Source organism: Sinohyriopsis cumingii, chromosome 2, assembly GCF_028554795.1.
Source record: "Sinohyriopsis cumingii isolate HCF-2022 chromosome 2, ASM2855479v2, whole genome shotgun sequence".
NCBI classification, from domain to species: Eukaryota; Metazoa; Mollusca; class Bivalvia; order Unionida; family Unionidae; genus Sinohyriopsis; species Sinohyriopsis cumingii.
Genome location: NC_142962.1, coordinates 72,256,818 through 72,400,996, shown reverse-complemented (window position 1 = coordinate 72,400,996; position 144,179 = coordinate 72,256,818). Strand labels below are relative to the sequence as shown.

General features: G+C 35.4%; 1 protein-coding gene across 1 annotated transcript; it reads left to right on the top strand.

The window, feature by feature from the left end:
* Positions 1-35,592: 35,592 nt before the first annotated feature.
* Positions 35,593-123,251, top strand: LOC149805152 (serine palmitoyltransferase 2-like). The gene is made up of 13 exons (XM_089947891.1): positions 35,593-35,716; positions 50,054-50,224; positions 53,638-53,792; positions 61,595-61,740; positions 74,684-74,808; positions 78,027-78,120; positions 83,324-83,429; positions 84,911-85,130; positions 91,329-91,455; positions 96,000-96,135; positions 110,438-110,567; positions 111,552-111,650; positions 115,093-123,251. Exons 1-13 carry the CDS (start codon positions 35,600-35,602, stop codon positions 115,093-115,095), a joined length of 1,629 nt encoding a protein of 542 aa, XP_089804017.1. The 5' UTR covers positions 35,593-35,599; the 3' UTR covers positions 115,096-123,251.
* Positions 123,252-144,179: the final 20,928 nt, after the last annotated feature.

Here is a 144,179-nt window from a genome sequence, read left to right as displayed (position 1 = left end):
ATAGTCGTTAGGGAAGTACATTAGTCTTATGAAACTAGGTTTGTTTATGGTCTGCTATGTTTGGCTTGACCAGATAGCCTTTAGTAGCTGTTTGAATTTCGATAGGACGAAATCGGACATAACGAGAGGGGAGTAATGATCTATTCCAAGTAGGATATCTGACAGAAGATTTAGGTTGCTTCTCTGTTTATTTTGAAAGGGGAAATAGCTCGAATGACGTATCCACGTACCTACTTATCGAGTATCTACGTACTTACGTATCCACCTACCCACACAAAGTTTGAGGGCCGAAAAAGCAGAGACAATACAGAGTTTGGAGAAGAAAAAAGCGAAAGGACCAAGAAGAACAGCCACAGTGAAGTTGGAGTGAACCGGAAATAAGCAAGTTGTATAAGGCGATGACTTCGATTGTTCACTCGATTCTATGATATACTGATTCTATCTTTAAAACAGACCGGCTATTTATATACGTATATTTGTGTTTGAAATTCGGTGAATGATTTATTTCAAAAGAGAAGTGTATCTTCCTAATGTAACGTGTTATCACATTTGTTTATGTAATTGATCAAACTGTTGTATTTCATGTACGGGGGCTCGTGTCATTCTGTTCTATGTGTCTGCTCAGATCTCTATTTATTCCATCTATAAGTTTCACACTTTATATTAATATTTACACGATCCGGGCAGCAACACCGAGTGCGATCACCCTCTAGATAACGATAACCAAATAAAGTGGACACTTTGAAAAAGGTACAATCCGCCAATTAACAACACCAGTCAACACCAATCCCACAAAGTGGAGGCTCGTCACAGTTATCGGTACTGGTTTTCCTTCTATAATTTACCTCTGATGTCAAGGAAGAGAAGTTAGCATTTTTTTTTTCAAGATGCGTATCCGAAGTAAGGATAGACTGTATACTCTATAGCTCATAATACACACATCAAAATAAAGGGAAATAGATCTTTTGGCATCACCTAATATCAGCAAAATCATTTTGTTATGTATAATTGATTTAATTATATCTGATCTAATATATATTTAATTGTTTGTTTGTTAGTTTTATTTTTTTATATTTTTCATTACAAGATATTGTGCCGTAAATTTATTCACTACAGATGATACTTTTTCCAGAAAATAGTTTGACCTTGACTGTTCATTTTGTAAACACCAGATATTGACCTAGATCCTGACCTTGATTCAAAATTAGTAACAACCACGTGAATACGTTATTTTAAAATGATTGGTTGTTGTCGAGGTAATGATGGGACTACGTGTTTAAGATGTAAACAATTTTTTAAAATTTTATTTCTTAGAGCAAAATGATTTGTTTTCGTCAGGACCACACTGGATGCACGAGTATTTTAACAAGTAAATAATTTCGACGAGGTTATGGAACATGATCACGTGACCCTCTTTTGCATTTTAGAATACGATATAACCTTTGTTTTGGAGAGATATTCTCAGTAGTTGGGCTCTTACACTGGAAGTTGTATGTTGTGCTGTTTGGAGTTATTTCAGATTACATGGATTCAAAAGGATTATTTCTTTTTTCCTGGAAAATACGTGTGCTCATATGAAATTCCTGAGCAAAGACAGCTCTCATAAAAATGTATTTGGATTTCCAAAACCGGAGTGATAATTATTGTTTCTACAAGGAACTGTAGACTTCAACACTACATATTACATCATACGTCATCGTCTTCCATCTTGGATTCTTCGTCGGGACTCAAACTTGAAATCGTTAGAACATCTTGTTATTAGGACTACTAAAATTTTATTCGTGGATTATTCTTGGATTATTTTTGGATTTGATTCTTAAAGCCGTAAGTTCATATTTTTTAATTTTGACAGAATTTTTCCAGGGAAATAAATTATTATATTTTTCAAAGCTTGTTCTTTTCACTTTCTTGTGTTACTGTTTATTCGAGCCTAAAGACATAACATAAGAATTTTAAATCGCCAGAATTACCAGTTTGGGAAACCACATAAATTTATTTTTCCTTCTATATTGAACACTATGCAAAGTACGAATCTGTAGAGTGCAACCAATGTAATGTGAGTGCATGCTATACATGCTTTCTGTTGAAAGCTTCCGTTGAATTTGCTTTGCAGTCAGTTTTAGTGGCATCCGCAAAGTAGAGAAGGGTAATCATTGTATTTTGAATTGTCATTGACAAAAGCAATGCTTATATTAATTGACTGGAATTTATAGTTTCATTTAACTCTCTTCCTTTTAAATCTACTAAATTATGCACGAGAGGTTCCGCAGGTGAGGAGAATTGGCGATAGGACCGAATTTGTATAGCACATTAGTCAATGACGTAAATAAGTTGGGGTCAAAAGTAAAATTGAGAATCTACGTCCAACTCACTTTTTCGGTGGCGGATTATCCAATTCCTGGTTTCTGTTAACTACTCTCTGGAGACAAATTTGTCCTTCCCGTTGGAACTGGCATAGTTGCACACATAGACAATTTATCCCGCCTAAATCACGCTTGTTTGGGGATAGCGATTTCCAAGAGTACGGCCGGGTTTGAGGGGCAGTTCTGTTAGCTCAGTATTAAAATGCTCTGATGCAACTTTTGACTGAACCTGATGACGTTAGTTTTCGTCATCAAAACTGTTGATGTGTCCTTCTGCCCTGCTGCAAATGATATATATGACAAAGGAACTAATAAATAGGCCATATATAAATAGAGACAAAAAGTTGCACGTGCAACGCCAACAAGTATTGATGAACAATAGGGGCTATCAATTACTAGTTACTTTGATCGCCTGGATGGTGGATGGTTATTTAGACAAGCATTTGGGGGGGGGGGGTATGCGTGTGTTTTTGGATTTTTAACGTAGCTTTAGCTACCCTGGGCATCATGTCGCAGACATGTAACATAATGTCCCACCCAGTCATATTATCCTGACACCAGGCCGAACAGTAAAAACACTGTTTATGCTGAGCGCCTATCGAGGCACCTGTTAGTGCACTTTTTATAAGGCTTTGATATGACTCGGCCGGGGTTCGAACGCACATCCGAGGCGGACGCTGTAACCACTAGGCCACTGGGGCGGTCACAGAGAGAGATAGAGATATTCGAAATCAGACCGTTGAAAATGAAAATGCACATAAAATTTTTTATCTGTATGTAAAGTTTTGATTCTTAGTTGAGATTTGTAGTCAAAAATACTTAGGGAATATGGAGCCTTTTTGTCACGAAGTTACCTACAAAATACCTATCTAGAGAAATGTGTCCATCCAAGAAAAGTTATGTATCCACAATGGGGAGATAAGCAACATCTCTCCTACACTTCTGGAACGATATTATTTTCCCACTTTGGAAATATAAGTACTTTTGTAAATGGAATATTTTTATTTTTATGATGATGATGGTCAGTTTGTACATCAATATGATCAATTTATTCCTTAAAATTGATATAATCTGTCCGCATGTCTATATGTTTCTATTGATTATGTGTGTTGGATGAATGGATGATCTTTCGTTTGTTAGGGGTACATAGCTAAAGAAGTGTCAGATATGTAACTCAGATAAACTAAAACAAACACAACAAATCAGTAGTCTTTGAAATTGTCTAAATGCGACGACAAAATTCATCTAGGTACATCTGATATTAGCAAAGACAAGGAATGATCACGTTGGATAGGTACGTTAGAAGATGACCTGAAAATATTCTTATTCAACCTTTACATTGTATAAATTAGGGAAATAATAATAAATAGAATAATTAACATTCGGTTGAAGATGATGCATGGTAAAAGAATTTGACATAATTTTAAACAAATCAAATGTTTGTTATAATCCATATCCTTAGAATGATTCAGTCCTTTCAATGTTTAAATAATTAAAATTCTATTCATTCACCCAGTTTGATTTTCCTTAAACCAAAATGTGTAAGTAATTTGCACATTTTCTCGTTATTCTTGATTTTCCTTCGCCAGAATTAGGAAAACTATCGACAACATTTTCAATGTGTTCAATATATTCGATACCTCATCTTGCTAAATAAGAGCGTAATATGATGAGCCAGAATAAGTGAACTTAAAAGTTTTGATGCAACCTATTTTACCGAACGCGACTGCAAGATTGCGAAGGGATTAGAATTTATTTTTGAATGCAGAAATAAACAAAATAAATATACACAAAACTAATAGATGAACTGGCAATCATTAAAGGAAATTAAAAAAAAAAAACAATAAAAAAAAAAAACAACAAATACACAAAATCACAATCGGTCAGTTAGCAATCATCAAAATCTTCAATCTAAAGTTTGTATTCTCCCAAAGACGTTGAATTAGACCGAACTGCTGTGTTTTATGCTACTTCCACCCCAACAATATTTGCTGAATCAGTCCGCTCCAGAAACGTGAAAATGAAAATACAACGTCTTTTCAATTTGCACATGAAAAAAACAGTCCATTGACAAAAGACATTATATGAAGCATTACTAACATTTTTTTGTGTTATTTTTTCAATAGATATATGGAAGTATTTAAGACGTGAAGTGGTAAAAGTAAAGACGTGGGGGGGGGAGGCCCTGCTCCACTGAATTTGCATGTGCTGTAAAATTGCTGTAGCCTATATACGAAAATTAACAAGCCCGTCAAGTTTTGTCCCCGCCCCCCGAAAAAACTGAAATGACTTCCCTGCTATTGCTATCTCTCTAATCTTTTATTCAGCCTGAGCCAGCTCGTTGATATTTGCATAAATCAAGTTTTGCCCCCCCCCCCCCGCAATCAAGTTTAGCCCCCCCCCCAAAAAAAAAAAATAAGTTGAAATGACGTTCCTGGGTAAAAGGTATTAATGTCGCGAGTGCAAGCTTCAACTCCGCTAGACCACAACGTGTTTCCACTCTCTCGTGAAGTATTTCCTAATATCTACTATACAAAACTACACATAGGCAGGGAGAGAGAATTTTCTTATCTTTTATAACTGTTACGGCAAAGTCGTCTTCGTGACTAAATTTATCACATTTTTGGTACACTTTAAAGTGTGTGCAGTTTATTATTTTTGCTATGTCAACACGTGAACATCTAATTTTTTCATTAATATGACTGGCCTCTAAGCCCATGCAATTTTTATGCTGTGTTCTTATTACTAACTGGCTGCCATGGTCGAAATTTTCCTCATCTCATTGAAACTGCTTTAATTTACTGTTACAATCAACGATATTATGGTGTGGGCTTATGCCGGCAATTCCATGCTGAAAAATATATGCTTTTTTTATATGCAATCTAAAGCGCATATTACCATCCAGCATCCACTCTTTGATTGAAATCCGGCACACACACACTACCCAACGTAAAGAGTACGATTGTTTATACACATGCTACATTTACATGCAATCATACTATCACAGAAAGGAGGAATTCTTTATAAGAATAATATACTTGCATACATAAAACTATACTATCACACAAGGGTTGATGTATTTATAGACAGACTATACCCTCACATAAACATACTATCACATACAAGCAAAGGCGTAAAAGGTTTTAAGTTTCACTTGTAAACAGAGACATACACAGACATAAGAATATAAAACAAACAATGGCGATAATTTTGAATAGCTGTATTTTCTAGAAAGGGGCGTTAGGATTGTGAACCAAAGAATAAGATTACAACATACCACACCACTTCAAAGTTCTCCTCCACAAACGTTTCATAATTGGGCCATAGACTAAGACTCTCTTTAGGCATTTTAGTTTCCTCACATACACCATTCATTTCCATATGACTGTTACCGTAGTCGTCTTCGTTATTATCTACTATGCCTTCACAAAAAAGTGGTAGTCTGGTATATTGCGTGTATAATGGGACAAATTAAACTTTTATAACAACACTAGTACCTAATGACCAGCACACATCTTTCCTGACCAACAGTCTTATTGACCAACACAATGTACTGACCAATGCACGTCTTTACTAAACAAAACATATTCTTACTGAATAATGCTCGTCCATATATATTCCTACAGATCCACACACTTTCTTCAAAATAAATGCCCACATATCCAAACGGACGAGAAAAAGAACTGTTATACGGTTACTAAGACACAAAATTAAAACCCAGCACCCATATTTACTATCGAAAACCCACCTTACAAACAAAACTGATGAAGGAAAAGGGAGATTATGGGATGGTCACTAACACACATAATTACAACGCAGCTATCGTTATTACAAGCAAAACGGAGGAGGGAAAATTTGGGATAGGTAATGGTCACTAAGACATATTTCTCCATTCAACAAACACACATATAAAACAAAATGAGCACGGGAAAAGGGAGTTATGTTATGGCTGCTAATGTACATAACGACAATCTAATGTTCATCCTTATAAACAAAAAGGAGACAGGTGATGGTCACTCGAACCTACTCATGGACAAAAATAAAACTCTTGCAATCAAACATAAATTTACAAGCAAAGCGGGAAAGGGAATAGATGAGTTTCGCTCACGCCTACTTATGGACAAATAAACACGCACGTCTTTATTATCTAATGCAATACATACCAACAACAGAAACGATATACAGGTGGTCGTATTCTTATTAACAAAATTAACAAGCACATCCTTGCAAAGAAACAAACACATATTTTTATAAAGAAATAAATACACATCTTTACTTGCCTACAAAACAAGAAGTAGGGTACTTTTTTAATAATGCATACACATACATACTGAATAAAACGGAAGCGTTGGTACAAATACTAGCATATCCATACATACACACATACATACAAACATACAATCACACTAGCTATTGATGAGAAATTACCTTTATGGATGAAAACTGGAACGGGAGTGGACCATCTAATTACTGGTAAGAATGTATGTTTTCAATCCTACGCACTCCTTACTGGCATACACCTCACATACTTACAAATAAAGGACAGGGAACCATTATTTTTCATACATACATCATTACTGCCCCTTCAGGTCTTATTGACCAACACACATCTGTACTGACCAACGCATATGCTCTCTAACCAAAACATATCATTACTGACCAATATTCATCCAGACATATTCCTACAGACCCACACGCGTTCATCAAGACAATACATACATACATACATACATACATACATACATTTGTACGTACATATCAAACGGGATGAAAGAGTGGATACCTACATACACACTACATGCATACACTAACACCTACATACACACTACATGCATAAAAGTATTCAAACACAAATATAACACATAGAGGGTCTTGTGTTTGGAATAGTTTCATGATTATAATTTTGCTTCGAGTATATGTGTGGCGTGAAAATATCTGTTGGAAAATAAAATTGGGTGATCCTATTATTTCTTGTCTATCATTAACAATAGATGTTTTAATTCTTTCCCTTGTTCTAGTCCCACAGTTTTTGTTGTCGTGGAGGTCTTGATTGTTTGGAGGCAAGGATCACTCTTAGACTTGATCAAAGAAGTTCTGTATAATGCTTCCAACTATTTTCGTTCAGCCAAAATGTCACGTAACAGACTCACTGTTACATAATTTTTTTTGTCACTAGCTTCACTCTGTTCACCACTGAATATAATGGTTTACATCTTTAGCTACTGCATTAATGTAATTGTAGTGATGTAAAAAGGTGCTTTCAAAAATTCTTACGCCGACAAAAATCGCAGAAAGTCAGTCCAAATCCAATACGCTATCTGGAGTTGAGCATGCCATCGGTAGAATGTGTAATGGCAACAATGACAACTAAATTTAGAAAATTGATCACATGTACATAGCTTGCTCTTTCTTTCGATTTCTCTGTTAGAAGAAAAAAAGTTATTTTAATAACTAAGAGAATCCGGAGTATTACTTACAATTACTTTAATATAATATTTTTGGTAAGTGTAATAAGTAAATCTTTACATCAGATCGAAACAAAATATACCATAACATTTTTATTAAATCGAGCAAAAAAGAATCCTACTTGCTGACAAAATCTCGTTCATTTGTGTTATTTCATATATATTTATGCCCCAGAGTAACAATATCTTCCATCCGTCTAAATAAATAGTTAGGTCCCCTATATGTGTACGAGCGACATCACCTATATATTTAACCTCAAACAATTCCTCAAACAATTCCCTCTGGGTCGAGTATTGAGAACATATTCTTGCAGTTATCTGGTGCTCTTTAAAAAGAAACGCAGTGGCATCAGGGAAAAATAGCTTTTCTTTAAGTTAATTCGAATTTCGAGTGATTATGACATTGATCATACATCTGTGGGCTTGTGTGGTAGGGTCAACTTACATTCACGTTGTGTGAGAAAATCTGCTAATAAATCCTGCCTTATGTTTAAAAATGTCTTCTGATAAAACTCATAATTCAAAGTACTTGGGTGTTGTCAAATTCGCGGTTGTACTTGTTTAATTGTATCTGTTACCTGGAACAGGATAATGGAAGGGCAATTGACATTAATTTTTTCCATAAAACAAATAATTTGTGTTAAGGTCCCCTGTGTCAGAAATTGATAACTCTTTCTCAAATGTTACAGATGTTGAATGAAAAGTACGATTTTAACATTCATTTGGGAAAAAGAATTGACTGCAATATTTTGAAACAAATGACATTTTGTTCTGACAAGATGACACTATTTTACGATAATCATAGATCCTTGTGTCAGTTGGTATATATCGCAGCCTATTTTGCTTCTTCTAAAGATGAGCTGGTGGCGAATATTGTTTCTGATTACATTTCCTTTTCCCCGTGATTCCTTTTTGGGTTGGTGGTGGTGTATTTTCCCCCATATTGTTTGGTAAGTGGACATTCCACTCATGTTTATCTGAACGTTAATGTTGTGTAGCTCATCACCAGCCCCACCCCGCACCCCCCTCCCTCCCTCTCTCTCTCTCTCTCTGAAGATCCAATGATCCCTACTATAAATTTAAATCCAACTATGATGCCAATCGTCAAATAGGATTATGGTGTTATAACAACATTAACTCATAAAACTAATAACGATAAAAAATACTTTGTATGATTTATTCCTTTATTTTCTCTTTTGCTGTAATCTATCGTGTGACCTCATTTTTTATCCTATATAGCATTGAGGACTTGAGGGCTATCACTACAGTATTTCATAGAATGGACTATTGACTGTTACGCATTATTGCTTTCAGTACATATATATATATATATATATATATATATATATATATATATATATATATATATATATATATATATATATCGTTTTGCTCTGACGCGTCAATACTGTATGGACACGTAAATTCCGCTTTATGAAAAACGGTTGCAAATTCAGTCGTAATAGAAATAACAAGCCTAGATAATATTACGAATTTCGGAGATGCTATCTAAAATTGTAAAGATTCTAACTCGAAATGTACAGATAGTATCTCGAAGTTTAGAGTTACTATGAATATGATACATGAATCCACTTGCCCTAATGTTCATTCGTTGAAAGACATGTTTCGTGAAACGACAGCCACATTTCTTGAAAGATGTTTCAATTTCATCCTTTGTTGGGAGCAAAATATCAACAGGTGGCGATGAACTAATTACCTTTGTACCCTCTTGAAAGGAAGAAACGATAAAGATGTCGTAAACTGATGGGATAAACATGATGAAGAAGTAATAATCCTGGTATCTTTCTAGTATTAAACTATGTCCGTTAAAACATTATAATAAACAAAAGCTGTTTGGATATCCAAATCATCCAGACTCATCTCCAGACGTATCAACACTGTAAAGCCGATGGATTCAGATTTGTTTAGATGAGAGAGTGAGGATGACTGTGCAGTTTTCCCCACCTTAAATCCAACTCACGCGCAAGTCAAGACATTATTTCCACCTCCCGTAGATATCTTCAAATCTTGTGGCACTGGGCGAACGGCAAAGCAGCAGGTGTGGATACTGTGAACTGTAGCTGCAGACCTGCATATGCGTGACGCATAGCATAGGCTGCGTTTCACTGGACCGAAGCAGCAATGGGACCCTGCAGTCACCTGGGTGACTAAATATCCCCTGTTATGATACACAGCTCACCTTAGTAGCAATAGGAAGGGGCTAGAGAAGGTGCCCTAAATATAAGGATCCTACCTAAACAGTAGAATCACTAACAATAATACAAAGGTGACGCAACTCACCATCGGTGCCTGGAACGTGAGCAAACGATAATGATAGAGTAATCCAAAAAAGACTCGAACTATCTGGAAAAAGACATGCAACTATCATCAGTGCCTATGCATACATCATGACCAACCCAGATGAAATCAAGGACAAGTTTTATGAAGACCTGGAGTCTCTTATAGCAGAAGTAATGAAGAAAGACAAGTTCATTATCCTTGATAACTTCAATGTTAGAATTGACGCGGATCACCAGATATGACCAGTCGTCATCGGGGAAAAGAGCTTTGGCAAATATTACAAAAACGGATTCGACACCAGAGGAAATGCGCTGAACATCATAATCACCAACACAGCCTTCCACCTACGAACCACAATAAGGTGTCTTGGAAGCACTTACGCTCCAAGTACTGGCATAACGGTGACTATATCATCGTCAGATGCAGACATGCACGATGTCCGAGTGACGAAGGACGTGAGAAGCGCAGAATGCTCGACGGACCACAGGCTCATAGTCTAGCAGACGACCACAATGTAAACAAAGTGCACAAAAAGCTTAGTGTCTGCTACTAGATACTGGTGAATGTGAAACAGGCATCTGTCAATGAACTGTGCACCCAACTAAAGACAATTGTTATGAAATACGAGAATGTCGAGAAAATCTGGGCTTCCTCACTATACTCAACTGCATCCATAACCCTCTGTCCCACCCCAGGTAAAACATCAAGCTTGGTTTAATGAGAACAATGCTGTCGGAAAGAGAAAAATCGGCTATAGAAGGCCTGTTTCATTATGTAAGAAGGCAGCTTTGAACAACATCAAGAAGACTGTCCAATGCAAGCTGAGTTGCAAGACTCGTGGCTTAGCAGTAACGCGGACGAGATTCAGCTTATCACACATCGGAATGATATGAACAATGATGATTTCAAGACAATATACGGGCTACATACATCAAGGCTGTCCTCAGAAACGTATTCAGTCCTGAGTTCTGACAGTACCACACTGTTCACTGACAAAGAAAAGATACCTCAAAGATGGGCAGAATACTTCGACAACATCTATAATCAACATTTAAATATAAGTGAAAATCGACAGCTACAAGACGAAATCATTATAATACTTGCGGATCCTCCAACACTGAATGAAACTGAGAAAGCAATTGACCTCTTGTCAAATGGCAAAACACATGGGGCATATGCTATACCAGCATAAGTCTACAAAGTCAGATGCTCGCACTTGACACAGAAACTGACTGAATCCTTCCAGTCAATGTGGACTCAAGGAACTATACAGCCATTATCACACGAGCTCCATGTGGAAACTGATGATGATAATTTGGCAGGACTGGGTTCCAGAAGATGAGCTTTAAACACGGACTGGCATTTCAAGCATCCACACTTTGCTGCTGAAATTACCATTGAGATGTACAGACCATGTCACCAGGATGTCAAAAGACTCCCCAAGATATTCTACGGCTAGCTCAAGGAGGGAAAGTAATCTCAGGTTCATCAGTATAAACACTTTAAAGATTCCTTCAAGTAATACTTGAAACACTTCAACATTGATCCCTGCGAATATTTCGATCGCTCCATCTGGCGCAGTCTCATCCATACTGGAGCTATAGACTTTTGAACAGAACAGAATTGGAGATGCACTGAAGACACGCGAGTAACGTAGATCCCAGAACTGCAACATGTCCTCTCTTGATAAAACAAAAAATCAACTGACATCACCTGTCAAGTGTGCCACAGATAGTTTGAAGCACAAATCGGCCGGATCAGCCACTCATGCACCCTCAGAAACCAAACCATCTAGTGATGTCAAGGTCATCTACAAACTCGAAGGACGAACAACATAATAAATATGTTTCTACCCCTGTCTGTTTTGATAGGGATGCAGATCAGTAGGACTTCCATAGACTGGTATAACATATTATTTTGTTGAATTTATTTCTTTCTTTTTGAAAGATGTAACTGTGTTTCGTAATCATGAAGTTATTCAAATGAAATGACACTTGCAAGTTCATGTTTCTTTTATGAAACAGCAAGTGTTGGGACACAGCAAAATGAGGAATTATTGATGGTTTCACGTATATCACTACTTTTCTATCTGTTAACAAACGAGATAGTTATTGAAAAATTATTCACTGGTTGAACTAAACTTTATTACTGAAGTATTATAATGTCATAGTAAATACGCAATTGTCAAATTAAAATTAAGCGACTTTTATGTGCACTCGAATGGTCCGTGCCCAGTACAGTGGAAAGTGATCCAGACAAAGCTGGCCAATATGTGTTTTGTCACATATGCCAGATACTGTAAATAGCACTCTTACGTGCAGAACAGAGTGTTATTTATCTCTCGAGGAAAGAAGAAACTTCGAGTGGAAGAAAAAACTGGATGAACCACAAGAGAGAGAAACTGGACGAACTATAATAGAGGGAATTACAATAAATATTAAAAATCAAATTAAGAAAACAAGAAAGTGAAAAGAGAAAAAGAAATGCAATAAATATACATACATATTACGTAGGTACATGTATGCGTGCGTACATGCATACATTCTGTTATGTAAATCTATATAGTGACTTACTTTTGGTGCATGGCTGTAGATCGTGATTGTAAATTACATATGATGTATACATAGGTGTTGACAAGTTTTAAATTCAGTCTTCATACTAGACCTGTTGACAAATTTAGGGTAATTTCCCACTGGATGATTGACTCGGGTGGTTGCGGCCTGAGGTATTGTGAAATATGTCGCGCTGTGAGATATTGCGATGTAGAGCCGTAAGGGTGTTCAAAGGACTTAGAAAGAGTTGAAAATTAATTCATTCATATGTTCTATTGTTCTTGTTATAATCAGATGTATTTAATGTCGTGTTTTTATATAATCTGAGATGATAATACCAGAAGTGGAGAGTTTTGTTTCTAAACCGACCCAATAAGGCTTACCGGACATTAGTCTCTTTCGGACGTAAAGGCGTCTTCTTAAAGTAGGAAATAACAAATATTTTGATACAATATTCAATACAAAAGAATATTTTTGATAAAAATGATTTGTCTTATCTGGCTCTGAAATGAAATTCAAAGAATGAGAGTTAACAAAATCAGATTGAAATAGAGTCTAGGAAAGTTAAGCTTGAGAAAAAAATGATGGAAATCCAAAATCAGAAAGCGGAAAGAGAAAGAGAAAGAGAAATTCAAATTTAAATTAAGAAATTAGAAGAAAACGAGAAGAGAGAGAAATGAAAATACAAGTGCAGAAGGAAAAAAATAGAAAAGCAAATGAAGAAGGTAGAAAAAGAAATGCAAGTACAAAGAGCTTAATTAGAAAGGGAAATGCAATTTAAATGAGAATAATTAGAACTGGCAAGCAGGTATTGATGTCACCAGAAATATTAGGTTAGTAGCCTCTTTAGGTAAAGAGAAGTTGACCAATATTGTCCCTCTTTTTGAGAAAATGGGTGAAAATTTACAATGGTCAAGAAAGTACTGGAGCTTATTACAAAATGTACTTATTGGCAAAGCTCGTGAAGCCAGTAGAACAAAGTGCTAATTATCATGTAATTAAGGAATCTATCTTTAAGGGATACGAGCTGGTACCTTATGCATATCACAGATGGTTGGGAACTGTAAAAAATAAAAAATAAACTAGGCAACCCATGTCGAATTTGGATTTGAAAAGGAACAAATGTTTGATGGGTGGTGCTCAGCCAAGAAGGTTTATGATAAACTCATATTAAGTGTTCAAGAATTGCATCCACAGTGATGTCAAGACCTATCTTGATGAGCAAAACGTTGAAACGTTGGAAGATGCTGATCGTGCATTTGTCAATAAGTTTTTCTTCAGCCTGTTTTGGTTGATGACAAAAACATATCATATGAATACTTCCAAATCTAAACCTGCCAAAACCTATAGAAATCAATTTTCTGATAATACTGATCAGAAATCCTTATCTATTAGAAAGTGCACTTATTGCAAGAAAATAGGGTACATTTTTCCCGAATGCTATAATTAAAAAAATAAGCAACAGTATCAAGACAGCTGTTCCAAACGCTCTTATTTCTAAGAAGTCAGGGTCACAGTCATATGTTGAAATCAATAATTTGTTGGGTCCAACAAGCAATCTGATTTTATTATGGAAAATTATGAACCAGTAATTTCGAATAGTTCTATCTCACTTATTGGCAATTCAGCCAAACTTATCCCTATTACAATATTAGGCAAGCGGGAACTTCTCAGGGTCTTTTATTATCACGTATTTTACCTTTATCTGAAAAGTCTTGTTCTAGTGAAAGTATTAAATTAAAGAGTATAACTTTCTTAATGTTCATCTCCACTTTTTAATACCTCAACAGACTTAGTCTCAGGACTCGTGACTGTCTGATCTTTGACGTCTTTGCCCATTTAGTGTATTCTTTATGGCTATGCAATGACCTTTGTATAACTTTTGTTCATGATATTGATCAATCCTAAGGTATTGCTCACAGTGATCCCCTTTTTACTTGACATTGTCAAAAGACAACCACTTGCTGTCTCGTATTCGTTTCAGATCGCTATTAGAGAAACTGAAGCCACCCAAGTACCAACTTGCTACAGTATTTTGAAAGGATTTAAACGATGGCGATGAACTGGACTGTAGTGACTGGTTAACCAGTTTTCGGAATTCGGAAATATTAGGGATGGATAATTAATTCAATCATGTTTACCAATGTTCTTGTTTTAATATCATTCTGCAGTTGTATTTCATGTTGACTTTAAACCATTCGTTTGGATTATTCATTGACTCTTTACTAAAATATTATTCTGGAATTAGTGAGAAATCATTCAAAGTAGTTTTGAACAATGTCTTGTGTTACGTGTTAGGCTCTTTCAAACAGTAACAAGAAAAGAGTGAGGACAACAAGCTTGTTAAAATTTAACAAATATTTTTCCCCCTGAAAAACAAGGTAAAAATGAGAAAAAGAACTTACGGTTTTACGAATCAAATCCAATGTGTCAACAGTTCTTTGTTGAATCAAAGAAAATAATATTGCAGTGTTTGAATTCCGTGTAAATTTCGATAACTGTTCTTATCAAAGAACTAATTTAGAGCACAAGTATTTCCAGGGAAAAATAATCTCTTGGAATCCAGATAATTTGAAGAAAACAAAATAATTACCCAAAAGAACTGGTCACAACATAAAACACCTGGACGTCTCCAGTGTTAAGGCAACTAATGATTTTTCTTTCTCAAACATCAATAATAAATCTAGCTACGACGCATAACAGATGCCCGGATGTGGGTCAATCCAATGGAAAAACCTAATTGATACATGTTATTTGTCACGTACTCCATGTATGGCCTCGATTTCACTTATAATCTTAGTCTGAGAAAGAATTTTAAATAGTTTTTTTTTTAATGTTGTTTACTTCAACTCTTGCTGGTTCTGAATCAATGTCAGGAACTTGGTCAGCATTACAAACAAAGTGTATATTATTAGTCGTTTACGAAAAACAGGTCAAACAGAACTGAACTGAATTTCAGGACAATGTCAAAACCAGTAAATAAAATTGCATTACAATAGCATGTTATGGAATAAAAAATAATTTGAAACTAACAAACAAACAATTAAATTAAATCAAATATAAAGTATATCAAATATACAAAACAATTCGTGGCTTCTGATACATCAGCACATTCCGGTTCTGGAATCCATTCGAAACACGAGATTTTTTTGTGATTATCTAGAACGTTTTATAATTATTTTAGAATTAGTTCATAATACTGCAAGTTTCTCTTAAATTTTCTTATCTTAGAGAATTAAATTATTTGTTTAATTTTACAAAACCTGTCGATTTTGCTTCTTTCTGTTACTACAACCATACATACATGCATGCATGCATACATACATACATACGCACACACACACACACACACACACACACACACACACATACATACTGTAAATTCACCATTATATCAGTTATGTTCAGCATATTGGAAAAAGGAATAGAGGATGAATATAACTAATTTTCAGTTGAACTTACACATTTATTTCTGTGCATAAACTGGAACATGGACAGATTTATATGAATATACCAAACACATACAGCCATTATAAAACTAACAAATCAGAAGTAATAACATAAAAGTAAATTGGCCACTGAACTTCGACACAATGACACAATGATCTCATTCAAGAGTACTCTTAAACTCACCCATTTCGACTGCAAGAACAGACTTACAGAATATAAATGTTTCCTGACATTAAATATTTTGCCGCATGTTTTCTTTTTTCTAATTTCATGGTGTTTGGTTTTTGTAATCATATAATTATATATGTATTTTATGGTTGTCTAATGTGGTAAAGCGCTTAGAGCTTCCTAAGATTAGGCGCTATACAAAGTCCTCATTATTATTATTATTATTATTATTAAATAGCATGTTAAACTATTATTATTATTATTATTATTATTATTATTAAATAGTATGTTAAACTGGACACGTTTTACCAGAAAGAATCGAAAATTGAATATATCCAGCGAGACGAACTGGTTACACCACAGGAATCTGACGTTTTATCAATATAGTACGATGAAATCTCTGACAACACGAAATCACCTTAATGTGTTTTCATGTTGTCAGAGATTTCGGAATATTTATAGTACTGATAAGGTGATTTCATATTGTCAGAGATTTCGTCGTACTTCATTGATATAATGTCAAATTCCTGTGCATGCACTTAGTGTTATCAGGCATGCCGCTTCATTTAGGTACGAAAGGTTACCAATCCGCCCAGGTCCCATAGATAGGACAGGATCAAACATGGTTCTGAGCTGATTACACTGGACAACAAATTTTTACAAAAGTCATGTTACTGAAATAAAATTAGTCAATTCTTATCAATTTTTATGTGCTGAACACGAATATGACAGTCAAATTGCAAAATTGGCTCTAGTTTTTTTGTAATCTGCAAGAAATTAATGTTTACATAACGAAATGCATTCCAATAGTAAAAGGTCAACTGTAATAGCCTACCTATAAAAAATCAAGTCATTGACTACATCTTAGATTTCTTCGCCTGTCTCTTGTACAGCTGTTCGGGAGCATCTCTGAGGAGTGTCCAGCAGTAGTCAGCCAGCATTGTAGTGGACCATTTTCCCTGGTATCTTTGTTCCATTGTTGCGATATCTTGATGAAAACGTTCGCCGTGTTCATCACTAACAATACCACAGTTGCTAGGAAAGAAATCCAAATGGGAATGAAGGAAGTGAATCTTTAGAGACATATTGCAGCCAAGTTTCTTATACTTCATCAACATGTCTTCTACTAGTTCCTTATAGTTTTCTGCCCTAACATTTCCGAGGAAGTTTGTAGAAACTAGGCGAAAAGCATTCCATGCTTGTTTCACGTCACCTTCCAGCAAGTTGTTGAACCGGTCATCTTTGAAAAGCTCTCGAATCTGAGGACCCACAAAAACTCCCTCTTTAATCTTTGCTTCGCTGAGTCGAGGGAATTTTTCATGCAGGTATCGGAATGCTGGCAAAGTCCGGTCAATGGCTTTCACGAAGTTCTTCATCAAACCTAGTTTGATGTGAAGGGGTGGTAGCAAGATTTTCTGAGCCTCAACCAGAGCTGGGTGTTGGATATTCTTCTCTCCAATGGCTACATTCTGCCTGTGAGTCCATTCCTTCCTCATGTAGTGCATTTCCCTTGCTCGGCTATCCCACTCGCATAAGAAACACATGTATTTTGTATATCCTTGCTGCAGTCCCATTAAAAGGGCAACTACCTTCAAATCACCACAGAGGTGCCAGCTGTACTTGTTATACTCAATGGAATTCAGTAGCTGCCTTAAGTTATCGTATGTCTCTTTCATGTGGACAGCATACGCTACTGGAATAGATGGAAGAACGTTTCCATTGTGCAAAAGCACAGCCTTGAGACTCAGTTTCGAAGAGTCCACAAATAGTCTCCATTCTTGTGGGTCATGAGTGATTTTTAAAGCATTCATGAGGCCCTCAATATCGGAACAGAATATCAGATTACTTTCCTTTCTGAAGAAAGGCTCCAATTGCTGGTGGCGCTTTCGATATGCAGTAATTGTGATATCTTCTTCTAGAAGATTCCATTGTTGGAGTCTTGATCCTAGCAATTCTGCCTTGTTCTTTGATAAGTCCAAATCACGAATCAGGTCATTTAGTTCTTCCTGTGTTATTCTGTGTGGGGTTGATGATGCACCACAGTGAAAATCTGGATCACTGCATGCTGATGGACCAGGAGAAGAACAGGTCGACTCACCTTTGTCTTCGTCAGATGAATCAAGAGAATATTCTGCTGGAGGTTCTGGAATAGGAAGTCCCTCACCATGTGGAACTGGTCTCAATGCAGACGGAATGTTTGGGTAGACTATTCTCGACTTCTTTCGCTTCGTTATTCCGCCGGAAAGAGGAGGAACCAAGCAGAAGTAACAGTCATTTAGGTGGTTGCTTGGCTCTCTCCACACCATTGGGACTGCAAACGGCATTGATGACCTTTTGCAATTCAACCACTGTGAAAGCTGTGTTGTACATGTAGCACAGCATATATGCGGAGCCCAAGGCTTGTCTTGGTCACCAACCTTGCATCCGAAGTAAAGATGATATGCCTTCTTCACTTGAGAATTGATACTTTTCTTCTGGTTGGCAAATGTCACTTCCCCACAAATATAGCAAAAATTGTCCGCGGTATTAACACACTTTCGAGGCATTACTGTTCTTTATTGTACGTAAATGGATAAAATAATAAGTTTTATGTAACAGTAGCTTGAACTGTCTCGCACAACGTCTAAAATATTTTAAATGCTGAACCTATCTGATTGGGCTTTATATAGTACACTGCTTACGTCAGCTTCAGCAGCCGCCTGGCATTAGTATAATAGGCCTACACATGTATAGTACACTGCTGACGTCAACTTACTTCAGCAGCCGCATGGCATTAGTATTGCATTGCATCAGAAAATGATGCAATCAACTGTGGATGATGTGAGCATGATGGTATTATGCAATGTTACATCATTATTCCGGATGTTGCTGCAGTCCTACTGGAGAAATTTACACAGTGAAACATAGAAAATGAGGTATATGAATATCTTCAAAACGAGAGCCAATACAAATTTTTCACGGTTATATTCGTGTTCGGCACACCAAAATACTACAGATTAGGGCCTTTTCAAGTCAGTAATGATTTCACTGTTGACCAGTGTTACCCACACTCGCTTAACTACCTGCGTCCTTTGTTATTCAGTCTTGAGACTTACACAGTTACGCAAACTCCTATATGGTACCAGATATGGAGTGAGTCTCTGGTGACAGAAATAGATCCGTGTTTCCAAATCTTTCCCTCTTAATGCACTCTAGGTAGTGATTCATACACGTATGAGCCAGTTTAGTTCTGTAATTCACAGTGGTATCTCAAGATTGCACCAATTCTGTAATACATAGTGGTATCCCAAGATTAAACTAATACACAATTAATCTAGCTATTGTTACAGGGTACAAAAGTTGCAAACAATAATATCCAACACAGAATAGATTCATAACCAATTTGCAATGTTCACCCAAGCTAGGTCTCAAGACGACTGCCTTATACACAGAACAGATTGGTAGTTTTACACCAGGACAATAGTTTATAAAAACTACAGAATGGAGACAAAGTTAGGGTTTGATTAACAATATAAATTCTTGCTTTTAGAGTGATGATAAATACAGACCCCAAGTCCTATGGGTCAGAATCTTTATCAGTATTAGATGTAGAATTTGTTTCTAACATTACCTTATCTGACCGCTTAAATCTTTTAAAGTAAAACTACCATATACACCCATGTCTCTTGTCTTAATGATAATAAATATTTATAATTATCTACATTTGTTTCTTAGTACTGAACCTTCCACTGTGTGACAATCAATAAAGATCATATGTGAATCTAAAATACCTTCAAAGATGACTTCACGATGAAATTCTTGTCATAGGTTCACCGGCAATTTTTTGAGAGGCTGGACTGTAAACAAAACAACGTGCAATGGAACACATATTTCCCATCCGGATCACCATCAAGACTTATTACACACTGTATACTGTCGCCGAAACGCACATAGACAACCACACAATAAGCTCATATTCTAACGAAGAAACAATTGTCTTTAAATCCATACCAAGAATGTATAAATCTAACTCTTGTATCATTACCAAAAAGAAGAAAGAAAAATGCTCTAAAACTAGACTAGGACTATATTAATGGGCATTGAACCGGAACTATTGATTGTGGTCTGATTCCATACACCTTTTACATTCTCCACCATGCTACCATGAAGGCCAAAAATGTCCTTGTACCATTCGGGGGTGTTTCCAAAGAAACTTGAATAGTATTGAGGAAACCTTTATTGCCTAAATTGGACAAATGGGTACTGTTATAGCAGAAGAGAGCAATTTTACTAATGTTATAGCTGAGTGTCATATTATGTAAGCACAAGTCTGAAGGAAAAATGCTCTATTTTAACGATTTCTAATAATGTCAGCCAGTGATGGGTTCTTGGCTGTATTCCAGTAAAAACGAGAGAGGATATCAAACCATATCACTTAAGAATGAGGCACGAGTACACTAAGTCTTAACACTAATAGTTTAATGTCCTCGAAGAGGTCATTTGATTTATTGTTTGTCATATCCCTAGAACCCAGGTGAATGAAAAAGAATTCAAGTGGTGGGTTGAGTGATATAGCCATCCCATTGTAAGTCTTGACGCTAATAGTTAAATGTCCTCGAGGAGGTAGTTTGATTTCTTGCTTGTCATGTCCTTAGAACCCAGGTGAGTCAAAAGGAATTCAGCTGGTTGATTGAGTGGTATAGCCATCTTTTTTGATAGACTATCTACCCCTTCTACTAGATTATTGCTCCCATGGCGTCCAGTCCGTTAGAACCAAACGGACGGTATCCTGCTTGCCTTCCACACACACACACACACACACACACACACACACACACACATATATATATATATATATATATATATATATATATATATATATATATATATATAAAATATATATATATATATATATATATTAGGAATCCGGAAGTACCCTGTACAGATGAGAATTAATTACTAGGTAGGCATGTGAGGGTCTGCTAAGCATGGATGTCTATACCACCATCCTTTGTAACATCATTTTTGGAGTAATGTTTGCATGGTCGAGATAGTATAGGAGTCAATGCTTAAAGGCAATGCAATGGGTGCCGTTTACCCAAGGACCCGTGTTCAAATCTCCGTTGAGTCCGAATTAAAATCTCTAACCTGTATGATATTGCTATTTATTTGTGTATGTAGAGAGAGAGAGAGAGAGGGGTGGGGGGATGGTAGTTGGTTGGTTGGTTTAGAAATATACGCCCAACCAAAATGATTTCAGAATATTTTCATATATGTTAGGGACAGACCATTTAATTTTCGGGGATGAGTTTTATGGGGCTTGGGATTTTCTTTCGAGTCGGAATTTTAAAAAAATCTTTTACCACAATATAATTTTATCTTTTAACGTATATAATGGATATTTAAAAAATTCTAAAGAAAACAAATAAGAGAGCAATACTATTTTTTCCAGCTGTTTGGGGTCGGAAATATTTTTTTTCAAAGCAACCTAGCCCCAATCCTACGAAATTAAATAATCAGTCCCTTCTGAGACACTGTGTCCAAGACATTAATGAAAAAGCGGGGTTACAATAAAGATCTAATAGCTGAAGCCCTATAAAGAGTCAAACAAACAAACAGTGCCGGCATCCTAAATCAAAAGAAAAAAATGTGGAAGAATTACTTTTATCCTCACGTTCCATCCAGACAGCTCTGGGCTGGGTCGTATCATTCAAAAGCGTTACCCAACCTCTGAATCGCGTAAACCGCCTAAAACGATATTTCCTCCTAAACCATTTGTAGTATAGCGCAGACCTCGAAGTTAGAGAAGCGTGTTGATTAGAGCAAAGTTAAGGGTCAAGTGCCCTTTTTATTCGTTGCACCACGTATTTTGGCCATATGACGACACATAAGCAGAGCAGAAATCATACATCGTAATCAATTCTAACTGATAGAAGTACCTGGATAGCATCATTGTTAGTTTTGCCCGTCACCCCTGCCGGGGTATAGGCCGCCCACAAAAGATGGCCAGAGGCTTCTGTCCAGTGCCATCCCTTCAAGCTGACTCTAGGTGTGACCCCATCTTAGTGATGTCCGCCGTCATTGTAAGTACCAATATATATAAATAGTTAATCAGCTGCAACCTAACTAACAATTTTATATTTTTTTTTTCATGTTCTTGGCTTGTTTGATTGTTTTGTTTGTTGTTGTTTTGTTTTGTTTTCAAAACTTCGCTAAAAACTACAAAACATCAGGCATTTTCAACGTGCGACAGTGGGTGAACATAACATACTATTTTGAAATAGCTAATGCTGAAACTGTGCCATTACCCCGGGTAACTATGTACGCGGCAACGAAACCATTGTGCATTTTGGTTCATATATTTTACAAAGGTATCTTGACCCACATCATTCCATGACACTCCTATCAGTTAAAATTAGTTACAATGTATAGTTAGTGCTATGTTTATTGAGAGTAATATGGCCAAAAGGCATGGTGTAATGATAAGGGCACATAACTCCTTAAAGCCACTCTCAAACCAGACAACACATGTAAAATCGAAGATCATGGAGCCAAAAGACGTAAGATGTGCCAACATATACAATAAACGATCACGCTTTCAAACATACACAGGTGAAAGGTTCAACATCCAGACCCAGTCCATAACATGCGAAACAGAAAATGCTATTTACACCATTACACGCAACGTTAAATATGTTAAAGAAACAAAGAAGTCAACTATTAAAATGAATATCGACATATTAGATTGACAAACTAACACAATAGACTAAAAATCCCGTTGAGAATCATTCTTCTCCCCATGCACACCTTCACTTTCTGACTGGAGAACAAATACGACACAATCTAGAAAAAAAAAACTATTGGATTTGCAGATTGCAAACAATCAAACCCAGCGGCTTAAATAAAGAAGAATCCAAAAGAGAACTTTTCCGTGCATAGATAACAAATAATTTTCAAGTTATCTAAATCCCAATTTCCATCCATTAATTCCCTGTCTCATTTTTATGATCTCAACTTCCTTTCTTCCGTAAAAAAAAATGGAATAAAAATGCATATAATTTAGTTTGTTTTACTTTATTCCGTAACACTACTTTAAACAACACTTTACGAGTTTTAAGTACTCATCAGTTGAACCAAATTTTATATCAGGAATCAAATTGGACAGTTGAACCAAATACTATATCAGGAATCAAATTTTAATTTGAAAGTTGTCGACAACCCTACAGATGACGCAATTTTTTATTTCATGAATTATTTGCTCACGTTATCAGGTAGATTTCCTCGTACAAATTGTATCGTTTCTGTCAATATCTACAATCAGAGAGATTCTGTATGTGACGTCACCTTCTTAGTAAGAGCGGTGGTTAATTATGATTTGGCTGGCGTTATAAAGGGAATAACGTCCTTCGATTTTATAGCCCGGTGGGATTGGAAACATAGAATATCGTCTGAGAACTGAGCAAGACTATTGGGAAGAAATAAATACGAGCCCCCTTAGACAAGAAAAATAACAAAATTTAATCAATAACAATTAATAGCGGCAACTCCAATTAAATCTACGTTATGTCAACAGATGTATTTCACCACAATAACGAGTGGTGAAAAGAATGCAGTGTCCACGACTAATTGCATGTCCTTCCTCTCGTGACCCGTGTATCACGTTTTCCTATTCTCTAGTCTTCCTATTATAAACGCTTCATCTATTCCTGGACTTCCGACTTCCGTCTTCTGACTGTCCTGTCTCTCCCAGAAAGCTGTTTCCTTAAAGGACAAAATTACCCCTAAATCACTATACCTATCGCTTTCTATACGTACATAAAATTCCCTCCTTACGTTAATCAGAAGCATAAATACTATCCGAATACTGCATAAATTCTGAACTAATCCGATAGATCATCACTCTCGCTTCACAGTGACCGGCCATAAAATAACACGTGAGCGGTGTATCTAACATTACCGTATCTCTTTACCTACGCTACCACGTGCACCATTACTATTGCATAAAATTTACAAAATTCTAGCTCACAGCAATCTCTAACTTACAAGATTATTTAAACATTACAAATTGTATAGAATTATGCGAACTCGTTAACTCATGATAATCAGTATCGTCCTAACAGACAAAGGAAATTATTTCATATAACTCTATGAAATCCTACACATATAAAAAATTTGGATCGTATGCAATCGTCAATTCTATTAATGAACTAGTAACTGTAAAATTAAATAGATAAACTGCATTACTTGCATAACAACTCTAGCATCAACAGATTTCCATAAAATTGAATAAACGATACATAATATAAGTCCTAGTCATATCAAACACATTTGCACAAAACAAGCAATCAAAAATATAAAATTAAGTGAAAAATTGAAATTGCGTACCTTAATGATGTTCTCTCTCAGAAATTGTGCGTCCTAGCACTAAACCCTGTCTTTTTTTTTTCACAAGACAGCCATCTGGTCCCTTTTTCGTGTTTAACGAGGAAAGCACTAGTTTTCCAAGGAGCCAAACTTCTCCTCTCTCGTGAGTTTCGGACTAAAGAATTTCGACTAAGGTCATCAATTTAAATTCACATTACTTCTAAAGTTTACGCCTTAATTTACTATGGCCAATCGTACGCATCGGTTCCATAATTTTTCCCAAGATAATCATTTCCTTCGTCAGATTTTAGACAGCCTAGAATCTCTGAACTAAAGTGCATATCAATTTCCCTTTGAAAATGATAATTTGACATGGGTTACTATCAAGCGGTTATGGTTGGTAGCTCATATGTTTACTTTCTCAGGACAGCGTTGCAATGCCCTGGTCAAATCGCAATGAGTCATATAAGTTACCCTTTCAATTTTAACACGGACATGAGGGGGTGGGTGAGAAAAGAAGAAAGGCCGAAGTGCCCCTTCACAAAGACTTTTCTAGCTTAAACGTGATAGTTTTAATGCTCAGTGCAATCAACTTTATGGTTCAATGCAAGATTCGACACTTTACACTGAATAAAGTAATTATTTTGTGTTTTGTTCTTTTCGCGTATATGTAATGACACTAAGTAGCTTTATGCCATTGACAAAGAAATCGGTAGATCTCGAATGCATTTGGGTTGGTTTTACGCTAGTTTTGTACTCTTGTTTCACACACACACACACACACACACACACACACACACACACACACACACACATTGTAATCCGTTGGTAACACATTATTTCACAAAGTTCAATAATGTTATCACTATCACTCGGACTTTGGTCATTAACCATACAAGCACGGAAAGGTCAAGCCTCGTTTATAAAAGCATAACCTTTCTTAATCTACGTAAACACTATTTTTGGTATGCAGTACTGTGATTTCTCAATCTTATAAATAGAGAGTAGTTAATGACCTACGTAGATTTCAGCGGTAATACCATTTGTTTCGGTACTGAGAACATTCACATCATGCATGGGTTACATTAGTTCGAATAAATAAGTTCTAGAAGTAACGGCAGCTTAAGGCGTATATTTTGATTCACAGTAGTAAGAATTATATGCATTCTAACACATTCAGTATATTTACCATCTTGTATACGAGATTAAAACAAATTTAAAACGAATGACAGTTCCTGAAAAGTAAGTATTGCTTTTTGGGATTCTTTGGTAGTCATTACTTTTTGTGTATTTCCATCTCATAAAGGATACGACAGCAATAATAAAAATTAAACATATTAAAGAAAAAATTATGGCGCAGCAGGCTGGAGGATGTGTGTGTTTATGTTTTGAAATCACCAAAATTAATAAAGCAACATCATCTATGCATAACAAAAAGAGATATCTAGTGTATAACAAACACGTGAACAGGTGATAACGAAATAACCATACAATTTCTTTTAAATTTAGTACAATCATAAATGGTGTTTTCAGAATTAGTCACTCCACCGAATATCATGTTATGAAGCTCCTTCATATACATTTGTAATGGATACGTGACTGCGACATGACCGGGAAGTGAAATGTACGCTACTTAATTTATGACTGACACATAATTGATTTTTATCTCATTGTTTCAATGTTTACTTCAGCATCGGGCGTGAAATAAATATACATGCTGTGGCCGTTTACATTTTGTTTTAAATGAATCTGCGAATGGACACCTTGTTGACCATTAACTTATTTATGCCAATTACCATTCAATCTGTGATCGTGTGCACTTCTCATATTAAGTTAGATACAACGATTGTCACTTAAATAGTATGATCACTAGTGAGAAGATCGTTGGTGAAAGTAAGTATCCTTTTATGACGCCAGAAATATTATTTAACTTTTGTAAACTTATTTCTCAACTGAAAACCTTAGAATAAACCATTTCTGGCATATGTTATATGGTCAATGATTTGCTACATTACGAACTTAATAAACTTCTCTGGATTCCTATCTGAACTCATTTGCACAGTAACAATAATCCTTTAAACTGATTCTAGTTTAATCAGGTACAATATGAACTGTTATGTCGGTAATTATTTTCACGGTGTTGCATTCACAAAAAAAGTGGTTCCATTTCTATATTTGTCACTGACTCATTCTGATGTAACAAAATTATATTCCAAACAAATATTGTCAAGTTCATAACTCTAGTTACAACCTTCTATCACTTCACATTTGCAAGTTTTGTTTAAACTTTCAAATACTGAACACGAGCATAATGATGCATTGAACAATAATCTGATTGTATCTGAAAGTCTATCTGGTGTTCTAAACTTTTTTTCGGTACACAAGAAAACGTTTTTGCTTCTTTATCAGTGTTTGTGCATTTCCAGTCCATTATCTAAGCTTTCTGAATTTATCATTCCTAATGCCTTTTTTAGTCCCATTTATTTTAACCGAATCAAGTAATCACAAATCATTGTATATCAAGCAAATGTTGTACTCGTTCAACTTGGAAAGATTATCGTTTACGTATGATTAGGTGATATAACAAACTACCTAAGATGTTTCCCACTGCATTGTTAGCATCTCCATTTACCTTCATATACAACGAGATAAAGAAACTATATGGAGTTATGTATTTACCGTACGTTACCTTTGTATTATTCATCTGGAGGGACTACTAATACAAATTATTGCTTGCTTCTATATTTAAAAAAAAATAGTAGCCATTGTCTGAAACTTATTTTCTAAAATAGCAAAAAACAAAACAAAACAAAAAAAACTATTTAAAACATTAGCATCCTTCACAATCACAATGAGTATGTATTCGTATTGTACCTGTTCATCAGAAGGTTCGTAGGAATCATCAAGGTTAGGCTGCCATGGCTGCCTAGGACAAGGAGAACGAGACAACCGCCTTGGGTCCCGCGCTTTCAGGCAATGCAGTTTATTTGCTTGGGGCCCCGCGCTCATGGTTTGCTGCCTTGGGCGCCGCAGCATGCTGCCTTGGGTCCTGCACATCCTAGGGCCGGGCCTGGTTAGTATCTTACACTTGCTTGTACATTCAGCGTACTCATATAGTCTAGGTATCAGAGGTGCGCGGTATTACCGGTATACCGGTTTAGCGTTGTATTTTTTTTTCTTCTTCTCACAGTGTTCGTACCACGGTACGTTTTCACTGTACCCTTATGTCTGTAGTTGCCATCAGTATGTACGGAAATTCCCGAGGAAGTTTGTTACGACTTAAATGATATTAACATCTCGTTTTTATTATTCATAAAAAACACTGAGATCACCGCTCTGAAACCATATATACATGAGAAGCTCAAATCAGAAATACAGAAAATACAGACTATATATGTTGCAAGGATGCACATTTCTGTCGATCTACGAAGGGCACATTAATTTTGGGTTGATAACAATTAATTAGATTTATGGGGACAGGTGCTGTACTGCAATGATTTCTAATGTCTGTGTCGGGAGAGGAAGTGATTCTTAATTAAGCCTTCGTTTACTTAACCGTTAGACGACTGTTATATATATATATATATATATATATATATATATATATATATATATATATATATATATATATATATGTGTGTGTGTGTGTGTGTGTGTGTGTGTGATTTAACTATATCTGATTTAATATTATTTATTTCAATTTAATTGATTTTCAGTTTTATATTTTTTAAATATTTTTTATTACATACTATTGTAATGTAAATTTATTCAATAGAGATGATACTTTTTCCAGAAAATAGTTTGACCTTGACTGTTCGTTTTATAAGCACCAGGTGTTGATCTAGATCCTAACCTTGATTCAAAATTAGTAGCAACCACGTAAATAAGATCTATTTTTATTTTTAAAATGATTGGTTGTTGTCGAGGTCATGATGGGACTACGTGTTTAGGATGTAAAAATTCTTTTCAATTTTGTATTTCTTAGAGTAAAATTAGTTTTTTGTCAGAGCCACACTGGGTTTACTTGATCTTTAAGAAGTACATAATTGCAACGAGGTTCTGGAACATGATCACGTGACCCCCTTTCTGCGTTTTAGACTACGATATAACCTTTGTTTTGGAGAGATATTCTCAGTTAGCTAGGCTCTTACACTGGACTCGTATGTTGTGCTGTTTGGAGTTATTTCAAATTACTTGGATTCAAAAGGATTAATTCTTTTTTCTTGGAAAATACGTGTGCTCATGTGAAATTGTTGAACAAGGACAATTTTTATAAAAATTTATTCAGATTTCCTAAACCGGAGTGATAATTCTTGTTTCTACAAGGAACTGTAGACTTCAACACTATAGCTTAGAGTATACATCATCGTCTTCCATCTTGGATTCTTCGTCGGGACTCGAACTTGAAATCATTAGAACATTTTGTTATTATGAATTCAAATATTTTATTCGTGGATTATTCTTGGATTATTTTTGGATTTGATTCTTAAAACCGTATGTTCATATATTTTTCATTTTTTAGATTTTTTTCCAGGAAAATAAATTATTTAATTTTTTCAAGCTTGTTATTTTCACTTTTTTGTGTTACTGTTTCATCGAGCCTAAACACGTAACATAAAAAGACTAGAAAAGGGAAGATTACCTTCGATTTTTTATTGGAACTGTCAGATTTGAGATATTCCAGATCTGTTGTTTGGAATTCTATAAGTCATGCTGACTGCAATTTTTGCGCCTTATTATAAAAGGCGGTATATATATTTAATCTTGATTGGTTATGTGAAATAAGAAGCGTGGTTCCCATACAAATTTTTTTTTGGATTAATTTGCCATCATTGAAAAAATGAAGTCAGGATGCATCTTTCCTGCAAGAGTGAAAATATAAGGGACTCCGAGAGTAAATTTGGAAGAAATTCTCTCGTAAAACATTGGTCAAAGGGACCGGATGTCTCAAAAGTCAACGGACACAATTTGGGCGGTAAAAGCGAACAAAACTTGAAAGCACAAGATGAAATAGATCCACGGTCGTATCCACCGAAGTATCAACGTAACTACTTATCCAAGTATCTGCGTATCTACATAATTACGTACCCACCTACCCACACAAAGTTTGAGGTCCGAAAAGAGGCGAGACAGTAGGGAGGTTGGAAAATGGAAAAAGCGAAAAGACCTGGAGGAACTACTATAGTGAAGTCGGAGAGTACCGGAACAAGCAGGTTATGAAGTTGTACAAGGTAATGACTTCGATCGTTCACGCGATTATATGATGAACTATAATGTATTATCCCAGTTGTTTATGTAATTGATTAAATTCTTCTTTTTTTTCAAGTACGGGGGCTCTTGTCATTATGTTCTTCATATTGGCTCAGATCTCTATGTATTCCATGTATAATTTCACACTTTATGTTAATATTTACTCGATCTGGGCAACAACAATATCAAGGGCGATCACCCTCTCGATAACGATAGCCAAATAAAGCGGAGATGAATTCACATGTGGATCCAACACAGGCCCTGGTCATGCCCCAGTGGATGGGGACCTGTCCCAGGGTCACATCTTGGAAACTCTTAAGATTCCCGCCCAATTACCATGTATACACTCCTGGACATAAAAGTCAAACTAACTTGTACAATATTTCCACAGTGACCCCAACGTCAGACCATATACCTAGTAACATAGCTTGGAAGCGCGCGGGTATGTAAGATCCTGTATGTGTTTTCCTAATTTCGCTGTTAAGATCCTTTCTGCAACGAAACCTTCTTTGAATAGCGGTAATATTTATCTACGTTACCATTATTTTTTTTACAGATATGCAGCTCAAGGGGTGCTGAAGTGCTTTAATTATCACCCACACACTTAAAAATCAGTCATAGTACCAAGAAATCTTTCCAATCAGATAGCATATGTGGGAATGAGAAACATATTACCATATCACATATCGATCCATGTATTGAACAATATAAAACCCATTATAAAATACATGAGAAATATTGCAATTAGTACTTGTTAGAAATGTACTGCATCACTCTAATTTGCTAGGTAACCTGGACTAGCATCACTCTCTGCACACGAGGGAGTCATGGAAGGTCAATGTACCAGGCTGCACTGTTATGAACCCATGACACATCGCTACAGTCGAAAAGTCGCGAACTTTTACCCAGGATGGAATTCAAAGTTCAATGATTTGCGCCGCGCCATTCAAACAGTCTCGAAACGTAAACATGCCAAAAATCACACATTCGCAAAATGTTATAACAAAATTGGACCATATAGTGTAAGTTTGTAACGTTTTATTATGCCAGGTATGAAGAATGATAATCAGAGAATTGATTAAAAGAAGTCTTTCTTAACAGTAATATAAATTGCTATCTTAAAATTTTGCTTCAGAAGATTTTACGGAGAAAATGAATTGGTTGAAAATATACTTGGTATTTGATAAAAACTGAGGAAGAGGATACGGCATTATAGGTACTGAAAACATGAAGCGTATTTTAAGGCACACATACGTATGCCCACTTTACGAACTGTGGCGCACTGTTGGGCATGGTCCAAGTGATCGTGCGTGGTCCAAGGACATGAATTGTACAGAAATGTGTGTACTGATCTTACGATATAAATGTTAAATGCGTCGGGTAGTGGTTACTGCAAAATTCAAGTGAGAAGTGTCCTATATCTTGACGCCTTAGTTCTACCCAAGGACACGAACTATGTACAGTGTTGTGTGAAACAAGAAGTGAGGGAAGAATATGATAATACCGTTATTGCTCAATGAATTGCATAAATTACAAATCATACAAATTAATAATAGTGAATGGGCAATACCTCATAGTAGATGAATTGGCTATGTGTATGTTAATTCTTGTACAAGTTGCAATCTAAAAGACGTAAATAAAGTACGATGATTAAACTTTCATTATAGGTGATACTATTAAATTCATAGTGCAGACATTCAAGAGCCTATTGATAACAATCTCGAGTGTTGATACTGAAACCAACAATTTACTAGCTACACTATTGGCATAATAGTCAACGAAACTTGGAGTGGGTCAACAACCGGGCAAGATATTTATCAGAGAGGAACAGTAAACACATTTACTCAACAAACGAGAAAATGTTGTGGACTGAGAAAATTACGTAAAGTTCAGACAGAAAACAAGTGCGCTACATGTCTACATGTGTGTGTGTGTGTGTGTTTTAGGCAATTTATTTTCGAAATTTAAATTTGGACCAAATCTGTTTTACAACGTTCCATTTGGGCCACTACGTTGGCATACGTGATTAAAGAATCAGATATATATAGACAAAACTACACACGTGTTTTGTTCCGAGTGTCGCAAAGAACGAGTTTGATGCAGAATAGGAATATATTGAGGCATCAAACTCGTTATTTGGACAGACTTGGAGATAAGCACGTTTGTGGATTTGTAGATTTGTATTTATTGCACATCCCAATCAATTTTAGTAATGTATACTTTAACAAATAAAAATTAGGCAGTTGGTGTTTTATGAAAGATATTGTACAGTTCTCCGAAACAACTCCATGTACGTAGCCAGTGATACGCCTGAACTTAACAATGTACATTCGTGTCATCAGGTTGTCCGCATTGCTTAGATGGTGATTTATTCGTTAGCTTTACTTTTTAAATGATGCTTTATATAACATATGACCGGATTTAAACTACGGTCCTAGGCAAGTTGATTTTTCCGTACTTCTCTAATGCAACATAGGTAACTCTTTTTTTCATGCACCATACTTAAAAGTTCAGTGCAGATTTCACAGAACAGCAATAATTAAATACTTTCAATTTTATACAGAAAGCTGATTAATTTAATAATACATTCAAACTCTCTATTTTTGTGTCTTATTGCAAAAAATTATTGATGCATTAAGCTTAAAGGTGATAATTAAAGCGTATATGTTTTGCACAAAACAAAAATTCAGACTCTTTCTAAAGCGCGGTCTAGATTTTTTTTTACAAAATCATTTGGATATTTTTAAACAAGAAAATTCTAAATAATACTCAAATGTTTTCTCTCTTATTATTTTCAACTTGAACCGTAGCAAGAATGTCAAATGTAAACAACATACAAATCACAGCACGTGCCGCAGTAATGCAAACGTCTCAACAATAGCATTGTAACAAATTGTAATTCTTGTAACTTTGTGTCATATTCAAAACAGCTACTGCACTCTCTAATACGTCTACATGTGTGTTGCAAATGTTTGTCAGTTTTATGCTCAGAAGTGCTTTACAAATTTGATTCCTCAGTAGTATTAATAGACAAATTGAAAGTCTTTTAACTTAAACTTGCACCTTAGAATATATATATATATATATATATATATATATATATATATATATATATATATATATATATATATATATATATATATATATATATATTGAATTATGTCCCCTGTTTACAATTAGTTCAGAATATTTTTATATTGTTCTAATTTACAGAATAACTTAAATAGTGAAAGTGTAAACTAATATCATAAAAAAAGTTTACTAATTCTTTAAAAATGAAAGGGCATTTTAAGATTATTTTCAATATATTATGATTAATTATTTATGAAAAGAAACGTATTTATTTATGACTATAAGTATTATGTACATCATAATGTTTTATTATATAATTTTAGTTCTGATGAAATACTGACCATTCGACAATAGTATATCAATGTATAATATAATTTATTTTTTATTTTTTAAATGTGCTTTATACATAATAAAAATATTAATAAAACTTTATCTTATATATATGTGTGTGTGTGTGTGTGTGTGTGTGTGTGTGTGAAATAGTGAATCTCTCCATGAACTTACCAGGAAATAAGTGAACAAGCCGATAAGGACACATGACAATTATTAAACCGCGTAATTGAAAAATATGGTAATAACCCATATAAAGAAGAAAAGGATTATTTAAAAAATTTTGAACATTGTACACGTTACTTTTACGGCCTTCCAAAAATCCACAGAAGTAATAGCATTACAGAAGAAATTCAGAAGCAAAATTCAGAACATATAAAAATAAACAGATTAGAAGATTTAAAATTCCGACCTACTATAGGAAGGTCCAATAGTTGCACACAAAAAATAAGTCACTTGCTTTATATTTTATTGAAACAACGTTGCAAGGAAGTTCCTAGTTTCATAAGGGACAATATTGAATTTCTCATCCAATTACCAGACAGCGTCAATGAGGGATAAACTCTAATTACTTTAGATATAATAAACATATACACCAATATTCCGCAATACTTTGGGACAGAAGAAGTTATATTTTGGCCCAACTAAAAAAGTGAATACATCAATTCACGAGTCAGTCATGAATTTATAAATGAATTCCTTAAATTAGTACTTCAGCGCAATGTATTTCATTTTGATGGAAAGTACAACATCCATTAATGCACATTCATGACAATTCAACATGAAATATTGTGTATACAAGAGTGGAATATAGATATAGGGATGTTGCTAATTTCTCGCCGTATTAACAATGACGATTTAATATTATAATGACGACAAATTGTTTATTTGCAAAAATATTGTAAAGGAATGATGCATTCATCTGAAGAGCGTCCATAAAGATTATATATATATATATATATTATATATATATATATATATATATATATATATAAGTTGTTTTTCGCTTCGATTTCTCGAACCTTTTTATTTAAGATCGTTACGCCTAGAATTCAGCATTTTGTGGCAATTAGCAAACTAGTTTGAAATTCACTAAATTACAAGTCATACGGGTCACGTGTGCATTCAACACCTGCTATTTCAGTGATGGGTGTTTATTTTTTTAAATTTGATTCTGCATACCTTTAAGTGGCAAGTATTCACTTCATTTGGATTAGTATACATCCATATTCCTTTGGAAGGTCATTATTTAGACGCTCCGAAAGGTGCATACAGCAAAATCAATGTTAAAGTACATTGATTTTTGGACGACATGAACCTAAACGTGTGATCCAGCACAATCCGGATTGAATGTCGCGCGCTGTGATGTCACAATGTAAGCTACGCATATTGATAAATTCGTGCTACCCTCGATTGTGACGATTCCACTCGACGCACTCTAATTTTGACCCAGGTTTAATACACAGGTGCTCGACGCGAGCATGATGTTGAGAAAAAAAAAAACAAATATGAAGGAAAAAAATCATGCAGTGTGACAAAAATACCTTAGATTACCCTATGACTCGTTCTGATGAGGGACCCGCTCTATCATACTATATATAGGGTGATAGAGAGGTCCTATGCCCGAACGGGTCATGGGGTAATCTAAGGTATTTTTTTCACCCTGTATGATTTTTTCCTTCAGATTATTATTATTTTTTTTAATCAACATCATGCTCGCGTCGTGCATATGTGGTTTAATACATGGCCACCAATGTAAAAATCCATAGCAATAGAGAATTTTCGTCTGGAAGTTTCTTGGTGACAGTTAAGGTGCAGAGCATTCAATAATCATGACTAAATAGACTTTGGTTAAAGATAATTAGTATTAAATTTAAACGATTAAACGATTAATAGTTAATTTAAAATGAGTAAATGCGCATACATGACCCATGTGACTTGTTTTATAGCTGTAGCCGTATTTGCTGCTCATTACTTATCTGTATTTTATTAATAACTGTTGGGTATCAGGTTCATGGTACAAAATATCCGTACCCCACCCCCGTGTGTACGCTACTGGCCAGAATCCCACTCTGCGCCACTAAATAAGCGATTCGGTTTTGAAAGACCAAAAAAAAAAAGCTCCGTAACTTGTGAAGTTCGGCTAGAAAATAGGCCAGGTTTTTACTTACTTTACAGAAAAGGCCGAGGTCTCTCCGTTTGAGAAACGTATTTCCTAGACTGGTCTCCAGTTGTATATGTATACAAAATTTCATATATATGAATGATACATACCGTCCGGCAACCAGGCTGTTCTATTTCCAACATGGTTCCGAAAGGTAGTGTAGTGAATGGAAGTGCACATGATAACGGAAAAGTAAACGGTTTTCAGAATGGTAAAAAAGGACTTACGACGGCCTGCAGGAATGGAAATCTACGTACAGTACGTATGTTATATAAGAAGTTGATAAATTAACTTTAATTCAATTATTTTATCAGAAACAAAGATCCGATCATGTGAATAAACTGTCATCGATTTCGCTTGGAATGGAAGCAAGGTATTCGCACTTTAGCATCAGGTTATTCTGTCACGTTAGATGGATATGGACATTGCTAATTAAAAAACAGAATATGATTTTTGTTATATTCTGCGAGGTTACGAATATCTTGACCTAGGGACGAGCTCCAAAAATCAGTTAATTTGTTAAGTGTAAACTATAAACTATCATTGGTATGTCACGCCCATTGCAAGAGTATTGATCAACCTTGACATTGAGTTTCACTCTTTTGTGGCATGACCCGTCTTTCGTGTATTTACATTGATCTGGTTATTAAATTCTTCAGACATTTTTTTTTAACAACAGAGGACATAGGCTGACGTATCTCAATAGTTTAATTTTGTCAAAAAGTTATTTATATTTTACCATTTAAACTATTGGGGCACGAACATTCATAATCCATGCTGTCAATAGTTCTGGTTCAAAGTCCTTCGCATATGATGCCTGTAAACTTTGGAATGATTAACCTACTGATCCCATATTATATCCAGCGTTAAAAAGTTCAAAAAAGATAGCAAGCTATTTTGTCAAATATTCACCATTGAAAACAATGATAAATTCCATTAATTCTGAAGGAAAAAGTGTCCATTATTCATGCTAACATTCTGTATGCTGAATTTGGACATAATTTATATATTTAAAGAGGAATCATTTAATTTGTTTGGCAGTGGTATGCTGGGAATTCTTTTACACAATGTTCCACACCCCAGATAGCCCTGCAAATATTGCTTCTCTGATTTACAGGAAAATTATATCCATTATTGGTAGACAAAATTTTCTACAGGTAATAAAAAAGAATTCAGGATTAAAAGAAACCCCCATCCCACCTGACTCTGACCATTAAATAATTCCTTATATGTGTAATACCTTTTTAACTAATGTGATTCAGTGGATTGCCTGTGAACAATGCATTTATAGTATTTACTGTATTTCATGTAATTTTTCATACATGAAAAAATAATTAATAATTTTAGTGTATGAAAAATTATATGTAAATTAAATAATTATCATTTGGTGGCACTGATCGTGTATGAAAAATAAAGGGATCATATCTGAACAATTTCTACGAAACACATGCTACTCAACAACATTATGGTACAAACGTGCAAAGTAAACATGTATTTTCTGTCTCATTCTGCTTTCAACTCAAGAATCTAATTACATTAAATATAAAAGCACTCAAAAAGATTTCTGCTGTTATTAGAGAATGAGAGGGGGTGGGGATTATGCCTCACTGTGCAAGCTTGCCTGCATTTAGAGCATCTGTAGATGTTGTGTTGTGAAATGTTGGTAAAACGATTAAGATGGTTTAAACATTTATTAGTTATGTGTAGTATTTATTGGTAAATTGTATGCAACTATATGAGTCCATGTTGTCAAGAAATTAAGCACAACTTGTATTTTGACAGCAACTATAATCTCATTATCAAATTGCAGTAAAAAAAATAAAGAACTTGAAATCACCCTTTAGTTAATGCGCATGATCATGTGTGTGAGATGAAACAAAATTTTGTCAGTGTACAAGACCATATTTATTCAGGGTGGTTTTTATTTGTAGCTTTTGCAAAGAGAAAAAAAGACTATTTTCAGTTATCTGACGATTGTGATAATCCTCATGTGTATTCCATTATCAGTAAACACTGCTAAATCAACAATTCATTCTTGTATTAATTACGATGTACATTGTCACCACAACCACATGGCTATGCAGTGTTATTTACATTGTTATTAAACATGCTTAGCACTTTGGTTAGCAGATTGAAAGCAAGCATGGACAGAAAAGGTCTTATCAGCAAGGCTGCCAGTAGGGAAATGAGGCTTTCTTTAGGGAAATAAAAATCTGTCAATGTGCTACTGAAGCCATTGTCCATAAGCAGATGTTATAAGGACAAGCGATCATACATATTACATGTTATTTGAACTAGCCAGTAAAGATAATAGTAGGGTATATCATGGAATAGATTTGCAATAAAATGGTCATTATATCCAAGTCAAAACAGAACAAGCACTTAAAAGATAGTGTATGTATTATATATACGAATTGAATTAACGGATTGCATGACTTTAAAATTTACAATGGAAAATGACAGAAGTTTTAATGTTTTATGTTTGTATGGCTATAATAAAACAATAAGATTAGTTGACCAATAGTCTATGGTCTTCACTTTAGCTTTTACTAAGATGTAATTTTTGTTGGATAAGAAAATGTCAAAGGGCTTTCGAACTCATTTTAAAATACATGTGATGTTTTGTTATGGTGACTGACTTAATAAGGAGAACTATTTAATGATAATATTTAAATGTATGGTCTGTGAAGTCCTTTGTCAATTTGTTAATAAACACCAGTAGATATTGTAATGACAATATGAGAGCTAAGCACATTGGTGCCCGCATTATTTTTTTGCGGGGAGGAGGTCACTCAATCAGTATAGTAAGCAGTCTGAAACTAAAGCTAATTAAGGAAATTACTGTAACTCCTTGGGAACCATTTGATTGTGTTACCATTTGAATTCATGTTATAACAAAGCATGTTATATAGAGGTTCACTGTACCTCTCTCTCGATCAATATTAACTTATTGATGTGTGCATTCCAAAACAAATGCACTAGATATAATATATTTATAAAGGGTATGTATACAAGAGAAAACTAAAGAATAAAATCCATTATTCATAATGTCTGCCTGTTCACCCTCCTTTCTAATGTTTGCACTGAACCATGCTTTAGTTCTGCTTTCAGATCATTCTTCCCTGTTTGCTTCGTTCATATACACTTTGTTTTTATCTTATTTGATGGCATGCCTATGGAACTATCTCAGAGGAAATGTTCCAATATATGTAACAATGGCCACATTTGTCGGGAGGTACATCATAAATGTAGGACTGTTTTCAAACCACGATACCCTTCTTCAACTGGTCCTTATGGGTGTTTTGTTGCGTGGTTGCAGTTTTTTTGCAATGAATTAATGTTTCTTGTCCACCTGTTTTTCTAAACAATATTATCGTTGCTGTTTAACTAACTTTATTAGGTTTCCATTCCTTTCCGTATGGTTCGGTGTTGGGGTTGCTTCATTAACAATGAGTTATTATCAAAGTAATTGATATATGAGGTAATTTAAAAAATTTAAATGTACTTTCTTTCCAGTCAAATGCGTGACTTTTCAGGACGACAAATAATAAGACTATTTAAAAAAAGTTCCATTCAATCAGAAAAATATACAGGACAACATTTAAATTGGGGAAAAAATACTTTTTTTAAGTAGAAGTCCATTTATTTTGGGGCAAATCTGCCAATCCCTCCACCCTGATTATTTAGGTTGACTGATGAATCTTTTTTATTATTGTCTAAATAATTTATAATGTTACTAGTAAACTGTAAGCAACAGAGCCCAGATTTCATTTCAGTTTCATGATAGCCAGTTTGAGACTTTACGATAATATTGAATTAAAAAATTCTGTATACCATACTGTTTAAGTTAATACACAAATTAATTTCATTCATGAAATAGAAATACAGATTGAAAATGTTTGTAAAAATATACTTTGTCTTTTGCCGACCGTTAGTCCTTTTTGCAAAATAGGACCTTTTTCCAAAAGCATTTTATACTAAAACGGATATATTAAATGCAGCGTAAACTGAGTTACTACATGAAATAATTTCATTTGTGAAATAGAAATATTGATTGAAACTATTAGTAAAAACATCCTTGGTATATAATAAAATGCAAGTTTTCAGAATGTTGCATAAGGATTAATAATATCTTGAGTTAAAGTGAGGCTGAGTAATGTTTATCAGAGAGAGGTGTCAAAATTACTATATCATAAGGTAATAGCTATCAATTAACAGGTTGCATAATCTCCTTATCTGCTAAGATCTAACCTTTATAACTCAGCTAATCTGTTTTATTTACATAGTATTTATTTTCATAAGTCATTGGGAAAGTACATGAAATTGAATAAGAGATTTAGAAATGGACCAAATAAAAGTGTTTTTGCAGACAGAAAAATCTTGCATATTGAGGACATAGCTGTTGGAATTGTTATGCATCCAAAAATTATAAGTGTGTTTACTTTAAAAAGATTTTCAGCGTCTTGGAAAACCCTGATTTGCCATATCTTAACTCGCCAGTACATTGGTATGATTTGAAATAGAATGCTATGTTGCGAATTGCCTTGAAATTTCTGTTTTCATACACAGTTTACACATTTTTGTTTTAATGCCTTCAGTATTTCATGTGATCAGTAATTAAGGACCACAGTAAGTGGGAGGGTGATGAATTTTTCTCGTGTTTGGATGTCCTCTACTTCCATGCTTGTAAATTTCAATGACCCATTTCTGAAACCTGGAATTATCCATGTTACACTTGCTGCAAAACAAATTTAATGAAAATTTTAGTGATTTATTTGTAAAACAAAATGATACTAGATTGCAAGTTTCTTAAAACCCCACATTTCTGACCAAACAGATTGTCTTTTTATATTGCTTGATGAACATGTATTTTAGTAATATTTATACAACTATTGGGAAGGTTTTTCTACACATAGAGAAAACTAAACCAAATATTTATTGTATAGCATTTATGAATTGCATCTTTTTGTGACTTGAACCTATTTAGACAGGAAGGCAGAGCTTGAAATTAAGACTTGATTTTAGTTATCAACAGGAATAGCATAAAGAGCATTTTTGTCTGGTTCACTGGCCTTATTGCAATCAAGCTTTGAATACATTTTTCCATGCATTTGTGTGAAACAAGGATGTGGGTTTAGCAAAAAAAAGTTTCATATTGCACTGGTTTTAAAATTAGGGTTGGTAGGTATTTTAAAAAAATACATTATACATATTATAATGATTAGTGTATATATAATGTACTAAGCACTTCAAGTACTGGACAAAATCAGCTCATTTAGATGCAGAAATCCATTTGGGAATATTTTTGAAAATAAAAAAAAAGATTACTCTGGGAGAAAAAAAGTGCGGTGGTTGGCAGTGAAAAACAGTCGGCCGGCCATAATTACATTTTTTCCCCCTTATATCAGGATTCGCCATCATAGGAAATGTTGAATATGCCCTTGATGTGAACCTTTAATTCTGTATATACCTATGCAATTTCTTCTTTCTTACAATTGAATCTTAAGATGCAGAACTCGGTTGTCTTGTTTCCTTGATGTATATTTCTGGATCTAAAGCAGATTATTCCAACCTTTCAACAGTAGTCCAGGGTGACATTAAACTGTCTATGTCTTAGGGGCTCAAAAATGATGTCATCTAATTTACAGAACAAAAATGTATTATGCATTACATAATTCAGGGGAAAAAGAGACTTTATTTAGCTTCCTTGAGTGAGCTAGCATACCAGAAGGTAGCATTGGCAGTAATCTTGCTGTTGTTAGATAACCAAGTTATAAATCATAATCACATGATTGTAATATGATCCTGAAATATCACAATTAGCTGTTGCCATGGATATATATATATATATATATATATATATATATATATATATATATATATATATATATATATATATATATATGTAATTTTTGAAAAGGACCCATTTGTTTATCCTCAAATGAATGTTATAGTTGTCCATGTATTGTGGTGGACTTGGGATAAAAATAAAGCATCCCTAATGCAACCCCTTAGGTTTTAAAAATGTGATTTGTCTGGCTAAGATTTTTTTTAAAAATAAATTTCTTGTTTAGTCTATTCTTCTTCCTAACATAAAGAAAAATGATTTCTGCACAATGACATGAGTTTTCTGCCAAATCAAGTTGTCATACTTTCTGGATGGTTTGTGAAAGGAAGAACTAAATTGATATCAGGGTGAAAAGGTCACTGAAAGAAAAATAATGGTTTCTATGCAATAATATTAGTTAAACATTACATACATGGCACAAACTTTGGATTACTCCTGACTTGGGTTGAGGAAGAAGTCTATTTAATTTGGGGTCAAAATGTCATAGATAATGATCATTGTGACTGAAAGAAAAGAAAAAATGGTTTCCCATAATAAGTTCAGTTCTAAATAACAGACCTGAACCAAACGTTTTGGTATAGCTAGCAGTGGAATATGGAGATAGCCTATAAATTTGGGGCACAAAGGTCAATGGTCAGGCTATAAATTTGGGGCATAAAGGTCAATGGTCAGGATCACTGTCAGTGGAAGAAGAAAAATTGTTTCTGCTGATGAACTTCTGTTATCGACATAGAGAACTATTAAACATGAGTGGCCTATGATGTGTTTTCCACTGTACCCTTGTTGAAATTCATTTTCATTGTTCATGCTATAAAATTAAAGACATTACTATCGGCTAAGTATAGAACAATATGCAGGGTTTTGTTAAAAATCACAGACATAACTTTATGTATGTATCTGTGGAAAAAAGTTCATGAATTATGATTTACACACATCATTGCTAGATTCACACATTGAGAAAGTTTTTGTCCCAATGAATAATATCAGTTTTTTTGAATACCGAGGTGCTTTTATTGCATAATGCTTTGCTTTAAGCCATACCCTGTTCACTCCATTGCATCTTGGTATCATGTAACCATTTTGGTGTTTCCTTCTAGATTGAGAGTAAAAAATCCCATGGTGTCAGCACTACGGGTCAGGTCGAGTAAAAACAAATCTTGCTGTCAGAACTGGGGGTCAGATTAAAAATTTAGGGGTCTCTGATGCACAATTGATGATATATGGGGAAACACTGCCTTTTGTTGGCTCTGTATCCTTGGATCCATTTGAAGGGGGTGAATGCCAGATTTACATGAAACATCACATATTTTGTGACCAAACTTTATATGTGCAGTCCTAGCAAGAAGACAGAGAATATACATGGCAGACCTTGCATGATGACTACTTCGTCACAGGTGGGCTTGGGTGGTTGTAGGTGGGCTTGGGTGGGTATGGTGATGGTGGTATATGCAGATTACTTTTCAGCTATCATTGTCCAGTTCATATGTATTTTAATGAAATTCAGCTAAGATAGTCAAGCTGTAACACCCAATGAGTTGAAATATGCAGTTGGCATGGACTTTCCACAGCATGCAGATACTTTCCATACATATTGAACCATATTTTATATTACATGTATGTATACATATACTGCTAAAACAAATGTATTGCCAGGTTTTACAGATAAGATTAATATTAGTTGCCAGAATTATACTCTAAGGTACTCAAGATAAAAAAGAAAAAAATTGCAGTTACACATTCATGACATACACAAGTCTCATTAAATGGCATGAATGAGTGGCATATATTTTCTAAAATGCTTTAAACAAGTATAATACACAATAAACATGATGCATAATGCACCTAGTAACCACTAAGAGATTTTGCATGCCCACTCAAACAAAGTATGCTACCAAGAGAGTACATTTTGATGTGCCCATTTGAACAGGGTATACCATGAAGAGGGTAGAATTTATATGCTCACTTGAACAGTGTGTACCATTAAAAGGGTATACGTTATATGATCACATGAACAGGGTATACCATTAAGAATGTGTACTTTACATTTCTTCTTGATCCAGTTGTGCCACAAAGAGTACACTTTTTTTACATGCCATCTTGAATACGGTTTGCCTCAAAGAGTACACTTTTACATGGCATCTTGAACAAGGTGGGCTAGCAAGAGGACACTTTGAATGCCAAATTGAATAAGGTATACTACCAAGAGATTAGACTTTTTTTTACATATCATCTTGAAGATGTGTGCCACAAAGAAAATAATACTTTACATGTCCTCTTGAACAAGGAGACACTTTACATGCTGCTTAGAACAAGGCATGCCACAAGAATACATTTAACATACCTCTTGAAAAATGGTATGCCACCCAGAATACATTTTAGATGCCTCTTGAACATGTGCCACCAAAAGGAAACATTACATACCTTCTTGAACAGTGTGTGCTACAGAAAGTACACTTGACATGCCCTCTTGAACAAGGTGTACCAACAAGGAGACACTTTATATGCTGCTTAGAACAAGGCATACCACATAAATACATTTAACATGCCTCTTGAAAAATGGTATGCCAACCAGAATACATTTTAGATGCCTCTTGAACTTGTTGTGCCACCAAAAGGAAACATTACATACCTTCTTGGACAGTGTGTGCTACGGAGAGTACACTTGATGTGCCCTCTTGAACAAGGTGTCGCAGAGAGCAGGTTTTACATTCCCACATGAACAAGGTGTACCACCACGGGAATACAATACACTTCACATGCTATTTTGAACAAGTGTGTCATGAAGAGTACTCTTTACGAGCTTTCTTAAACAAGGTGTGCCATGATGTACACTTTACATGTCCTCTCGAACAAAGTGTGCCACCAAGCAGACTGTATATGTCAAATTGAACAAGGAGTACCACCAGTAGTACACGTAATAATCTCCTTTTGATCAAGGTTTGCCACCTAGTGTTCACTTTACACATCCTCTTGATCTAATTGTGCCAGCGAGTGTACATACCCCTTTTACATTAGCGCTTGCATAAGGTGTACCACCAAGAATACGATGTTTGTACATGGCCATGTTATCTCGATAAATGTGCATTCATTTTGATATGTTCCAGATTTGAATTGTTAGGTTTCTTTCTAATTGTCTTTGGGAGTTTATTTTGTAGGAGATAAAGCTATTGAGTCTTTTTGGGTGTATATTGTATTTGCTTTTGGCGTTTGTGCTACATGTTTGTCATTTGTGATTGATCTTATTTGAGCTCTGTCACATACTTTTCAACCTGGAATTTAAACATATTTTCTAAATACTGTGGACATCTTTCACTTTTAAATTAAACATTATCAATTTGTGATACACATCCATTTCAAGTTAGAAATTATGTTTTAAACCATGGTCATGTAGTAATTTTAAGATTATTTATATTGCCTTCATCAGCCAGTCAATATTATTCCTCAGATACCATAGCAGTAATCCAGATTGGGAGAATATGTACATTACAAAATAATGTAAAAAGGATTTGGGTGGCCAATAGCTTTTTATCCTTTGTAGTACATACTGAAACTTAATGCGGAACACACCTAGTAATTTCACAACATCAGTTTGCTGGATTAAAATATAATACACAAACAGCTGCAATAATGGGTTGGTATTTGTCTAAAAGTATTTGTCTAGCTACAAGTGATATTGATTTGGTTTTATTAGGGTTGATAGATAAGTGTTTGTGTAGATACATGCAATATTGAAATGGTTTTATAAGGGCTTATAGATCTATTAACTGGGCACCAGTTAAACTTGCAGTATTTCTCATTTAAATCATCATTAAGATGGATTTGGTGTTTTTACATTGGAACTATACTGGTGTGCAGAATTGTTTTCATCTCATTGTTCTCCTCAGGGTTGTATCTGGTTGTGGTACCGATATGCTATCCTTTTTAGACAGCGATGCTATGTACCAGTTTTATGTTTTCATGTTCCTACTTATTTTTAAAAAAAATATTCTGTTTAATAAACATTCTATCTAAAAACTGGTTTTATTGCACTGGTTTTAAAATTAGGGTATGCATGTGTTTCTTTTAAAAACATTGTACATATATAATGTGAATTTTTTTATCATGGGGAAAATTGTGATAGGGTCAGTAATGAGAAATTGACAGTCGGTCAACCAGAAAAACACATTTTTTTTCCTATATCAATATAATAACATTTGGTTTGGATCTAGTTAGCATTGTTGAGGAAGAATATGCTTGGGCTTGCAAAAAATTTCCAGGCACTGTTACAGGCTATTATTTTTGTTTTATAGTTGTAGTAGTAGTTATTACTGTTGTTGTCTTGTTATCTAGAACATGTCATGAGTAAAATTATATGAATGCAAATTTTATCTATCAGTGAATTGCTCTTAATTTACTTAGTATACTTGGAGCCAGAAAAGAAAATATTGGAGTCACAAAAGTTGTTGTTGATTTAGGGTTTAACGCCATTTTTCAGTGATTGATAGACCATACATGGCGGCCAATATCAGTGATGGCGGAAGAACCTGGGAAAACCCCGTAAAGAACCACTGACCCACGAGAAGTTACTGGCATGCTTTCTCACATACCCACATGGCCGAACCCGAGACTCGAACTCATGCAGACAGAGGTGAGCTGGCAATGATCCGTAATGGTGAGCGCTTTAGACCACTCTGCCACTCGGGACCCCCCCACACAAAAGAAGCTGAAATCTGTATTTCTCTATACAAGTACGAAAAGGAGCAATTTTTGTCTTCATATGTTACCTGTTTTGAAAACATGTAAAGAAAAATTTCTGGGATTTTTTCTTCATATACGTTATCTCTTAAACAAAATGTAGCTGTCTCAGTAGCAGTGTCATAGAAGGTAAATAAAAAGCTGAATTTTTAGGTATATTCTAGTTCTCTGACATTGAAGGAATTAAATCATAACATATTGTATGTTTTATTTTAGTTGACTGATGAGGAATTTGTCATTGTTAGTTCATTTAATAAGGAATCCTTTACTTTTGTATCTTTTCTTATTAAACCTTCTGTTATGGGAGGGGTTGGCTTTGAAATACACTGTACAGCCATGAACATCAAGTGTGTGTTGAGGAATTTGGCAGTTACAAAGACTGCTCAGTGCCTTGTAACCAACAGTTTCACTTCGTTTAGAAGTAAAGAGGTTTGGACATGTGAAGGAAAGATAGCATTTATATTAGAATAATGTAATGAATTTTGTTATGAAAACATGATATAACTTTTAAACATGCAACTATGTTAATATATGTACATTCTTCTGCATTTTTAACCGATGATACAAAAAAATTCTGTGAGAACACTCCTCTGTGTTTAGATAGTTGTTGAATTCTAGGTTCATGTACTCTCTGAAACATTGAAAGTGCTTGAATTTTAAGAGAGCAAACTTGAGTTTTGAAGGTGCTTGAAGTTTTAGAGAATAAACTAAGATTGAATGTGCTTGAATTTTAAGAAAACAAACTCAAATTCTTGAAATTGCTTGAATTTTAAGAGAGCAAACTCAAAGTTGGGTACATGCTTCAAATTTAACTTGTCAGCTGAAATGTGCTTGAAATTCCTTTAACATTTAGAGGATGGTCAAAAGTCACCAACATCATTTTCTGCAACAGTTGCAATTGTGCTTATTCTTTACATTTATATAAATAGAAACACATTTTATTCTAAATTAAATATATTCTTTAGAGTTTAGTAAATGAAAACAGCATAAACTTAAACAGAAATAATTTTTTTACTGCATTCATCCTCTGTGTTTGCATGGTGACAAAGCAGACAGGTTTGAGTTAGCTGGTTCTGTGAAGGTGATTTGAACTAAAAAAAATTTATTTCATTCAGTAGCTATTTCCAGGTAATGTAACATCACCTTTGCTGATTTGTGAATATGTTGTGTTCAGGTTAGTACCTAACATAAGTAAGATAGATTAGGTGGATCTAGTTAGTAACTAATGCACTGGATTACGTAAAAACAAGGAAAAACGAAGTAAATGTATGAGGAATTTGACTTGTGATGCCTTATACCATTCATGAATCAATTTAGTAACCATGATTGACTGGAGTGGGTTTTTTCTTTCTTTTCTTGAAAGACCAGATTGCAGTGGATCATTTAGGCTCTGCTTTGAGAGATACTTATATATGTGTTGGTACGTGCTTTTCAGATAGTTTTGATATTGTTAGTAACACAGGTATTTGTTGGTCAGTATAAGTCCTAGAACCATCTTGTTGTACAACAAACTAATATATCCCAGGATACTGAACCATTAATAATTAGCCCTGGACCCTTAGCACTTAGTCCATAGGGTACCTTGAAAAGCCTTGAAAATTCAAAATATTGCCTGGGTACCTTGAAAAGCCTCGATTTTCATGAAACCAAAAGGAATTAATAAATAGTTTTTGCTTTTCAGAATTAAATAAAAAGAAAAGGGGGAGAAAAAAACCCAACAACAACAATCTCAGACTAAGTTTGTGCCAGAATGAAAATTTTTCCACAACTGGCCACTGTGCAGTTGTACATTTTGAACTTCCGATTGTACGAATCCTGTATGTAGCAGTAGTTTAAATTTGAATTATTTGCTTTGACATGGCTGGCTGCAGATTCCAAATTTGGTGGCTAGATGAAGAAAAATATAAAGTTTGGAATATGAGATTTTTCTCAGGGAGCTTTAATGCAAATTATGCCAGAATGGGAGAGAGTTCTTCTCAGTCACATGTAGCTGGGGAAAAAACAATCTCTTGTAATGGCGCTTAATACAAGCAAAACAAGAAGCCTTCAGCATGAAATCATTTTTGATGAAAGGGGTGTATCTGTGAACACAGATTCAAGTTTAAAAATAGAAACTGTGTATTGTCTTAATTTTTGATTGAGTGGAAATAGGACAGACAATTAACGCAGTGAACACGATAAATCTAAAAATATAGAATACAGCTTAACTGAGAGAAATATTAATATGAAATAGTTTAAAATATTCATATGCTGTTTTTAAATAAGTGATCATATAAAAAACATATTTTTATAATTTTGTTTATGGGGATGAGTGAAGAAGAAAGGAAGGTACTGAAAAAGACATTGAGACACTGACAGCTGCTGATGATGACTTTGCATTGAAAGCAAAGATCTATAGGAAAATTTCCTTTATCACAACATCAAAATAATTTGAGGAAAAGTGAAAAGGACAAAATCGTTAAACTTAGAGCTCTTGAAGAACAGCTTGATGACAAGCTACAAGAACTGAAAAATTCACTTTAAGATATTTTGGACTTTGTAAATAGTGTAGTGTAGACAGAGTAAAATGAACTTTGTTCAGTGACTACATTATTCTAAAGCCCAGATGTAGAATGTTTAATATAAATGGGAAAGATATTAATGATCATACTATTGACTTCATGTTTTATTTTTGTTTTGTTTTTTTAAAGTTTGCAAGAAATGTTCCTTGTATGGAGTAATAGGAAGTATTAACTTCTGTTTACATACATTTTAATTTATGTATCCTTTGAAATTAATGTAATGATGGACTTTGAAAAACATAATTTTAAACCTTGAAAAGTTTGAAAGAAATATGCTACTAGCCCTGTAGTCCTAGACCATCGTCAATTTGTTCAGAGGATGTACATTGGCCCTAACAAGATGAAAACAGAAAAGAAAAGTTTGGTAAAGACAATTAATCATATGTATGGAAATGAAATTAAGACCAGCACTGATACATTTTCAGTTTAAGAAATCACTATTCATCCTCAGATAATAACTTAACACAGGATGTGATTGTGCTGCAGCTTCACTAAATCAAAATCTGATTATAAGAACATTAAATGGGTATATCCTGTTATATAGTGGCAGCCATTTTGATTTCACATTTATATCAGGACGCTGGTGAATAAAATTGAGAATTTTCCCAGGAAGTATACCACTGATAGCAATGATATACAAAATTGAGAATTTTCCCAGGAAATACACCACTGATAGCAATGATATACAAAATTGAGAATTTTCCCAGGAAATACACCACTGATAGCAATGATATACAAAATTGGGAATTTTCCCAGGAAATATGCCACTGATAGCAATGATAAATAGTTACTTGGATATTGTACACATTTCATTAATTACACATAATTTGAGAAAGGTGTTCATTTCTTTTGATTATTTTTTTTATGGAATTGAGTCCAGTAGAATTGGAAGAACTCTTTTTATATTTCCAAAACACTTTCTTCCCTGTTTATTTTATCTCAAATTTCAAAATTGCACTTGATGCAGAAAGACAATTATATATGATGACCTTTGATATTAATATTAGCCTTGTATATTTCAGTTGTTCAGGAACATCTGGCTGCTGATATTGTATGGATAGATCTGTTGTATTAGCCGACATTTAAGGTCAGACAGGAATATAGTACATGTACATAATATTTTTTTGTACCATGTATACTCACTTTGAAGTCTAGTCAAACTGCAAACAACAAAGATCTTGATCAACCATAGTATAATGCACCTGCAGGTCAGGGTATATGTTTGTTCTACTGATTACTCCTTACAAACTGCACAGACCCAGATCTGCCAGCACATTTTGTGACAGCAGATCTAGGTCTGTGTAGTTTGTAGTTGGACACTATGAGCAAGTATACACATTAGAAATAAGTGTATTGTTTTACTTCTTTAGTATAAATTATGCATATCTTTAATAAATTTTAAAGTTACAGCCTCAGTATAGTTAAAAAATTCTTTTTCTCTCTCTTTCTCAGACCGAGGATGGGAGTGGGGCCTACTTTGAGTCGTTTGAAGAGACACCATTGCACATAGCCATATGGACTTACTTGAGCTATGGATTGCTGGTGGTGTTTGGTCATATCAGGGATTTTCTCAGAGACATTGGGATAGAAAAAATTAAATCATGTACAGAGCCCAAGTTGCCAGTAAGTAAATAAATGGATTTGATCTTTAGAGCTCTCTATAGGTTTCTCCAGCATATCATGGACCTACTGATGTTAGTCTTCAACCCCAAATATTTTAAGACTACATTCTGTGGACCTGCTGTAATTAGTTCTAGACACTTGTTTTTCAGTGACTTGGAATGAAGGTGATGTACTACATGTACCTTTTCCGGAACATGTACCTTTTCCAGAACAGGTTACTTGGAAGAAAGCCTGAGTAAGAAAATAAATTGAATGAACAGCAATAAAATGAACAATTTCTCATATTCACAAAAGTGAAGAAGATCAAAAAATATTAAATGGAACTAGATAGTAGCAATAATAAAAGCCAGTACAGTTTATTATGGTAAATTTTTATCAGTTTGCATATGGCACAACAATTTTATGCCCATTCTCTTCTCATCTAGCCCCTGAGGGATCCCCGAATTCCTGAAGACTAAGGGTCCAGGGCATCCAGTTTCAAGGGTCTACAGAGAGCTTTGGAATTTATAGTTTTTTATTTTGATAAAGAGAACTTAAAGTAAATTATTAGAAATAATTACAGTGGTTCCTCAAAATGAAGCAACTCAGTAAAAAAGACAGACCCTGATAAAAGCTAGATTTGGTTATGGGCCTATGCTTTTGTAATTCAATTTGTCCATGATCATACAATGTACCCCCCGTGTAAGGCTACCTTTTCTGTTTGGTGAACTGCGGTAGCTCACTTAGTAGAATATCAGACACATAATCCAATTCATACCTGCCAAGCCAGTCTGAGTTAATGGCTTCGTTGTTTCCTTGGGAAAGCCACTTAGCTCCTGTTTCATTGATGTGATATAACCAACAATATATTAAAACCCACAAAAACAACTTTTCTTGTGGCACTGTACAATTTTTATGGCTCATTTGAACAGCGTTATAGTTAGGAGTCGTAAAACTATTCTCATTATAATGCACCTTATTAAAGTGTGATTCTATATATAATGTGGTACTATTATAGACCCTATTAATAAAATCATGCCAGTGTAAAACAATAAAGGTTGAAAAAAGGGTACAGTTTGGTCTTATCTTCATTTTCTTTTTAATATATCATTATTTTGTTTTTTTGTTGTTGCTGTTTCTTCACATATTGCAATACATGTAGTACAGTTACTCTCCTCCATGTTAAGTCACTGTGTTTGGATGGGAAAGCTGATAGCTAACCATCATCATAGCTCTGTGCTCAGTGGTATGACTCACCTCAATTTAAAAGTGTGGAGAGGGAATTTGATGTTTTCTTGATGGGTGTGTAAAATCTTGAAAGTTTGTTTATGTGTGTCTTAAGGTAGAGTGGATAATGTGACTGTGTTTTAAGGATTTTATGTGTTACCTTTGTATTCTATTTTATACACCTTTAATTTAATTTTAACTTTTGTACTTTATATTTTTTTTAGCCAGTGTACTAGCCCCAGCATTATCATGCACATAGATAAAAGTCTCAGGCAACAGTTTGGAGTGGGTTTCATGACATCTACCTGTATGGGATGGGCTGGGGGCACTACATTTGTACATGTACTACAGTTGTATATTCTTGGCTAAGTTTTTGTGTTTAATTCAGGTTTGTTTTGGTACACTGTATAAATACTGTTGTACCTGGATTCATAAATTTTTTTGAGAGGATACATCTTGATTAATACAATAGTATCATCACAACTGTGTGTCATTGTGACCTATATTTCATTTTTTTGTGGTTTAAGTTTCTTCCCCAAGTACTGGTCATGATAGAGTCTTCAAACTGTATGTATCTTAGTACATCCTTACCACAAATGAAGGTCACTCATCTACATTTTGCCTTTTTAAAGTTTTTGTTTAGTTCATGACCAGCTGGACATTTTGCACCCTCTATATACTGTTATACCTAGATTAACAAAAGTAGGTCACAGTTATCAAAACTGGCTCAAGTAAGGGAAGAGGTACACACCCTTCCAAGGAAGGGCACAGTCAAGAGGATGGAAAATGACCAAACTCAGGGTTTCTACTCACAAATCATTCTGGTGTCATTAAAATGCAGGAAAGTTTTGGCTCATAATTGACTTTTCTGCCTTAAACAGATTTCATCATAAAAAACACTTCAAGTTGAGACTTCCATCTGAGTCAAGAATATCACAAGGCCATTAAACTGGGTGGTCTCTATCGCTCTCAGGATGCATACCTTCACATCCCCATATTTCTACCACACAAACTTCTCGGTTTTGTCTTGATAGGACTAAGAGGTATTTGAATTTTGAGTTCTTCCATTTGGCTTTCTCTCTGCCCATTGAGCTTTTACCAGGGTAATAGGGACAGTAGAAGCACACTTAAAGTCCTATGAGCTCCCCATTCTCCAATATTTTGACAACTGGTTGATGCACAGGTCCTCAGATTCTCTTCAGAGGGACCTGTCCCTGTTTTGGTCCCTACACAGTACCATGTTTTATTTGAAGTCATGTTAATGTGTGAGAGCTATACTTGTATTCCATGATTTTCTTATGTTACATTCAGAAGACTGCAAAAATAAACACAACAAAGCAATAATAGTGCTTGAAAGTCATCTTCGCATGGGTTATAAAATCCCTTTCTTTGTGTAAAGTTTTATTGTCTTTGCAATGGTTGTATGGGTTGTATTTCAGTCATCATGAGGTTTTTTTTAGCTTACATAGATAATCAGATATATCCAGTACCATAATTTTTCCTTTCTACAATTTAATGATGCATTACTATTAAATGGCATGTTTGCTGGAAAAGAAACATGTATTAGATTTTCATGGACCATATATACCTACTTGTAAGTTGAGTCCAACTGTGAACAACACCGATTCTGATCTGCTGTTGCATATTGTGCCAGCAGATCAGGGTTTGTTTTGTTTATTCTACTGGTTACTCTTAGCAAACTGTAGTGACCCAGATCTACCAGTACATTAAGTGATGACAAATCTGAATCTTTGCAGCTCGCAGTTGGTTGTGGCTTTTAAGCAAGTAGAGTATATACAATATATGTCAGTTAATGATTTCATTGTGTTGGTGTTTGGACTGTATCACAAATATACATACATGCAAGGAAGTCTTTTTAGGTGGGAAAATCAGGACTGTATCGCAAATATACATACATGCAAGGAAGTCTTTTTAGGTGGGGAAATTAACATTTTTTTGTTAATCATGGCCTATTGTGCTTAAGAATACAGATTTGTTTCAGTTTTCTAAATTATTTATAGTTATATTTATGTTGCAATCCATGACTCTTTGATATGTTTCTAAAATGATTTACAAATAGTGATCACAAACTTTGCAATCATTATTTTTTTAATCTTTTTAAAAAAAATAAAATCTCACTACTTTAAGCTCATTTAACATTTTCAATTTTATTTAAAATTTCAATTGTTAATTATTTGCCTCTGCAGGGTTTTGTTCCCCTGTACCAGAGCTGGGAAAGCTTTTACACCAGAAATCTATATAGACGAGTCCGAGACTGCTGGAATCGGCCTATATGCAGTGTAGTTGGAGCGGAGACGGAGGTCCTGGAGAGAAAGACCAATGATTATGGCTGGAACTTTGAGTATGTAAAAGTTTTGAAAGTAAATTGTAGCATATTTTCCCCACAAATTTATTATTGCTACCTATGAGAGCCAACATTAGCTACAAACATTTTCATCCCAGATCTGTATGTTTTCAACACATTTATGTACTTGTTAATTTTATTAGCTCAGCTATGCACTGAGCAGAAGAACTTGTAGAGATACCCCATTTCCCATCTGTTTGCACAAGCAGATTGTCACTCCTCTGCTTGGAGGATTGTCATGAAATATTACAAATACATTTGTCCCAAAGTCTGGTTGGCCACTCAGACATCCAATATGGCAGTTATCTTGAAAATCTTTTCATTGCTTCTCCAGAACAGATGGGCACATTGGTATGTTTTTTTTTATACTAAAATGCGTAATATCTCAAGTTCATCCTAAATGAAAATGGTGCCATCCAGTATGACCACCCTAGAAGTCATTTTTAAATGTTCGATAATGCTGCTCTTCCAGGATTAAGGGTAATATTGTCAAGGGCTTTGTACCAGAATGTTTTTTATGATGTCTAGTTAGTGTCAAGTGTAAAGGATACAGATCTGACATTCAGTATGGCTACCATGGTGGTCATCTTGAAAATGATGTTAATGCTACTCCAGAATGGATGATCATATTGACAACAGGTTTTCTCCAAACATTTGTCATGATAACCAGCTGAAATTGGTGCCAATCTTATATCCAGTATGGTTGCTACAATGACCATGTGAAAATGTTGTTATCCTTCTGAATGGGTGGTAATATTGAAAACTAATATGGCTGAAATCATCATTTTGACTCAAGACTGATCTGACCTTTAGCATGGCAAACATAGTGGGTTATCACAGAAATCATGGACCGCTCCGGTGGCCTAGTGGTTAGAGCGTCCGCCTCGGATGCGGGAGGTCGTGGGTTCGATCCCCGGCCGAGTCATACCAGAGACTTAAAAAATGGTACTAACAGCTGCCTCGCTTGGCGTTCAGCATTAAGAGGTTAGTGTTAGGACTGGTCGGCCTGGTGTCAGGATACTGTGACTGGGTGGGACATCATGCTACATGTCTGCTGCATGATGCCCCAGTGCTAGACATCACTATAAAGTTATAAACTGCCACATTGCAGACATCGTAGCGATATGACTGAAAAATTGTTAAAGCTACGTTAAAATCAAAATCACATCACATCACATCACAGAAATCATGACATCAATCTTCTTAAGACTTTTTTTTGGTTCTGATACACTTATTGCAATATGTTATTGAATTTGAATGAAATTGGTTCAAAGCTAACCATATCGTGTCCATCCTTTTGAGGATAAGTTTCAAAATCAGACCCACATGACTATGTGGTCATTGCTTGCAGTTGTTGTTATTTCGTTGAGTTACGAATGCAGTGACTTGAATATATACAAATTAATTTTGACAAGGTTTGTAGTTAGATGCATTCCAAGAAACAAATTTGGAGAAATCAATCTTGGAAAAATGGATATGCTTTGATCCTGACCTTTAATTGCATTGCTAAAATGATGTATTAACGTATGCAATGTAATAAATGATGTCAGACTAATATACTATTATTGCTGATAGTTTTACCAAAAATAGACACATTTTGTAAGAGCTACTTCTCCTTAACTGATGGCCATCTCAACATATTAATAAAAAAATAAAACTTTTCTCATAATATATGGCTGTTCCTGTATTAAAATAATGTTGATCTAACCAATAAATGATTGCCATGATGGTCATCCTGGAAATATTTATATGTCTGTTTCTCTTGAATGAATGGTCTTAATGGTTTTCACTAAAATCAATTATAGCAGTATGTAATTGGTTTAGAATGAAAATTGTGTTCATCATGATGGTGTTCATTATGACCTTTAACTTCACACCATAGAGGCCATCTTGAATGTCATATCAGCATTCCAGTTGCACAAATGGGGTTTTCATGAAATCACCTCTTGTGATATTTGGTTAGCTCGGAATGAAAATGGTGCATATGTGACCACTGGCAAACTGGCATGTTTGTGAAGGAGGTATTGAAACTATATTTGATTGACCAAGTCAGATGGCATTTCTTCCATTTGTGTTGTTCACTGAGATTATGAAAATACCAGTGCATGTGCAATTAGATTTTGTCCAGATATTGTATTTAGTTGCATTCCAATGAACAAATTAATGGTCAACACACAAGTATTGATTTTAAGGTCAGAGATCTTAACATTGGATTTTAGCTGTACTGGCTTGTGAGCATAACTCAAATATGAATGGATGTGTGCATTAAATCCATTTTGTGGATATCTCTGAAGAATACCTTCATTAATGCTAGTTTAATGTTTTTTAACAATATAAATAAATTATACAGGTAACTAAATGGACATATATTGACATTATATGAGACACGTGGAATGAGTGTAGGATCAAGATGAAAGGCATGACAAAGAATTTTGTTCTGCTTTTAGAGGTATCTTGTGAACATGTTAACTCTAAAATATACGAAAAAGTGTTACCAGATTTGGTTATGGTGGATTTTCAAAGGAATATCAGAGATGTTTTTGATAATTAGAAAAAAGATGAAATGGTCTTGTTTTGGATTCTTCTTCAGATATGTTACCAGATCATAATACTTCTTGCTGATGACATTCAGTTTTTACTCATGGATCAGTCTAACCCATATAGTGCTACTTAGGCACTTCCTGTGCATGATTTCCAGTTTTTACAGGCACTTGTGGATCAGTCTTACCTGTATAGTGTCACAATAGGCACTTCCTGTGTATGATGACCAGCTTGATGCATCAGTATCCAAGACATGTTGCTTCAGTTTTCCTCAAGCCTTTGCTATGACAGCTTGGAAGTAATGAGAGTCCTGAAGGTGCTGCAAGCGATTACTCTTGACATTATTCGCCATCAACTTCACATGTAGCACAAGAGATGTTGGCTTCCCTAACATTATCTAAAAATTCATTAACTTCCTCTTAAGTTCCCGCATTATTATTATATCTTCATATAATTTGTGAAGACCTAGCCTTACAGGCTAGGACTGGAGGAGTTTTTTGCTGACTTGCCATCAGAATTCTGTCCACCTCATTGTTCTACAACACCAGCCTGGTCTACAGTTCCAGCATCAGTCTGGCCATATTAATGACATTTTGGGCTGCTTATGTCATCAATTACAAGTCCCAAGAATCTAACAGTGCATTTTCTTGCAGATGCCTTCCCTTAAATTTGTAGTCAGTAGTTCTACAAGCCCCACCCACCAGTTATCCATTTAGATACCAAGCAGTTGATGTGTAATGATGTGGCCATGGGTTCAGTTTTAGATCTAGTATCTATGGCGATCTTTCAACAGCTTTTCTTCACCCATCTCAGATCTCACTGGACATGAGTGAGATTTATTGAATGACCAGCATCTTAAACATAGTTGTCTAACATACTCAAGTGAAACCGTAACAGCAACTATGAACTTTCAACTGGTGGAACAAAGTGCACTGCTTTCTACCTTTCTCACTTTTCTTAAATACTGTAATAAGGCCAAGCTACATTTGCAACCATAATCATCTAATCTCTTTAATGATAAGGTTGATGGAATCCTCAAACAAGCCACCAAGGATACTTTCTTTCCTTAACAGCTGCAGGTTAGGGATTTGCAAGGCAAGCAGCAGCAAAATTGCAGGATATGCCTAGAACACAGGACACTGGGAAGTAGTCCTCTGAATTTACATCTGTTGAAAACCAGTTTTCCAGAACTAAAGTGGACACATAGAGGGTGATCATTTTCACCAGCGTTTCTCTTCATGAGACCTTCTCAGTTTCAAATGACATCATCTTCATGCTGCCCTTATCATATATCCAGTCCTTTGCTAATATATGGGGAAGATTTTCGATGATGTCTGGACCAAAGACGTGGTTGCCGAGGAATTTAATCTCACGTTCAGTGCACATACCTTTGTCTAGGGTTCCCTTATCTTCAGACACAACACTCTTTATTCAATCATTGACCTAAGCACAATCAATCAACTAATTTATGCACTTTGGTTCACAATGGAAGCACCAACAGGTTCAAAATGCCATCTATTCGGAACACTGCACAATTATTATGGTCTTGCAAAAGACATGACTTCTTATCCCCAAATGAGCTGTGATTCTCCTACAAAGACCACAATATACAATACAGCAGGTGATTTATATCTTGCAGCAAGACATGATATCCCTTGTTACTCTCCTTTTAATCCTCAAGGACATCTCTGGCCTCATCTCTGACTTTTTACCATTTCTTTCAACATTTTAGCATCTAGATCTAGAACTCAATACATAAGTGAACATAGTACATCTCCCTTAGGAATGAGAATTGAATCATTTCAGCTGTGGCTTTCTTGCTTAGGTATATGGAACAATCTCTCTACCAGAGAATTCCTTCACATGCTGGATTTTCTCAATGTCTTTGTCCAGGGTTGTGTTCTTGGGCTCCCATTACAGTGATTCTTTTGTCCAAATGGAAGCTGAACCTTTGACTACTGGACCAACTTTCACAGATAGACCAACTTTCACAATCTGTACAATATGAGGTTGCATCTCAAAGGTGGTAAAACCTCACTGGACTCGAGTCTGGGATACCTCACCAAGTACAACCTAGGGCAATCACAGATGCAAACACAGAAAATGGAAGTGGGTGGGGAGAAGCCTCCTTCTATCATTACAGGATGCCAGCAGAGAGTAGCCCCCTCAGTTTCATCATTCACGTAGTACCATTCTCAAGATGAAATCCATTTCAGAAGCTTTTTATTGGTTGTTGGAGAATGGAGTTCTCATTCTGTCCATCAACTCCACTGTGGTGATTGATCTCACATGGCAATGTGGGACCAAGTCTCCAGACCTTTGTATTCTTCTGTGGGATTTCTAAAGTGGTGTGACAAATCCATGGCCAAGTTCGACTTTTTCTTGGCCAGCTTAATGTGTTAGTCCTGCAAGACCCAACCAACAGAATGGTCTCCTCATCTCTTGGTTGTTACTCAGTAGGTGCCCAATTTTGTCAGCTTGTGTTGGACTTATTTGAGATGGTGGTATGCCAAACTTCCAGTCTTTGTCTCACTAGTCTTAGATCCAAAGGCCTGGACAGTTGATGCTCATTAAAACAGCTGAATGTATACACTTACCCTCCAACACCTCTGATCTTGGATAAAAGACCTCATCACTTTTGCAACAGAATCTCGGGATATTGAGATATCTCCTCATCTGTTCCAGTGACCATGACAACAGGTGTTTTATCCCAGCCCAGAGTTATCTTGAACCTGCATCTCTCATTCTTATTAAAATACACTCTCAGGAACAGTTTTAAAAACCAGTGGTGGAGAAATCACACCAGCAAGATTACCTTCCACCTTAATGGTGTGCGACGGCAGTGGAATATATTTTCATTGTTGTGCACACAAAACACTTTGTATCACTGCAGGCATCCATACCTCAATAGCTATCTTCCTATTTCTCTTTAACCAGAAACAGTTAGCATCAGTCACAATTAAAACCTACTCTTCCATGATCACTGGTACCCTGTGTCATCATGGAAGAGAGGATATCGGACAAACTAAAGACCAATCTTCTGTCCATTATTAATTACACATGTCCAATGACGTTGGATCCAAGTGGATTCGATCAAGGGTACTAACCTGGCTGAAAAGGATGCCATTTTAACTTTTCTCGAGAGCTTCATTGGTCCACCTTTCATATAAGACCTGCTTCCTCACTGCATTAGCAAACAGCAGGCAGACTCTGTGAAATACATGCTCTGTTAGTGGACCTGTCTTCATGTAGTTATCACTGCTGTATAATTATGACTATTATGGCAGGTTTTACTATATTATTATTTATGATCAGTTCAGTTTAAAAATTGTTATAATTGTATGTCTTGCAGTTTACAATATGTGGCATAGAGAAAATAAGTCTCACCATCCAAATTGTTATCGTAGCAAGGCTTCCAATGCTGTAATGCAAGCATAAGCCAATGTAAAGCATTTTGAATCAAGCCAAGATAGTAAGATTTTTTCATGCACAATAAAAATTATCAACTGCACCACAGAGACACCCCCCCAATAAAGACCCAACAAAAAGACATTGAACATTGCTGATGCTGGGATATTTGTCCTCCCAGCTAGGAGGTTGTTCACATGCATGCTTATCAATAAACCTGTGTAAACCATATTTCCTATGGCTAGATCTCTTTGTGGTGCATGTGGACATATAGCCTATGTTGTAATTAGAAATTAGCCTAGGTCTACATCCTGCTGACATTGCAAGAAGAAGAAATAGGTGGTGCAACACCCATCCAAGCTTGACCTATTAATCAGTGGGCACAGTTATATATCAGTTGGCTACCAGGGCCAACCAGCCAGTCATATCCCAGTTAGGACCAACTTGATGGCAGATAAGTTCAGAATAAACTTAGGTGAAATCTGCTGCCTTTATAATGGAATTTTTTACTTTAAGAACATAATTCAAACTTCCACAGAATATAAATAAAAGAGTTTCAGATTCTTTGCATGTATATCCATTGCCACCATGGGCAAGGGTTTTTTTTCACTCTAATTTTGATTGAATCTTCTATACTTTACAAATAATGATCTGCTAAAGTTTGTGTGAGGAATCGTATGGTAAGTGGGTATTTTTTACACTGTTTTATAGTAATCAAGTATTATTAACACTGTCGTTGTGCATTATATTTTCATGGCTCATGACATTGATGTGTATAGGTTGATACTAATTTGTTGTTTTAGAGTTATAAGGTCTGTTGTACAAGAAATTGATTATAGCTGTTCTTGTACAGATCTACATCTCATGAATAATTGAAACAGTTTCCATAGTTTAATTGATTTTCAGGTAATCTTGATACTAGTTGGACCTTTCCTATTGATCAGCCACAAAAAGAAATCACTCTCCAATTACAATCTCATTTGATCATTTTTCACTTTAATGTATTAAATGTCAAAGTTGTCCTTTGAAATCCCAAAATACTTTCCAATTTTTTTACACTTTTTGCCTTTAGCCTAACCCATATCATTTATTGCTATAAATAAAAGCAAACTATCTTTCAAATTTAAGTTGAATCCGTGTAATACAATACATTTTATGTTTTAGTCGAGTTTGTGGGAGATTTTTTCTTGTTTAGCCTACCTATAGCAATCTGGTGTTGTGTAATCCTTTGTGGCCCTTCTGTAGGTCATAGGTAATTAGATGAATTGCCAAGTACCATGTCTACTTGCATATAAGACGAGTCCAAATGTAAACTGTTGAGACCCCAAGAACCGCCATTGCATAATGCGCCAGTAGACATGGGTCTGTGCAGTTTGTTAGGAGTAATCAGTAGAACAAACAATTTACCTCTGATCTGCAAGCATATTGTGCCACAGCAGATTAGGATCTTTGTTCTTTGTAATTTGACTTGACTTATAAGCAAGTATATACGGTAATGTTCTCATTGATGTGATGGAACTATTGACTTCACTTTTTATCAGTTTGATTAGTGGTCTGTATCAAAGCTTTATAGTAGTTGCTATTAGTTATGGAATGTACAGTGAAACCTGTCTATATGTGACACTCAAGGGATCAAAATATTCTGTCCTTTATAGATCAGGTGCTTTTTATGTAGAGATTAAAATAATGAAAAACAAGTAAAGAAACCCTTAATGATGTTCATGATAAGGTGTCCTTTTTGTGGCAGTGTTTGCTTAGGCAGGTTTTACAGGATGAAATTCTTTATCTCTTTACTAACTCTTATTTGTATCTGAAATGAATTAGTAAATGGTTCATTAATATCTTACTAGGCTAACAGATAAAAGACTGAAAGTGATGAACTTTGGTTCCTACAACTATTTGGGATTTGCTGAGAATGAAGGACCTTGTGTTGATGCGGTGGAGGAAATTATACAACAGTCTGGGCTGTCATTCTGTGGAAGTAGACAGGAACTTGGTAAATGTCAATTCTTATTGTTGTTGCCCAGTATGACATATATTGTGCCCATGGGGAAATCCAGATGCTGAGGCTGGGCTTCCAAATATGTTGATTTTGTTGGGCTACTAAATGATATAATGGTTTGCTATGCAAATTTACAATAGGTAACTGGTTTAACTCTTTACAAAGGAGAATTTAAAAAAATTAATTATAACAAAGAAAATGACAAAATTTTAAGCAGTTTTATATCAAGGTGTCTTCTCTGAGGTACTTAACTCAAGCATGGTTATCGATTCTTTTTCCTGGTAGTCCGTGCATTTTTTGGCTCATGTGTATTTGAGAAGAGTACCACTGACTCTGTGTAGTGTTTCTATCAGTTTTTCTCAGTTTGTGCTTGTTATCTTCATCCATTTCTGTTGTCTCAGAAATTACCATCTATACTTGCTTATACGTTGAGTCCAACTGCAAGCTGTACAGACCCAAATTTGCCATCTCAGAATGTGCTGGCAGATCTGGGTCTGTGCAGTTTATTAGGAGTAACCAGTAGAACAACAACATAGATCCTGATCTGCATGTGCTTTATGCCATGGAAGATCAGGATCTTTGTTGTTTGCAGTTTTAGTTGACTTATAAGCAAGTATATATGGTATTACATCTAGAAGATGCTTTCTATTTAAAACTAGCTCACTTGTAGAAAAAGTCGGAATTTTGACAGGCTGTTCTGCATATTTGCTGATCAATTGCAAAACGTGAACATTGCATTTAATCTAAGAGGACAGGGGCCAGTTTTTATGTACTAATTTAATGTCTCAATCAGAGACCTTGTATTAAAAAAAAATCATAAAAAAATCAAATACACAAGTGAGGTCAAAAAGATCCCAAATTTTGGATACCTATATTAAAACAAAGCATCAGAATATTAATAAGATTTATTATCCACTTGACCAGAGAAGTCAATGGCAGTTCATAGCTGAAGTTTATGCACCCCAACCCCAGATTTATACCTGCAGGTTTCATGTCCGAAGGTCATTTTTGCTGACAGTGAAGTCACGAGCCCTTTTCCTAGGTGACAATTCTGCAAAACCGTGTGTACTAAACAGGCTGATGCAACTGAAAATAGTTGTCATCCAAGCCATTTTTGAAATATTCTACTTCCCTCAAACCCATGTTTTTACTGCATGGGAGGCTAGCTGTTCTTCCAAGCTGACTATTGGTATTTCACTATCAACATACTGCAGAGTAACTGGAAGGTGTACGTGCCTGACATCAATTTCAAGAACAACACAAGCCCAAAACACCCAGTTCACAAATATATCCACGTATCTTTAAATAGTAAATAATAATAGCTGAAAAAGTCACACCATAGCCTTAAGTTAATAAATTTGCCAGGGGCCAATTTACAAAACTGGACCCTGCCACCTAACACTAGAATATTTAATTCTATATCAACTTTCAGTTTGTGGAAAATTTTAAAAATGACAAACAGTGATACAATTTATTGAATTTTAGTATCTGTTTCATAATGTTGTTTTTAGTTTAACGCCATTGTTTTAGCACATGACAAGCTATACATAGCAGCCAGTATAGCTGGTGGTGGAAGAACCTGGGAAACCCCAGGAAGAACCACTGATCCACAGGATGCTGCTGGTAAGCTTTGTAAGCAAATAAGGAAAACAAGCAGAAACTTTGAACTCAGTGGCAAAAATCTGTTGGTTAGGATCTTGAATCAGGGATTATATGATTATAATCTTTATTTTTTTTATTACCCATAAACTGTAATTGTACTTATGAAGATTAGGTTTCAGTTAAGACATCTGCCAAGACACTTTCATGACTCTCTCCTTGTAAATAAAGATTTAGCATGATGTCACAAAGTTTGATAAAATATACATAAAATGGAACAGACTAAAAATATAAAATAATTATAGTATTGATAAATGCCATATATTTACAAAGTTGCAAAATGTAGTACTTTCAAAAATAAAATTTGGAAAAGGAATGAAACCATTAAGAGTCATTTACAAGAAATTATGCTAATTGAATGCCAGATGCTCTGTGTTTATTTGTTTGTATGTATATGTGTATGAGCTCCATCCAGAATTTTGTCATATGTATGAGCTCCATCCAGAATTTGTCATATTTATGAGCTCCATCCAGAATTTGTCATATGTATGAGCTCCATCCAGAATTTGTCATATGTATGAGCTCCATCCAGAATTTGTCATATGTATGAGCTCCATCCAGAATTTGTCATATGTATGAGCTCCATCCAGAATTTGTCATATTTATGAGCTCCATCCAGAATTTGTCATATTTATGAGCTCCATCCAGAATTTGTCATATGTATACGCTCCATCCAGAATTTGTCATATGTATGAGTTCCATCCAGAATTTGTCATATGCATGTGCTGCATCCAGAATTCGTGATATGTATGTGTTCCATCCAGAATTTGTCATATGCATGTGCTCCATCCAGAATTTGTCATATGTATGAGCTCCAACCAGAATTTGTCATATGTGCTCCATCCAGAATTTGTCATATGCATGTGCTCCATCCAAAATTCATGATATGTATGTGTTCCATTCAGAATTTGTCATATGCATGTGCTCCATCCAGAATTTGTCATATGTATGAGCTCCATCCAGAATTTGTCATATGTATGAGCTCCATCCAGAATTTGTCATATGTATGAGCTCCATCCAGAATTTTGTCATATGCATGTCCTCCAACCAGAATTTGTCATATGTATGGGCTCTATCCAAAATTTGTCATATGTATGAGCTCCATCCAGAATTTGTCATATGTATGAGCTCCATCCAGAATTTGTCATATGTATGAGCTCCATCCAGAATTTGTCATATGTATGAGCTCCATCCAGAATTTGTCATATGTATGAGCTCCAGAATTTGTCATATGTATGAGCTCCATCCAGAATTTTGTCATATGCATGTCCTCCAACCAGAATTTGTCATATGTATGAGCTCCATCCAGAATTTGTCATATGTATAACCTTCAACCAGAATTTGTCATATGTGCTCCATCTAGAATTTGTCATATGTGCTCCATCCAGAATTTGTCATATGTATGAGCTCCATCCAGAATTTGTCATATGTATGAGCTCCATCCAGAATTTGTCATATGTAGGAGCTCCATCCAGAATTTGTCATATGTAGGAGCTCCATCCAGAATTTGTCATATGTATGAGCTCCATCCAGAATTTGTCATATGTAGGAGCTCCATCCAGAATTTGTCATATGTATGAGCTCCATCCAGAATTTGTCATATGTATGTGCTCCATCCAGAATTTGTCATATGTATGAGCTCCATCCAGAATTTGTCATATGTATGAGCTCCATCCAGAATTTGTCATATGTATGAGCTCCATCCAGAATTTGTCATATGTATGAGCTCCATCCAGAATTTGTCATATGTATGAGCTCCATCCAGAATTTGTCATATTTATGAGCTCCATCCAGAATTTGTCATATGTATGAGTTCCATCCAGAATTTGTCATATGCATGTGCTGCATCCAGAATTCGTGATATGTATGTGTTCCATCCAGAATTTGTCATATGCATGTGCTCCATCCAGAATTTGTCATATATATGAGCTCCATCCAGAATTTGTCATATATATGAGCTCCATCCAGAATTTGTTATATGTATGAGCCCAGAATTTGTCATATGTATGAGCTCCATCCAGAATTTGTCATATGTATGAGCTCCAACCAGAATTTGTCATATGTGCTCCATCCAGAATTTGTCATATGTAGCTAGTCATATGCATGTGCTCCATCCAAAATTCATGATATGTATGTGTTCCATTCAGAATTTGTCATATGCATGTGCTCCATCCAGAATTTGTCATATGTATGAGCTCGATCCAGAATTTGTCATATGTATGAGCTCCATCCAGAATTTGTCATATGTATGAGCTCCAGAATTTGTCATATGTATGAGCTCCATCCAGAATTTTGTCATATGCATGTCCACCAACCAGAATTTGTCATATGTATGAGCTCTATCCAAAATTTGTCATATGTATGAGCTACATCCAGAATTTGTCATATGTATGAGCTCCGTCCAGAATTTGTCATATGTATGAGCTCCATCCAGAATTTGTCATATGTATGAGCTCCATCCAGAATTTGTCATATGTATGAGCTCCAGAATTTGTCATATGTATGAGCTCCATCCAGAATTTTGTCATATGCATGTCCTCCAACCAGAATTTGTCATATGTATGAGCTCCATCCAGAATTTGTCATATGTATAACCTTCAACCAGAATTTGTCATATGTGCTCCATCTAGAATTTGTCATATGTGCTCCATCCAGAATTTGTCATATGTATGAGCTCCATCCAGAATTTGTCATATGTATGAGCTCCATCCAGAATTTGTCATATTTATGAGCTCCATCCAGAATTTGTCATATGTATGAACTCCATCCAGAATTTGTCATATGTATGAGCACCATCCAGAATTTGTCATATGTATGAGCTCCATCCAGAATTTGTCATATGTAGGAGCACCATCCAGAATTTGTCATATGTATGAGCTCCATCCAGAATTTGTCATATGTATGAGCACCATCCAGAATTTGTCATATGTATGAGCTCCATCCAGAATTTGTCATATGTATGAGCTCCATCCAGAATTTGTCATATTTATGAGCTCCATCCAGAATTTGTCATATGTATGAGCTCCATCCAGAATTTGTCATATGTATGTGCTCCATCCAGAATTTGTCATATGTATGAGCTCCATCCAGAATTTGTCATATGTATGAACTCCATCCAGAATTTGTCATATGTATAAGCTCCGTCCAGAATTTGTCATATGTATGAGCTCCATCCAGAATTTGTCATATTTATGAGCTCCATCCAGAATTTGTCATATGTATGAGCTCCATCCAGAATTTGTCATATGTATGAGTTCCATCCAGAATTTGTCATATGCATGTGCTGCATCCAGAATTCGTGATATGTATGTGTTCCATCCAGAATTTGTCATATGCATGTGCTCCATCCAGAATTTGTCATATATATGAGCTCCATCCAGAATTTGTCATATATATGAGCTCCATCCAGAATTTGTTATATGTATGAGCCCAGAATTTGTCATATGTATGAGCTCCATCCAGAATTTGTCATATGTATGAGCTCCAACCAGAATTTGTCATATGTGCTCCATCCAGAATTTGTCATATGTAGCTAGTCATATGCATGTGCTCCATCCAAAATTCATGATATGTATGTGTTCCATTCAGAATTTGTCATATGCATGTGCTCCATCCAGAATTTGTCATATGTATGAGCTCCATCCAGAATTTGTCATATGTATGAGTTCTGTCCAGAATTTGTCATATGTATGAGCTCCATCCAGAATTTGTCATATGTATGAGCTCCATCCAGAATTTGTCATATGTATGAGCTCCAGAATTTGTCATATGTATGAGCTCCGTCCAGAATTTTGTCATATGCATGTGCTCCAACCAGAATTTGTCATATGTATGAGTTCCATCCAGAATTTGTCATATGTATGACCTTCAACCAGAATTTGTCATATGTGCTCCATCTAGAATTTGTCATATGTGCTCCATCCAGAATTTGTCATATGTATGAGCTCCATCCAGAATTTGTCATATGTATGAGCTCCATCCAGAATTTGTCAAATGTATGAGCTCCAGAATTTGTCATATGTGCTCCATCTAGAATTTGTCATATGTGCTCCATCCAGAATTTGTCATATGTATGAGCTCCATCCAGAATTTGTCATATGTATGAGCTCCATCCAGAATTTGTCAAATGTATGAGCTCCAGAATTTGTCATATGTATGAGCTCCATTCAGAATTTTGGCATATGCATGTGCTCCATCCAGAATTTGTCATATGTATGAGCTCCATCCAGAATTTGTAATATTTATGAGCTCCATCCAGAATTTTGTCATATGTATGAGCTCCATCCAGAATTTGTCATATGTATGAGCTCCATCCAGAATTTGTCATATGTATGAGCTCCATCCAGAATATGTCATATGTATGAGCTCCATCCAGAATTTGTCATATGCATGTGCTCCATCCAGAATTTGTCATGTATGAGCTCCATCCAGAAATCATCATATGTATGAGATCCATCCAGAATTTGTCATATGTATGAGTTCCAGAATTTGTCATATGTATGAGCTCCATCCAGAATATGTCATATGTATGAGCTCCATCCAGAATATGTCATATGTATGAGCTCCATCCAGAATTTGTCATATGTATGAGCTCCATCCAGAATATGTCATATGTATGAGCTCCATCCAGAATTTGTCATATGTATGAGCTCCATCCAGAATTCGTCATATGTATGAGTTCCAGAATTTGTCATATGTATGAGCTCCAGAATTTGTCATATGTATGAGCTCCAGAATTTGTCATATATATGTGCTCCATCCAGAATTTGTCATATGTATGTGTTCCATCCAGAATTTGTCATATGTATGTGTTTCATGCAGAATTTGTCATATGTATGAGCTCCATCCAGAATTTGTCATATGTATGAGCTCCAGAATTTGTCATATGTATGTGCTCCATCCAGAATTTGTCATATGTATGTGCTTCAACCAGAATTTGTCATATGTATGAGCTCCAGAATTTGTCATATGTATGTGCTCCATCCAGAATTTGTCATATGTATGTGCTTCAACCAGAATTCGTCATATGTATGAGCTCCATCCAGAATTTGTCGTATTTATGTGCTCCATCCAGAATTCGTCATATATCCTGGACATGTCCAGCAGGACTGATGTTTTGATTGACAATAAAATGACCAAATTGGAAATTTGGAGTTTGTGCTAAGAAACTCTGTTTCAGATTTTATGGAGTTTATGCTAAGAAACTCTGTTTCAGATTTTATGAAATAGTTGTAACTGAAACTAGTATATGGGTATTTGTCGTAATCATAAATCAAAGATGAGAAATTGCCTTTGGGTTTCTGTAAGCAATACAATGCAATCTCTATCAGCAAACTGTCCCCATCTTATAGAAGGTTCTACCTGAACGAGTGTGGAGGCGTTCCCTCCCATCTGCAGGGGTGGTACGGTTACCCCTGGTCCCTGACCAGCTTTGTTGTCCATTATTATTTCACTATGAAACTACTAATTATTTTTGTGAATAATAAAAATTTATATTCTAATACTGACTACACCATGGCAGCAGATGGGAGGGAATACATTTTTATTCTTTGAAGTGTATCTTCTAGTTTTAATTTAATCAGAAGTGAAGGCAACCTTCTGCGGGATACCAATCTAATAGATTCCATATGTACCCAGAGCATACTAATTCACTATGGGAGTACATCAGCAATTCTGTCTAGAACCTTTATGGGAGTACATCAGCACTTCTGTCTAGAGCCTTTATGGGAGTACATCAGCACTTCTGTCTAGAGCCTTTATGGGAGTCCATCAGCACTTCTGTCTAGAGCCTTTTTGGGAGTACATCAGCACTTTTGTCTGGAGCCTTTATGGGAGTACATCAGCACTTCTGTCTGGAGCCTTTAAGGGATTACATCAGCACTTCTGTCTAGAGCCTTTATGGGAGTACATCAGCAATTCTGTCTAGAACCTTTATGGGAGTACATCAGCATTTCTGTCTAGAGCCTTTATGGAAGTCCATCAGCACTTCTGTCTAGAGCCTTTTTGGGAGTACATCAGCACTTCTGTCTGGAGCCTTTAAGGGAGTACATCAGCACGTCTGTCTAGAGCCATTATGGGAGCACATCTGTCTGGAGCCTTTATGGGAGTACATCAGCACTTCTGTCTAGAGCCTTTGTGGGAGTACATCAGCACTTCTGTCTGGAGCCTTTATAGGAGTCCATCAGCACTTCTGTCTGGAGCCTTTATGGCAGTCCATCAGCACTTCTTCTGGAGCCTCTATGGGAGTACATCAGCACTTCTGTCTGGCGCCTTTATGGGAGTACATCGGCACTTCTGTCTAGAGCCTTTATGGCAGTACATCAGCACTTCTGATCAATTTGCACCCAAGGTTTAAAACTTTGCCCAGATTTTGAGCCCTCATTGAAACAAGATATAATGTGTAACCTTGAAATAACTATCCAGACTGACATTTACCCACATTCATCAGAGCAGATGAGTTTGAAATGGTCTTTATAAAAGGGCAGAAAAACTCAAAGTTTCATGGGTGAACCCTTATGTAAATAAACTATTAAATTTCAATACAAGTTTTAAATCACTTTTAAAGCAATAATACAAAATCAAAAGATCATTGTACCAAGCACAATGTGCTTTATTTACTCATCAGCTACATGTATGACAAGTATTTAGGTGAGACCAAAAGGGAATTTTGGGTGAAAAATAAAAGAATACCTCAAGAACATCCACAAAAAGAACTATACCCCATTTTTTTAAAAATGAAGAAAAGGATTGTAAAATGTTGTGCACATTGGTTTATTATATAGCTGTATAATGATTTAAAATTTGAAATCAAGACCAAGTGTGGAAGTGTGGAAATGTTTATATTGGAGTTAATTTTCCAAGGTAATATGACTGTGAGAGTGGGTTGGATACTATGTGGCATTGACTATAACTGTTTCTGAGGAAGTGAATGTCTGGCAACAGCTCACACATGCACACACATTGACAAACCAGTGGGTCTGTTTGTTTGTGTTCATGAGTAGAATTAATGTTACAGGCCATGGGAGACAATCCACTATGCTGATTTTTCACCTCTGGCTGCCCGTGCTGAGATTTCCTAATTTCTTGTGACTATTCATAAACCTGCTAAACCAGTTACTGTGAACACTATTATATCTCTCTTGCCATTGTAAGAACTGTTTCATTCCTTAAGTGTCCTACATGTCCTTGTAGATCAGAAAAGAGTGTTCTGTTAAAAAGATTGAAAGTTTTGTGGTCGGGGGATGCAAGAGGGTTTATATCATTAACATAAACTCGAGAAAAATTTAACAATATTTAATGAATTGTAACATAAATAAATAATTTAACAAATAAGAACTATAGTTATTGTGTACAAGTAGTTTTCTGTAACTCTAATGTAGTAAACTGGATTAGGGTGGGGTGTGTGTCAGGTATGGTGGGAGACAACTGGGTTAGGGTGGAGGGCTGTCAGGTATTGGGAGACAACTGTTAAAATCTAATTTTGGAATAAATCTATTATTCTATTGTCACATCAAAGCATGAATTTCATACACCTATACAACCATATTGCTACAATATTATCACTCAAACATGCAAATTACTAATCCGTATCTTACTATCAATGGAGAAAAATAATTGCAAATATGAAAATCAAAAATAGCAGACATCATGATACAAGAATATTACATGTTGCTTCTTTACATAAATTACAAATAGTAGTAGCATAAGAATATAATATGTGTAGCAGATAAACTAAATAGTACACAATGAAAACTTTACAACAAACTTGTCAAAGACTCTTTTACTGAATGAACCTGTACCTCAGAAATTGGTTACGTATGTAAAGATTGGTTGCCAGGATTGCTGATAGTTTGCCAGTCAATAGAAATTGGAGATAACTATAATTGCTGTGCTTTGTAAGTAAAACATAATTCATATTCATTTGATATGTATCATATTTATAAAAACTAAATTGATAAAAGTAAAAGACTGAAAAAAAATACCCAAATCATTGTGACTCTATCCATGGTCATTACACCATTGTGACCCAACATGACTGGTTATGCTGTTTGAATGAACCAATCAAAGTTTCTTTTCCAAAATCAGACAATTATTGATCAATAAACTGGCACATTTCATGATATGTAGGAGAATGTTACATTATGTTGTTCATGATGTAATTTTGTTTATGTATGCTAGTGAGAAACAAGGAAATCTCAGAACAGCCAGCCATAGGTAATAAAGGAGCAGAGCAGCTTGCAACAAAATACTTGAGTGAACGTTATAGATACCAGTCTGCTGATGCATGTCAGTGGTTGCCAAGTCCCAGGTCACGAGGGCATTCTGGAGAATTGCAGAGGGTGGACAGGAGTTTTTTAAGGGTGGCAAAACTTACAGACATGATTTTTCTCCATTTTTAAGCGAAATAGGATTTTCTCCCGACTTGAATTAGAATTTTCTTGATACAGTCCATTTTTTAAAAATATCATCTCTGATCCGGTTTTTAAAAAACTGTCTGTCCGGTCCCATTCTGCAGCGACCCTGGTAAATTATTCATTCCATATATTAGTTAGCACACAACTCTCCTAAAGAGTATTCTGATTGGTAAAAGGTTTAAATTCATCCAATGAATCTTTGTGTAATGGAAACTGATGACAATGGAAAGAAGAAGCATGCTTGCAAAACATGGCATCCTGAGTTTTTGAGAGACACCATGACACAAAAAGTTAAGATAAAGATTTTAGAAACATATGGGAATGGCTGGAGTGAAAAGTTGATAGAAATTTAGTTGATCAGTTTATAAGAAAACAATGCAAAAGGACTGTCATTTTGTGACCTTTGTTTTATCTACAAATGGTTTCACGCAAGTCATTTGACTTATAAAGGCAAAAAACGGTGAGTCAGAATCTAAATATATGAGTCTTATACGAGCTAATGATCCATTTTCAGTTGATTTTAAAATATAATTGTTTAAATACACAATGAAAATATTAGTTATATAATGTGACTAAAGCCAATAAGGCAGTTCCCTTGCCAGAAGCATCTGAGCATTCTCTATTTGTTAAAAATCTTGTTGATGGTTTCATGTTGTCAGAAATAATCTGAGCATATATGACAAGCGTTTATTGCTGACTGTGTCAGTGCTTTCATCTGCCATTGCTGTTACAAATGAATATTGCAGGTGACGTATGAGACTATCCTCAACAATGTTTGATAGGCTCTCCAGTAACTCTGAATAGGTAGTAGCCGAGTCATACTGATTGGCACAATTCTTCAAAATGCCAATGGCATACATTTCTTCAGCCGCTAAGTCGTGTATTAAATTAAGAAGAGATTTGTATTTTAGAAATGGGATGTCTTCCACACTCAGTCAATATACACACTTAAGTAGCACTTTCACTGCTGTATTGTTTGGATGAATGTTTTTGTAAACCTGCATTCAGATCTGCCTGGTGTTTTGGACCTTCAATCAGCAGTTTGTGTTCTAGCAACCCAGCATGCCTTTCCAGTGTACTGTTCTGAAAGTTATTGTTTTTTGCACATTTGGTCATGTAATTTTTTTTAGCTGCTGTAAATATTTGGCAAAACATACATGTGTCTTCATTGTCACATTCTTCACCCGACTAAACTATTTTTTAAAAATGTAGCCAGCTTTGTTTTCAACCACTGCTGCACAAAATACGTTTTTATCTTACAAGTAACCATTACCTCATCTTTGGATGAAGAAGGTTCCACTGGTTCAATAACAATACTATTATCATCGGTTGGTCATAAACGCGGTACAAAATACAATTTTGTTTTGGATCTTTCTTTTTTGTGTGCCTTGGACGCCAGTTTCAGTCGAACGCTGACAGTATGTTTGAACAATGCAAGGCATACAATTGAGGAAATGGAAAAAACACATTTATTTTCTGCCTCTTTCTTGGGTATGGTGATATACAATTATAACATCCTGTTGCTACAAGTGATGCAACAGTTACAGGTCACCTAAGGTCAGCTCCAGGCTCCACAGTCAGTTGAAACCCTATGTATTATGATAACATTAGCATAAGAAACTAATGTGCACATGTTTTCCCTGTTTGGGAGAGTTGTAATTTAGCCATTAATGTAGTTAGACCAAACCTTAATTTTGTGTTAATCAGCAAAACATAATATTGGGGTGCATCAATTTACATATAAGCTATGATTTTTGTATGTCAGATTGGAAAAGTCTGTGTATTTGACGCATAATGCATGGGTAGATAAAACACTGTGACCTCTGCAAGAAAGATCTGAATTGTGGTAATCACAGTTGGAAGAGTTTGGAACAGCACCTATAAAAGAAGCTGCATACAGAAAAATTGAAGCTCCAAAGCATCTGGATGAAGTGCAATTAATTACTATAAGAAGAAAGAATTTTTGCATGAGAGAACAGATGTAACCCTATGTCAGAACATGTGCACTGCATAATGCCAATGCAAGCACCAGCTTGAAAGGAAAAAGGCTTTCATTGAGAAGGAAAAGAAATGATTGCACATTGAGCCAAAAAGTCAGTGGTGACAAAAGCAAGGCATAAAGAAATCTTTGCCAAAGCCACAAAAAGAGCTCGACTGGCATATCAACAGGTTGTGTCCATTGGAGAAAAAGACAAGTGAATGTATGGGATTATTTGTATATATTTGATGTACTTGGGTCTTTATTTTACAGATTTGTTATGAAAAGAGAGGAGTGTAATATATTTGCTGCAAAATTTGACAAATGGTTGTGACTTAATTACGAAGTGAACGCTGACATGCACATGAAATAACTTCAGCATCAATAATATTGGAGAACAAATTCTTATGACAATAAATACTGTGAAATTATTGAAGTCAAGTTGAACCATTTTGGTAAGTTTATTAGTTTTTCAAATGATTATTTTGATTTATTTTATGATCATAAGTTGCACCAGGAACAGTTTTTTATGTGTGTAAAATGTGTTTTTGGCCAGGGGCACTGCCCCTCGAGACCCCATTGGGGGTAGACCCCCAAACCCCTCCCCAAAAAAAATTTCAGCCTTTTTTTATGGGAGACCAAAATCATGCCTGAACTTATCAAATTTGGAAATTGGGTCATGAAGCTCAGTAAAACTGTTTATTAAAGTCACAGCCAAAAAATGGTTGGGAACCACTGCATTATGTGGTGGCAGATCAAGGTCTGTGAAACAGTATGGACACCAGTCAGCTGATGCACTATGTGGTGGCAGAACAAGGTTTCCATTGATGCTTGTTATACACAATCTTATTATGGTTCTGAATCTAATATTTGTCTTCTCTTATAGGATATCAGGAAATACACAAAGAGCTGGATGACCTTGTAGCTGAGTTTCTAGGAGTTGAATCAGCCATTACTGTGCCTATGGGTTTTGCCACAAACTCTATGAACATGCCATGTTTGGTGGGCAAGGTAGCAACCAGTCTTTTAGTGAAGTATTCCCTGCATGTTCACGATTTCCCAGCACTCTATTATTATTTCAGTAAAAGCTGTTAGGGGGAGCCACATTAGTGTGCAGCATTAAAAGTGATATCATTTTATACCGAAACAAGTTCAATATTAAAGGTACACACATCCCCAAAATAGGATCTACTTTATACATCTCAGAATCAGGCTTTATTTTCCTACTCCTATCATATGAAGGACCATGCTAGACTGAGGTTCCTTATAGTGAGGGACCATGCTATACTAAAGTTCCTTATAGTGAGGGATCAATCTATAATTAGGTTCCTTATTGAGTGGGTCATGCTATACTGAATTTCCTTATTGTGAGGCACCATGCTGTACTGAGGTTTGTTGTTGTGAGGGGCCATGCTACATTGAATTTCCTATAGTGAGGGTCCATGCATACAGAGGCTCCTAATATTGAGGGATCATGCTATAGTTGGGTTCCTTATTGTGTGTGGCCATGCCATATTGAATATCCTTATAGTGAGGGACAATGCTGTACTGAGGTTTGTTATTTTGAGGGGCCATGCTATACTGAATTGCCTATAGTGATGGTCCATATTTTACTGAGGTTCCTTATGGTGAGGGATTGTGCTGATTAGGTTCCTTATTGTGTGTGGCCATGCTGTACTGAATATCCTTATGATGAGGGGCTGCGCTATACTGAGTTTTCTTATTATGAGGGACCATGCTATACGGAAGTGTCTTAAAGTGAATGGTTGTGCTGACTATGGTGCCTTTTTGTGAGGAGTCATGCTATACTGAATTTTCTTAGGGTGAGGAGCCATGATATACTCCGGTACCTTATTTTGAGATGCAATGCTTTACTGAGTTTCCTTATAGTGAACATCTGTGCTATACTGACATTTCTTATTGTGAGGGACCATACAATACTGATGTGCCTTATAGTGAGGGACCTCTCTAATTTCTATTCTGGTTCTTTTCTTCCAATTTATGTACACAAAAGTTAATGTTACTTTGCCTGGTTTTATGAGAAGGTAATGCACTACAAGATCTCATTAGCAGTTTGTCCTGTTATTACTGAAAAATGACCTTCATCAATAACAGTGCCTCTGGTGAAAGGAGCCACTTGTGTTAAAATATGTAGTTTCAACATTGTTTGTAGAAAGGTTAGATGTGTTGTATAAAATATTTATCCCACACTTCACACAGTGAATTGTGGTTTACTACAAATTAGCAGTTCCTTATATCAATGTATCATGACACTGGGGGAGTGGGGAGACTTCATCAGTGACTTTTGTGATTGCAGATTTCATGCTTTGACCAAATTGGAAAATACCTTTTGGCTAAGTAGTTTTTTGCTTACTGGCCGTATTTTTTAATGAACTTGTGGTATGGTCATGTGTCCATTTTCCATCAACATCTGCTTCTTGGCACTCTGGAGGCCATGTTTTTGATCTGATTTTAATCAGACTTGGAATGTAGGTTTATATCATCAAGATCTCATATGAGCGAGATCAGTACATAATAATGAGGTGATCTTGCATCTGATTGACTGAGCTTGGTACCACTCTGGAAGCCATATTTCTAATCAGATTTTGATCAGAGTTGGATTAGATGCTTTTATCATCAAGTTAGTTCAGTAATTAATTGGACATAGCAAAGTTGTTTTCCTTTTCTTCTTTTCTTTTTCCACAGTTACTCAGAGATTGTTGCCAGGGTTCTCGGGGACACAGGAATTCGCATATATGTACACTATTTTTTCGCTTGGGACGCATTAAAACTGCAGTGCGGAGTCTGGCAGATGCATAAAATTTTAATCCAGTACCCGACCTTATTTGTATCAAATCACTGGCAGTGAGGATTTTCACATGGTCAAGTGAGACCAAATAAGGTCTGTAGTTGAAAAGATTAACCATAATTGACACCTATCGTCTATAGCCTAAGGGATTATTCACACTGTTCATCACCTTTCAGTCGCATCAAAGTATACAAGTCAAAGTCAGAAGTGAATCCCTTAGATGTGCAAATAGCAGCACATTAACTATTGAGACAGTTACAGTGCCTTTCTTGTGTGCAGGTGCGTTTATGTTGTTATGAGGTGATTAGCTTTTTTAAAATTATTTCCTATGGTTCTAAATGGGTTATTTATTAGGTAATTAGGAAATTTGGTTGGCAGATCTACAATAATGTACAGACTTCCATTACTGATATACACTGAAGTACTGCTCATCAGTTTGAACCCATTTGCTGCTAATGATGAACTTCATTGCTCCATGTAATCAAAAGGTTTCATTAATTTAATGTACAGTTAATTGGGTAAGCATCACATTTCACAACTATATATGAAAGTGAAAGTTGAATGTTCATGAAGTCTCTGTCCCTTGATGCCTGTCCACCAATTTATTCATTTTTGGGTGTTAGTTCTAAGGCAGCCAAATAGCCTGAACTGTCGGACAATTAAAAAGGAAAATATTGTACAAGAGAGTTAGAAATGGTTTTATTCTTCACAGAATGACACATTTCCGTGACCTAGTAAAGTTATACATGCTGGACAGCTATTACTTTGGAACATTGAAGTGCATTTACATGTACATGTGCTTTTCTGATCTGTTTTGTTATTATATGATATCACATTCATGCCTTTTGTTTTCACACCATTATGATCATGAAATTAAATAATTATGATTAAGGTTAAGTGAAGCTTTTCACATTAATTCATTGACTTTTGTAGCATTTCTGAGCTGTAATGTTATTACATGGTATTGTTACTCTTGATGCCTTTTAGCACACCTTGATGATGAAATTAAACAATTATGATTTTTATTAAGTGCAGCTTTTTACATTAATTATTTTCTTTTGTAATATCTTGGTGTATTTCTGATCTGTAGTCTTCTTACATGATATTAATATTTCATCAAGCTTGATTTTATCACAGTGTTATACACCATGATAAATAATATTTTTTACTTATATGTCACGTCTTTTGTCTTTAATAACTTGGATAATTTATAATTATTTATTCCTTGCTCCTTTGTAAGAATATGACATCTTAATTACAATACAGTGTTGTTTGGAATATTTATCTTGGCTCTTAACAAGTTTGATTTGGAGTAGTTTATGGGCTGGCCTTCCAACATTTTTTAAGTTGGAAGTCTGGGACTCCAAGTTCTACAATCCTATTGTGAACATTGGTTATTGGAGATATTTTCTTTCTTTAGGGCTCTCTTATACTGAGTGATGAACTGAACCATGCATCCCTTGTCCTGGGAAGTCGACTATCAGGAGCCATGATCAAAACCTTTAAGCACAATGGTAAGTAATAGCTACATTTTGTTAATAAAAGCTAATAAACACAGTGTTAATAGGTAAATCAGAACCTTTAAACAATAAATTTTGCATTAATCAAAATGATATATATACAAAGTTGAAAATCTAAAAATAAAATCAGTAACATTATAGATTGGTGTTCATGTACTTTCTTTTTTTTTTGAATATCTATCCTTTACATTAAAAATATCAGGGAAAAAGTACCCTGTCACTGATTGTCTATAAAATAATAGCTGAATGAGTATTTAAAATGAATCAGATTTGTACAAGCTGAAGACTGTTTTTATCAGATACTTGAAATGAATGGTGAGTGAATATATTCACTATAACACAACTATTCAGATCACCTTGTTTTCTATGATGAAAAGCCTGCAAAGCTGATTTATGGTCCTTCTTTGTAAAATGTCCACACTAAAATTTATGTTCTTTGGGTCAACATCTTACTTCCTCAAAAGACGGTAATGTGTAGCTTGTTCACCGGTCGTATGACATTAACTAGGGGTAAAATTTTCATAAATATCTCACACACACATCAGCCCAAATTGGAACTTTTCTTCAGATTAAAGTATAACTGCATTAGTTGGACTAGACTTATAATGATGTCTTTTTTCTGATGTAATCTGTTTCTGACACCATCACATCGACATGTTTTCAAGTTATTTGGTAGAAATGTGATGGTAGCTGAGGAATGCTGAAGTCATTTAAAGGAGGAAAAGTTTCTTTAAAAAAACAAAGCTATTTAATTGCTTTCATGAACATTAGAAATGGGTTTTTTCTTCTTCATTTCATTCAAACATACTCCAACTGCAACTGACTTGGCATTCCTCTGATGCCATCACATTTCAGCCAATTTGGTCTATAGTTCAGCTTTCATTCTGCTAATCAATGCCATTTATTTTGGAAGCAAGACATTGACTCAATCAAAATGAATATCAGGGTGGATGCCTTACATCGTAGGACTGAACTTACATACAGTAGGTTGATGAGAATTAACTTTATCATTTTCTTTCACAGGACTGTTATTGTAATTTGTAAAACAGTGCAAGCGTTTTTTTTGTTGTCATTATTTAATAAGAGGTTAAAGTTGTAATTTTACATTCAGTCTCTCCCAGAGCTTACGGGGTAATTTTTCCAGTGAAATAAAAAAACAAAGGTAAATGAAATGCAGAATGAAGACAAATGAAATGCAGCATGAATATAAATGAAGGAAATGGAGAATGCAAATGAAATGAAAATATACTTACCTGAATTTTAGGCTGCTGCTAAATTTCCACTATAATCAGGGGCCAGAATCTTTATTCTTTGCACTGACAGACAGTTTTTCAGTACTGTGCGCTGTCTGCGTGGGTTTGAGTCTCTGATTCAGCCAATGTGGGTATGTGAGAAAGCTTGCCAGTAGCTTCTCGTGGGTCGGTGGTTCTCCCCGGGGGTTTTCCCTGGGTTCTTCCTCCACCATTGATACTGGCCGCCATGTATAGCCTATCATGTGCTGAAAAATGGCATTAAACCCTACAACAACAACAACATCAGTACTGTGAAATTGTTTTAAAAGCATCAGTTGAAATGGTAACATCTTCAACATTAGCTGTAAAAGCATCAGTTGAAATGGTAACAATGTTTGTTTGATGAAAATAACATGCTGACACAGCTTCTTTTTATTGCAGTTATGGTTACATTTTTATATATCATAAATTCATTGTTGTCTTTTGAATATTTACACCTTTATCTATTATATTAAAGCTCACTTTTAATAAGACAATACATGAAAGGAATGTTTGTTTGTTTTCAGTTTAATACTATAGAAAACACAAATCATGACATTAGTAAATTTATTCCTGATGACTGAAAATGAAATGAAACAGAAAATAGAAATGTAAAATCTGAATGCAGACTTTAAAAAAAAATTGTATGATAGCTGGAAAGCAGATATGAATGGAATGCAAAATGAAGCACAAATGAAATGTAGTTTGGTCAAATGACTCATTTCAGGGTCTGTATGTGTGGGTCAAAAATGACTTCATTGATATAATAATGTAACAATCACTTCATTTCTAGCTGCACATGAAGAGTTGATTTGACAGAAATTATGTATTGATGACACAATGTAATAATTTCATAATTTCTAGCCACACAGTAAGAGTTGATTTGACATAGGGAACATATTGGTGGCATAATGTAATGAAAAATCATTTCTAGCTGCACAGTGAGAATTGATTTCACCAAAGAGACTTAAGAGTGACATTGTAAAGTATTATCATGTCATTTCTGCTGTACATTTATTTGGAAAAGTTTATCTTCCAGAAGTTTATGTATATTCATTTCTCTTTCAAATACATTACCCAATCACAGAACCATTAGGAATTAGTTCTGCTACATCCTGAATCTAGCCCTCCCATCAACTTGCCTAACTGTACTTTATATATAGACAAAGGGAAGAAACTCTTACAGATTATCTCCCCTCATTACGCTCGGTGATGCTTTGTATACTGAATTTTGTCAGTTTTAACTTTTGCTGCAAACTGTCGACAGGCCTCTGAGAATCCACAGATTTCTATTTTTCTTCTGTTAGCATCAACAGTCGCTTTTGGGTTCACAGTATATCTGTTTTTGTTGATAGGTTTGGCTATTTGCACATAATGTCACTAATATGATATATTTATAAAATGTTCATACTATTGTCAGTATATATTTCATTACCATTTCGTTCAGTCCTTGCTAGATTCAGTGTGTGAATCTTTTTCTTTTTCCATTTGCAGACTATTGTTGATTTAGGATGTGCTGCAAAATATATATTTCTATTTTGATATTCGATAGCCATTATCTCACATTGTATTTACACCTGGTACTTGTTCTTTATATTTTCAGATAGTCTACAACAACATGGCTATTCAATGTAAAAATATGCAGGCATTTTAAGGCAGTGAAAGACAGTCATGAATCCTGCCTTGCCTGCACTAAATGCTCATAGTCTACAACAACATGGCTGTTTAATGGAAAAATATGCAGGCATTTTAAGGTGGTGGAAGACAAATTTGAGCACTAAATGGTCATTGTCCAAAACCTGCTTGTTGCGCTCTTGGTGGACAGAAGATGTATGGTCCAATGTTCTTTAAAAATAGCTACAGAGCATGGAAAAATTTGCTGGATCAAAATCTAGTGATCAAAACATTTTATGTTTACATCCTCCCTCCTAATATATAGTTTAGAATGGAATTTGGGAATGCTTCCTCCTCCATCTCTTAAATTGCCTCATACAGACGAGATATTGCAGACAGTGATAAATATGATTCATGAAGCATTGTCAACAAGACTGTCAATAAGCAAATACGATGAAGTTTCATCATACAAATCTAGGCAACCCACTGGGTACAAGTCCATCTCCCCACCTGGACATAATATAGGTGATGAAGCCAGGCATATGAGTGTTTTCTGATTTTGGTGACTGATCCGGCCACCATAATTCTTATTGGGAATTATTTACCACTCGTTGACTAACAAGTCCAGCCATCTTGCCAACAAGCAGACCATGGTAATATATTTACAGTCTCAACTGTCAACAGAACCATCCAACAATTCAGAAAAAAAATAGATAATATACGGGTTAAGTTCAAAAATCAGTGATGATGTCTTTTGCTGACTTCGCTGCCTCGACCCACCAGCCAGCCATCCTTTCAGCCATACAACTGACCCGTAATGCTAGTTCAATGCGCACAAGTGCAGCAGCCTAACCAGCCAATTCAGCTGGCCATACTGATGCCGGCCTACGCAGCCAGTCATACCAGACCATCATATTAGTGTACCAGCAGTCCAGAATGTCCCCAACATTTTTTCATAGCCTTCCAGTGTGGAAGATCTTTAGCAATACTTGCTGATGAGATGCTGGTATCTTCACCTTATGGTATGATGTATCCCAGGACATACTTATTGGAGGAAGAGGACCCTTACTACTTATTACTAGGATTGCCATAAAACTTAAGACACATTCATACCAAGGTCTAGTTCAGAGGTCTCAAATGCATGGCCAGCCAAGCCATATCCTGTGGCCTGCAAGATGATTGGCATTACAAGGTTTCATGAGAGATAACAAAGGTGGTATGACCCTTGGGCCATCAAAAATGCCTTCATGTGGCCCTCAGGGTGGATTGAGTTTGAGACTCCTGGTCTAGTTCGTCTTAATGAAAATGGTGTTGCTCAGACATCCAACAAGGCCACCACAGTGGACATCTTACAATTTTTGTAATTGTTAGTTCAGAATAGATGCCCACCATTCTGGATCACTGCCATCTCACCTCTGTCTGTGTGGGTTCGAGTCCAAGGCTCGGATAGTGTGGGTATGTGGGAAAGCCTGCCAGTAGTTTCTCATGGGTCGGTGGTTCTTCCCTGGGTTTTCCAGGGTTCTTCCTCCACCATTTATACTGGCCGCCATGTATAGCCTATCTTGTACTGAAAAATGGCGTTAAACCCTAGAACAACAACATCAGAATAGATGGTCATATCATCATAGGGTTTTCTCTTAAAGACTTGTGATGTATAGTTGGTCCTGAATAAAATTTTTGCCAGTCTGATATGTCTGTTATCTTGAAAATGTTGTTATTACTACTTCTCCTGAACAGTGTCATATCAACATGGGTTTTCACCAGTTGGCTGCTATGACATCCATCTTGAAAATGTTATCACTACTCCATCTGTACAACAAGATTGGCATGGAGTTTTCTCCAAAAGATGTGTTATGCTATCTTGTTGGTCCTAAATGAAAATGATGCCAATCTTACCTCCATTATGGCCACCATGATGGCCATCTTCATAATCTTTTTACTGCTACTTCTGGATCAAATCTACATGGTTTTTTACCATAAGACTTCTCATGATGTCCAATATAAAAATGGTTCTGAGCTTTACATCTTGAACATCTTGTTATTGCTCATGAATGTCAGGGGTTGTTTCAACACTTGACAGTTTAGAAAACCCAAATAGTCTTTTCATGGATTACTGAAAATTCTATTAAGCCAGTAGTTCATTATTACCTTCAAATTTGACTTTGTTTTTGCACATGTTACATGAACCAATAAGAAAAGATATTTTAAGTATGTTTTTTTTGTATAATTAGATATCTGGGTTTTCCTGTTTTCCATTGAAAGAAGATTCAGACAGCTGTTTAAAAAAAACATGTTTTTCATCTCCGTTACAGATATGAAAGATTTAGAGGCAAAATTGCGAGATGCTGTAGTAGTTGGTCAACCTCGAACACACCGACCATGGAAAAAGATCCTTATCGTTGTAGAAGGTGTATACAGGTTTGTTTAAAGTACATGTTTTGTTTTAGCTTTTTCAGTAAACAAAACTTTGGGCGATCTTTTCTTTAAAGAGCTGTTATATCCTTTCATCAAAAAAGTTTTTGTTTTAGGATCTTCAAATTGTACTTGAGGAAATAATTTATAAATAAGCCATGTAAGTATTATGCCTTTTCATATATGATATATACACCCAAAGAAATTACAAAGTCAAATCAGGGTCCACGCTAAAGGGTGATTTGGGCAAAGTAGTTGCCCAAGTGCCTGTCATTTTACTCAAATGCACAAAGAATGCTAAGTTGACTTTTGACTTTTTGTGAGTTAGCATCTTTTTCTGCCTCATTTTTTGTTGTTCAGGCCTCAGCATAATTTCATGTTCTGAGTAGAACATTTTCCTGTTCAATGATCAATGTAAAACAGTTTAAATGTAGTATTTTGTTCTTTTTAATCAGCTTTTATGTTATTTTAATGACTGTTTGTGTTTCATTATGTGAAATCCCATTCAAAATTCATACATAAAAATCAAGTGAGTGAAATTCAAACCATTTGCAGCCCACTCATGAGCAAATCATTACACAGTGGAACTCTATGGGCTGACTGCCAGTCAAGTTAAACAAGTTGATTTTGTTTTTTATCTGGTAAAAGTGTGTTTGATTTGGTTTGGCAAGTTGATTTTGTTTTTTTTTTTCTGGTAAAAGTATGTTTGATTTGGTTTGGTGTTTTACAGCACAGCAACCCAAGTAGGTTTTTTAGTGCCAAGGCAATCGGAGTAGGTGTCTTGTCCAAGGATGTACCAGAGTAGCCGACCTGGGTTGATCCAGTGGTAGGATTAAAACCTGAATCCTTTTGGTTATGAGTCTGGCATGCTCACCACTCAGCCACCATGGCTCCTGGCTCCATTAGTCCTCTATTACAACATGCGGTAGGGTTCATCAGGCCTATACTTCCTCCCTGAGCCTGCAGGGGATTATACAAGTATGAAGAAAGAACTTGTACCCAGATATATATCACCTTATTTTGAGAGTAACCAAACTTGTAGATTAATTAGAAACGTTAATTGGTATCTCTCTTTTATATTATTTGACTCAGGAGTTTAGTAAAATGGTTGTTTGAGTGATTTTTTTAAAGGATTCTAAATGTTGATCACTCTACTGTCATTTATCCCAATTTTACCACCACTTCACCTATTTCAAGTATGGGTAGAGAGGTCACTTCACCCATAAATTTTAGCCCAGCATGGACCCTGTCAAATAAATGATTTTCTATCAAAATAATTATTTCCATCAAAGTGTACCATGCTTACAATTCTGCATTATTGGTCATATATGTGATATTCTTCACCTCAAAGCATTAAGCAGTGAAAAATTCAACATGAAAGTATAGAAGAAAAAAAATGCAACTGGCCACATTTAAATTATGAGAAAATGTAGAATGGTTTTTCAATATTTGTTTTCTCAAGATATATTATGAAATTTGTTTTGCAGTATGGAGGGTTCCATAATAAATTTACCAGATGTGATCCGATTGAAGAAAAAATACAAAGCCTACTTATATTTGGATGAAGCTCACAGCATGGGAGCTATAGGTCCAAATGGTCGAGGAGTGGTGGAATATTTTGGACTGATTCCCAAAGATGTTGACATAATGATGGGCACATTCACAAAGAGTTTTTGTTCTTCTGGAGGGTACATTGGTGGCAATAAGGTAATTTACCACACAAACTACAGTTATTAGGGAGGATCAATTCCTCAGAATTCTGTTTCATATTGTTCCCAGCTTTTTCATGAAAAGCAGGAATGTATTATGCCAGTTCCTGAATCTCTGTCCATCAGTTTTTTTTGACACACAAGAACTTTCAAAGTTGTTTGAGATCAAGGGATAAAACTTGTATACTATACATCATCATGGGAAAGTATCTTGCCTGCCACATTGCTGTTCCTGTCCTTAAGGTCAAGGTCAGGGTTCAGTATTTGAAGTTTTCTCTCACCATCCTTTGGGGGCCCCGAGTGGCAGAGTGGTCTCAAGCGCTCTCCATTATGGATCATTGCCATCTCACCTCTGTCTGCACCGGTTCGAGTCTCGGATTCAGCCAATGTGGGTATGTGAGAAAGCTTGCCAGTAGCTTCTCATGGGTCGTGGTTCTTTCCTGGGTTTTTCTGGGGTTTTCCTCCACCATTAATACTGGCCGCCATGTATAGCCTACTGTGTGCTGAAGAATGGCATTAAACCCAACAACAACAACAACAACTCACCATCCTTTGTGTTCAGTAACCTTCAAGCGATTTGAAATTAAGGAATTAAACTTGGTACATTATACTTATGTACTTATGGTACTTATACATTATCATTAGAAGGTATGTTGCATACCACATTGTGATAAAGTGATAGTCAGAGCTCAGTATTTTCAAGTTTTCTGTCACACTTTCCTTTCTGTTCTATTAATATTTAAGCCATTTCAGATTAAGAGATGAAACTTTGATACATCATCGTTATCATAAAGGATATTGGGGGTTCTATCATCAGTGCGAGTATTTTCAGTTTTCCCTCACACTTTTGTTTCCACTCCTTAACTTTAAAGCTGTTTGAGACCAAGGAATGAACCTTGTTATGTGTATACATCATCAGTTCACATATGACATTGGAATATTTCACATATGACATTGGACTATTTCACGTATGACATTGAAGTATTTCACATATGACACTGGACTATTTCACAGATGACATTGGAATATTTCACATATGACACTGGATGATTTGACATAAGTCATTGGACCATTTCACATACAACACTGGACTATTTCATATATGACACTCGACTATTTCTCATATGACATTGGAGCATTTCACATAAGACAATTAACTATTTCACATATGACATTGGACTATATCACATATGACATTGGACAATTTTACATATTACATTGGTCTATTTCACATATGACATCAAACTGTTTCACATATGACATTGGACTGTTTTACATATGACATTGCAGTATCTTACATATGACATTAGAATATTTCACATATGACATTGTAGTATTTCACATATGACATTTGATTTTTTCACATATGACATTGGACTATTTTACATATGACATTGGAGTAGAGTATTTCACATATGACATTGGAGTATTTTACATATGACACTGGACTATTTCACATATGACATTTGATTTTTTCACATATGACATTGGACTTTTAAATATGACATTGGACTATTTCACATATGACATTGGAGTATTTCACATATGAGACTGTACTATTATCACATATGACATTGACTATGTTACATATTGCATTGGACTATTTTACATATGACATTGGAGTATTTCACATATGACATGGGAATGTTTCACATATGACATTGGAGTATTTACATATGACACTGAACTATTTCACATATGACATTGGAGTATTTCACATATGACATTGGACTATTTCACAAATGATATTTGATTTTTTTCCAGATTTGACATTGGACTATTTTACATATGACATTGGACTATTTCACATATGGCATTGGAGTATTTCACATTTGACATTGGAGTATTTCACATATGACATTGGAGTATTTCACGTATGACATTGGACCATTTCACATATGACATTGGAGTATTTCACATATGATATTGGAGTATTTCATATATGACACTAGACTATTTCACATATGACATTGGACTACATCACATGTGACATTGGAGTATTTCACATATGACACTTGACTATTTCACATATGACATTGGATTGTATCACACATGATATCAGACTGTTTCACATATGACATTGGGCTATTTTTCATATGACATTGGGGTATTTCACAGATAAAATTGGACTATTTTACATATAACATTGGAGTATTTCATATATGATATTGGTGATATCTTCAAGGTCTTGGTTTAAGTTTTCCATTACACTTTCCTTTCCAGTTGTAACTTTAGGGCTGTTAAAGATTGACAGTCAGTTATGAAGGTTTCCATTTAAAACTTATAAACTCTTGTGTCTATTGTTCATATAAAATTATTTGCTGTAAAAGTGTTAAGTTTACTAATGTTGTGCTGGCCTTGTCCTGACACACATACAGAAGTGACATGACTGTAGAATGAAGAACTTAGTATGGAAGGAATAATAGTTTTGGAAATTTATGAAGGATTCAAGTAAAATTAGTTATTTTATGTGATGAATGTTGATTTTCAGGACATGATAGGCTATACATGGCAGCCAATATTAATGGTGGAGGAATATAAGATGTTTTATCTTAGATAATGAACTCATGATGTAGCCAAATATGATATGTTACAAGCCTCATTTTTGAGAAAAATTCCCTTGTTGGTGCCCACTATTAAGTGATGTCTATGTTTATATCCAGCAGTACCTTTTCAGTGATGGCAATAACATGAAAAGGGCTTAAGTTGAAGCACACTCTCATGAGTTAGTCATTTTCAATAATATAAGCGATCCTACAAATTGGGGTAATATTTTAAAAAAGGTACACACATGTAATTGTACAAGGCACATAACCAGCATAATTTACATGTTCAAGAAGAGTGGTAATAACAAAGGCTAAAATTCTCATATAGATCAACTAAGATCAACGTCAATCAATTTTAGTTTTGTGTTTTGGGTGAACAAACATCATAACTTTCCACACACAATGGAAAGCTTGATGTTTCGGCATCTCCTATGTTGATAGTCAGCGAATTTGTCTTTCATTTTGTGATAGCAGTACAGGCCAGTTAATCATTAAAACCCTGAAACTGGCTTGTTTTAAGAGGGAATTTTGACCAGCAACTAAATCAATACATTGATGTACAATTGCCTTTTATTTCATAATATTAGCACAATTACCATAATTTTGTAAAACGGTGTGCAAGGCATACCTATGAGCTTTTCAAAAGCCAAGTAGCGAGATTGAATAAAAAAAAGAAGAGATTGGGACCTAAAATTGGGAGGTTTTTCATGGTATTTTTCAAGCCTTGTTTTCACTAAATATTGATCAATCTTCATGGTCCATTATACCTGAATTTCGCCAAATGACCTGCTGTTTCTCCCTGTGATGCGCCCTATTTTACCCCAGGTCATGCCCTATTTTCATATTCTGGTCATCTGTGGTCAAACTGCACAACAGCTAAAGATTAGTCTCAAATAAACAAGCAAGAAAGCTAGCATGACTAATTAATTCAAAGAAACCATGTTCTACACTATTGTGTGTTACACAAGCACCAGTAATTGATTGGCAAATAAAGGATTCCCAATTTTGTTGAACTAAAGATACCAAAATAGCCAGCCCCATGGTACCTTATATGTGGCAGCTATTTTCCCCTCGTTGTATATCCAACATTATTCCCTTATTATCAACTTGTAAAGCATTTAGTATTGTTTCTTATAAAACATGTATTCTGAATTAGTTTTTTTTTTATGACACATTTGCTGCGTGGTATGTATTTTAATTCCTTCTTTTAATTTAACCATGGTAATTAACATTGGTATATACGGTATAAAAATGCCAGGTGTTCACTAGTATAATTTTCTTTCGTGGGAATGGTACTAAAGCATATGGAGTGTAGTGATCACTCTTGGGATTGAAATTAATTGTGGATGATTTTTTGTGTTCTGGTTTATTTTTTAGTTTTGTATTGTTGAATTTATAAAATAAAAAAATTAATTTATGTGAATACTGTTTAAACTTAACATTCTATTTAGTGAAGAAGCAAATTCTTTCTTGTAAAGTAATTATTTTGTCACAACAATAATTCACAACAGAACATGTAGGACTTTTCTTGTTAGAAGAAATGAAAATCGAACACATAATGTCATAATCGGGAGTTCTCTGCAAAAATCGGAAGATATGAAATCGGGAGGTAGGCTTGGAGCAACCCCAAAAATAGGGAGTTTTTTTTTTCCTTCCTCCTGGCATGGAAGTTGACAGGTACAGCTTAAGGTTGCTCTCATCAAAGCAAACTACAACTCATCTTTTGCAGTATTGTCATATTTTTCAAAGAGCATTATTTCTGAAACTTCATTATTTTTTTTGGAAATATCATTAAAGTTTAGCACAATGGTGCCCATGATTTGACTCCATGGGATGTGCTTAATTCAGTGAGCAATCAAACCTACAATGTACATGTGGTGGCACCATTGTATAAATACATTCAGTAGCCTAATTGCGAGCGTTGAATCGAACCGTATTGTCATTAATTGTGTTGTCATACTGGTATTATATTTTAATGAGTTAGGTATTTACATTTTCAAAGCAAAGAAAAAATGTAATTACTGGTGCACTGATATAAAATGTCCAATGCAATAATGCATAAACAAAAAATAATCAAGTCAAAAGGGAGAGGTAGTGTTACAGCAATTCGCATTTGCTACATTCTTGTCACTATTTGATCAGATTATACACAAATCTAAATTAGGCAGAAACAATAAGAAAACAGAAAAATAAATAAATTACTTAAGTATACATGTAATTTTTGTTAAATATAAATTTGCCTAAATAAACGCATTTAGAACTTACCTTGTGCATCTTGAGATGTCTTGGAGTTGTGGGTCGGTTTATATGCAGGTCATGCACTTTTTAGTGTTTATACCTGTACAGTTTGGGGGGGGTGACTTTTAGGCAAACGGGTTTATATGTGACTATATACGGTAATACATATATGTAAAAAAAAAAAAAAGGAAAAAAGTTAAATTGATAATACATTGGACATTCTGCCTGGACATGCACATCAAATGATTTTGCTGGCTCTACAATGACTGTCATAATTTTACAGTTGCCAACATACTTGAATAATAAAAGGTTAGTCATCAGAGATTCTGTTAATGAAGATGCTGTTCAAAGATAAATGATGTAGTTTACAGAAAGTTTTCTTTTTTCCTTGCAATGCCACATTTCCTTTGAAAATGATCCATTTAGAAAGAATTAATAGAAAAATCCCAATAAACTGGAGATATGGAAATGTATTAGTTAATTCGAAGAGGTAGTTTCTGAACCATTGACAGCTGCATGTATGTTTGTTTACACAGTTACCGATTTTGTAAATGTTTACTGGCAGTAAATTAAACTACATGATTGACACATGGAAAAATGTTGCAGCCTTTGACACAGACGGTGACTAAAATATACTTAAGGTTATCACTAGATGTTATATTTATCTTGCATAAGGTTTGCATATTCGGGTTGGGTTGAAGCCAGATTCTGCTAATTCAATCATCCTTTCTTGCTGATTTGAATTTAAAAATAGCATTTGTCAATTTAACTTAAGTTGAACTTTTTGATGTTTGATTGCGTGTTAATGAAGACAGAATTATTGAAGGAGAAAAATAGAAAGAAAGAGGAAAGAATTGTGGTTATTTCTTAATTAGTAATTATTAATGTCCTTGATACTAGTAGATTGTTATTATGGTGATAATAGTAGACTATTATTATGGAAATATAAATTAATTTATTTGTGCCTGGAATATTTTTTGTGCGCAGGTACACAGTACAACCACAGAACATAAACAGCTGACATTACTGTAAGAAATCTGCTTAAGTCAGCTATATACTAGAGATAGTCCACGTGTTAGAGCATAAAATAAAAATAAAATTTGCTTGTTTCAAGTGAGTAAAGGATATATTTCATCTTGTAAGAAAAAGGAGTGTTTTCATCTGCTTTATGAAATATATCCAGTATTTACTTGGATCTATCTTTTGCCTGGGATGCAAGCTCAAGTCCTTATTGCAAAACAATTTTTTTTTATTTCCATCATGGAGGACCTGCACACTGAATAAATTAATATCCTAATGTTTTCATGAACTTAATATGTTACATAAATTTTGAAATCATACTCTGGTTAAGTAAACACTTTGTGCAATAGATGAATGTCAATAGATTCCTAAGACTTTTTTTTCCACTGCAGAGGCTAATCAACTACCTGCGTGTCCACTCTCATGCTGCAATGTATTCCCCAAGCATGCCTCCACCTGTCGTCCAGCAGATTATCTCCACCATGAGCATTATTATGGGGCTGGATGGAACTAATGAAGGTATGTTCTTTTCTTTCATAGCATCAATCCATCATCACAGAACCAGTGCGTTTCATAACACCTACCCCAAGGGAGAGAGCTAAATTTGTACAGACATGTACTGTTGTACAATGTTAGTCCAGTTTTTGCATTTTGCTTCGGTTTTGGATACACTTTACAAATACTGTCATACCTGGAACAATGAAACTTGGTTATACCTTAAACTTGGTGAAGGAATGCATATTGATCAATTCTGCACTCTCAGCTCAAATATAGCTCAGAGGACCAATATGTTACACTTCAGTGACTTTGGTTAAACTTATTTATTAAGCTTTTTTTGTATCATCAAACATGATTGTATGTATTTCTTATTATCACACCTTTACCACAGAGTAAGTTCACTGTGACCTGCATTTCACCTTTGAATAACTTAGGTTAAGGTTTTTCCACAGAAGGTATCCTCATCTTTGTCATAGTTTTCTGGATTTTCTTTTCCTAGATTACCCAGATCTCCTTGGAGACTCCAAAGGAAAGGTATAAATGGGTGGAAAGTGAGTCACACCATCCTGAGAGGAAGGAGCAGCACCATCTCATTTCCATGAAGGTAGAGAGTGAGTTATGCCATCCACCAGGGTGGGATCAGAACCCTCTCATATCCAAAAATGCAGAAAGTGAGTTGCACCCCTCATCTGCTTGTGGGGGAGGGGGCAGCACCTCTACTGACCCATAGCTTGGTAAAGGCTGACTGTGAGTGGAGTCCCTCATAAGTGGGGATTAGTGCCCTTTCAGTCCCAAGGACCCATTGTTGGTGACATGATCTAGATCCATGAAGAAGCAAGTACTCAGATCCAAGTATTACAGATCTGACGATGAATCTTATCACAGATCTGTCACCTGCAAAGTCCTAGAGGAAACAATAGAAGAAAAAACTAGGTCTTTAGTTAACATAGACTTGCATGCGCAATTCTTTTCAGCAGTCTTATTCAGCCAGCTGAAGGAGGAATCTCTGTTGCCAATGACTTTCCATCATTTCTTGGAAGCAGTGGCAAAAACTTCTAGGTATACATTGTCCTTGTCTATGGCCTTGTCAAGAGAGCTTCCCCTCCACAGGCATGAGGCACTGGACATATTCAAGGTCGTACTAGAGCACAGCAAGAACTTTCTGAGGGTTGTCCCCTTGGAGGCTGAGACTTTCTTTGGCTGGCTCGTCCTCTCTGTGGCTACTCAGGAGAGACTATTAGCACTGGTCCTTTGCATCCATGTTTGGCTCTTCAAAACCAGCCAAGATGAAGAATCGTCTTGATCAATCTCAGGGCCCACTGGCTAAATTCTTTAAAACTGTGAAGCCGTAGTTGAAGCAACTGCCCCAAGAGCTTCCACTTGCAGGCTTGGTCAGACATAATAATCAATGGTTGGGTCCTTTCTGTCATAAGATATGGTTACTGGCTTTAGTTCCAGGATATTTCTCCTATAGTAAGGTCCCCATTTGTTTCTGCCAGTTAATTCTGGCCCAGTTAAAGGAAGAGGTCCGTTCCCTTCTTCAGAAGGGTGTAATAGAGAGGGTGTTAAAAGACAAATCTCATTCCTCAGTCCTTCTATTCCTGGATTGTCCTGGATCCTATGAAAGTGGGAAAGTCTCATCTAATTATTGATGTATCCTCTTGAAACAAATACCTGCAGGAGGAACCATTCAAGATGGAGTCCACAGCTTTAATCAGGAATGCCATAAGACCTGACAATTGGGCAATCTCCATCAAATCTTAAGGATGCATACCTTCATATCCCAATCTTTCGTCCTCAGAGGAAGTACCTCAGAGTTTGTTTGGAAGTGGAGGGATTCCAATTTCAAGCTCTGCCATTCAGCCTAGCCTCCACACCCAGAGCTTTTACCAGGGTCAAGGGAGTAGTTGAAGCCCTTTTAAGGTCATTTGGTATCCCAATCCTCTTGACTAATGTTTTGACAATTGGTCAGAGGAGGCAGCTTCTGTTGCAGCACAGGGGGTCACTCCCACACAATAGTTCATAGATTCTCCACATTCTTACTCAGCTCATCTCAAAAAGTCTTACTGCAAATAAATGTTTAGAGCAGAGTTGCCAAGTGCATCATCCAGTCTTAGAGAAGATCATCCTCTAAGGTTTTTGATGCTAAATTGAGAATCTTTTATGATTGGTGTTGTAGAAAATATGTAAATCTTGGTTGCCCCTCTGAGTGCATTAACTGATTTTCTTATCTTCCTTTTCAAAGAGAACAATGCTCAATTTCTGCTATTATTGGCTATTCGGCAGCCTATTCCAGTATGCTAAAATTTTCAAAAGGCCCTGCCATCAAGAGGGATTCTCACTTACAGACCTTATCAGTTACTGTGACTTGCAGAGACCAGTTCTTGCTCTTTAATGCCAAATTGAAATCTCTCTTGTGTCTTGTGGTCTCTAAATAACCCCCACCTGTGCCCCCAATCCCAGTAAACCTTTGGGTAAAGCTTCCTCTGAGTATCTTACCCTCAAGATGGTTTTCTTGCTCTCATTAGTATCTACGAGATTAGTGTATAAGGTTCAATGGGGATTGTGATTCAGTTTTTCTCCTATGCCAATCAGGATTTTTAGCAAAAAGCTTACTTCGTTTAGTTGCTCCACTGCTGACTGAGATTTCTGGTCTCAGCTGTGAAGCTTTTCTTGCTGCGCTTAATCAACCATGCCTATTTTGATACAGTATGTTGAATGTGCTGCACTGTGTTCAAAATTCATTTGAACACATGTTGAAAAGAATGATTTTTCAGTGAAATGTCACTTACAATGCACACCATTTACTTTTTATTTTCTTAATGTAATAACATATTTTATGTTCCATTTTGCCCTTTGGCTAATGATGCCCAGTCAAGAGGCATTTTTGTTGCATGCTATAATGGTGACCCTATTGCCTATTGGTTGCAGGGCAAATTGTCAGCAAGTTCACATTAATGTGGTTGTATTTGCTTCCTTGGTTTTGCATATTTAACTCAATATTACAGTGATAGGGATAGAATCTTGTTGTAATAGTAATTTATACACTGTGTATGCTTGTATATTCAATCAATCCTTATGTGACGACAGGTAATTATTCCACTTAAAAGTGTTGTGGCTTTAGCTGAAACAAGTGAAGATGCTTGCTCTACATCTCTCACAGTGTAGAGAAAACCAGTATACATTTGTATGTCTTTCACCCACTTGTGTTAACAGTTGGGTTTTTTTTGTAAGTGTTAGGAAGCCCAGCTGATGAAAATGGCTGCTCTTTGTGTTCAGCAAATGAACTTGAAACAGCACAAATTACTAACTTTGCCTAACTTTACAGATTTTTTATGAAAAGAGAGAAGTATAATATATTTGTTGCAAAAATTGACAAATAATTGTGACTTCATTACGATGTGAACATTGAAATAACTTCAGCATCAATAGTATTGGAGAATAAATTTATGTGACAATAAATATTGTGAAATTATTGAAGTCAAGTTGAACATTTTTGGTAAGTTTATTAGTTTTTTAAATGATTATTTTGTTGTTTTTTTTTAATGATCATAAGTTGCACCAGGAGCAGTTTTTTGTGAGTAAAATGTGACCCCCAGATTGGGGGTGCTGCCCCATGAGACCCCATTGGGGAGGACCCCCAAACCCCCCTTTAAATTTTTTCAGCTTTTTTATGGCAGACGAAAATCATGTCTGATAAACTCAAAATGATAACTGTATTTCACCAACAGGAGTCAGGACTCCTGAATTAAATGGTATTTCTCCAACATCACAGACCCATCATGCTTGAGCCATTTATGTTCATTTTGCCCAGCACTTTCTTTGTCTCTTTTCATCATTATTTCCATGTTTACAATTGTCACCTAACATTGCATTGAATGTTTATCAACAATAATACAAATATTCAAACACATTGTTTGGTATAATTCTGGATTATTCATGAAGTTGGTGAACACTACCTTTTCCAGTTTGTCTACATTAGCCTGAGACCCTATACCTTGTGTTATCATCATTGTAACAGGCTAGTTCCATGTTCACAAAGACTGTTTTGAAAATAATTACAGTAATTTACTTGATGATTGATTTAACACTTGACCATTTGCACTGCGAATATTTATTATACTTAATGAAGTGCAGGATGTTGATAGGTACTTTATAACAGATCACTTAACTATTAAAGGGAATGCTGACTCAGAAGGACTGTTGTCATGGCAACCTGTGGATTAATGATGACTTAGTTTTAGTGATCTATCTGCAAAATAAAAAACCATGTGATTAGCATTAAACTGAAGCCTTTGCATTATTTGAAGGCATGTCCACAGAGTCTTTCTTTTGTTATATTGGTTAGAAAGAACAGAGTAGACTTGAATCTGCCACTGACTTATGCAAAAGCAGATTGAAGTCAGTGCTGTTTGGCTGAAATACTGGATGGAATGAAACAGAATAAGCTCAAATCTGTCAGTGCATTATTGAAGGCAGAACCAAAGTCAGTGCTATTCCAGTTGGATGATTAAATACTTAAGAAAATATTTTAGCAAATAAGAAACATTTGACATCGATTACAGGGAAGAAACGAATCCAGCAGCTGAAGTGGAATCTGAGATATTTGCGCCGTCGACTTCATGAGATGGGGTTCATCATCTATGGGAACAAAGATTCACCAATTGTGCCACTTCTTGTTTATATACCATCTAAAACAGTGTAAGTAAACCTCTTTTTCTTGATATGCCATCCAAAACATTAATTTACTTCCAATTAATATACCTCCTAAAACATAATCTGTATTGAAATTACCTATGTATGTACTGTCTAAAACAGTGTCCATCACTTCTTGTTATATAATCGAAAACTGCAGGTAATACTGTGGGAAGAGTCTGTGCTTGGAAAGGTAATAATGAGGGAAGAGTCGGTTACAGCAATTCAGTTTAGAATTATTTTGTTTTTTTTTGTTTATTTGGGCACTATTTATCTGACACTACATTTTATCTGCCAAAACAATTTTTTCATGCCTTGTAAATTGTATACATCATTTTGAAAAGAATTCTGCTACGCACATGTGTTTTCAGACACAGGTGTAATTCTCCAGTGATAAAATAGAGAGTCTGCATTTGAAAAGTGGAGAAATAACTTGATTATCATTGAAAATACTATGGCAGCCTTAAGATTCAAATTGTCAAACATTTGGAGAATTATGTTTCACTGTTCATTAGATCACTGACATTGATATCATGAATATCATTTGCTTACAGCTATATTACTCTTCAGTTAAGCTACATTTTATATTTATAAAAATAAAAGTTTATTTTGATCTTTTAATATATTTGTATATCTTTGTAGAGAGAGGATTTTTCCTTTCAATCATGAACAAAACGTCCGAAGGCTATGTTACCTTTTATTTGAAGAGAATCAGTTTCAGTGGATAATAACTCATTTAATTGGATAGTCTTTCATCCAGTGTCCATCTGTCTGTTACCATAAGTTATTGCTACTACTGCTAAACTACTTGGAAGATTGCCAAGAAACGTTATACACACATTCATCCCATGGTCTAGTTGGTCCTAGATGAAAATGATTATGCTCAGACATCTAATATAGCCACCAAAGGTCCCATTGTGAAAATTTTGGTATCTCTATTTCTTCTGATTAGTTGGTCATGTCAACATTGGATTTTCACTATAAGACTCTTAGGATGTCTAGTTGGTCTTAAATGAAAATGATGTCCAATATAGCCACCACACAATGGCCATCTTGAGACAATTTATGTTGCTACTTCACCTGAATGGATTGTCATATTGACATGAGGTTTCACTTAGAGGGTTCTTATGTCTAGCTGGTCCTAAATGAAACTGGTGCCAATGTCCAATATCTCTGCCACATCAGCCATCTTGAAATTTCTTTCATCGTTATTGCTAGTTACACTCAATGGATGGTCTTATCAACATGAGATTTTCGCAAAAACACTTATAATTTCTAGTTGGTCCTAGATAAAAATGGTGCTTATCTGACATCCAATGTGGTTGCCACAGCAGTAATCTTGAAAATCTTGTTATTGTCATGAATGGAAAGTCATGAGGTTTTCACTACTTAATGTCTGTGGTCCTCAGTGAAAATCATGGTCTACTGTATTTACTGTATGTATTTGGACATGATAAAATAAAAATTTCCTGTCCCAGAACATATGGTGAAACTTTTTTCATCTAGGTCATATGTCCCAAGACTTAAGAAACAAAATAAATTTGTATTGAATTTGTGCAAAACTACCCCCCACTGCACATTGCTATAAAATAGATAAACAAAATGCTTATTTGATATTAGAAAGAAAGAAAAAAAATAACCTTGTGGTGTTATAATTTGTTCCTTTTTTTTTCATCATGAGCATTAAAGAATAAAATATATCCTCAAACTCTATATATGTAGCATAGGCTTTCATACTGTAGTGTGTATCACTTATGTCCGATAACACATGTCACATTTATTGACATGACCATTGAGAAACAAATCGTGTTTGTACTCAAAGGTTTGAACACGTTATCCAAGTGAAAACTGGATCCAACAAAATCACAAATGAGAGAAATAATGGACCGATACTTTGAAGACAACATGCCTGACATGGTGCTAGGTGCAAAATAACCAAGATTGAATTATATCCAAGTCAACTATATGACAGTATCTCACAAATACAAATGATTATTTGCCAACACATGCTCTGGAGTGCAAGTTACAATCTTTTCGCTTGCACGGGTTACATAAATATTATTAAAGCAAGTTACTGTGCGTGCTATTTACCTGTAAACATCAAGTCCCATTTCTATTATATAACTACAGATGCCAAGCAAATAGAAGCCCAGGTGGTAAATAACACAACTGGCAGCGAGCAGTAAACTCGTTCTTTGAACTTAACCAACAGGATATTAAAGATAAAGTTTATCAGATTTTGTTTTAGCACTTAGCAACTACGAGGAAGAAATGGTAGTGTCTTAAATTCCTTTTGCCTAGTATAGCACTAGTCTCTTTGAGGGACACTTGTTTGTATATTTTTGTGAATTTAAAAGTATTTTAATACATTTTATGTTGTTGTATATAACAGAATACACAGACAGGATTTGTTCATTGGTTCTATTAATAATATATAAGACTGAGATACTATCTGCTACAGAAATACACTGTTGCTATAACTATCCTCTGTCATATATATTTCCCTTCTGTTTTTCTTTAAGGACCAACGCTTTTGATCAGTTTGAGTTATATTTGTGTGGATTTTCATGGAAGGTAGATGACAGTATTTGATTGTAACATACCAGTAGTGGTTTGTTTGCTTCACTTCTGAAGTGTTTTTTTTAATAATATACTTACATATCTTATAGACTGAAATAAACTAGATGCAACTAGACAACTAATGCCTCTTTTCATTCATTAATGTACACATATAACTGTCACTTGATGGGTAACCTGATCATGCGTTTGTGGATTTGGTTGCTTGGGCATGGATTTTTCATTTATTTTTGGGGCTTTTTTTTCCAGATATAGAATGAAATATTTGTATGTGTTTTGGACAGAACAAAAAAAATGAATTATTTGTTGCCATCCAAAAGCAACCAGAAACACAGTACAGTGCAACCCTGCCATAACATGCCCCACAATAACACAAATTTGGATATAATGCGGTTGTGGTGTGGTTCTCGAAATTTCGTATATTCATTCGCACATGAAAAAATATTTGTGTTCAAAGTATGTAAAATAGTGTATAATAAATTTATTATCATTTTGGGGGAGAGATTGCATATGAATTATTATATTAATAAGAATATATTATGATCATGGCATGGTTCCTAAACTTTTAAATACATGTGCGTGTATTTTTCTTGAACCGGTAAAAAATATTTTTGTAAAGTATGAGACATAGTGTGTAAAACAATTATTATCATTTTGTTTAAGAGTTTGTGTATGAATTTGAATATAATACAATTATGGCATAGCTTCTGAAATTTAACAATTTCACCAGGTTCTTGAAGTGATATGCCAAAATAAACATCAGAAATGTTACTTATTACTGATCCATGAGTAAAGCCAGTAAGTCGCGTTTGTGGTTGTCTTCAATTAATTCTGTATACAATCGTTGCTCAAACAATAGCAACATGTGTTCCTTCTTTAACTGCATACACAACCAAGCACCAGACAATACGGTGGTTTATAAAAATTCTCACAATTTAATAAACATAAAAAAACGAAAGCTGCCAACATGTTTGCTGGGCTTGGTGGTGTTATTAGACGCAATCAGTTGACCAGTAAATAATGTCCGCTTTATTAGCTGGAAATTGAAAGGGTATGAAATTGTACATGCGTTCAGCTTAATTTTTTTTTTTTATAAAAGTGACTTGTGACCATTGCAGGCCTACTTAGTTCTCGGGTTTTACATGTGTATAGTGTTTGCTTATGAACTTGTTATGAATTTCCTATTTTTAAAAGAAATATTTAACCGTTATAGAAAAGCAAGTTCACAAACGCAAATTGTTCTCTGCTGTAGACATTCAAACAAATAGGCATACAAGCGTTAATTATTGGAAATTTACAATGGATAAATGTACATGGAAACGCATATGAGAAAATTTTAGCAATATGAACTAGAACAAAATGAACCGTACACATTCTTCATCTCTCTTAGCCTAATTTTGCTGTTAATTTTTCATATTGAATTCAGACACAATGATCTGTGGCAAAATTAGTGAATAGTTTAAATAAGTATGCAATTTTTGCAATGGATTAATTGTAAGCCCCGACTGTACAATATCAGATGGCAAGTAAATAGTGTTAATACACTGTTCATGCTATATATTAGACATTGAATTCAGACACAATGATCTGGGACAAAATTATTGAATATTGTAAATCTGCATGGAATTTTTTCAATGGAATTACATCCATTATGGGTGAACTGCATGCCACAATGGCACGATAGTAAAGTGTTGATACCCTATTCATGATATACATTAGACATGAATACATACATGTGCCGATGAGTTGTTCTCTGAAAAAAGTAAAATACTGTAAAATCCCACATTAATGCGACCCCGCTTCTAACGCGATCCAATATTTTGACCCCAATTATGGTGTTATAGCAGGGTTTCACTGTAGTTATATATGTTAAGGCTTCACACATAGCTCAGTGATGTAGAAGATAATACTTTCTTTTCATGGAATATTCATGCTGCCCAAATTGGGTCGTAGCACTGTAGTCTCGTTTATTTTCATGGGTCTCAATTTGTTACTTAATTGTATTGGTTTTGCCTGTCAGAGTTAGCATATTTGTAGGTATTTATATTTTTTACTTAAATCTATTGGTTTTGCCTGTCAAAGTTAGCATATTTGTAGGTATTTATATTCGTGGATTAACCTAGAAATATTGAAAATAAAGAATACAAAATAACAAATCTGTGTCTGCCATATTATAGAAATGATGATTATCAGATTGCTCTGTTGATCATTTGGAATGAAAGACAGTAAGAAAATAGGTTAAGAACTTCTTCATAGTATGTGGCTAATTTATCATTATGACTTTTAATGTGTGGTTTGAGGCAATAATGAAATTTGTAAAAATTGCTGCCCCATGAAAATGAGTGAAACCACAGTTTTTGAGTTGGTCATCTTTGAGTTTGGACAGCATTAATTAAATTTCTTCCATCACTTAGCTTCATAACCAAAAGTCAAATTCATTTATTTAAAATATAAAATATTGCATTCTCCTATTTTCTCAGTACCACTTTTGTCACTTTTGGCCCAGGTTATGCCCCTGGGTTGGGTCATGTTGTCAAGAATTATAATGACACATTTTAGTTAAAGTTTATTCAGGCACTTGTAGTTCAGTTACACCTTACAGAATTTAGTTTTTATTAGTAACCTTTTAGTGAATTTAGCTTCTATGTGTGTGTGTATTTGTGTGATTTGGATTTTTAACATAGCTTTAACAGTTTTTCAGTCATATCGCTACGATGTCTGCAGTGTGGCAGTTTAAAGTGATGTCTAGCACTGGGGCATCATGCTGCAGACATGTAGAATGATCTTCCACCCAGTCACATTATCCTAACACCAGGCCGACCAGTCCTAACACAAACCTCTTAATGCTGAGCACCAAATGAGACAGCTGTTAGTACCATTTTTGTAAGTCTTTGGTATGACTAGGCCGTGGATCAAATCCATGATCTCCCGCATCCGAGGTGGATGCTCTAACCACTAGGCCACCGGAGCGGTTTTAGCTTTTATCAGTAACCTTGTACTGAATTTAGCTTTTATCTTGAATAGAATTTCATTTACTATACTACCGTATCTCAGTATCACTCTTTCCCCATGAAGTGTAAACAGTGAAAAAAAGCTTTAACAAAATTGTGTTCTCAGTTTATTTTTTGACCATATTACCTTACTGAGGTGCAGAACCCAGGAGCTTTTTTCTTGTGATTAGATGGTCATACCGATTTGAGGTTTTCACCCCAAAATATTGTCTAGTTTGTCTTAAATGAAAATGGTGCTGATGAGACATCCAGTGTATCAATATAGCATTCATTTTGAATGTCCTATTACAACTTCTCCTGAATGGAAAGTCCTATCACTGAAGTTTTCACCAGGATACATCTCATAATGTCTAGTTGATCCTAAATGAAAATAATGATGATCTGATTCCAGTATTGTTGTGATCATGTTGAAAATCATGTTTACACTATTGCTTAATGGATGGTCATATCTGCATGGGGTTTTCACCCAAGACATTTTATGAAGGCTAGTTGGTCCTACACAAAAATGGTGTCAGTCAACTTCCAAATATGGTTGCCATGGTGACCTTCTAGGAAATCTTATTATCCTCCTGAATGGATAACCATATTGAAAAGGGTTTTTCACCTAAAGACTTCTTATGATATTTATTTGGTCCTAAATCAAGGATGTGCAGCCTATGGCCTACAGGCAGAATCTGGCCCACAACCTTGTTTTATCCACCTATTTATAAGATCATTTATCTGGCCCACACCCTGCAGGAAACTGCATGTTCCTGTCTTAAATGAAAATGGCTTGAATCTTAAATCCAGTATGGCCATTGTGAATATCTTGTTATTGCTATTCCTGTTGAATGGATGGAAATATTGACAAGGGGTCTTCACCAAATGACCTCTAATGATGTCTGGTTGGTCCAAAATTAAAATGGTTTAATTCCATCCAATATGGTCATCACAGAGGCCAATTTAAAAGGCTTGATATAGCTGCAGAATATCAGATATGGTTTCAGCGCTCAGCAGTTAAAACAAAGAAATGTTCTTATCTTGGATTCCAACCACTCTGGTGACCCAAGTGGTTTGAGCGGTTGCCTCAGATGTGGGAGGTTGAGGGTTTGAATCCTGGCCAAGTTATGCCAAAGACTTTATGAATGGTACTAGCATCTGCCTCTCTTGGCACTCAGCAAAAGAGGTTAGTGTTAGGACTGGTTGGCCTAGTGGCAGAATAATGTGACTGGGTAGGACATGATGCTACATGTCTGCAGCATGATGCTCCATTGTTTGACATCACTATAAACTGCCACACTGCAGACATCGTAGCAATATGACTGGACATTTTTTAATGATGTGTTAAATTCCAAATCACACACCCTCCCTCTGTTTTCTTTTTTTTCAAGCAAATTTGTATGCTCTGGTCTTACCGCAATAGGGGCAAGATAGATTGAAATTGGTATGGTTTCCATGCTCAGCAGTTAAAACAAAGAAATGTTCTATCTTGGATTCCTGGAAATTCTTTTAAGTCAGTTGATCATCAGTTTCTTTGAGGGACTCATATTCCATAACCTTTTATTCAGTTCACTTCATATTTGGAATATATCCTTACATATTCCCCTTCCTTAAGTACCACTTCTGACCCAGGGTTCTGCCACTGGCAGGGGGGCTCTGAGATCAAGAATTAACTTGGAGGGACACATTTTATTATTTTTCCGTAACTCCTTAATTTATTCACCTCTCATTTGGAACACATCACATGGCCACATTCTGTCAGTACCACTCCTGTCCTTCGGTTCTTACTGGGGACACATTTTTTATAAGTATTTCTTCCTTTGGATTTTCATAACCACTTAACAGTGTTGGATTGTATGTTAAGGACTGCAGTTCCCCTGCCCCCCCCCCACCACTTCAGTGTCCTAGTGGTTAGAGCATCTGCCTTGGATGCTGGAGGTCGTGGGTTCAATTCCCAGCCGAGTCATACCAAAGACTTAAAAAATGGTACTGACAGCTTCCTCACTTTGTGCTCAGCATTAATAGGTTAGGACTGGTCGTCCTGGTGCCAGGATAATGTGACTGGGTGGGACATCATGCTACCTGTCTGTGGCATGATGCCCCAGTGCTAGACATCACTGTAAACTGCCACACTGCAGACATCATAGCGATATGACTGAAAAATTGTTAAAGCTACGTTAAAATCCAAATCACACACACACACACAGTTTGTTGAGTCTGGTACACCACACTGGCATACTTTTTCATAAGAAAAATCTTCCTACAAGTCCATATCTTGTCACTGTCACCAGAGGCACTAAAATGTTTCAGATGACAATTACTGTCCATTTGAAAACAATATATTTGGCAATTGAAACATTCAAGGTTTATAGTAGTCTACCAGGACCTGGTTGCAGTACAAAACCGCTATGGCCACAAGTGTAAATTGTTTTTGAGGTTTCAATAATGTCAATTGAGAAAATTTCTTCGGTGAAAAGATAGGAGTTACAATAAATACTGGTAGATAATGATTGAACAATGTTAAATAAGAACTTTATCCAGAATGGAAAATTCCATAGTACAGCTGTTTTCATGTGAACCAGGTACAGTATATACTCTTAAATAAGTCAAGTCCAACTACAAACTGCACAAACCCAGATCTGCCAGCACATAATGTGCTGGCAGATCTGGGTCTGTGCAGTTTTTAGTAGTAATCAATAGAACAAACAAAACATACCTTTGTCTACAGGCACATTATGCTGTGGCAGATCAGGATCTTTGTTGTTTGCAGTTTGACTTTTATATATGGCATTCATGCATGATTTTATTAATTACTTGAGCACTCATTTGTTACAATAATGTAAATGCCCAAAGAAAATGTGATAGTAATAGAAAGATAAGGTGTCAAAACTTTCAACACAAATAAGATTATTTACCCTTTTTTGTTTACGATTACTAATTTACTAAGTACAATCTGGTATTTTTTATTTGTTCTTTTGAAATGTTGTGTGTCCCCCAGATTGGAAAACATGGAAGCAGAATGTCTGCACTCCTTGGGAACCTAGATTCATCACTGCCTTAACCAAGATGCTTCATGTATGGATTATAATGTCAACACACAGGCCTCATAGATTGACCACTTGTGCCCCTTGATTCTGTCCCTTAGTGGAACCATAGGGTTAAGAGTACATATAGAACACTCTTTTTTTTACAATTTTTATATGACTTACATTTTAAGAACTCTTTTACTAACTTGACTTTGTCTTGTGAATGTGATACACATCACAGATTTACCCATCTCATGTTACCACTTCTTCCCCAGGGTCAAGCCACCAGGTCAGGTCATTGGGTTAATATGTATGACATTTTGAAATTCCTAAAAGTTTTGATTTCATCTCTTAAATTTCAATAAACATTTACCCAATTCATTTAAAAATTTGAATTTTATAGGATTCCAATCTTCCTTTTCTCTCTATACTACTGTTGTCTCCACCAAAGCTATGCCCCAGGATGGTGCAATGAAACGAGTCACTTCTGATTCAATTTTTTTTCTTTAATAATTAATAATGATAATCCCTCACCTGATTCACTTCCTATTTTGGATTGTATATGATCATGTATTTACTTTCTCCTTAAACCACTTCCTATTTTGGATTGTATATGATCATGTATTTGCTTTCTCCTTAAACCACTTCCTGTTTTGGATTGTATATGATCATGTATTTACTTTCTCCTTAAACCACTTCCTATTTTGGATTGTATATGATCATGTATTTACTTTCTCCTTAAACCACTTCCTATTTTGGATTGTATATGATCATGTATTTGCTTTCTCCTTAAACCACTTCCTGTTTTGGATTGTATATGATCATGTATTTACTTTCTCCTTAAACCACTTCCTATTTTGGATTGTATATGATCATGTATTTACTTTCTCCTTAAACCACTTCCTATTTTGGATTGTATATGATCATGTATTTGCTTTCTCCTTAAACCACTTCCTGTTTTGGATTGTATATGATCATGTATTTGCTTTCTCCTTAATCTGCTTCCTGTTTTGGATTGTATATGATCATGTATTTGCTTTCTCCGAGTGGCTGAGTGGTCTAAAGCGCTTTCCGTTACGGATCACTGTCATCTCACCTCTGTTTGCGTGGGTTCGAGTCTAGGATTCGGCCAATGTGGGTATGTGAGAAAGCTTGCCAGTAGCTTCTCGTAGGTCGGTGGTTCTTCCCTGGGTTTTCCCAGGTTCTTCCTCCACTATTAATACTGGCCGCCATGCATAGCCTATCGTGTGCTGAAAAATGGCATTAAACCCCACAACAACAACAACAACTTTCTCCTTAAACCACTTCCTATTTTGGATTGTATATGATCATGTATTTGCTTTCTCCTTAAACCACTGCTCCTCTTTAGGTTATATCTCTATGATGAGCTCATGGTTAATTGAGACAGGTTATGTTTTGAATGAACTTTGTCATCGGTTTTGTTTTCTTCAGGAAATTCTCTCCAAAGTCACTAACTTATTGACATCATTGCCCATCACTTGTGCTATATTCTTTGATGGGTTGGTTCACAACTTGTATTCTTGGTTAGGTTGGTCCACAACTTGTATTCTTGGATGGGTTGGTCCACAACTTGTAGTCTTGGATGGGTTGGTCCACAACTTGTATTTTTGGATGGGTTGGTCGATAATGCTTGAAAGGGTTGGTCGACAACTTGTATTCTTGGTTAGGTTGGTTCACAATGCTTGAAAGGGTTGGTCCACATTTTCTATTTCAATAGTTCTTTTTCACAGTTCACACTACATTTAGATTATAAAAAAATATCTTGTATTCCCTTACTCCCATTAGCATTCCTGCCCTAGGGTCAAATCCTGGTTTGGGGCATATGATAAATCATATTTCATGTATTTTTTCATGCCCTTTAATTTTTCGTACACAGTCCAGTTATCAAACTAATAATTATTTAAATGTGTCAAATTTTTTTGTACATATCACTTCATATTTTTTTGAAAAATCCTTTAATTTAAAGGACATAACATTTCTACTAAGAAGATTTACGTTTGCAAAAAAGATTGAAGATACCGTATTGCCATTTTGGTTTTACAAAAATTAATAATGAATTATTGCTGAGAAAATACAATGATTGATGCATAAGCTCTCTTGTGGTCACTAGGATATCTGCTGGTGTTTATTAACATCTGGACAAAGTCCTTCACAGACCATATTCCTTAATTATTGTTAATTAGTTCTCCTTATTAAGTCCACCACCATAAAAAAAAACATCATGTGCGTTTTTAAATGAGTTCAGAAGCCGTTGTGTTTTCTTATCCAACAAAAATTATATCTGAGTAGATGCTAAAGTGAAGATACAAACCAGTAATGAACTAGTCTTATTATTTCATTGTAGTCATACAAAAATAAATGATAAAAACCATGTTATTTTCTATTGTCAATTTGAAAGTCATGGATTCTGTTAATCAATTCATACAGATACACTCTTTTACATGCTTGTACTGTTTTGACTTGGATATAATTAACATTTTGTAATGAATCTATTTTATAATATACCCCTCTATTGTTATCTTTATTGGCGAGTTGGAATAACAAGTAATATGTATGTTCGGTGGTCTTTACAACATCTGTTGTATGGACAATAGCACATTGACGGATTTTCATTTCCCTAAAGAGAGCCTCATTTCCCTAATTGTAGCCTAGCTGATTTGACCTCTTTTGTGAAATCTTGCCCTCTATCTGGCTTCAGCTGGAATAACTCTAAGCCTATTTAATTAGCGCGTAAATAACACTACATAGCCATGTGGTTGTTGTAACAATGTACATGTATGTCATAACTAAAACAAGAATGAATTGTTGATTTAGAGGTGTTTGTTGATAATGGAATATAGTTTTGTCCTAATACATGAGGATTATCATAATTGTCAGGTACCTGGAAATAGTCTTATTTCTTCTTTGCAAAAGCTACAGATAAAAACTGCTCTGAATAAATACGGTCTTGTATGCTGACAAAATTTTGTTTATCTCTTTCTCTCTCTCTCTCACACACACACATGCTCATGCGCATTAACTAAAGTGTGTTTTTAAGTTCTTTATATTTTGTTTTGTTATTGAAAATGAGGCTGCTGTTGCTGTAAGAATACAAGTTGCACTTTGTTTCTTGACAACATGGACTCATATCATTGCATACAGTTTACCAATAAATAATATCCATATATGTTCAAGCCATCTTAATCGTTTTGCCAACATTACACACCATAACAGCTACAAAGAAATATGCTATAAGTGCAGATGAGCTTGCACACTGAGACATGCTCTCTCTCTCTCTCTCTCTCTCTTTAAAAACAAAACAAAAATCTTTTTGAGTACTTTTATTTTTATTGTACAGTAATTTGATTCTAGAGTTGAGAGCAGAATGAGACCGAAAATATATGTTTATTTTGTACATTTGTACTGGTTGTTGAGTAGGGTGTGTTCTGTAGAACTTGTTTTTGTTCCATAGAACTTGTTCAGGTATGATGCCTTTATTTTTCGAACACCTTCAGTACCACAGAATGATAATTATTTATTTTACATATAATTTTTCATACACTGAAATTATTAATTATTTTTTCTTTTACGAAAAAATACATGAAATACGGTATTAAGCCTTTTAATATATTGAGAGTTCATCTCTGGGGAAATATCACATGTTTCTAAAAACACGTTTCTTTTTCATATATGAAAATAGATTGCCTTTGACAATGTTTTGTAGAGATCATTTTGCTTCATTTCCAGTATAAATGATATGTTATCATCAGTTTATAAAAACACAATATTGCTTTGAATTATGTTTCAAGTGGCTGCTCAATATTGTACATAACTTGCTTGGATTATTAGTTTGGGATATGGTTGAATATTGTAAATTATAAAATGTTGGTGACTGTGAGCTTAAAAGCTTAGTTAAATTTGTAAGCAAGATTTGTATGATTTAAATTCAAATAATTTTTGGAACAAAGATGGGTCTCTGGAAGCATGTATCAGATGTTAGGTGATTAGTAGTGACATTTTATAAGTGATATGTTATGCTTGGGATGTGATACCAATGAGTGAGCAATGATGGACTCTTGGATGTTGGTACCATGTTACTTTCATGAAATGCTCTGATTGATGTTTTCACTATTACATGAATTAGGTTTAAACATCAAAGTGGGTAGCAATTGCTAATTTGTGCACTTTGATAATCCCCTATGTTGGAGTAAAGATAACAAATATATGCTCCCTTACAAGTCATGTCCAAGTGCAAACTGCATAGACCTAGATTTGCCATCAAATAACGCAATGGCAGATTAGGTTCTGTGTTCTTAGTTCTGCTGATTAGGTCTAACAAAATGCATGTACCCAATGTCGTGCAGAATTTCCATCTAAAAAACTTGTTCATATTTTCCCATACAGATGCAGTAACCTATAATTATCACTTAGATCTTGGACAGGTTCAATAATGAGCAAGATTCATGCATATTAATGAGATGATCTTTCATCTGATTGGCTGAACATTTTACCACAGTGGAAGCCATATTTCTGATTGGATTTGGACCATACTTGAAGTATGGTCTTTAGGATCTTGAATGGGTTTAATAATAATCGAGATCTATGCATAATAATGAGGTCATCTTGCTTCTGATTGGCTGCCACTCAAAAGTCATATTTCTGATCCAGATTCAGACTTTGACAGTATGCTTATATCGTCAAGAGGATGGACATTTTCTGCTAACGAGTTGGATCCATACATATTAATAATGTGATTTTGCATCTAAGTGAAAGAGTTTGTAACCACTCATGAAGTCATATGTGATTTGATTGATCATACTTTGAACATAGGCTTATATGATCAAGGCCTTGAATGTGTTCACTAGTTTGCAGTATCCGTGCATATTAATAAGTAGATTTGGCATATGATTGGCTGAGCTTGTTGCTGTGCTAAAGACAGTATTTCTGCTCCAGTTTCAATCAAGCTTGGTAAATAGGCATACATTTTCTAGATTTTTAATGAGTTATGATCAATATGTATGCATATTAATGATGTGATTTTGAATCTAATTTGTTGAGCTTGTCAACACTTTTGTGACTGCATTGCTGATCATTGGCAAATAGGCTTATATCAGAAATATATATTTAATATGTTTTATTATGAACATGTTATATATGCATGTTTATGAGGTGATACTGCATATGATTGGCTGAGCTTCTGACCACCATGAGAGACTGTATTTGTGACCTGATTTTATCAAACTTGCTGAACAGGCAGATATCATCAATGTTGAATAAGATCTAAGCAATATTTATGAGGTGATCATGCATCTGATGTTTTTTCAGCCACTTTAGAACTACTTTTTTACATTAAACAATAGGATTTTAATCAGACTTTTTAGTAATTAGGCCTATGTCAACATAATCTTAGCTGAATATGATTATGAAAGAAATTATGCAGAATAATGATTTTCTTTGCACTAATTTATTGATCTTGTTAACACTCAGCAACAGTATTTCTGATTAAATTTTGTAAATAGTCATATATTTAAGAAAAATTTGTTTTTTTACTAGAATATAGTAAAAGAGGTAGTATCAGCATAATATACAGTATGGGAGATACTTTACATAGGCTGTGTTCATCCAATTCTACTTGCTTGGTGAAATGGTCAGCTGTTAAGTTATGTAAGATAGATGAATATTATCTTGCCCTCTTGGGCCTCATCTTTCTTGTAGTGCTCTTAGTAGGGAATGTTTAGCCAGAGGAATGGGAATCGTGGTAGTTGGATTCCCAGCAACACCAATCAGTGAATCTCGAGCCAGATTCTGCCTTTCAGCAGCTCACACCAAAGAAATGCTGGACAAGGTAGGTACATACTGTGCATGGAAAAGTTCCAAATGGTAAATTATTTGTATATTTATAACTTGAAAGCCGTTTAAATTTACCATATTGCAAATAGCACTGAAGTATGATTTTGTGCAAGCAATATTTAATACATTACCAGATATTTCTAGTCTCCAAGATTTCTGAGCTGCAAAACATGATCTACATACAGCACAAAATATTAATAGATTTTGTGAAGAAAACTCAATGTACAAAATTGGGTATCAACTGTCTAAGAAAATTTAATGTAGCCAATTTGCTGAATTTTCTGTTTTTGCAAAACTGCTATTATGTTAAAATTATGCTAAATATATTACATGTTGTCAGTAATATAGGAGTTTTCTGACTTTATATATTTTTGAAAGGTCAAAATTTTGGCAGCCATATATACATTCCACCAATACTCATATGTTTGTGGAATAAAATAACTTACTGACATAACATGGTCTGCCCATTGTTGTATTCCATTGTTGGATATAGTCAATGCATCAGTGTTTATGGTAAAATGTCTTAATTTTTTTCCCTCAAAAAAAACATAATTGACTTTAAATGCTGGATCAAATAATTTATCCTAGTTTCACCAATTATGGTTTATGATGATGTGACTGGCTTTTGAGCCTTTCATTATTTCTGTTTTTAAAGGGAATGAAAATGAAATGTTTATTGCAGAATTGTGTATTTTATCTTATCAGTTCTCAGAGTCAACATTGGTCCATTGGTAACATGTCAGATATGTAATCCAAGGATTGCAGGTTATATCTACCCAGGTCATCCCTGATTGGCTACCTCAGTGTGACCTTAGGAAAGGCACTTAACTCCCATTTCCTTGGCATGATATAGCCAGTATTGTGAAAAGTGCCTTTGAAATCAGTTGAAACAAAATACTTTAATTCATACAATATTTGCTCAGTTTATATAAATGATAGGAATTTAATCAATATGTTCATAGCTCTTTTTACATTTTAGGCCCTAGATATCCTTGATGAAGTTGGAGACCTACTACGATTAAAATATTCTAGAATGGCACCTCCAAAATTCAGTGAAGATGAAATACAGCTTGTCAAGGTGAGGAAATCTTCATACCCTTTCTGTCTTTCACACATACATACATTATTCATTACCTCCCCATTAGTCAGTGGTTTTCACTGTGATTTTCCTGGGTTCATTTTTAACCATTTATACTGGCCACCATGTATAGAATATTTTATGCAGAAAAATGTCATTAAACCCACAACAACATGTACACAGACATAGATGTCTTTTATAAATATACAATATTGACTGGGGCCCTGGGTAGCTGAGTGGGTTGAGGTGCTTGCCTTTACAGATCAATGACATCTCATCTCAGTTTGAGGGTTTGAGTATCAGGTTTGGTCAATGTGGGTATGTGAGAGCACATGTTAATAGCTTCCTGTGGTCAGTGGTTCTTCCAGGGGTTTCCCGGATTCTTCCTTTACCAAATATACTGACCACCATGTATAGCCTGTCATGTACTGAAAAAAGGCGTTAGAGTTACTAAGCATAACATTAACTACACTTACATATTTCGCTTTATTAATTATTTAATTAGTGTAGACAAGCTGTCTATAATATCTCTGATAGTCATTGAATAAATGAATAACTTAAGTCAGTAGTATGTTGCAACATATCAAACTTCAGTAGAAAGAATAAAGAAATATTCACTTTTATACAGTTCACACAAGTGTATTCAAAATCCAAAATGTCTTATGGACTTCAGAATCAAGATTTGTATGTATTTAAAGTACAAAAACTGTCACAGTTATCACAGTTATCCCATTTCTTCACAACCACATGATCCCACAATTTTTAAACATCAGTTTATACTGCATAAACAAGGTACCATATTTACTCACTTATAAGACCAACTGCAAACAGACCCAGATCTGCTGGTGCATCTGGGTCTGTGCTGTTTGTTAGGAGTAATCAGTAGAATAAAAAAACACAGACCTTGATCTGCAGGCACATTATGCTGTGGCAGATCAATATGTTTGTTGTTTGCAGTTTGGCTCAACTTACAGGCAAGTATATACAGTAAGGTTCACAAGCCATTGCAACATATACACATGCATTCTTCCACAAGTTCCATTAAGAATTCAAGCAGATAAGTTGAAAAATTAGGAACTTTATTAACAATTTGTAACAGTATGTGACACTCAGGTACCACATATGTAAACCATGTTATGATCTCACCTACATACTGTATGTGACAGAACTTAAGATTGATGGTGTGCCTGGACCATTCCTATATTATTTTTTAGTTTGGCACACATTTTTATGGTCAAAAGCCTTCCTGACACAACTTGGAATTCTCCCTCTTGCTTCTTAAGTTTCTGAGTTGATCACTATTGTAATAAAATAAGTCTCCACTTCTAGAAAATTCATCTATTTCAGACAATTTACCAGTTTTGCCAAAGGATTATACAAAATTGTACTATTCAAATGACAGGTTTAAGGAAAGCCACTTGACCTGATCAGGTGAGAATTGGCTGGACTGAGTAAAACTTTACTACATAATCATTTATCGCCCAAGAAGATGCAGATTCTCACCCAGAGAATAAATCTGAGTGTATTTTCTACTGTTAACTATCACCACATTTCAACATTTGGCATGCGTCAGTTATAAATAACCTATGCCTAATTTACCTACTTGTTGTCAGTCTAGAACATGGTACATTGGAAACAACTTTTTTCTTCTTCACGGGTACCTGGTGTAAGCTTGATATTAAAATGGGCAAATATTATGAACATATTATGATGCATTTTAATACTTAGCCCTCGATTTTGAAATGGTGTTGGCATTTTCAGTAATAATTTTCAATAATTTATATGCGATTCTGTTGTGAAGAAAGATTCCCTTTCAATGAGGTGTCAGATGTCTTTTTGAGTCAGACCTCTGAGAAGTGAAGAGACCGATAAAATCAAAATATTGTTTTATTCTTCATTTGGTCAGGCAGTGTAGTTGCCAGAGGTAACCAGTATTTTCTGGACTTTCGTTTTATTGACACAATTTCATGCCAAAGAGATGGTGCTTGCAGATATTTCTGTAAGAATGTAATTATTTTCATAAGGAAAAAGTTGCCAGCTTATATTCAAAATTAGTATTTTAAGTGACCTGCTGATTCCCACCAATGTTTACATAATACATGTTATTGTAGTCATTTCATACAGTACATAATATAGAGAGAACAGCTGATTGGTCAAAATCTAGTTACGGTATTGACCTCAGAATTGTCCATTTCCTTTTGACAAATCAGCATATCTTCCTTTTTATGGTGCCCAACTCTCTAGGATGAAGGTTTGACCAAAATGGATCATTTAGCACACAGTTTGGAGGAAATTGAGACAGTTTGAATTCTTTTTTCAGGTGCAAGTTACTGATATTTTTTTTGTGAAAAATAATTATTTATTATAATAAATAAATGTATGTTGGGATCTTTACTTAGTATGACAATGTAATAATAAAAAGATGCACAGTCTTCAAAATACCAGCGACCTTGGGCAAGCAAAACAATGTCTGACCATTTTGATGTTGTCTCTGTCTTAATTTCTCCCATATCTGACTCATAAATTAGTGAAAATAACAATTATGACAACTAGACACAAATACCAATAAGAAATCAAGGCTGTGTGTGCAACTGCAATTTCTCAAGTTATGAACCTTGTCCCTTATGATAAGTTTATCTAAAGAGCAATATATTAGAACATAATATTTACATGGTTTTTAACCAATTTCAGTGTCAAACTTGCTATAGGTGCCTGTGGTTCTTTTGTAAAAGCACAAGCACAATTAAAACAATTTTAATAATGTTAAAGAGATGTGAATCAAAACCTATGTTTCGAGTACTTCACAAATTTTCCTATATGTTTTAATTAAACTGTAATTTCTAGATGTCTCACATATTAGTATGTAAAGATCAGAGATTTTATTGTGGCATTTATTTCAGTTGATGTTGTTGTTGTTGTTGTTGTGGGGTTTAATGCCATCAGCACATGATAGGTTATGCATGGTGGCCAGTATTAATGGTGGAGGAAGAACCCAGGAAAACCCCGGGAAGAACCACTGACCCCCGAGAAGCTACTGGCAAGCTTTCTCACATACCCACATTGGCCGAATCCTAGACTCGAACCCACGCAGACAGAGGTGAGATCACAGTGATCCGTAATGGAGAGTGCTTTAGACCACTTGGCCACTTGGGTCCCCTATTTCAGTTGAAAGTAAAATGAATCACTTTATATGCTGATGGGAAATTTTAACGTTATAACTTCTTAAATTTGTTTATATTTTGTGGTATCTCATGAAGGCATCAGATCTGCTTTGATAAGTCGGTATGGCTGCAGTAACCTATTTTACAGTAGTAATAGTTGGCAAATTATTGTTTGTCTTTTAATATTTGTCTGACATCTAGGAAGTTTGTGTGATCCTTTAGTTCAAAGGGTATCCATGCATATCTTGTAATACAAGATTTTCTTTATCTTTTAATTTCAGTGATGTGGAATCCGTTGCATTGCAGTTAGTAGGATGGGATCAACATCTGTATGCTCTATTTTCTCTTGAGCCAAAAAAAAAAAAAACAGATTCAGGAGCAGAAAACTCTTCTGGTCATTTTTCCATGTCAAAGTCTCACTATAGCAGGGTATTAAAGCTCTTATCAACACATTTGTTTGATTAGCATAAGAATTTTATGAACAGTTTGCAAACCATTGAAGTCTGTGATATCATTATATGTCTTGTGCATTTTTAAGCAGCAATTTAAAGAATAGTACGTCAGGTCACATGTTCATGTCCAGGTTTCGTAAATTTTATGTACATTTGGTATGTTCAATCCTTGTAATGGTGTCATATAAAAGCCCCATGTTGGAAACATCTCTGCAGGTTGATTGTGGCAAGATAAAACATGTTCAGCATTTTTAAGAAAAGTAGGCTGCATCCACAGCATATTACCTGTTAAGACGCAAAGGAAATGCTAAAACATTACATATAAATTAAAGCAAAAATTTGTGTTTTCTTTAATGTTTTGCCACTTAATAGATCATTAACATATATATTCAGCTGTTTTTGTAACAAATTACCTACTAAAGATGACCCTGCAAAAAATTTCAGGAAACCTTCAGTTTTAGCCAAAGTACTTGATCTGTTCAGCTCTACCGTCTTATTTTAACAGATTTTGTGAATTGTTTATTTTTTAAAATTGGATTTAAACTAGTTTTTTGTCTTTTAACTCTTCCTGTCTTAATATTTATCTACTTAAGTAGAAAAATTTACTGCAGCCATTATTTCAAACCACTTACTATCCATAAGCATCTAGTTTATGAATATTCTTTGGAAAGATTTTTACAACCTATTGAAATTTTTTACATTTATTTAAAAAAATAAATTCAAGTAGTTATCTCTCATTTTTTCCTTGTTTTGGTTGATGCTACTATACTTTTTTGTGACAGCTGTCTTCTGTAGCAAGAGTCCATACAAGATAACATAGGAAAACAAAATTTCAGTGGGTTTAAATTGAGATACATTGGTTAACAGTTTAGATTGTTTAAAAAAGTTACCAATGTATGTAATTAGCTTTGCCATGTTTAGGTAGTGTCACATTATTGAGTCGTATTTTTTATGGATAAACAGAGACATAATCTTTGAATAGCCACAGATATTACTATCTAGCCACCTGGAACCTTTTACCAAGCAGAACCAGTTGCTGAATGTATTGAATAAAGTCAGTGATGGTTCTGCAACCATACTAGAATTGCTTTCATTTTTGCATGATCTGGAGTGAACTAACATATTACAGAGTAAAAGAAACTGTAGGGTAAACTATTAAGATCTAACAGTCAATGTAGCATTTTTGCTAAAAGAAAATTAAAATTATTATCATAATTAGCAGTTCAGAGAAAATATTTTGGCATTAATGCAAAAGATGTTGATTATAAGCAGTATGTTTAGAAATTCATTGGAAAACAATTTATGTGATACTAAATTTAGTTTTGTCCAAAAATTATTTTTAAAATGGATTTTTTTCTTTAGTGCTCATTAAACCATACTGCAGATGTTGTGAATGTAAATTTTGCCTTTCGTACATTTATTTGTATGTAAAATGTGGGGTTGTTATATCCTTTGCCATATTCATGCAGTATTTTGTGATATTTTATGTTTTCAGGTTAAGAAAATATTTTTCCTTGAAGAATTAGAGATGCTTATTTAATTTTTGTACTACTTTATAATAGTATCAGCCAAATAAAGGAAAAAAATATAAAAGAATATTTAATGACATTAATGTAAAACATCAAGTTAAAATGTTCTGAACATTTTAAACATACATCTACTCTCGGAGGCAGTGAAGCACATGATCATAATCAAAGTTACCTATGATGAACACCAACAATGTACAGCAATAAATACTTGGTTTAGTTAATTTACTAAAATGCTGACTAACCTGGTTGAAATGCAGTTGTTCTCTGTTCGTAGTTTTTGTAAGTTTGTTTCATTAATATTTGTACCTGTTAGCAATATTATGGGTATGAGTGTGTACAACAAAAATCAATATTGCTACCCTGCAGTATTCATATACAGTGGTCCACTTCTTATAAGGTTTTTCCTTCTGAAGCAGGCAAGTGACCTTAGAAGAGTGGCGTTTTAACAGGGAGATTACAAAGATTTAAGTGTGCATAATTACATATAAAGTATGACAGGCATGACTAATTTTTAGATATTTTAATATTTTCATTGAAAAATCGCTTGATGTTATCAGGTTACAGACTTAATGTGATAAAACTTATATCACTTTTATTTAAAAGAATTGTAAATAATTATCAGCTGTGGTGCAAAACCACATTATTACTAAAATCTGGGGACAAGCATCTGTCTATAACTATCCCAGTCCATTGATTTTATTCTCCGATTGACCACAGTTAAATATATGTAGACAATGTTTTATTTCAATCTTACTGACCTCAAATTTCTCAGTATTAGACAAAGGACTCATTTAGTGCTTTTACTATCTGAACTGAGATTATCTGATGACATTTTGTGCTTTTTGTAACACTTATTCTGTCATTGAAAATTCATAGCTACTACATGAGGTGGTTAGTATTTACAAACGAAGTTAGCTTGTCATGTGATCAACTTTTTTTTTATATAGTCTGGTACCCCATTCAGGTATTTTCATAATCTATTAGAGATAAGCCAAAACAGATAACATACCATTGTACTATCTGGTGAATGGATGTCACACTGACTTGAGCTGAATAATATTTTTCTCAGCGATTAGCTTTTCTCAACGATTAGCTTTTCTGAGCGATTAGATTTTGTCATCTTGATAATTATCAGTGACACTACCTAGCATCTGAGAAACACACAGCAATAAGAATAATCAGATTGCTTAACTGTTTTGCGGCTGCCTGTGAGGGGTTAATTTTACAATCTGCACTAATATGCTGGTCACTGGCCATGTTAGAAGGAGGACCACTAGCCATGTTAGAGGGATGGCCATCCTTGAGGGGTTCTTTTGACGACAGACTTGTCAGTGCTGTTGGATTCTAGCCATATAATATGAGTGGCTGCCAGTCAGTAGTGCTGTTAAAGAGGTGGACCACCATACAATGATTTTTTTTTTACTGGTCCTAAAGAAAAGAAAAATACATTTTAGCTCTTTTTCAGTAACTGGTTCTGTAGGCAGTTGAAAACAATACTGTACCATAATCTCACACTACCTTGCATTAATAAAATATTGTAGGCTGATTAATTAATTTTCCCAAAGAAAAATATACTCAGCAAGTTTAAGCGATTTTTACACTTATTCTTAAATTAGGACATACATGTACTGAACTCTGTTAATGATAGCAGTGAACAAGACACAATTTTGTTTGTCAACTTGTACCATAAGCTAGGTCTGTTGGGTCTTGCAAAATTAATTTAGGGATATTTCGAGAGCCCTTTCAGCTGCTTAATTAAATATTTTAGTTATCTTTATGTGAAATAGGTTTGTAATTTTGATTTTTGCTTAATTTAATAACCTTTGTAATTTTAGCTAGAATTTTTTATTTACTTTTTAATTTAATGGTATTTTCTTATAATTATTATTCCACATTATGTATTATTGTAAAATTTAGAATTCCACAGATATTATTACTGAAGTCAGCATACTGAGACATCAAACTGGACAAGTTAAGGCAAGTTTTAAAAAGAACATGTCGGTTTGAAATAAGGGGTGATATTCTAAATATAGGCAGGATTTAAGACAGAGTGGTATGGCTTGAAAATATTATGCATCATTTTCACATATTTGGTTAACTTTTACTGTGCAGTATTTTTGGTAATTAGCCTGAATGCCACAATTACATTTCCTTGAATAGACCCAGTACAGAGATACAAGGCATGAATCTTGTTCACTTTTTGATGTGCCAATTGAATGTCCAGATCAAAATGACTACTTGCTGTAATGTGTCATTTGTACTCTTGTAATATTTATATGGTCTTTAGCTGACCTTTGCTTTATTTTATGATCTCTTTCTTTGTTCTAACATTGAATTTAAGTTTTTGCCCTGATGGAAAATTGAAAATGAGTTTATATGTTGTCAAAATAATATACTTTGGTTTAGATAGTAAATTTGATGTGTTTTAGCATCATTAGTTTTCTCCAAATGTTGTACATGTAGCAGAATAGAATTCAAACTCATGGCTAGAGAGGAAAATACATTTTTTTCTTTCTCATTGCTGTGTATACATGATACAGATACATGATACAGTTTGACCATGTGAGAAAGTTATGTGATATGTCTATCCCACATTTGTGCACTTAACGACACTGTATATTGCAACATTATTCTTAGGATGTCATTAACACCATGCAGTGTTTCTTGCATGTATAGTATTGAGAAGACAAATTTTGCCAGATGTAAACAGCAATTCTTGTTTACACCAAAATTGCAAATTATTTTTGTACACTAAACTTTTTTGTGCTGTTGTTTATTGATTTTTTTTTTTTTGATGTAGAAAATGGTTTGAATTTCAAAATCTATATCCATTCCGATAATACATCATTTATCTTTTTCCAACACTATTTCCTAGTGAGAAAGGACAGAAAAATTATCCATCATGTGTGTTGATGCGGTATTAGGAAATCACAGGTAGGATTAGAGCTAGTGAGCAGGAACTTGGCAAAGCCTTACCCTGCCAACAAATTCTGACTCGGGTAGAATTTCCTTATCTCACAGTAGTATGAATGATGGAATGTATTAAATCACATTAACATTTTCATCCTCATCTGCAGTTGATTATTTGCTCTGACTTGTGCATTGTGTGGCCACGCCGCCCTTTATATTCCAAACTACAGAGGGCATACCATATTTTCTGTACGTCTTTGGACACTGATTATGGACCCCAAACATGTTTTTCCCAAAATAATTTGTTCATATCTTGTGACTTTCAGACATTGTATTAAAAGAATTTTATTTATGCAATTACATTTTCAAACACAGTTGTAGTTTTGCAGTGATAAGACAAGATATTTGGACACATACCTCTGTAGAGGAATGGCTTGCTTATATTTGGAAATAGCCATGACAGGTTACATGTATGATTTAAAATGTGAATAATTGCAAGAATTACATTTCACTATTCTTTAGCCCACTGAAAATATTTTGGCTTTGGTGTTTTACAGCATAGCAATATATGTAGGTTATTTAGTGCTGACTAGGCAGTTGGAGTAAAGTACATTGCCCAAGGACAAACCAAGGTAGCTGATTAAGATGGACTTAAAAGTAGGATTCAAACCCTGCACCCTTTTTTAACAAATTTCTTTTTTGCGTGTTTATTGTGGATAGTACTATAAGCAGCACCTGGTTGCCTATGTAGGCATTAATTTCAATGGATGATAACATATTTTTTTATAATGTTTTCAGTATATTGATATGATTTTATAAGTATTGGAATGTAATTTAGTTTACTATTAGTCCCACACAACTTTTGGTACTATACTGCACAAAACTGAGAATAGTTCAATGGTTCTTTTGCAGTAATATTTAGGACAGACCTTCTACTCTCTCACCTGTTAGATGCTGTAGCTAATTGGAAAATTACAATTAAGGACAGACCTACTCTCTCACCTGTTAGATGCTGTAGCTAATTGGAAAATTACAATTAAGGACAGACCTTCTACTCTCTCACCAGTTAGATGCAGCTAATTGGAAAATTACAGTTAAGAGTCAGTCTGTCAAATCTGTTTTAACTTGGTTTTTACATATTGGCAAACTCCGTGACCAGTCTGAACTATGTTTATGCAGATTTTCATGGAAGCAGATACAAGATAGAGATTAAAACACATTACAGATTCTTTAGCTTCATGTGTGCAAATGTGTTTTTCAGTATGCTAGCATTTTTTTGTGGGCTGAAATAAACTGGAAGAACTTGGCAAGTAAAAGTGGTTTTTGTTAACTCTATTCATCGTAGGCAAGAAGAGCTGATGGGATGGTCTGTTTCATCCATTAGCACAAGTTTGTTATGGCTGTACCTCCTAACCTTCTTGGATTATTACCATGAAACTTTACACACATATTCATCATATGGTCGACAGTGGCCGAGTGGTCTAAAGCACTCTCTGTTACGGATCACTGCCATCTCACCTCTGTCTGCGTGGGTTCAAGTCTAGGATTTGGCCAATGTGGGTATTTGAGAAAGCTTGCCAGTAGCTTCTCGTTAGTCGGTGGTTCTTCCAGGGATTTCCTGGGTTCTTCCTCCACCATTAATACTGGCCGCCATGCATAGCCTATAATGTGCTGAAAAATGGCAGTAAACCCAACAACAACAACTATCCTGTGGTCGAGTTGGTCATAAATGAAAATGGTGCTGGTCACAGAGTTGTTGCTACAGTTCCACTGGATGGATGTTAATATTCACTAAAAGACTTATGATGATGTTGAGTTGGTCCTAAATGAAAATGTTGCCAATCTGAGATAACACTCCTCCTGAATTTATAATCATATCAACTTGGGGATTTTACTAAATGACTTATGATGACTAGTTAGTCCCAAATAACAGTGATGTCAATCTGATGTTCACTATGGCTGCCACAGTGGCCATCTGAAAAAATATTTTAGTTTTTCACTAAAAGACTTCTTGTGATGTCTTGTTACCCTAAATAAAATCACAAAATTATTCCAGTCAGATATCCAATATATGCACCATGGCAGCCACCTAAAAAATCTTGTTAAAAAATTACTTGAACACAAAGTCATATGACTTGGGGTTTTCACCAAAGACTTCTTATGATGTCCATTTGGTCTTAAATGACCACAGCAACGATCTTGAAAATCTTGATGTTGCTGAATAGAAAGTCATAACTTGAAAATATTGTTATCTCTACTTCTCTCCAAATGGATTGCTGTATCAACATTGAGTTTTCAGCAATAGACTTCTTATGACACCTGTCTGATTTTAAATGAAAATGGTACCAATCATACATTCAGTATGGCTGTCATGACAAGTATCTTTTAAAATCATCTAGTTGTCACTACTCCCACTGAATGGATGATCATTATGACCAGGTTTTCTCCAAAAGACTTCAAAAGTTGTCCACTTTTTCCTAAATGAAAATAGTGCCAAGCTGACATTCAATATGTATACCACAACAGCAAATCCATAACAGAAATCCAGTATGTATACCACAACAGCAAATCCATAACAGAAAATTTGAAAATCTTGTTATTCCTGTAAATTCTTTTTTTCCCAGTTGAGTGTCAGTCCCTACGAGAGATTTTTGTTTATTCATGTACATTTAAAGTGTGATTACTTTGCCATGTGACTTAAGGGATAACTTAAGTTCATATGTGTGGGTTTGGTTGCCTGGGCATGGATTATTTTTTTCTCAGACACTGTATGAAGTATTTTGTATGTTAAAAACAAGAAGCAAAAAATTTTGATGTTCAGAAACGTGCAGAAAATATAGTAGTTTCATAAGGCTGGTGTCGCACAATTTCTTGTAGATAGTACAGAGATATGATAATTTTACACATTGCAGATATACCAGTTGTGTGATGAACAATGGAATACTTTGATTTTGTGTCAAGGTCTAGCATGCAGTTTGAGTTAATATGCTAATTGGGTTTGCTTGTAACTATATTTTTTTTAATTGTGTATTTGAAATGTTTTTAGATTTCATTAGCAATAATTGAAGGATATAGTTTGGAAAGCATCATTTCAATAGAATTTATGTTAATGTTATCATCACACTAGATTATTTAACTGTGATCTTAATTTTTAACACACCTATTTAATGATTATTTAATTGAAACTCTTAACATTCTTTTCCAGCAGATTGATTCATTTCAGTTATATTGTGTACATATTTTGATAATCATTTTTAAGTGACTTTATATTACTAACAGTTCATTACTTAGGATTTCATCTATTTTGTTTGATGTCTTTGTCACATGCACTGAGCATAATGAATTGGTCATCTCAAGCAGATTCGTTTAGAATTTTAGAATATGTGCTTTTTTTTAAAACACGGGACAATAATCTTTAGGGGCTAAAACAAAACTAAAACTATGACAATAATCAGAAATTCCAGAAACAATTAAGTATGATCATTTCTGTTTGTTAAAATATTTCAAGATACAATCTGTGTAAATAAAAGACAGATTGTAAAAATCTTGGTTAATTGTTGTATTTTTCATTCAAAGCCATTATATCTCACCCACCTAGCTTGTGTATTGTGATCACACTAAGAAACCCAAGTGACCTATTATTTATTTTATTTGACCCAAGAGAGTAGTAGTACCTTTGCATGAAGTGCGTTCAACAGTAAATGACAGAGCAGGGCCTCAAGTAGCCAAGTGGTCTAAAGCTCTCACCATCATGGATCGCTGCCCTCTCACTATTACGGATCGCTCCCCTCTCACCTCTGTTTGTGTGGGTTCAAGTCTTAGAATCAGCTAATGTGAGTACATGAGAAAACTTGCCAGTAGGTTCCTGTGGGTTGGTGGTTCTTCCTGGTGTTTTCCTGGATTCTTCCTCCACCACTTATTCTAGTTACCATCTCTAGCCTATCTTGTGCTGACAAATGGCATTAAACCTGATAACAACAACAATAACATAGAGTCTGGTCTTTCTATCACATCATGATATTTAATTAAATCTGGTTATATGTTATTAACTTTAAATCATTAAAAGAACAAATGGCAGAGCCCCTGATTTACTTGTGCATTATGCGACAGCAGATCTGGTTATACGCTATTCACTTTAAATCATTAATAGAACAAGTGATGGCAGATTGGAGTCAGTAGTGTTCACTTTAAATCAGTCACAACAAATTGCAAAGCACCTGATCTACTGGCATATTATGTGACAACAGACCTGGGTCTATGTAATTCACTGTTTTCAGATGGGTGCACATTACAGGTGAGGAAAGACAGTGGTCATCAGAACTTTGTCCACTATAAATCGACAGCGGTGTGAGTCAGTGCTTTGATTATTGGTAAAGTATAAATATGCAAAGAGTTTTGTACTTTTAATAGCCAAAGCTATACAGTGTGATCCCGCTATGACATATTGGTTGGGGTCCATAGAACCCAACCTTGTTATATACCAAACCATGTTATAACCAACTAAGTCCATTAGCTGAAGAAGATGATGCATTTACCTAACATATGGCAGAGTTGTGTGTGTGTAATAAAAGTGTAGCAATAATGCATGCTTTTGATTAAATGAAGGCAAGCTAGTCAGAAAAACTTGTATATCAACTTCATTTGTGTAGTACAATCCATAATCCATTACATACTGTACATGTATATAATAAATCCAAGAATTTGAATCTAGATCATGTGTTATAAAATTCATGTAGAAGACACAAATATACAAAATATTTTTAGTCATTTAAATCTATTGTCACTAAACAATTCACTACAACTGTCACAGATAGCATGTGGCTATAGTTGTTTACATGTACTTAAATTGCCCAGGCTACCTGTAGGATGAGGCTATTCATAGGGAAATGAAAATGTAAACAAGTTAAGAAGTTTAATTTTCAAGATACCACATCTTCAGTTAACTTGACAGCCAGATATCTATAGTTTCAAAAGATTGGAAATTGAATTTTTGTTTTATACTGCCACTGGTAGAAACTGAAAACAAATTGTTTTCCTGCAAAAATGAAACTTTCACAGCAAATTAAATATGTTCCAGTCACTTTGAAAATGCAACAATCCATAGATGATTATATTGCTTTTATTTCAGTTTGGTGCTGACTTCCCTTTGATGAAAGGTTCTTTGTTGTATTGAAGTTTGTAGTCGGCTTTCTTTGATGAAGGTGCATGTGTTATTGAAGTTACCGCTAAAGGACAGCTTTGGAGGACCAAATAGATGTCTGTTTCTTATTGTGGTGGCAACTTCAAATAGTTGTAGAACATTGATTTGAGACTGTATATTTTTTCTTCATTTGCTTAGTATTTATACAGAACAATTGGTGCCTGAAAGGTAATCTGTTTTCTTTGAATTTTGAGGAAAAAATGTTTTTTCCATGTAAATTTTAAAAGCAAGGAATTAGCCATCATTTGGTCAATTGTAGCAGCAACTGTTCCCTGCCTTCAAAAGTTGGTCAGTTGTAGCTAGTCACATTAGCATGACTGCTGGATAGACCAACAAGATCTCCATTTTTTTCTTTCTTTCTGGTAGCAGAGTGATGCTGCCTTCCACTCATGCATCAGAAATTAAAAAACAAAAAACAAAAATAAACTCGGGCCAAACAGGTCTTCTGTTCTGACAGGGATTACTACAGAAAATATTAGCGTTCTGAAGGATTTAATTCTATGAGTGAAAAGAAGAGGACTTTTACTTGCCATCCATGTACAACGGTCTAAATAAATATATTACTAGCGAGCAGCCGATAGTCCATCTTTTTGATACCAGATTTGTAAAAACAAGCAAAAGAATGTGGAGATCCGCAGCATACATTACTCAAGAGAGATGTCAGAAAAAGCAGATTATGATGTAACAACGCACTGTTAAGATGGTTTGTCAATATGAACAAAGAATTTGTTTATCTAACAATAAATAATTTCCAGTGCATTTTATATCAAGTTTCCAGCATCCTTTTATGGTGCCTCTGAATTTCATTACTCCAAACCTAGGATTGTTTATACAAGTTAAACAGCCAACAATTTCATACAAATAATTTGCCAGATGGTATACATTTTCACCAGTAAGGAAAATTAATTGCACTTTGCAACATTGGCGAAGCCAGCATGATCCCAGAATAAACTTTTTACACATTATTTTTCATTGTTTTAAGAAGAAGAAACATTTTCTGTGCACAAGAAATATACATATATATGAAATTGCATAAGCCAGGCCATGATTGTCTTGTATTAGAATTCATGCATGATCTCTTCCCCAAAATGATCATCAGTTTTTATAATAGTTTTTTTTTGTGCACATTATAAGAATGAATATTTTTTTTCATGTATGACAAATAAACATGTATATGAAATTTGGGGAGCCATGCCAAAATCGTGTTATATCCAAATTCATGTTATAATGGACAGTGTTATAGTGGGATCACACTGTATTTTGCATACTATTTTAGGGTCACAGATCAAGATGCAAGTGTACTGTAGTTGAAATCTTTACTCTCTGACCATCTGTCTGTGATTTAAATTTGAGTTTTATGGTTTTGTCTCATTAACTATATCTTAGATGGACTTATGGCCATTGACAACTTCATATGATATGTTGTTGGTAACCATTATTGCTCAGGAACCATTCAAAATATTCTAATTTAAACTGATGTGCAGATGTGCCATTTAAAAGTTGTATCTTTCAGATCCATATCTGCCCATTTTCCACCATTGTTACATCTCCGCTACAGATTCTTGTATCTGGCACAGCTTAGGAACCATTTTGCATATTCTGATGCAGTTTCGTGTATACATGACTCAAGACCTTGATGTGTCTTTCATGGGTTTTGTCATGGCTATTGGTGTGCACATGACTTGAGACCTTTTTTGTCTCTTGGCTATTGGTATGTACATGACTCGAGACCATGATATGTCTTTCATGGTTTTTGACTTGGCTCTTGGTGTGTACATGACTCAAGACCATGTTACCAGTATGTCTTGGCTATTGGTGTGTACATGACTCAAGACCATGATATGTCTTTCATGGTTTGTGACTTGGCTCTTGGTCTGTACATGACTCAAGACCATGATATGTCTTTTATGGGTTTTGACTTGGCTATTAGTATGTACATGACTCAAGACCTTTACATGTCTTTCATGGGTTTTGTCATGGTTATTGGTGTGTACATGACTCAAGACCTTGATGTGTCTTTCATAGATTTTGACATGGCTTTTGGTGTGTACATGACTCAAGACCTTGATGTGTCTTTCATAGATTTTGACATGGCTTTTGGTGTGTACATGACTCAAGACCTTGATGTGTCTTTCATAGATTTTGACATGGCTTTTGGTGTGTACATGACTCAAGACCTTGATGTGTCTTTCATAGATTTTGACATGGCTTTTGGTGTGTACATGACTCAAGACCTTGATGTGTCTTCATAGATTTTGACATGGCTTTTGGTGTGTACATGACTCAAGACCTTGATGTGTCTTTCATAGATTTTGACATGGCTTTTGGGTGTACATGACTCAAGACCTTGATGTGTCTTTCATAGATTTTGACATGGCTTTTGGTGTGTACATGACTCAAGACCTTGATGTGTCTTTCATAGATTTTGACATGGCTTTTGGTGTGTACGTGACTCAAGACCTTGATGTGTCTTTCATAGATTTTGACATGGCTTTTGGTGTGTACGTGACTCAAGACCTTGACGTGTCTTTCATAGATTTTGACATGGCTTTTGGTGTGTACGTGACTCAAGACCTTGACGTGTCTTTCATAGATTTTGACATGGCCTTTGGTGTGTACGTGACTCAAGACCTTGACGTGTCTTTCATAGATTTTGACATGGCTTTTGGTGTGTACGTGACTCAAGACCTTGACGTGTCTTTCATAGATTTTGACATGGCTTTTGGTGTGTACGTGACTCAAGACCTTGACGTGTCTTCATAGATTTTGACATGGCTTTTGGTGTGTAACGTGACTCAAGACCTTGACGTGTCTTTCATAGATTTTGACATGGCTTTTGGTGTGTACGTGACTCAAGACCTTGACGTGTCTTTCATAGATTTTGACATGGCTTTTGGTGTGTACGTGACTCAAGACCTTGATGTGTCTTTCATAGATTTTGACATGGCTTTTGGTGTGTACATGACTCAAGACCTTGATGTGTCTTTCATAGATTTTGACATGGCTTTTGGTGGTACATGACTCAAGACCTTGATGTGTCTTTCATAGATTTTGACATGGCTTTTGGTGTGTACATGACTCAAGACCTTGATGTGTCTTTCATAGATTTTGACATGGCTTTTTGTGTGTACATGACTCAAGACCTTGATGTGTCTTTCATAGATTTTGACATGGCTTTTGGTGTGTACATGACTCAAGACCTTGATGTGTCTTTCATAGATTTTGACATGGCTTTTGGTGTGTACATGACTCAAGACCTTGATGTGTCTTTCATAGATTTTGACATGGCTTTTGGTGTGTACATGACTCAAGACCTTGATGTGTCTTTCATAGATTTTGACATGGCTTTTGGTGTGTACATGACTCAAGACCTTGATGTGTCTTTCATAGATTTTGACATGGCTTTTGGTGTGTACATGACTCAAGACCTTGATGTGTCTTTCATAGATTTTGACATGGCTTTTGGTGTGTACATGACTCAAGACCTTGACGTGTCTTTCATAGATTTTGACATGGCTTTTGGTGTGTACGTGACTCAAGACCTTGACGTGTCTTTCATAGATTTTGACATGGCTTTTGGTGTGTACGTGACTCAAGACCTTGACGTGTCTTTCATAGATTTTGACATGGCTTTTGGTGTGTACGTGACTCAAGACCTTGACGTGTCTTTCATAGATTTTGACATGGCTTTTGGTGTGTACGTGACTCAAGACCTTGACGTGTCTTTCATAGATTTTGACATGGCTTTTGGTGTGTACGTGACTCAAGACCTTGACGTGTCTTTCATAGATTTTGACATGGCTTTTGGTGTGTACGTGACTCAAGACCTTGACGTGTCTTTCATAGATTTTGACATGGCTTTTGGTGTGTACGTGACTCAAGACCTTGACGTGTCTTTCATAGATTTTGACATGGCTTTTGGTGTGTACGTGACTCAAGACCTTGACTTGTCTTTCATAGATTTTGACATGGCTTTTGGTGTGTACGTGACTCAAGACCTTGACGTGTCTTTCATAGATTTTGACATGGCTTTTGGTGTGTACGTGACTCAAGACCTTGACGTGTCTTTCATAGATTTTGACATGGCTTTTGGTGTGTACGTGACTCAAGACCTTGACGTGTCTTTCATAGATTTTGACATGGCTTTTGGTGTGTACGTGACTCAAGACCTTGATGTGTCTTTCATAGATTTTGACATGGCTTTTTGGTGTGTACGTGACTCAAGACCTTGATGTGTCTTTCATAGATTTTGACATGGCTTTTGGTGTGTACGTGACTCAAGACCTTGATGTGTCTTTCATAGATTTTGACATGGCTTTTGGTGTGTACGTGACTCAAGACCTTGATGTGTCTTTCATAGATTTTGACATGGCTTTTGGTGTGTACGTGACTCAAGACCTTGATGTGTCTTTCATAGATTTTGACATGGCTTTTGGTGTGTACGTGACTCAAGACCTTGATGTGTCTTTCATAGATTTTGACATGGCTTTTGGTGTGTACGTGACTCAAGACCTTGATGTGTCTTTCATAGATTTTGACATGGCTTTTGGTGTGTACGTGACTCAAGACCTTGATGTGTCTTTCATAGATTTTGACATGGCTTTTGGTGTGTACATGACTCAAGACCTTGATGTGTCTTTCATAGATTTTGGACATGGCTTTTGGTGTGTACATGACTCAAGACCTTGATGTGTCTTTCATAGATTTTGACATGGCTTTTTGTGTGTACATGACTCAAGACCTTGATGTGTCTTTCATAGATTTTGACATGGCTTTTGGTGTGTACATGACTCAAGACCTTGATGTGTCTTTCATAGATTTTGACATGGCTTTTGGTGTGTACATGACTCAAGACCTTGATGTGTCTTTCATAGATTTTGACATGGCTTTTGGTGTGTACATGACTCAAGACCTTGATGTGTCTTTCATAGATTTTTGACATGGCTTTTGGTGTGTACATGACTCAAGACCTTGATGTGTCTTTCATAGATTTTGACATGGCTTTTGGTGTGTACATGACTCAAGACCTTGATGTGTCTTTCATAGATTTTGACATGGCTTTTGGTGTGTACATGACTCAAGACCTTGATGTGTCTTTCATAGATTTTGACATGGCTTTTGGTGTGTACGTGACTCAAGACCTTGATGTGTCTTTCATAGATTTTGACATGGCTTTTGGTGTGTACGTGACTCAAGACCTTGATGTGTCTTTCATAGATTTTGACATGGCTTTTGGTGTGTACGTGACTCAAGACCTTGACGTGTCTTTCATAGATTTTGACATGGCTTTTGGTGTGTACGTGACTCAAGACCTTGACGTGTCTTTCATAGATTTTGACATGGCTTTTGGTGTGTACGTGACTCAAGACCTTGACGTGTCTTTCATAGATTTTGACATGGCTTTTGGTGTGTACGTGACTCAAGACCTTGACGTGTCTTTCATAGATTTTGACATGGCTTTTGGTGTGTACGTGACTCAAGACCTTGACGTGTCTTTCATAGATTTTGACATGGCTTTTGGTGTGTACGTGACTCAAGACCTTGACGTGTCTTTCATAGATTTTGACATGGCTTTTGGTGTGTACGTGACTCAAGACCTTGACGTGTCTTTCATAGATTTTGACATGGCTTTTGGTGTGTACGTGACTCAAGACCTTGACGTGTCTTTCATAGATTTTGACATGGCCTTTTGGTGTGTACGTGGACTCAAGACCTTGACGTGTCTTTCATAGATTTTGACATGGCTTTTGGTGTGTACGTGACTCAAGACCTTGACGTGTCTTTCATAGATTTTGACATGGCTTTGTGGTGTGTACGTGACTCAAGACCTTGACGTGTCTTTCATAGATTTTGACATGGCTTTTGGTGTGTACGTGACTCAAGACCTTGACGTGTCTTTCATAGATTTTGACATGGCTTTTGGTGTGTACGTGACTCAAGACCTTGACGTGTCTTTCATAGATTTTGACATGGCTTTTGGTGTGTACGTGACTCAAGACCTTGACGTGTCTTTCATAGATTTTGACATGGCTTTTGGTGTGTACGTGACTCAAGACCTTGACGTGTCTTTCATAGATTTTGACATGGCTTTTGGTGTGTACGTGACTCAAGACCTTGACGTGTCTTTCATAGATTTTGACATGGCTTTTGGTGTGTACGTGACTCAAGACCTTGACGTGTCTTTCATAGATTTTGACATGGCTTTTGGTGTGTACGTGACTCAAGACCTTGACGTGTCTTTCATAGATTTTGACATGGCTTTTGGTGTGTACGTGACTCAAGACCTTGATGTGTCTTTCATAGATTTTGACATGGCTTTTGGTGTGTACGTGACTCAAGACCTTGATGTGTCTTTCATAGATTTTGACATGGCTTTTGGTGTGTACGTGACTCAAGACCTTGATGTGTCTTTCATAGATTTTGACATGGCTTTTGGTGTGTACGTGACTCAAGACCTTGATGTGTCTTTCATAGATTTTGACATGGCTTTTGGTGTGTACGTGACTCAAGACCTTGATGTGTCTTTCATAGATTTTGACATGGCTTTTGGTGTGTACGTGACTCAAGACCTTGATGTGTCTTTCATAGATTTTGACATGGCTTTTGGTGTGTACGTGACTCAAGACCTTGATGTGTCTTTCATAGATTTTGACATGGCTTTTGGTGTGTACGTGACTCAAGACCTTGATGTGTCTTTCATAGATTTTGACATGGCTTTTGGTGTGTACGTGACTCAAGACCTTGATGTGTCTTTCATAGATTTTGACATGGCTTTTGGTGTGTACGTGACTCAAGACCTTGATGTGTCTTTCATAGATTTTGACATGGCTTTTGGTGTGTACGTGACTCAAGACCTTGATGTGTCTTTCATAGATTTTGACATGGCTTTTGGTGTGTACGTGACTCAAGACCTTGATGTGTCTTTCATAGATTTTGACATGGCTTTTGGTGTGTACGTGACTCAAGACCTTGATGTGTCTTTCATAGATTTTGACATGGCTTTTGGTGTGTACATGACTCAAGACCTTGATGTGTCTTTCATAGATTTTGACATGGCTTTTGGTGTGTACATGACTCAAGACCTTGATGTGTCTTTCATAGATTTTGACATGGCTTTTTGTGTGTACATGACTCAAGACCTTGATGTGTCTTTCATAGATTTTGACATGGCTTTTGGTGTGTACATGACTCAAGACCTTGATGTGTCTTTCATAGATTTTGACATGGCTTTTGGTGTGTACATGACTCAAGACCTTGATGTGTCTTTCATAGATTTTGACATGGCTTTTGGTGTGTACATGACTCAAGACCTTGATGTGTCTTTCATAGATTTTGACATGGCTTTTGGTGTGTACATGACTCAAGACCTTGATGTGTCTTTCATAGATTTTGACATGGCTTTTGGTGTGTACATGACTCAAGACCTTGATGTGTCTTTCATAGATTTTGACATGGCTTTTGGTGTGTACATGACTCAAGACCTTGATGTGTCTTTCATAGATTTTGACATGGCTTTTGGTGTGTACGTGACTCAAGATCTTGATGTGTCTTTCATAGATTTTGACATGGCTTTTGGTGTGTACGTGACTCAAGACCTTGATGTGTCTTTCATAGATTTTGACATGGCTTTTGGTGTGTACGTGACTCAAGACCTTGATGTGTCTTTCATAGATTTTGACATGGCTTTTGGTGTGTACGTGACTCAAGACCTTGATGTGTCTTTCATAGATTTTGACATGGCTTTTGGTGTGTACGTGACTCAAGACCTTGATGTGTCTTTCATAGATTTTGACATGGCTTTTGGTGTGTACGTGACTCAAGACCTTGATGTGTCTTTCATAGATTTTGACATGGCTTTTGGTGTGTACGTGACTCAAGACCTTGATGTGTCTTTCATAGATTTTGACATGACTTTTGGTGTGTACGTGACTCAAGACCTTGATGTGTCTTTCATAGATTTTGACATGGCTTTTGGTGTGTACGTGACTCAAGACCTTGATGTGTCTTTCATAGATTTTGACATGGCTTTTGGTGTGTACGTGACTCAAGACCTTGATGTGTCTTTCATAGATTTTGACATGGCTTTTGGTGTGTACGTGACTCAAGACCTTGATGTGTCTTTCATAGATTTTGACATGGCTTTTGGTGTGTACGTGACTCAAGACCTTGATGTGTCTTTCATAGATTTTGACATGGCTTTTGGTGTGTACGTGACTCAAGACCTTGATGTGTCTTTCATAGATTTTGACATGGCTTTTGGTGTGTACGTGACTCAAGACCTTGATGTGTCTTTCATAGATTTTGACATGGCTTTTGGTGTGTACGTGACTCAAGACCTTGATGTGTCTTTCATAGATTTTGACATGGCTTTTGGTGTGTACATGACTCAAGACCTTGATGTGTCTTTCATAGATTTTGACATGGCTTTTGGTGTGTACATGACTCAAGACCTTGATGTGTCTTTCATAGATTTTGACATGGCTTTTGGTGTGTACATGACTCAAGACCTTGATGTGTCTTTCATAGATTTTGACATGGCTTTTGGTGTGTACATGACTCAAGACCTTGATGTGTCTTTCATAGATTTTGACATGGCTTTTGGTGTGTACATGACTCAAGACCTTGATGTGTCTTTCATAGATTTTGACATGGCTTTTGGTGTGTACATGACTCAAGACCTTGATGTGTCTTTCATAGATTTTGACATGGCTTTTGGTGTGTACATGACTCAAGACCTTGATGTGTCTTTCATAGATTTTGACATGGCTTTTGGTGTGTACATGACTCAAGACCTTGATGTGTCTTTCATAGATTTTGACATGGCTTTTGGTGTGTACATGACTCAAGACCTTGATGTGTCTTTCATAGATTTTGACATGGCTTTTGGTGTGTACGTGACTCAAGACCTTGATGTGTCTTTCATAGATTTTGACATGGCTTTTGGTGTGTACGTGACTCAAGACCTTGATGTGTCTTTCATAGATTTTGACATGGCTTTTGGTGTGTACGTGACTCAAGACCTTGATGTGTCTTTCATAGATTTTGACATGGCTTTTGGTGTGTACATGACTCAAGACCTTGATGTGTCTTTCATAGATTTTGACATGGCTTTTGGTGTGTACATGACTCAAGACCTTGATGTGTCTTTCATAGATTTTGACATGGCTTTTGGTGTGTACATGACTCAAGACCTTGATGTGTCTTTCATAGATTTTGACATGGCTTTTGGTGTGTACATGACTCAAGACCTTGATGTGTCTTTCATAGATTTTGACATGGCTTTTGGTGTGTACATGACTCAAGACCTTGATGTGTCTTTCATAGATTTTGACATGGCTTTTGGTGTGTACATGACTCAAGACCTTGATGTGTCTTTCATAGATTTTGACATGGCTTTTGGTGTGTACATGACTCAAGACCTTGATGTGTCTTTCATAGATTTTGACATGGCTTTTGGTGTGTACATGACTCAAGACCTTGATGTGTCTTTCATAGATTTTGACATGGCTTTTGGTGTGTACATGACTCAAGACCTTGATGTGTCTTTCATAGATTTTGACATGGCTTTTGGTGTGTACATGACTCAAGACCTTGATGTGTCTTTCATAGATTTTGACATGGCTTTTGGTGTGTACATGACTCAAGACCTTGATGTGTCTTTCATAGATTTTGACATGGCTTTTGGTGTGTACATGACTCAAGACCTTGATGTGTCACTCATGGGTTTTATCTTGGCTATTGTTAGGTTCATGTTAGGACTGGTCAGCCTGGTGTCAGAATAATGTGACTGGGTGAGACATCATGCTACATGTCTGTGGCATGATGTCCCAGTGCTAGACATTACGATAAACTGCCACATTGTAGACATTGTAGCGAAATGACTGAACAATTGTTAAAGCTACATTAAAAATGCAAATGACATCACATCGTGGCTATTGGTGTGTACACGGCTTGAGAAATGTATGTCTTTCATGGGTTTTGGTCTGCAACAATGGTTTTTTATAGCATAAAAGCTGCAATAATGGAATGTTGGACTGATAAGCCATGGCTTGCAGGATTGATACCCACCAAGGGTTTGATATCCATCCAGGCTTTGATACCCACCAAGGCTCTGATATCTATCCAGGCTTTGATATCCATACAGGCTTTGATACCCACCAAGGCTTTGATACCCATCCAGGCTTTGATATCCACCCAGGCTTTGATACCCACCAAGGCTTTGATATCCATCCAGGCTAACATGAATTTTTCTTCCTTGGTGTCTTATAGGAAAGGCACCTTGCTTCCATTCTTTTGGCATGATATAGTCATCATTGTGTTTAAAGTTGCCACTAAACCAAACTATCCAACCAGCCATTTTGTATATAGCCCTTGACAATTAATTTCCTTGAACCTTCCGTACCATAAGGGGCCCCACAACATGATGCATAGGTCAATGGTGGATCATGCGCTGTATGCACATCTAAACACTAGACTGCAAATGGAATTCTTGCAAGAAACTATGGCCAACTGTATATTGTTACACATGAACAAAAGAATTTTATTCAGGTTAGAAACTGCAAATATATCTAGTGTCTATAATGTTAAAAAAACCAAGACAGACATGCTTTTGGAGCTCATGTCGTGGGTCTACAGAGCAATTATTTCAAACAACAAGGCTTGTTTTGCCCTCTTTGTTTTGAGTAACATCACATGAGTCATGTGACACCGTGATCGCTAATAGACCAGATAAATAACTAGTGCTCTGCAAATGAACAGTTGTGACATCAACAAGCTCATCCACTAAAAATGGCAACAGGCACTGATGATCAAGATCAATGTTTCTTAAAATGGCATCTCGCCTTTATTACATTTGGCATGGGGGGGCCCCAAGTGGCCGAGTGGTCTAAAGCACTATCCATTACGGATCACTGCCATCTCACCTCTGTCTGCGTGGGTTCGCGTATAGGATTCTACCAGTGTGGGTATATGAGAAAGCTTGCCAGTAGCTTCTCATGGGTCGGTGGTTCTTCCCGGGTTATCCCAGATTCTTCCTCCACTATTAATACTGGTTGCCATGCATAGCCTATTGTGTGCTGAAAAATGGCGTTAAACCCCACAACAACAACAACATTTGGCATATATGCCTTCCTTTTCACAACCTTTTTATCAGAATGCATAAATTAAACATGTACACTTGCTCTAGCTTTTTAAGTACTTTGGCATTCTTTCTTAAGAGAATGATGGCAAGGTGAGTGGGAATATTTGTGTAGAATCCAAATTATGTCTTTTTCTGAAAGTCATCCATGACATTAAAAAAACATGGCCAAGCATTTAGCTGCATAAAAAATGTAAACCCTGGACATAGATTTCCAAAATAAAAATGAAAATTTCATTTTATGAAAAAGCAGATATTTATACCAAGAAATTATATTATATAAATATAATGTTACTCATTATATTAGAATTATTATTAAAGGTTATTAAATTTTTTAGATTTATTGTCTAATAAATTTGTGGGAACAGACTTAATATACATGACTGTGAGAATTATGGAGACAATAAAAGTTAGGCTGTCTACTTTGAGTGGGATTCTCATCAAGAGACACTTGTATACAGATTAAAAGTATATTTGAAATAGAGGTTAAAGTTAAACCATTTTGCAGAATTTAGATGAAAAGAAACCCAATTCTTTTAATTTTCTTCATGTTTATGAATATAAAAATTTAACAACTTAATCATAAATATTTATTAAGAACCAACCTTATGCCATTTCTTTTTGTATCAGATTCCACATTTTAACACTTGCCTATGCTTCGAGAACTGTGCTCAAAATAATGGTTAGATGTTTTTATTTTTTTATTTCACTTTCATGGTATGAACATTGATCAAAACTAATTTGTCTTAACTTAATTTTAAAGGGCACTTTGCTAATTTATGATTTAAGATTAATGTATACATGTATATGTAAAAAACACTAATGAACATGTTTTGTTTTGAGAATGTGTGTGTGTATGTGTGATACTGATTTTTAACATAGCTTTAACAATGTTTTAGTCATATTGCTACGATGTCTGCATTGTGGCAGTTTATAGTTGTGTCCAGCACTGGGGCACCATGTTGCAGACATGTAGCATGATGTCCCACCCAGTCACATTATCCTGACACCAGGCTGACCAGTCCTAATACTAACCTCTTAATGCTAAATGCCTGGTGAGGCAGCTGTTTTAAGAGTAACATTTGTTTTTTTTGCTAGAAAGCAGTTTGTTGGCATGTTCACAGGATGTTTTCTCTCCATATGTAGGAAATATGCCAATTTCAGCTTGAAATACATGAGATAGAGAATTTGCAAACAGGGATCAAAGACCAGTATTAAAAATGGTGGATGGTGTAAGGGGTTTTTATGCATCCTGTGAATTTATTTCAAATGATATCTTACAGATAAGTTCACATTTGAAAAATCATCAGTGTTGCTACTATAAAACTTTCTATGTGACGTCACTTTAAAGCTATTTTTAATGCCCTACCAAATTGTAGAAAGCAGAACCCCTTGCAATGCAACTATTGCTGTTAATGCTAGCTTTCATATTTTTTCTTCACATTTTTTTACTCAGTCATAATACATTTTAAGCACATCCACTGACTTTCAAATATGGCTCATCCAGTGATGATTTTAACTATGTCTTGGGCTTGCTTTAGCAACAAAAGTGCTAAAAGGTCAATATGGTTAGTGGAGGTCAAACTAGAGTTGTCTCCCCTTGGATTGAGAGATTAAACCAAAATGCCATGTCATCATTTACTCCCTCTGCTTGTGCCTGACAGTATGATCTCTCTCTTGACACTTAAATACTGAATTCGCATGTGCATTGCTATCAGTTGAGTGATTCTTTGGAGTTTTCTCACCTCAGAGAAGTGCACTCTATTGTTTTTTATGTTTAAATCTGTTTAATGCAGATAAATATATTGCACTTCAGTTGACAGGCTGTCAAAAGCTAATTGGTGCCATCTTAATTGCCTGCCCTAGTACTTGCTATTCAGCTCATTACTTGACCATTATGTTAGATGATATAATTATTTATTTCATGATAATAAGATCACTTATAAATTTCTCTGGTATTTTTGTTAATTCTTAGTGCACCTTTCACAGTAGGTTCAGCATGATGCTTGAATGGTTTCATTGTTATGATTTCTCCAACTACATATATTGAGAACAATGTGCAGTTTTAAGCACCCTACCTGTATAAATCGTATCGGGTGTAATGCAAACCATACAAATAACATGTATGCATAGTGGTCAGAAGATAGGTGGGCAAGCATCAGGGCAAGCCGCTTAATGGGGTGAATGAGCATGGTGATCTATTTTAACACTGCCAGGCATTTGGCAATAATATTCCAAATAATATTCACCAGTCCAATCTTGGTCACAGCATGATATTGGATACAGTGAGGTGCAATTCTTAGATGCTTGGTACTAGTACTGTTGATGATACACACGGTGAATGCCAGCTGATAACCATGTCCCAGTATGAATGGAACCAGTTTTGTTCACTGTTCTAACAACCTGCTTTGTCAACTTAGTCACTGCACCCTTCACAGGAGGTATCCCTCTGTCATTTCACTTCTTTGAGTCCAAAACCTCGAGCTCACTTGTGCCAACTTCTGATCCAAAAATGTCCAGAGAAGACTTTGCCTTCTGTGGATCAATCAAAGAAATGTTCCAGTTCTTCTACAGTTCTGTCTGCTTCTTCTAGCTCATGTCAGTGTCATCCTAAAGATTTGTTCATTCATCAGTCCTTGTAAAAGAGAAAACAACAATCATTCAGATAACCCTACAGTCTGGTCAAGTTGCTGGCATACATTGTTTTGAAAGGCAGTCTAAGACCCTAATGTCAACAGACCTTTCTTCTCGCACAGATGACTCGTATAAAGCTTCTTCCTAGCTTTCTAGTGAAGTCTCAGCTATTGATAAAGATGCCATGTCCTAGCTTTCTAGTGAAGTCTCAGCTATTGATAGAGATGCCATGTCCTACTTTTCTAGTGAAGTCTCAGCTATTGATAGAGATGCCATGTCCATGTTATGTTAGAATCTTGACCTGGGCATTCAGACCAGAAGTCCTTTCTAGACATGCAACTGGTTCAAAATATCATAATAATATTGTTTAATAATATTGTTCACATAGCAAAACCTTGTAGTGATTTTACTCCAGACTTTTACTGGATCTCAGTACCAATGTCTGGTCATATATCTAAACTCTCTCAGAAACTATCCAAGTTCAGAATGGTAAGTCCAAGATGTTTTCTTTACACCATTCAGGAGGGAGATTTCACGATAAACCTAGACCTAGATGGATGCCTTCGCATACATATCCATAGATCTTTTGGGAAATTCTCAGGTACATATACAGGGACACCATATACCACCAGTTCATGGTGCTCACTTTCAATTTAAATATCATCTCCTGGTTCTTCAGTAGAGTCATTAAGAGAGCTGTGTCAGTCACACTTCGAAGCCACTTTCATGCCCTCTTCCAGGAATGGTCCTTTAAAATCATCTTGGTATTGTGTACCATTCATTCACAGATTTGATTTTCTCTTGGGACTTGATGCAGTGACTAATCTCCTTGTCCTGCTTTGCCAGTTCATGATACTCCTGCAAATTATCTTTGTAAACCAGTGGCTGCTGGTCAAAGTTTCAGATTATATGAGGACCCATATCAGCAAATCAAAAGACCATACTTGGTTTATGGCATGCATGCAGGATCAACACAAGAAATCATGATCTTCTCAGACACTATCATGAAAGGTGTGTCCTCTTTGGAATTGATCTGTAATGAGTCTCTTGGCACATTTAGGGCATAGTGAATATATTTAAGACATGGCAGGAGACACTGGAAAGGCATTCTCATTATCTCTGATAACTCTGCTGTTGTCATTAAATTTGAAGGCAATGGGGTACCAAGTGTCCAGACGTATGCCTTCTGGTTCACAGGTGATGGCATCATCAATAAATTTACATACAAGACTGCCTTGTCATGTACAGCAGACTCATAAATCTGACAGAAGCAGCTGTTTCACACCAAATGGTCTGTTCACCTCTCAGTCATCATTTGAATGGGTGACCAGTGGTGTCAACCCATTATGGATTTATATATGATATTAAATGGATTCCTCTAGATCTTTACTTCAGCAGTACTTAAGATCCAACAGCCTGGGAAGTCAATGAATTTGTATGGTCTAGATGCGTACCCCTTTATGCCAATCATTCTGCCTTAGAATTGCAGTATGTCATCTAATCCTGATTGCTTCCCATGCATGGGAAGAATAAAGGTTCAGCAACCTCACATCATTCCCTGCTCATTGTAGTGCCCTGAGCATCAGTATCCCCACATATAAAACCATATACATGTGTACAGCCTCATTGCAGCTCATTCTTTCTTCTTGTGACCCAGGCAAGTTTATACTGCATTTCAAAACACCTGACTCCTAAGAAGGATAACTTTATTACATGTACATTATTTTGTACTTTTTGGTTTTAAGTTTTTTATTTTTTGTAACCTGCATACATATTATTATACCTGAAGCCATAAAACTAAGATTTTAATTTTATGGGTTTAACGGCCTTTTTCAGCACTTGATAAGCCATACATGGCCAGTATATCTAGTGGAGGAAGAACCCAGGGAAACTCACAGGAAGAACTACCGACCCACTGGAACTTGATTAGGCAATGCATCTTGATGAGTGCTACATCCTTTTTACAAAGTTGGTCATTGTGACCCATATGACCTACTTTCTCACTTGACTGATTTTGGTTGAACTTTGGGTTTTTAAGTTTATTTCTCAAAATCTTTTTATACATAACATTTGATGAAGATCACAGGGACTTACATTTTATTGGCATAGATTAAGTTTTTGCATTGAGTTTATGACCACAGGTTTTTGCACCCTGCACATATATTGAAATAGTATAGGCAAGGCATCATCCCACCAACTAATTACCATATCCTCCACCCTACAGATTTTGTGAAAAATAACCAGCCACCTTTAAAAAAATTGCAAGTTTTTATGACCACAGAACAATACCCACCATCCAAAAATTACCGCATTACCTGTCCACAGAACCAGTTTCTTTATCAATTAAACATTTGTGCAGATATTTGAGTACAAAGATTGTGGTTACATGACCATATAATCCATTATGCACTTAAACTTAGTACACCACACTTAGAGCTACTGAGCCATACTCTCATACAGATATTTTTAAAGACTTAACCTAACCATTAGTATGTTACCTCCCAAATTTTGTGAGGAAAGTGAACAGGTTCATGGATAAAGTAGATGTTAATGAGTTAGTTCAGGTATGAATTTTTTTTTACATTTAAATAATGAACGTAAAATTTTAAAAATAACAAACCTGTCCTACAACTTACTTTTACACTTAAATTAGCTGAAAAATTAAATGAATGTTTAAAGAGATTTAAAAAATCTGCTACACAGATAGCTATTTCCCATTCAAGCCATTAGACATTTTGTACATACACTATAATACTTTACAATGAAATTTTAAATTACCAATACAGAACATAGTGTGATACGAAGTTCTTGCAGAATAAGTTTTAATTGGGCAGTATGGATAGCAGCAGTCAGTTTTGAAATACGATATTGGCATTTAACAGATCAAAGCGTACCAGAATTAGTGAAATCAACATATACATTTTTCATATGTACTTTCAGATATAAAAACTTGACCCAATGTTGAGTACACTGCTTTTAACTCAACAAATAAAAAACTCTGTAAATCTTAAACAATTTAAAATTCTAGTAATCTGTAATAACTTTAACAAAGGTGAATTGTGAAACATAAATAGAAAAATGAAGTCTTGCATGACAATGCACCAGAAAAGCATAATACTCTATATTGGGGGTTCTGAAGACTACACTTGCTGATGCGTCAGATGTTAATGAATGTCATTATAGCTGGAACAGTTGAATGCGGGAAAAGAATTGTCAGCTGATGAAATAAATTTGATGATGATGGCAAAGCCTGAACAAAAATCAATTTGATGTCAAATTAGGAAGAACTTGCTTCTTCTTTGAATACCTTCCATGATGGCATTAACATTAGGGAAAAAATGCTGGCTTGCTTCAGGAGTCAAACTTCCTGAAAAAGGTGAAACTTTTTTTCCTTCTTATCTATGTACTACATAGACAGTTGAAGAAACTCTTATCCATTACCTCCCTTTGACTACCACCAGATGTTGCTATTGTTAAGCTTTAGCTTTGCACTGGCAAGTAATGTTTTTAAAACTCCAGAAAATCCTTCAAAATCTCCAAGTTTTCTATTTATCTGTACATGAATTCTGGAATTATAAAAGTAGTACTACATGTGGCAAATATTAGTTCTGATATTTTATTAATATTTAGGTGAATTTTTTACATTGTGACCTCATGTTTCAAAATCATAATGTCAGTTCATGTTGGCTGATAGTAACATATATTGCATATATTTTGACATTTGTTTTTATAGTGAGTATTAATAGGGTGAGATATGTACCTCAACTTGGGAACATCTTTTGAGAGTCAATCCAGATCCTATATTGGTGCATTTCTCCAATGTCTCAAGAATATTTTAAATGCCTTTATTAATGTCATCATTGATGGCGCTGGTGTCACTATGGTTCAGGATTATATGAGCATGCCTGTGAATCCATAGTATAGTAGTTTCAAATCCATCTTTGTTGTGACTTAGCTGCATAACCAGGTTATTAAGGACAATATCTGCTTTAACTTCAGAGTGGCCATTGTATTTTAACACTGATGTGATTCCAGGAATCATATTTATTAACAGTTGTCAAGCGTCTTTACCTGGTTTGCATGTGCTTGGGATAATTGCCTCATAATTTTAAAACTCACCACTAGCTGAACCATGGTAGGCTGGCTTATATAAGGAGAAAAGTCCATCAAGAACTTGTCTTAGTTTTTGGATTTTACCAGGATCAGAAACTGCAATCACTTTTGATCCTATCTATTTTTTGGTTTATTTCTGTATCTCTTCTGTGCAGTCACAGGTGTTTGTGCAATCACATGTGTCTGTACAGTCACAAGTGCCTATGTTTTACATGCCTGATAATATTCACAAACAGATCCACATGTCCCACAAAATTGGTTACGTGATTTAACTCTGATGCCACATTTAAAACATGGCTGAGTACCTGCATCATTATGTTATCATGTGTTTTATAGTATTCAGTGATATATTCTACTGCCAAATTAATATTTTCCAGGGCAGATGCCTTTGCATTTGTGTATCCCATTTGAGCTTGTTTGTTTTTTTAAATTGGAAGATCCACATTGCCAGACTCACAAGCATCTCTCATATTTTTCAACCATATCGTCAGGATACTATTCGCCGCCATTTTATTTCCACCTCCACATCAGATGGTACTCTAATTTCAAGGCTAGGTGGATAGAGAACTTGAGAGAATCCACTACATGACTTTATGGTAACTCAAAATTTTAAATCGGGCTTTCTTAAATGAAAAAACTCGTTCTCTTTGGTATCGACAGCAAATGTTGCCAATGTAGATATAAATTCATCAGCAAACATGGATAGGTTAAATTCCATGCTACTATCTGCCCAAAGAAATTCAAATGACCCATCACCGATTATTCCACCAACTCAAGTACGACCAGACTTTGTATGTTGGTATGTAACAACATCAAATGTCATGGAGCACTGGTAAATTTCCTCAATAATTATTGGTCCATTGCTTTTAGTCATACCTTCTGAAATTGCTTTCGGTACTTGTGCTGCTCATCTGCTTCTTTGTAATCCAATTCATAGATATATAACCATCTGTTTAATAGATCTGCTCTTGGATGCCTTCACCATTACAGCTAGAACAGTCGTTCAAATCATCAAACATTTCATATGCTTCAGACATATTGGGCGATTTAGTCTGAGACTTTTTGTTGCACTATATTATATAAATTCTTCTATTATTCTTCACAAACCTGCCCTAGTAGCGAAATCAAGTTGGTTATTATTCCTTATTCCCGATTCAATAAGGAATAAGTAACCAGTTACTTATTCCCGATTCAAATATTTTCACATACATTTTAATACTTATTCCTTATTCACACAGTTTTATTTATTCATTATTCCCAATTCAGTGTGTAATTGGTTACCACTTAGTTAATGTAGATGAAAGCTTTTTAGGGCATGCAGTGGTGTAATTCTAACCAGATTGGAGAGTGCTATATGAAGCTAAATATAGATAGATCACGGACTATATGTAGG

Excerpts from the sequence above, each read along its gene's own strand:
- LOC149805152 (XM_089947891.1), top strand. The coding sequence starts at position 35,600 with ATGGTTCCGAAAGGTAGTGTAGTGAATGGAAGTGCACATGATAACGGA. Across the intron at positions 85,131-91,328 it reads GGTACATTGGTGGCAATAAG|AGGCTAATCAACTACCTGCG; the intron begins GTAATTTACCAC and ends TTTCCACTGCAG. Across the intron at positions 110,568-111,551 it reads CCAAAGAAATGCTGGACAAG|GCCCTAGATATCCTTGATGA; the intron begins GTAGGTACATAC and ends TTTACATTTTAG.